This window comes from Rousettus aegyptiacus, unplaced genomic scaffold (genome assembly GCF_014176215.1).
Source record: "Rousettus aegyptiacus isolate mRouAeg1 unplaced genomic scaffold, mRouAeg1.p scaffold_m13_p_14, whole genome shotgun sequence".
In the NCBI taxonomy this organism is placed as follows: Eukaryota; Metazoa; Chordata; class Mammalia; order Chiroptera; family Pteropodidae; genus Rousettus; species Rousettus aegyptiacus.
The window spans coordinates 43861440-44002512 of record NW_023416289.1 but is presented as its reverse complement, the minus strand read 5'-3'; the positions used below and the strand labels follow the sequence as shown (position 1 = coordinate 44002512).

Below are 141073 nucleotides of genomic sequence, written 5' to 3'. Positions count from 1 at the left end.
TGGTTGATGGGGCCTTTCCCCTGCCCCCATGATGGGAAATGCTGCATTTGGCTGGGATACTGTCACTCCCTCTGGTTACACCGTCCATCAGTAAAGTCAGAAAGGCTCTGTGGCCCCAAGTAGAGGAAATCTGGGGCTGGGAACAGGTCAAGTACAGTGCTGACCAAGACATTTTTTAGAGAACAAACAATACCGTGAAAAAGATACATGACGATCCCATTAGCTGACTTTTTTAAAGGAATAATACATTGATATCTGTTAATAAATGTGTACAGATACAGTTGTTTCAGGAAGGTACAGGTGTTTTTGTTTTCATAGCGATTGGCCTTGCAGTGAGGAATGGGGTAGAGGGCAGGTGGAGGGGGTGCAAAGGGGGCCTTTCAGGATTTTTGATTTCCTGTACAGGAGTCCCCAACCCCCAGGCTGTGGACCGGTACTGGCCTGTTAGGAACCGGGCCACACAGTAGGAGGTGAGCAGCAGCAAGCGAAGCTTCATCTGTATTCGCAGCCGCTCCTCCAGCCAGCATCACCGCCTCACCTCCACTCAGATCATCAGGCATTAGGTTCTCCTGGGAAACCTAATGCCACAAAGGTTTGGGACCGCTGGTGTACTATGTTGGTTTCTAACTATCCATTTAATTTTTTTTAAGTAATAAATATCCAGCCCTAAAAAGCAATGAAGTACTGATAACCTGCTTCAATGTGGCTAATGCTTCAAAAACAGTAAGCTAAAGGCCACGTGGTGTATGGTTCTCCTATCAGAAATTTCCAGAATCAGGAAACAAAAAGTAGGTTAGTGGTTGCCAGGGGCTGGAGGGCTGAGTCAGGGGTGACTGCTGATAGGCATGGGGTTTTCTTCTGGGGTGAATGTTCTGGAACTAGGTAGAGGTGAGGGTTGCACAAACCCTGTGAATGTACTAAGTGCCACTGAATTGCACACTTTAAAATAGTTAATTTTATGTGAATTTCAACTCAGTTTTTTTTTTTAAGAGGTGAAAAATCTGGCAGCTGGCTCATAGACATTTTTTGAGAGAAGTAAGGTGGGGTTCTTTATATTTCTGCTGCATTAAAAAGTCATAATGCCAAGCACACGAGTTAGGGGTGCAAATCACAATACCCCTCTCTGGCTGGCGAATTAGCTTTGCTGCGGATCTTTGAAGAAAGCTTTCCTGCCATGCTGAGATATGTGAATTTTTATTTTTTTAATTTTAATTTAATTTTAAATGCCTACAGCACCTGGCCTTCCTAAGTGGTCTCCCATCCAAGTACTAACCAGGCCCGACTCTGCTTAGCTTCTGAGATCGGGCACATTCAGGGTGGCATGGCTGTAAACAAGATAATGTGAATTTTTAATCAACCCATTTTACGTCAAAAGACTTTTTAGCTTCCTGAGGGTCAATTTTTAAAGTTACAGCCTGGGCTCATGCATTCTTGCAAAAGTGGGAAAGCAAGAGAACTCACAGAGTGTACAAGTCTGGTCATGCTCCAGTAAAGCAAAGCCCTGGGGCTCAGCCTCCGCCAGGTTGTTCTGGAACAACAGTGAATATGTCACTAATGTCAACAACTGTAGCCCACTTTCATGCTCAAGGCAAGTACTGACTGTTTGTCCTGTGACCTTCGCTTCTGGGTAAGGAACATGAGCACTGACAGAATATTCAAGATCAAAACTCTTGAGCAAGAATTTCCTACCACCTCTTTGTCGAGATTCTGTCTGTGCTTAACTGAAGCATTTCTTAGTGCAAGGTAAGCTGTTTTAAAAACTGTCAATGTGTGAGAATAGGGAGGAAAAAATCTGAAATTACCAGGAAATGGAGAGAGGTGAGTAATGAAAGGGAATTGGTGTTGGTAAGTACTAAAATGTATTACTACGAAGCTGCAATAACTAAAACATTTCTCTACAAACTAAAGAATATCAAGTCTGGAAACAGCTACATAAATATACAATTACAGTTTACGATATAGGTGGGTTTTCAAATTGACATGGAAAGATGAATTATTCAGAAAATGGTGTTGAGACAACAAGCTAGCTATTTTGGGGGAAAATAAGCCACTCCTTATATCAAAATTCCAGGAAAAAATTTAATGAAATAAAATTGTAAGAGTTGTAGAGGAAAAAATGGGGTGATAATTGATCGTCTCAAAGAGGAGGGAGCTTTTTAAAGCTGAGTGACTTTAAAAGTGCAAAGGTCTGGTCACCCTCATGTAAACGTAGGCCAAGCTGGGACCCAGGGCAGGGTTCCAGTCCCATGTGATCTGTAATCATCAAAGAAAACTGGCCACTTAACCACTGTGACCACAGAAAAGTTAATTTTTTACAGTAGAAAAATAAAGGCAAAAGATAGTGACAAACTGGGGAAAAATAGACAAAAGTTTCATACCTTTCTTTATGAAGTGACCAAGAAAAAGAGGAACGACCCCTGAGAAAAATGGTTAAGGGACATTAAAAAAAAAAATAGCAAGTATCAACGGCTAGTAAACACACAAAAAGATCAACCTCACACTTAATTAAAGAAATGCACAGCCAAAACAGTCAAGTGATAAGGACAGACATGTAGATCAACAGAATAGAGCGGAGAGTCTAGAAAACAACCACGAGATACTATTTTCCACGTAGCTTATTGGCAAAAGTTCTAAAAGTTGTGTAATACCCAGTGCTGGTGAGGCTGTGATGAAACTATTGTTGGTAGTGTGAACTGGTCCGGGGGCCATTTGGCATCAGCTGTCAAATTTTCAAGATGGCTTTTGTTTCGGGTCCCAGGGAACATGCTACTAACAGTTTTCACTAACAATATACTCTTAAATATAGGCCATGCCACACGGTGAAGCGCTATTACAGGTGCATGAAATAATCCGAGGTCCATCAGTACAGAACTGGTTAAATAACTGGTACAACCGTGGGCGGATGGGACACTGTGCACATTAAAAAGAAAGGTTCAGATGTCTATTGCTGATTGGAAAATATTTTAAGTGAAAAATACCATAGGGCACATGAGATCAGCTTTATAGAGATGAAAAGCACATGTGGATACAAATGGTCATATATACATCAAGTTTTTCTTTTTTTTTTTTTTTTTTCCTGGAAGGAACAATAGAACAAACTGATAATCGCTCGCTCTCTAGGTGGGAACCTGAGTCAAAGTGGGGGTGGAGAGACTGTTACTCTCCCTCTCTGTAACTCACATTCGATAACACGTTATTTTTTAGAATGCCAATGTGGGTAAGAGAGTATGACATTTTTCATTTTCTCTAGATTTCTTTGCATTAAAAAACAACACTATACTTAAAAAAAAAAAAAAAAAAAAGTCATTACCTCCAACCACATTCACGGGTATCGCTAAGTTAGCCAGACTTTTCTGCAATTCTTGGAAATGTTTCCTGCCATTTCTGAACAAATATTTGTACTTCTTATAAAGTGTCTTTGTTTTGGAAGGTGTATCCCCATGGATGCTGGTTAGTTTTTAAAAACTTTTGGTATGGCATGTCTGTGCCTGGAAAACTCTGTCAACTATTTCTACAAAGCACATGCCTTGTCACACTCAACTCGATGACAAGTAATGCTCAGGCATGGCTGCCATGGAAAAGTTTCAATCCTGCATAACAGTTCTAGAAAAGCAAGTGAATGTGTAACAACTGAGGGCGTGATCGTGTGCTGCGGGGGACGTGGGCTGGGTGCCTCTCCGTGACTTTGACATTCAGGGTAAGCAGTGTGAACAGCTGGCAACAGTCTTTAGTAACTTAACTAAAAAATGAAAACTCACAACCTCTTTGTGAAGCTCTTAGCGGTTAACCTATGAGGAGAAGTTGTTGAAAAATTGCTACCATATGAGAGTAACCAAGAAACTTTGAAAAAGAAGTGTAGTGTGTGAAAGGGGCGAGAGCTAAAATGCATTAGATCATAAAATGAGTTATAAATATTTAATATTCCTGACAGTTTGGTTCCCTCAACTGCACTGGGATTTTTGGTTTTGATGGAGGCAGTGTGATGAGTCAGCAGGCAAGATAAGGCAAGATAAGGTTAAACCTTTCTTTGGGGAGTGAGAAGGAAAAAAATGGCCAGATTCCTACGTTCCTTTCACTGAAATGAATTCCAGATGGATCAAAAATTTAAATGCAAACCATGCAGCCATCAAGCGCTAAAAAATATTGGGGAATTAATATATGCTCTTAGAAGTGGAGGGAATATTTTTCTAAGCAGAAAAGCAGAAATCAGAAATTACGAGGGGCAAACTTGACCCATTTGAATTTTTTCTTTTTTTTTTTTTTTTTTTAGGCGAGGCAATCCTTGGTTGACCTCACAGATTGCAAGGGCCTTGTCAGCTTGCAATTCCCTATTTTTAAATTTTTATGCCTATAGCACCTGGTCTTCCTAGGTGGTCCCCCATCCAAGTACTAACCAGGCCCAATTCTGCTTAGCTTCTGAGATCAGGTGGGATCCGGCACATTCAAGGTGGCATGGCCATAGAGCCATTTGAATTTTAAAGCTTGTATGTGGCTGAAGAATCATTTTAAGGAGTTTTTAAAAACCCACCAAACTGCGAATGTATATATTTGAAATCATTCCATCGATACATTCCTTTTTCTCTTCTATTTCCAAAACCTTTTACTTATTGTATTTTTCTTTAATATTTTAATGTTTCTCAAATGTAAATGCTGGTCTATTTTCTTCTCAATAATGTCCTAGCTTGTGTGACTTAGTAGCAGTTTTTAAACAGCTGCCTGTTCTGACTTTGGTTACACAGGTCCAGAATAATTCAGAGTGGTACATGGGGTAATTTAAAAAAAAAAATCTGAATGGAATTATGAAACTCTTGCCATTTCTCACTGAGAATGAGAAAGCACAAGGAAAATATCCTGAGTTTGTCAGCATGAAGCCACCTAGAATAGCAAGGCCTGGTGTTCGAACTTGCCCCCCAATCATTTGTTGTTATAAAAGTCTTATGTCACTTAGGCTGAATTAATCCTTGGCAGATGTTCCTGCCATTTCTTGGAGCCTGAGGGGGGATGCGAGTGGTGGCAGCTGCCAGGTTAAACAATCTCACTGTAAGGACCTGTCCGGACAGGACTTTCAGATAAGGCTGTAAGTGTCCTCTTACTCAATGACAGATTTACAAGGGCTGTCAGACCTGCAGGAATAAAAAGAGAGAACAAAGAATAGCTGTGGCCGCAGCCAATAAGGTGGTCTTGGCTTCTAACATTTTTTATTTTTAGGTTGTGGTGGTTGGTTTTATTTTAATGAGGATCCATATAAAGAAGTAAACAAGAAATGACCCAGCATCCCACTGCCAAAATAGCTCCAGTGGACAGTTTCGAATAAAGTACGTACAGTGTTAGACATTCAAACTGTGCTGAATTGAAAATAGAAAACGCCACCCCACCCTGCTTCTCTACCTCCCTCCAAAGCCAACGATCGTAACTGGTTATCATTTTTCCTTCCAAAAGAGAAGTAATGCTTGTGTGTACCAGCATGTCTCTCTATATGTATGCATGTGCATGTATATGTGTCTATGTTTGTGTACATATGTGCGGTAATGTATATGTTTGCATTTATGTGTCTCCGTACATATGTATATGTGTGAATTTATGTGTATATATACATGAGGGGATGTGTACGCATGCACGTGTTTATGTGTATGTGTGTATGTATGTGTGCAAATGTAGGTATATATGTTTGTACATGTATGTATTTGTGTGTATATGTGTATGTGTGATAGGAGCAGAAGCAGCAAGGTCCCTTAAGACCAAACCTCGGAAGTCACCACTAGGTCGTCTCTCCCCTCCCTTATTGGTCAAAGCGGTCACGTGACCCACCCTGATTCAGGAAGCCGGAAACAGACTCCCCTCTCAATCGCAAGGTCGGGCTACAAAGGGGCGTAGACTGAGGGTGCATGTTGCCTTGAGGGCCATTATTTTAACAATCACCCAGGAAAATCATTATAAGGCATTGTCAGTGCCTTACCAGTTGGATAATAGATTCAAGAGTGTTGATTATAAACTAAACAAACAGTTAAAGTGCGTATATAAAATGGAAACAAAAGAGTGTCTGTAAGAGTAGGTCACCGAAGGGGGTTCGTGAATAACTGAATTCTCTGCATTGAGGTCCAAAATTCAAAACAAAATTTTCTATTTCTCTCTTATTCTTCATGTGTCTGGGTCAAAGATGGTTTATCATGGACATTATGGTTGAGCATTTCCTACAAATTTTGAAGTAGCAAACTTGACATTCTGCTTTTAATTCCTATTAATTTTTCTTGAATAACTTGTGGCTTAAATGCAATGATGTAACAATATCAACTACAGTTCGTAATGGTTATTTTATATGATATTATAAATACTAGTACATGTGATAATTCTAAAAATTAGACTCATAATAAATCCTGATAAAATCTAGCCTCTATTCCTTGTTCTATTTTTGTTTTAAAATCTAATTTCATATGGTCATGCCATCCCCTCTGATCTCAAGCTAATCAGGATCAGGCCTGGTTAGTACTTGGGAGATCACCTAGGAAGACCAGTGCTGTAGGCATAAAATATAAAAAATAAAAAATAAGGGATTGTAAGCTGACAAGGCCCTTGCAATCTGTGAGGTCAGCTAAGGGTTGCCTCACCTAAATAAATAAATACATAAAAACAAGAATAACTAACTTCAGCTTTTGTTGGCTCACAAGTGTATAATGTCCTTCTTAATAGTAATATTAATCCTCTACCATTTGCATCTACTTTTCTCTTTGCCTATATGTAAACCTTTCACAATAATTATTTATGATTTCAGTATTTTTCTCTCGAAGTATAAATTATTCTTTTATATTTCAACTGGAAAAATTTCAGCATGTAAAGATTTTTGCTTCTAGTTACATCAAGAGCTCGATTATAAATTGGACAGTGTGTGTTTAGATAACAACCGTAGATGGAGATGACCCGCCTGGACCCCACCACTGATGGGATAGGCAGATGGTCACCTAGGCAACCCCAGCATCTCTAATCCCTCTGGGTTCAGGGAGGCAGAGACTGCTACTTGGTTCTCCAAATACTGAACCCAAAAGCCAAAGCAGGCCACTAAACCTCCTTGTGCCTCAGGTGGCTTATCTGTAAAACAGAGATAGTAGCAACCTATTTCAACAGGTTTGGGGGAGATTTAACTTGGTTAAATCTGCAAAGACCCTATTTCCAAATGAGTTCACGTTTTGAGCCATTGAGGGTTAGGAGGTCAATATATCTTTTTAAATGGACATGGTCCAACCCATGACACCAGGGAAATAGCAAAGCCACTTCCTATTTCCTTGTTCCAGGCAGGAAGATGGCGAGGGTGCCTGTCAAGACCTTTCTGGGTCTCACCTTGCCCTCACTGACCATCCTCTCTTTCTTCACCTTGGAGGGTGAGGCTGACCTTGACGTCTTAGGAGGTAGCATTGTGATTAGGACTTATTTCCCAGCTTCCGAACTTGTGGGTTCACCTAACTTCTCACCAGCCTCACCTGGGTACCTAATGGACATGTGACACCCAAGTGGCCCAAAGGGAATACCTTATGCTTCTCTCCAAGCCTGCCCTCTCTTGTCTTCTCCCTCTCAATCCTTAGCAACCCCATCCTTCCAGGTGCTCAGGCCTAAAGTGCCAGAGTCATCTTTGACTCCTCGCTCGCTCTTATGTATCATGCAGGATCTGTTAAGAAATATCACAAGTTCTACCTTCCAGATGGACCCTGAGTCCATCCACTTTTTACCAGGGTTTGCTGTTCATCACCTTCCATGCCCTTGCCTGCTCACTGGGCTTCCTGCTCCCAACCCAGGAAGTAAGATTGCCAGATGAAATACAAGATGCTCAGTTAAATTGAATTTCAGATAAACAATTTTGTTTGGTATAAGTATATCCCAAATGCTGTATGGCACATACTTACAAGTAAAATATTATTGTTTGTTTGGAATTTAAATTTGCCTGGACATCCTATACTTTTACTTATTATATTTGGCGATCTCTGTCCCCTCTGTAGAAGATTCTACACATGCAGCCAGGGAGCTCCTGTTAGCACCTAAGTCAGATGATGTCCTTCTCTGCTCAGTACCCTGGCTCCTCATTCCCTCCAAGTAAAAGGTCAAGTTCTCCTCACGGCCCTACTAATTCTGCCTTCTATTTGTTTCTTTGACTTCATCTCCCTCCACTCTCTCTCTTGCTTACGTGGCTCCAGCTCTCCCAGCCCTTTGCTATTTCCTGATCATAGAGGCACAGCCCTGCCTCAGGGCCTTTGCACTGGCTTCCCTCTGTCTGCACTACTGTCGCCCTAGATGTTTCCATGAATCAGTCCCTCATTTCCTTTAGGTCTTTGCTCAAATGTCACCTTTCGAATGAGACATATTCTGACCACTCTGACCCCACCTTCATATTCTTATCTCTTTCTTACTTACGGTCCATTTACATATTTATAGTTTTTGTTGTCGTTGTTTATGACCTACCTCCCTTACTAGAAGATAAGCTCCACAAGGGCAGGAGTTTTCACTGATTTTTTTTGTCCACTACTGTATCCTGAGCACCTAAAACAATGCCTAGCACATCATTCAATAAATATTTTGCATGCGTGTGTAATTAATTAATTAACGGAGCCAAGACTACTTGAGTTTGGATTCAAATCCTCTGCTTCCTCATGGTGGACCTCACTGCCAGTTTTCCTCAACCTCTCTGAACTTCAGTTTCCTCTGCTTTAAAATGGGGCTGATAGCTTGACGCTCATGACGTTGTAGTGGGGATTGCATGAGTCAGCGCAGGTACAACCTTTTATTATTATAATCAGCAGTAGCTAAGAGCACCAATAGATTTATTAAAACCTATTTTAATATTTATTTCATAATTATTAAATGCGCATCATTCAGTTGCAAATAATAGAACCACAGTTCAAACTGGCTTAAATAAAATACATTAAAAAAAAAAAAAGGATTTTATGGGATAATGTAACGGAGGGACCATCTGGGCTTCCGACATGGCTGAAACCAGGTGTCAGATCCCGTCCTCAGAACATCTGTCTCCCTGTCCCTAGGCTGTCTTTGGTATCGACTTTATTCACGGGCGGGCTCCCAGCAGCTCAGGGACCTGTCCCCCCAGAGGACATCTTTCATCCAGTGGAAAGAGGAAGCAAGGGAAGAGAGCCCCTCCACTCAGCCCCTCTGGGAAGAGTCCCAGGTTCAGCTCTGTTGGAACGTGAGTGGGGCGCACGCGGACCCTGGGACCAGAGATGAAGTCAGCGGCAGGAAGGCTCCTCTCCCCCGACTCCCGCCCCGCCCCGCCCACCTACTCCAGGCTTGCTCCCCTTCTCCACAGCGCCTCCTGCCCCAGTCTGCCAGCCCTCCTGGCTCCCCTCTCTTGATTAATTGACTCAGAGCCTTGAACTACCATGCGACGTCCCCTTAGAGTCTACTCATTTCTTTCTTTTTTTTTTTTTTTCTCTCTCTCTCTAGACTAGAAGCTCCCTGAGGCCAGAGGGCTTTCCTGTCCTGTTTTTGCTGCAGCTCCAGCCCTGGGGGAAAGCTCAGTGCCTGAATGAGGCAGATGCTCAGTTGACATTTGTTGGCTAGATAAATTGGTTAGTCTCTATTTTGAAGAAAACGAGAGCTGATGTTTATAGAGCGCTTTCTTTTGTGCCTCGACCAGCTGAAGCACTTTCAATATATCCCTGCACCGGACGCTTGTTGCAAATGCCCTGAGGATTCAGTGACCCCCGCAACGGACAAACTGAGCCATCGAGGCCCAGGGAGAGGACGAAGCTTGCTTTATCCAGTTGCTGCTGCTGCTGTTGCTACTGTGACAAATTACCACCAACTTAACAGCTTAAAATATCCCACATGTATCGTCTTCCGGTCCTGGAGTCTGAACGGCTCAGTGGAGCCACGTTCCTTCTGCAGGCTGCAGGCGAGAATCATTTGCAACTTTTTTCGGTTTCTAGGGGCCGTCTGCGTTCCTGGGCCCCTGGCCCTTTCTCACGTCCTTCTGATCTCCGCTTCCATTGTCCACTCTCCCTCCTGCCTCCCTCTTCTTTGTAAGGACCCTTGTGATGGTGCTGGACCCCCGGATGACCTAGGATATACTCTCCCGTCTCAAGGTCCTGACATCCATCACATCTATTGTTGCAAGAAGAGACACCCGACGGAGGGTGCTTCCTACTTTCTTTAGAGGAAGGAGAATTTCTTAGGCCTGCGGAGTGCCTGGGGTTAACAACTCCATGCACGTGCTCTCTCTAGTTGCGTTTCTTACAGCTTGTATACTTTTGCAGTGTCCATGCGAGGGGCCCGTGATTCCTTTGTCTGAGGTTTCACACATGCTTCATTACTCAGGATGGGGAAAAGGCGCTTTGGGTGGGGGCGCTGCAAGGGGAAGCAATTTCTAGACCGCCGGTCCTCTCTATTTACAGGTCATTTTGCCTTGTAGAACCTGCGACCTTGGCGCTATCAACACTGTTACAGAATTCTCGAAGAGAGGGGACACTGAGGCTCATAAACAGAAAGTAGCACTTACTGATGCCAGCACGGCTCATGGCTCATCGGATTCCTATCCAAAGGCTGAGCTCTAATTGTAACATAACAAGAGCGGTGTTACATCGTCTTGTTATTCCTGCACAGCTACAGAGATAAGAGCAAAACTAGTTGGACAGCAAGCTATGAATCAACAGATGTGAGCTGTGGAGTCCTTGAGGTGGGGGAGGGAGCTGTGGGAAAACATGTGAGCTGGAGATCACTGGGCAGCATGGCGGAGAGAGCAGTTCTCACGGGCTGAGTGGGTTACTTCTGCAGGCCCTTTCCTTTGCATTTTTTTCAGATGTCTCCTTTGCCACATGAGGTCAGGTAGCACAGGTGCTGAGGATTAGCCTGTCTTGGTGACTCTATCCCTTACTGGCCATGACCCACCATAGGCCCCGATTTATGTGTTGCTCAAACAAACTTCCTGTGCCACCCCAGGGACCCTCCAAATTCCGGGGGCCACGTTTCCTCCAGCCGCTCAGCCTCCCACCCCCTGGCAGGGCTCCTGTTCCCGGAATGGAACTCATTTCCTTCAGACTTCGGGGAGTGGAGAGGATTTGCAGACAGATGTGGACTCCGTGGACTCGGCAGGGGCCGCACTTCCATCCTCCCCCTGCAAGAGCCAGTCCCTGCTGTGATGCAAGCAGCTGGCCTCTGGGGTTTGCAGAAAACCCAGTACCACAGGCCTCAAACGCACGACCCTCCTGTTTTCCTAGTAAGTTTTTCTTCTCCAGGGCAGTGGCTGGTGACTCTGTTCTTTCCTCGACCCTCTGAGTGCCCCCACCCAGTCCGGATCCCCAACTGCTGACCTGGAAGTTTCCTTTATTAAGAACAGAGACAGCGGACAGTGAGCACAGGTGAGTATGATGGGGGAGAGTTTAAGAGTGTGTATTCTGCAGCTGACTGCCCGCTTCAAGAGGCCTCGCCTCTTACCAGCTGTGTGACCTTGGGGAAGATACTTCCTGTCTCTGCGCCTCGGTTTTGTCATCTGTCAGATGAGGATGATAATGATAAAAGCACCTATCATGGAGGAAACGTCCTGCAGATAAAATGAGTTATATTTGCAAAGTGCTTAGGACGAGGTCTGGCATGGAAGCACTTCATAAGTTTTTGTTAAATATAAAATAAAATAATAAAATAAAATAAACCTCTTTGCTTCTTTAGCTTCCTACCGTGAAATGCGCCTTTGCCAGTATAGCTCGCTCTTCTGTCCTGTCCTTGGAGGGGGTGTCCTGCTCCCTCCGAAAGCCGGTCCCTCCTCTGCACTGGGGTTTCCCCTCCTTTGCCGGGGAAGGTCTCCACCTCTCCCTGACCTGGTCCATTCCACCATCTCCTTGGTTTTGGGAAGCCCTCCCTGCCCCTGCCCCTGCCCCTGCAGCCACCACCCCCTCCCCCCACTGCCCCTCTTCCTCTTTATGCCCATCCATCTGTGGAGAACTGCTGTTCTCAGGTTCCTGTGATTTCTGGCCCCACCTCTCAAACAGGTGGCCCTCGTCAAGGCACCAGAGCTTCTCTCTCATAAATCCAACAGGATGGTCACGTCTCTGCCCTCATCTGACTGCTCCCCCTCCCCCCAAGTCGTCTCCTCTCTGCTGCTCATAGCCGATGTCATTAGTGCAGACGAGGTCCTACTGGAGTCAAGTGAGCCCTTGATTTCATGAGACTGGTGTCCTTATGAGAAAATGGCCACGTGGTGACAGAGACACAGAGAAGAGGCCGTGTGAAGACAGAGGCAGAGACTGGAGTGATGCGGCCACAAGCCACACACACCAAGGATAGTCGGCGAAGCACCAGGAGCTGGGAGAGGCCAGGCAGGCGTCCCCCGCAGGTCTCTGAGGGTGTGCGGCCCTATTGACACCTTAATTTCAGACTTCTGGCCTCTAGAACTGTGAGAGAATTAATTCCTGTTGTTTCAAGCCTTCCGGTTGCGGCACTTTGAGATGGCAGCCCCCGGAAACTGATACGCCCCACCCCTAGGCTTTCATTCTCTCTCTCCCTCTCCCCCTGTCTCTCTGTCTATTTATGCATACATTTTATGAACCATTTGAGGGCGAGTTTCATACATCATGTTCCTTCACCTCCGAATATGTTGTTGTTTACTTCCTAAATGTAAGGAGGACATTCTTGTACGCGACCAAGGTAGTTACCAAAGTCAGGGAATTCAACCTTAACTTCACGGTTGTCTAATGTCAAGTCCACACTCATCCTGTCAGTAGTCCCAGGAGAGGCCTTTTCAGCCGCTGTATTTCTCCAGCCCTGGATGTCATATGGGATCGTGAGTTGCGTTTCGTAGTCACGTCTTCCTCATCTTCAGACCAAAGCCGCTCTGTTTTTTTCCTTGACTTTCATGACCCTGAACTTGTGGAGAATGAGCCTCCATGCGGGTTTGTCTGATGTCTCCTCGCAGTTAGACGCAGGGCTGCCCTTTGGGCAGGAATTCCCCAGGAGCGATGCTAAGTCCCCTTCTGTGTGTCATGCCCGGCAGGGACACTGGCTCTCGACATGTCGTGTCACCAGCGATGTTCGCTCGAATCACTTGACTCGAGTGGCATCTGCCAGGCTTCTCTGCCGTGAATCCCTACTTTCCCCTTGTGACTCTTCGCTTTTTGTTTTTTATTTTTATTTTATTTTATTTTACACCTACAGCGTCAGGGCATTCTAGGCGGTCTCCCATCCAAGTACTAACCAGGCCTGACCCTGCTTAGCTTCTGAGATCAGATGGGATGGGCGTGTTCAGCACCACATGGCCGTAGACCCAGCTTTTGGTTTTTTAAAGTGTCTCACACCGTGCTTGATTATGCAAGCGACACGTCTGGAGGATTTCGGCACGTCATTTCACACCAAGGGGGTGTTTTTGGATCAGCACGGAGAGCTCCCCCCTGATTTTTATTTTCCACGTGTTCTACTGCGTGGCTGTACACGATTTACTGCATGGACATTTAGTCTAATTGCAAATCTCTTTCTATCAGTCTCTTTGCTTTCCAAACGCGCACTTGGAGCGGCGCCCCTCCCAGCCTGCGCAATCGCTCTCCTTGATTTCCTCTGCCCTGAGGGACGTGGACCCTCCGAGAGGCCCCGGGGGTGGTTCTGGGCCATTTTCCTCCTCGCACCACATCAGGTCTCTAGATGATCTCCTCAAGCCCCATGGCTTAAAATACCTCCCATGTGCCAGTGACGTCTAAATTTCTATCTCCGCCGCGTCGCTGCCCCAAACTCCTTTGTCTAACTCTGTTCGGACTTCCGCTGGGCGTATGGAATGTAAAACCTCCAAACTCGCTTCCCTCTTCTCCCAACTTGTTTCTCCCCCAAGCTTACCCCTTCACAATAAATGGACCCACCACTATTTTAATCATTTGAGCCAAAACAGAGTCATTAAAAAATTATTTATTCACAGGATAGAAAATTCACCATTTTTAAGTGTGCGTAAGTGGGATTGAGCACGTTCGCGATGTTCCGCAACCATCGCCTCTGCCTAGCTCGAAGAAGTCTCGTCACCGCCAGAGGAAACCCGCCCTCATCAGGCATCGCGGCCTGTCCCCTCTCCCTCATGGATTGACCGATTTTGGATATCGCGTAAAAATGGAATCGTGAATGTCGTGATTGTCGTCTGGTTCGTGTTTTCAAGGTTTACCTTCTCAGTTGAGCCTTCAGGCGCTTATAATCTCATCCAGCAGCCCCCGCAAATGCACGTGGATCCCACAAAAGCAGTTTCCAATCGAGGCCTGCTCTAACCTGTGACTCTTACAAATCACAACCCAGATAAAACGATTGTTTTAAGCTTTTCTGTAGGGGAGGAGTTGGTTATGAAGCAATAGGAACCAGAACAATGATGTCACCTGGAGCCTAAGCGGTTGGCTACACAACTTCCCACCTAATTGTCTAATTGCCTGATGGGGAAAGTGGATTTAGAGAGCAGGGTAGAAAAATGTCATCATGGCTCACGGCCTTCAGAAAGTCACGGGAGGGATGGACTCCACTCCAAGACTATTTGCCCAAAAGGTAGATTTGGAATGGAAAGATTTTGGCCTGGTAGACTGAAGGTTTAAATGTAAAAAAAAAAAAAAAAAAAAAAAAAAAAAAATTGACACTTTAGCAGAAGAAAAACAGTGGTAAATTGGTTTGTAATCTTAGAGCTGCAGAAGGCTTGCTAAGCTTCACGCAAACCCCAGAGATCATGAAAGAAAAGATGGAAACATTCAATCTCATAAAACTTAAAATTACCTCCAAGGCATATGTACTCTAAACAAAGCCCATAAGACAAACCACAGACTGGGAAAAGTACTCCAGACGTGTGGTGCAGACGACATGTTAATTTCCTTTACTCATCAGCAATCTCACCCCTCAGCTAGAAAAAGAAGCTCTATTAAAAAAAAAAAAAAAAAAAAAAAAACAGACAAAAGATAGAAACAGGAAATTCACAGAGAAAAAAATGTCCACTAAACACTGGAAAGGATACTGGATCCCGTGATTAAAGAAATGCAAATTACAAGATGTGCTTTTAGCCTGGAATGCAAAGATAACAAAAATGAATAATGCAGTGGTGCTGAGCCCAGGAAAAACAGGCATCTTCTCACTTCTGGCCAAGGCCTGTGTGCTGCGATCTTTCAGGACAGTTTGGCAAGAGTGTCTCCGTGGGGGGTCCCTGGAGCCTGCCGCTTGGGTTCAAGTTCCGGATCTGCCATTTATTAGCTGCATGGCCTTGATTAAGTTAATCGTTCCTTATGTGCTTCCGTTTCCTCATCTGCAAAATGAAGATAATGATAGCTAGCACCTTCTTAAAGGCCTTGCGGTGAGAATTGAAGTAGATGATGGTATAGGGAGCCAGGGACCCCTGAATGCAACAGGGCTGTGGAAACGGAGAGGGAGTGAATTCAGTCGTGTATTTAGCCAAACGGTGTTTACTGAACGCCTGCTACACACTGAATCTTGTTCTAGAGTCCTCAAGCAGGACGGAGCCACAGCACGGTTTAAGTCCCCCCTTATCCACTCACGGAGTTCCCAGTACTACTTTCTATTAACAGAGCTTGGAACATAAATACAAATATATATATTTAGACAGGATTAGTTTGCTCAAGGCCCAAAAATATATGTATACTCAGAAATCCCTGTTCTCCAACTCCAGCGCTATTACCTGATTGGCAAACTCCCATAAATGCTGACCTTCGGTTACCTCATTAAACCTCCTAGCCCTGGGGGTCCTGTCTCACACAGAGAAAAGTCCCGAGTCCCTGCCAGAGGCTACAAGATGCTGCTGCAGGATCTGGCCACCTGCTCTTTCTCCAACATTTTTTTAACTCTCCCTTATTCTCTCTGCCCCGTCACACACGAGGGGCTTTGCTGTTCCTCACACACAGCAGGCAGCCCCCAGCCTTGGGGCCTTTGCACGAGCTGTCACACAGGAGGGGCTTTGCTGTTCCTCACACACGGCAGGCAGCCCCCAGCCTTGGGGCCTTTGCATGAGCTGTTCCTCCGGCTTGGAACACTGTTTTGAATGTTCACATGGCTGCTCCATCGTCTCCTTCCAGTGTTAGCTCACATGTCACCTCAATGGAGTTTATTCTCAGCTCACCATAAAAAATCACAACACCCCTCCCCCACACAGACCCGCTTTTTGTATCTCTCTTCCTTTCCGGCTTTTTCCCCCCCATAACCACTCACTATCACCACATAAGATATTATACCTTTGTTATTCGTTTGTCCCTGCTCAGTCTTCCCATTAGAGTGTCAGCTCTCAGAAGGTGGTGAATTTTGGCTGTCTTGTTCGTTGCTGTACCCCCAGTTCCTAGAATCCAACAAGGAGCAATTTATTTATGATGCACGGTGAAGACATGATGCTAATTTCCTTAATTTGTGAAGCTTTCTTACTCCTCAGCAAAAAGAAAAAAAGAAAAAAGAAAAATAAAAAAAGAAAAGAAAGAAAAGAAGCCCCAAATTTGAAAAAAATGGGTAAAAGGTATGAACAGAAAATCCACTAGAAAAAAAATAAATAAGTTTAGTCTATGGTCATGCCACCCTGAACCAGCCCCATCCCATCTGATCTCGGAAGCTAAGCAGGGTTGGGGCTGGTTAGTACTTGGATGGGAGACCACCTAGGAAGACCAGGTGCTGTAGGCGTAAAAAAATAAAAAATAAAGGACTGTAATCTGACAAGGTCCTTGCGATCTGTGAGGTCAACCAAGGGCTGCCTCGCCTAAAAAAATAAAATAAATAAAAATAAAAATGTTTTTTAATTTAAAATTCACTAGCCATGTGGCCCCAGGTAAGTGATTTAACCTCTCTGGACCTCAGTTCTTCTGACTCCAAAATACAGGAGCTGTCTTATTGAATAAATGAGCAACTGAATCAATAAAACAATATCTAACTCATGGACTGTTATAAAAATAAATGATTTAGTAAAGATTTAGGGATGGTGTGCTCTGTGTAAGTGATAGCAATGCCTGCTTTAAAAAATAGTGCTATTGTTATGGTTATTATACTCATCCTTCAAGATCCCCTCCAATGTCACTTCCTCTAGGAAACCTTCCTGAATGAAGCCAGACAGGATTAGTTGTTCAGGGCCCCCAACACACTTTCCATAGTGATCTCTTTAAACTTTGGCAAAAAAATGTCCTAATTAGCATATTCTGTATTCCACACCCCATACCCAGGATCAGAACGTGCCTTCCTGATAATTATGGGCTTCTCTCCCTGACTGCAAACACGTTGGTCTAGCCTGTCACAACCACTGGACTGATCTCCTAAAAGCAGAGCCTGTTTCACTCTCTCAAGTATGCCCAGCACGTCACCCAGAGCCCTGAACAAGGAAATGTCTGTCAGTATCGGCGGATGGAATCAACGAGCGCTTCTGTCACCCGCTTCTCAATCCGTAGTGTGCCTGAGCCCCAGGGTTGAGCAGTGGAGCCCCCAGGAGTCATAAATCTGTGGCAACTTTTTAAAATCCATGACCACACTTAGCTACGAATTTTTTTTTTTTCTCCTGATGAGAACTTGTGAGATTTACTCTTTTTGCAACTTTCAAATATACAATACAGCGCTATTCAGTCTAGTCTAGTCTGTGCTGCACAGTGCATCCTCAGGACTTATTTATCTTGTACCTGGAAGTTTGTAGCTTTAAACCTTCATCCATTTTTCCCACCCCAAACCCACCTGTTAACCACTAATCTCTTCTCTGTATCTATGAGGTCAGCTTTTTCTTGTTTTATTTTTTATTATTTTTTTTTAAAGATTACACCAATAAGTGAGGTCATATGATAATTGTCTTTCTTTCTTTTTATTTCACTTAACATAATGCCTTAAAGATCCATCCATGTTGTTTCAAATGGCAGGATTTCCTTCCCTTTATGAGTGAATACTATTCCATTGGATATATATGTACCACATCTTCTTTATCCCTTCATCTGTGGATAGACACTTCGGGTGTTTCCATGTCTTGGCTGCTGTAAATAGTGCTGCAATGAACATGGGAGTACATATATCTTTTCAAATGAGTACCCGGAAGTGGAATTGTTGGATCATATGGTAGTTCTATTTTTAATTTTTTGAGGAACCTCCATACTGTTTTTGACAGTGGCCGCACCGATTTACATTCCCCATGGCAAATATTGTTGATTGCCAAATTTACTTCGCCTTTTGAGGAAAAATAATCTTTGCATTAAAATGGACGATGTTATTTGATGGAGTCGAATGTGCATTTTTAATGCCCTAATAAGACTTTGGAAAAATCTCTAACCTAATAAAAGCCCTTAGAGGAGAGGGCACATTTTCCTTCTTTTCTCTCTGCTGGAAAACCTCAAGAGCAATGCATCAGTCCAAGCCTGTAGTTTTATAAAGAGTCCTCGTTATTTATGATCAGATGGTGCTCAGGAGAGAAGCAGGTCCCCTAGGAGTGATCAGGGGGTAAGGAATTCCTTATGGGGATCGGATTCTGGCAGTCATGGGCGAAGCTGGGGGAAGTGCAGACCCCAAAATGAGTGGCGGGAACATCGAAAGAGGTGACTAACCAGGGAGCAGGAAGGTTGTTAGAGGAAAGGTAGATGAAACTCGGTGCCTCTAACTAGTATTGGATTTTGAGTCTCTGTGGGGTGATTGGCTGGGTGCTGGGAAACTGAGACCTCCGAGAACAACCTGGAGCCGCTGAGAACAAATCGGAAGCCCCACGTGTCTCTTGTCACCCCCAATCTCAATTCTATGCGTGACCAGGGGGAGAAGCCGTGCCCTTCCCTCACGGAGGTTCCCAGGGCCCCTGCCCCACATTCAATGGATGCTGGAATAGGAAAGCCAGCAGGAGCAGGTGGAGCTGAGGCTCAATGCTGCCCCAAGCCAACAAGGTGAGCCAGCAGGTCAGTGACAACGCGGCATGAGCCAACGTGGCACCTGGGCTCTGCGTTGACCTTCCTACGGTCATGGCTGTTACTTCACTTCTGCCGTCTAAATCACATGCACGTTTCTCTTTTAAATACGTCTAACCCAGAGCCACCTGGGGAAAGGCATTCTAGAATATATAGACCCAGCTTAGCTATGTTGGACAAGACAAAATCACTGCACAGCCCGCAGAGAGAAGTGAGCTGCTCAAGGTCACACAGCAACTGAGTGACAGAACAGGCATTAATCTAAGTGGCACAATAAGACACCTTCTTCTCAGGGAATGGCATGGTATTGAATGAGTTTAAATGTTTGGATGCTGAGGAAGGAAGTCTGGCTTTGCCATTCGGTTTTATAATTTGTGAACTCTTCATTATATTGCAAAAATGTTGCAAAATCAGACCCGCCTGAAACCTAGCAGCACTCTGAGAGTTGGAGAAGTCAGGTTTATTTCCCTGGCGGTCCCAGAGGAGAGAGTGCTCTCAAGATCTGGGCCCTGAGCTCAGGGGCAACTTTGCTTTTATATATGCGCTGTTAGAGTTGGCATGGGCTAGTTGATTGATTTGTCCTCAGATGGTTACAAACAACGGGAGTTGCTATGGGCTACAGGCAGTTACAGAGCATGAGATTCTTGAACAGGAACCTACGGCCATGCCACCCTGAACGTGCCTGGATCTCATCTGACCTCAGAAGCTAAGCAGGGTCGGGCCTGGTTAGTACTTGGATGGGAGACCAACTAAAAAGACCAGGCGCTGTAAGCATTAAAAAAAAAAAAAAAAAAAAAAAAAGATTTCAGACAGGAACTTAGGCAATACATCTGTTTACCTAGACAGAACAATCAAAAGAGAGGATGAGTCTTCAGTTGACTTAGAGATCACCCTGCCCTTCGGCCTATGCAGCAAGCATGTCTACAGAAGCAGAACAAAGAGCTGATTACAAGGTTAGCCATTTGATTGGAAAATTCCTCTTCCATCCTCCCTTTTGATATCCTTTTAAAGAATTCTTATAGGGCATCAGCCTCCTGATCTTCCTGGCCTGGGGGCTGATATAATGGTGGTCCAGAAGTCACAACTATTTGTAATTATGGATTCTAGGCATGGAACTTGACAAAACAGGTCAGGATACAGGGACCAAACAAGAGAGCTATGAGAAGCATGAGGAGAGGACCTGCAAGTGGGAGAAGCCAGGATTCCCAATTCATATTCTGGACCAGGACCCCCATGACTCATCTAACTGTTGATAGATCATAGTGGACCCCTTCTAGGATAGGACGACCTCGGTGTCTTTGCAGGCAGCCCTGAAACCCCCTAACAAATTCCTGCCTAACTCTTTTCTAAGAGCCATGAACCCCCTTATTATTTGTATGCACGTGAGGGACGGGAGGTCTCTTCTTCCATATCTGCTTCCTGGTATCTGCTTCTTGCTGAGAGGGATCATAATCTCTGCCTACTGGGGTTTCATGGTGTGCTGGCTGGGAAAATTACTGTTTGACTATCGCCATGGGAACATAAGATATCACCTATGGGAACATAACAGTCTAACAATAAGCTTTCTGCTTCTGTACCCCTGCTTGCACAATCGGCCTGCGGGTCGACAGGTGGTGAATAAAAAAAAAAAATAGACCTTTGTGTTCCGACAGAATGAAGAATGGGATTTGGGGCTTAAAAACCATGTACCTCTACATTTCAGGGCTGCTTAATTTGGGGTCTGTGTACCCTGGCTGAATAAAGAGTGTTTCCTATAACTCACTGAGTTCTGGTGGTCCGTGTGTCTTTCGGGGGCTGGCGGCTACAACGTTTGGAGGCCCCAGCGAGATCTCAGGGAGTGGCCCTGAGATCTAAGACTGGACAGGCCTCCTAAGTGGTTGCTGTCCCTGTTACGGATTCAAAGGGGTGGCCACCCTGAGACGTCCAGGGTCCTTTAATGTCGTGATGGGGTCAATACAATCATCAAGGACGCAACCTTTAGGACACACTCTTTGTTCCTGGTCCCGACAGGAATCTCCAAGGCCTCAACGTCTCAATAAAAGGTACTTTTCTATCTCTGTTGACCAGTCATCGGGGGTCCATGGAGAGAGTGGACACAGTCATATCTACCACACTGTGGCCAGGACATGGGATGCTGCCTCTTATGCCCTGTTATCTCGTTCTGTTTATTGTTTTTGGTCTTGTCTAGGTTGTAGGTGGTGGACTTCTCTGGGCCCGCCTACACCCCAGTAAATGTTCTTGTCTGAGTGTCTATTTTGTGTTTTCTGCGCAAGCGATGGAGGGAAGCCTGTGTTCACAGAAGACCCTTGGGGTGTCTCTTGCGACATTTCAAAGAAGGGTTTGTAGAGGGAGCTGACTTATGGCATAAAGTTTTCTCCATGCAGACTAAGGACATTGTGTGAAGTTGAATGGCCGTCTTTTGGTGTAAACTGGCCTCTGGAGGGTTCCTTCGACAAGGGTTTGGTGAGGAATGTTTGGAAGATTGTCACGGGAGACCCAGGACATCCTGATCAGTATTTCAGACATCGATCAATGGTTAAACCTTGTTTGGAAGCCCCCTCCTTGGCCCACTGGTGTGCTCTGTCTCTGGGGGCACGAGTTTTGGTTCTGGGCACCCTGAAACATGCAGCAGCTGAATCTCCACGACAGCCCAGTCCCTCAGTCCTCCAATCTCCACCTGAGGACAGTGACCTACCCCCATCCTATAATCCAGGACAACAGAGGCCAAAGAGCACTGCCTCACCTCCTCAAACAGCCAGCAGGTAACCCCTATGGGCCTCCTGCTCCTGCTCCAGGCGGGGCACCAGCCGATACCACCACCCCGGCCGTTCTCCCCTTGAGAGAAGCACCACCCCAGGGGTATCACACAGACAGGCCCTTTATGGTTTATGTGCCTTTCTCAACTAGTGACCTGTACAACTGGAAGGCACAGAATCTGCCTTTTTCTGAGAAACCCCAGGCATTAATGGGACTCAAGAGAGTGTCTTTCAGAATCACTGCCCCACCTGAGACAATTGCCAACAGCTTTTAATTATCCCCTTGACCTCGGAAGAACGGAATAAAGCGGACGGATGGACGCATTCAGACTGAAACACAAAAGATAGCTGTGGGAAGGAGGAGAGTTGAGGAAGCAGGGGAACAGATTGAGGAAGAATTTCCCTCCACCTGCCCAGACTGGCGACACAGCTCTCAGGCAGCGAGAACGGCATTAGATCGGTATCACCAGATTCTAATTGGGGAATTGGGATGGCTGCTCCTCAGCCAACTGACCTTTCTGAGGTAAGTGAAGTTATACAGGGACCTCAGGAATCCCCTGGAGCGTTTCTTGAACGAGGCATACCGGGTATACACCCCCATTGATCCTGAGGCCCCTGAGAACCAGCAGGCAATTAATACAGCCTTTGCTACTCAGGCAGCCTCCGATACCCATCATAAATTACAAAAATTAGAAGGTTTTGCGGGAATGAACCTGTCCCAACTTGTTGAGAAAACCCAGAAGGTGTTCAACAACAGGGAGGCACCTGATAACCCTAAATGTATGGCTAAAATTCAAAGCTACTGTCATCAACCCAGCCAATCTGTTGCCAGACCCAGACCCCAAGACCCCCGTTCATGACTGCACAGATTTCACTGACGCTGTGTGTTCCTCGCGGCCAGACCTCAAAGACTCCCCTCTGCCTGAGGCCGATGAAGTTCTGTTCATGGATGGGAGCAGCTTCATGCAGGAAGGAAGGAGGTATGCTGGGGCAGGGGTCATAACTCTAACTGGCACTACCTGGTCACGAGCTCTTCCCCATAGAACCTTTCCTCTAAAGGCAAAACTCATCCCCCTCACTGAGGCACTAAGATGGGGAAAGGATAAGGCAGTCACAATATACACTGACAGCCAATACGCCTTTGCCACTGCACATGTACATGGAGCCATCTTCAAGGAAAGAGGGCTTCTGACTTCAGCTGGGAAAGACGTTAAGAACAAGGAGGAGATCTTAGCTTTACTTAAAGCCATATGGATACCTAAGGTTCTTGCTATTGTTCTTTGTAAAGGACATCAAAAAGGAAATAGTCCTGAGGCTGAGGGAAACTGAGCCAATGTAAAGGCAAGAACAGTGGCCACAAGGCCAGTGGGGCCCCCACCACATCTACTGACTGTTGTCCTTTACCCACAACTGCCTCTGTCTCTGACTTATACGGCGGAAGAGAACATATATTTTCAAGACAAGGGAGCCACTAGGAACCAACAGGGGTGGTGGATGACCCCAGATGGAAAAATCAGGCTCTCACTGCCCCTTGGAAGGACTCTCCTCCACCAACTACACCAGACCACACACCTAGTGTGAACTAAGATGCTCCAATTTTAGACCCCTACTTTCACTCGTTAGAAGGGAGAAGAACCGCAGAGGAGATTGGCTCACAATGCCCGGCTTGTGCCCAAGTTAAACCAAGGAAGGGGAAGATAGAAGAACCTAGGCATAGGGATGAGAAACTTATCTGGGGAAACACTGGGAAGTCGGTTTCACTGAGGTAACCCCAACTGTGCGGGGCTACAAATATTTACTTATTTTATAGACACCTTTTTCAGGATAGGTAAAGGCCTTCCCTACCAAGAAAGAAACTGCCTTAGTAGTTACCGAGAAACTATTACAAGAAATCTTCCCTCGATTTGGTCTCCCTGGAACTTTAGGGTTGGATAACGGGCCAGCCTTTGTGGCAAAGGTATCACAGCTATTGGCTAGCTACCTAAATTTGCCATGGAAACTCCACTGTGCCTACTGGCCCCAGAGTTCGGGCCAAGTAGAGTGAATGAATTGGACCCTGAAAGAGACATTAGTCAAGTTAGGATTAGAAACTGATGGGACCTGGGTAGAACTTCTCCCCTTTGCTCTTCTCTGAGCTAGGTGTACTCCATATATTAATGGATTCACCCAATTTGAAATTTTTTTTTTTGGAAAACCTCCAATGTAATACCTAGAATAGAAGATGAGATAAAGGTAGAACTCCGTAACCTTGTCTTACTTAAATCTTTACAGGCCCTTCAAAGTGTACAGAAGGAGATTTGGCCCTGGGTTTGTGCTGCCCACTCAGCCCCGGGGGACGGACTTCCCCATCAGTTTCAGTCTGGGGAGTCTGTGTGGATCCGGAAGTTCACTTCCAAGGGACTAGAACTCAAATGGAAAGGACCCTTCACTGTCTACCTGACAACACCCACTGCAGTTAAAGTAGACAGCATCTTAACATGGATTCATCACTCCCACGTGAAGGCAGGACGAGAGTGGACAGCTCAGGAAGACAGGCCCTTAAGACTAAGACTCAAACATACATAAGTCTAACCCTCTGTTTCTTTCTTTTTTCCTCTTTAGCCCAGGCATTCATCCAGCCACAACCGGAACTAGAAAAAGCATTAATAACTTTGCTAATGATAATATACAAGGTCTTAAATAAGACCACCCCAGACATAGGACAAGATTGCTGGTTGTGCCTAAACCCCAAACCCCCTTACTATGTTGGAGTAGGAACTCCCCTAAATTTAACTGAGCCGAGCAGGCTAGAACTTCAAGTTGATTCACTAGCAGAAGTAGTCCTCCAAAATAGAAGAGGTTTAGATTTATTATTCTTAGAACAAGATGGATTTTGTATGGCTCTAGGTGAAAACTGTTGCTTCTATGACAACAACTCTGGAGTAATTAGAGAAAGTTTACTACTAGTACAGAGAAATTTAGATGCCAGGGAAAAACAGACTAGAATCAAATAACTGGTTTCATAGGATGTTCAATTGGTCACCATGGCTAAAAACCCTTCTATTCCCTGTAGCTGGAGCTTTAATAATTCTCTTCCTCTTGTTAACTTTTGGCCCATGTTTCCTTAATTTCTTGTTTGCATATATAAGGAAGAGAATTAATTCTATTAGACTTTTAGTATTACAAAATAGAGGCTATGAACCAATTCCACATGAAGGATCAAAGATTTGATTTTCTGCTAAGGCCAGTGGAGAATGTGCTGGCTGGAAAATGACTGCTTGGCTATCGCTCATGGGAACATAACATTCTAACAATAAACTTTCTGCTTCTGTACCCCCGCTTGCACACCCAAACTGTGGATCGACAGGTAGTGAATAGAAGAAAAACAGACCTTTGTGTTTAGACAGAATGAAGAATAGGATTTTGGGCTTAAAAACCCTGTACCTCATATTTCAGGGCTTAATTTGGGGTCTGCGTACCCCGGCAGACCCAGCTGGTTGAATAAAGAGTGTGTTTCCTATAACTCACTGAGTTCTGGTGGTCCATGTGTCTTTCGGGGGGCTGGCGGCTACAACAATAATACTCTTTCCCTTTCTGCCTGAATCAGGGAGGGATCTTGGGTTTCCTGCTTAAATGCTGCCTCAGTATCTAGACAAGGAACATAAGATATGAACTGATTATTTAAATCCATTTATTTCTGTTATTGATTTGCCTATTAAGTGAGTAAAGGAAACCAGGCTTGGTTAATATACTTCTTAAAGGGTAAAAAGACCTTTGGCCTAAAGTCCTCTCCCCTCTCAGACTCCAAGGACCCTGCCTGGCCTAAGGCCATTCCTGCCAGCATGATGGTCCTATGATCCTTATCAAAAGCTTGATGAAGTGGAGGACCTGAATTACCAGTTTCAGAGGCATTTTCTGGATTTGGGGGAGAGGGCCTTTTTCCCAAAGAAAGGAGGGAGGAAGACTTAACTGGGTATACTAAAAAGATTAGGAACTCTGCAAGAGAATGTTACATATCATTTCCTGCTAAACGATTAAGAATTTTACAGGTGATGTCCCGTAACAATACATGTTGTATTTAGATTAAAAAGTTTTTTTAAAAAAAAGTTTCAAAGGGAGTAAATTTCAGGCACGATTTGATCTAGAGGTACATGATGTCATCAGGACAATGGCAGTTTCTTGGTGATTCTCTGAGATCAACTTTTCTCAGGATGCACAATTCCTCCACAAAATGGCTTCTCTCATGATTCCAAGAGAGCCTCCTAGAGGTCCCATACTTACTCTCTCGTTCCAAGGGGAATGAAAGAGCGTTCCTCCTTGTAACTCGGCACAGAAGTCCCGAGCTTCATTCTAATTGGACTATTTGAGTTCACATGCCCAGTCCTTAACCAATCTTCTGACTAGGAGGATAGAATGCACTAATTGACTTAGGCCTCGGTTACCTGGGTGACCACTTCCGAACCAATCACTGTGGCTAAGGGGTGGGGTTATGTTGATTAGTTCAAGCCATTCAATGGGCACGCTTGGAGGAAGGAGTTTGGAGGCTGTCGATCCAATCCAAACTTTTTGGTTTTTATTACTGGGGTAGGGAGGGACGGACATTGTGAAGGCGATCACATATGCAGCACATTTCCTTTTTCTCAAAAAAAATTTTTTTAAAACTCACAACTTACAAGAAAGTTGCTAGTACGTGCAAAGAACTTTTTCCGCCTCTGAATCAATTTTGAAAGTGAATTACCAATGTGGTGCATCATTCTGAATATTATAGTGGGTGTATCCTACAAACAAGGACATTCCGCGGTGAAGATCTTTTGTTACCTTCGATTCGTAAATTTTACATGAGATAACGTAAAAACCCACATTCCTCCACCACACTTGCCATTTATTCATTTATTTATATCTACATGAGCTCGTGGATTTTCATTTTATTCATCGGGTCATGATCTGTCACTCCTATTATTAAAGCTGATACTCGAATTGTCCCAGGCTTGGTCGGTGGGCGCCCATCAAGCTGGCTCCTGTGTCTTTCCACCTGTTTTCATCATTCTTTACTTTCTGATCGCCCCCAAATGTTCCAGGTTCATTTTATATCTCCCCTGTCCCCACGACTCTAGAATCAGCCATTTTTCCAAAGGATAAAGGGTGGGGGTATTTCTTAAAGCGGGTAGCTGACCCTTCACTTCCAAACGACCCACTCAGACTCTGATTTCAATGCGGCTGGGCCCGGCCAATGGCAGAGGCGATACTCTAGCGGTTGTCATGGAGATTGCTGGGCCGCAGAGCGGAAGGAGTCGTGACGTCACTGCGGGAGTAAGTGCAGCGGCCAAATCGTGTTAGCCAGGCCACGGGGCAGTGAGGGCAGCCCCGGAGCCAGCGGTGAGGGAGTCTCTACTCTGCCTGCCAGGCCTCCACCCACTACACCCCGGTGGTAGCAGCCTCCCGGGAGACCAGCAGTCTCAGACCTGCTGAGACTTCCAGGGCCTGCAAGACCTTCGGAGGCCACCGCCAAGAAAGGGAAGCCGCATCTGCAGACCCTCCCTCGTGCAGCCTCAGCCCGGGAGCCACGAGCCAGCTGGCAAACACCCACCTCTGCCTCACTCTTCGCGAGTCCCTGGGAATTCCCAAGAGGCCTCTCCGGGGGAGGCCACAGACGGCTGGAGACTGTGCGGCCCTGCGGACGGGGTCAGGGGCGTCCTTGACCGAGGTGAACGATCTTCTCGCGTAGCCTTGCTGAAGGGGTCAGGCATCCTGGATAATTTTTCGGATTCCCGGGGCCGCACAGGTGTGCGCCAGAAGGCCTACTGCTGCCTCAGAGAGCTGGGCAAAATGCTGTTCGGCGTCAAGGACATCGCGCTGCTGGAGCACGGGTGCAGGGCCCTCGAGGTGGACAGTTACAAGTCCCTGATGATCCTGGGGATCCCGGAGGACTGTCGCCATGACGAATTCGAAGAGATCATCCGGGTCCCCCTAAAACCTCTGAGCCAGTTCGAGGTGGCGGGGAAGGCCTTTCTGGAGGAAGAGCGGTCCAAGGCGGCCATCATCAGGCTGGCGGAAGACATCAATTATGCGGTGGTCCCCAAGGAGATCAAGGGCAAGGGCGGCACGTGGAGAGTGGTCTACATGCCACGGAAGCAGGACATTGAGTTCCTGAGCAAGCTGAACCTCTTCCTGCAGAGCGAGGGCAGGACAGTGGAGGACGTGGCCCGGGTTCTCAGGCAGGAACTGTGCCCTACGGCGCCGACGGGCCCCAGAGAGCCGCCTGCGGGGAAGTGCTGCGTGTCCGCGCCGCGGGAGAAGCCGGGGGCTGGGGCCAGCACCGGGGTGGACAGGGCGCCCCCGCTGGACTCGGAGGAGAAGGAGAGCAAGGCCGGAGAGGCCAAGAGGGGCAAACGGAAGCACAGGAAAAACCGCCGGCGGCACCATGCATCCGACAAGAAGCCGTGAGGTGACGCGGGGTGGGCGTGGGGGCTGCTGAGGTGGGGGGGGGCGTCAGCAGAGTGGGCGTGGGCACCTTCTGAATGAGCTTGGGGAATGCAAGTGAGTGTAGATCACGTGAGTCGGTACATTTGAGTAAAATGGGCATCGTCCGAGTGAGCACGGGTCACGTGTGGCTAGTGTGAGTGACGGTGGGCATTTTTATCTGAGCGAACTTGTGGGTTGCATGGGAGTGGGCGTGGGTACCATTTGAGCCTGTGGGGAGCACCAGAATATGTGTAATATGTGAGTTTTAGTGAGTAATATTTGTGGGAGTAACACCTGAGTATGTGGGTGGGTATTATTTGAGTGGGTGAGGGAGGGTAACATCTGAGGGAGGAAGGGTCTCAAAGACCCACAAACTACGTCTAACAACCCGAAGACCCCGCGGGACCAGCTACGCAGTCGCAGAAGGAGCCAAGCCGAGCTAAGGGCTGTTGCCATGGAGACCGCGGGCTTCCCCCCACCCCTACCTCGCGCCTGCGTAAGCAGATGTTTGCAGGAAAATGGAAGGGGAGAGAAACCCGGTCCGGGATTCCAAGATTTGTAAAAAGTCTCTCGCCAGAGTTGAGGAAAACCCAAGCAGGAAGAACATGGCAGAGTGGTCGCAGGAGAAATGTCGCTATCCCCCACCCCCTCACCCCACTGCGGCGTGATGCCGGGTGTGTGTGGCGGGGAAGGAAGCACCACCCGCTGTAGCTTTGGGTACTGCTGGAAATCCTGCCGTTGCAAGTTTAGAGCCGTTTTTAGTCTCTTAAAAGGATGTATCTTGAAGGTACCTCTGGCACAATTTATCCATTGTGGGCCTCCCCGTTTTGCACATGACGAGCAGAAACCAACGCCTGACAAAGTGAGCCGCCTGCGCGCCACGTCTGAGGAACTCACTGCTCTGTACGTGACGCGACGCAAAGAACTTTTTCTCCCTCGCAGGGATGGTCAGACGGGGGGGGGGGGGTGGGGGCTGGGGAACCCTTCTGCTTTGATTGGCGCCTGGGGTGAGGGTGCAAATCTCCCCGAATTAAATCCCAGAAGCTCTGACTTGGGGGAAGGGGCGAGTTCCACTCTCTAAAGAACAAAAAGCGAGACTTCCAGGGAATTGGAGGTAAATAATTAAAGAGATCACCTTCAAGAGTTATCCAATAACGGCCTTAAGATCGAGTCCCCAAGTCCCCAAATCCCCTGTGTTGGGGAAGAACCAAAAAAAAAAAAAAAAAAAAAGGTAAAAAAACCCCAATCAAGTAAAATCCAGATGTCTGACCTGTGGATTCCAAACTTTCATTAGTTCAGGGATCTGCTAAGGTTTGAGTTAAATTTCTTTGCAAAAAATGTAATTTACATGTGCTCGCATGCTCAGATTCTTGCCTATCGAATTGCAACACTGGAGACCCCCAATGTGTTACTGGGGTAGGCGATTATGTCTGTGAGTTCCAGCAACCTACCCCCTTTCTTATTTCTGAGAGGTGACTCCATTTTATCCCCCTAGCAGAGCCAAAAGATGGAGGTCTCATTCTACACACCAACCTTGGCTTCCCCGGGGGCAGGGAAGGGACCCATGCTCAGAGAGTCACAAACTCTCAGCAGGTGTCAAGACAGAGAAGAAATTTTTAGAGTTCACGTGTGCTGACATAACCTAAAACCTGTGAGACTCGGATTTCCGTCCATTCCCCAAGCTGCATCTGGACCATTACCCTCAATATCTCTTTTGTGCAATGGTTGAGATAGAGCTTTTCCTGCCTTCCCCACACACATATCTGAACTTCTTGCAAGCTCATCCCTGGTCTATATGTTCGTCTGTCCCTATCCATCTTTTTTTTCCTTGTAAATGCCCTGCCTACCACACCCACTCACAGAATATTTTACTACCGTGTTCATATTTCCTCAGACTTTGAGCTTGAATACCTGCTCCATAACCTCAGGTGCATGTGTTGGTCGCGTGCTGTTCCCCCGTCAAGGCACAATCATTATATAGTAACAAGGGACAGTGTGACATTTCTCATTGTCATACTGCAGTAGCGAGACCGCATTTGTGCTTATTTTGGGTTTCGGGTGTTTCCCATTCGGTGTTCATGTTCTCGATACACGACGTGCATAGTTTTTCAATGTTGCCTGTAAACCCGTATCTTCTGTCCCTTCTTTTTTGAGTTGCTCTGGACCAGTTGAAGACTTTCCTGAGATTGCAATACGAGCGGTCATGCAAAACCGATCCCCTTTGAAGCTGCTTATCTGTCTGTCAGGACATCACTGGCATAGCAGATCCTCAAAAATTCTCAAGTAAATTGGGACGTTCTGCTGATAAGTCTGCATCTGGCCTTTGTAAATCCCCAATTTCAAAAGTGGGTTCAGTTAAAACTCTTCGTTGTTATTTGTGGTCGATGCTGTATTGTACAAACCTAAAAAAAAATAAAAAATAAACATATCCTAATGCAATCAGCATGCTCTTCGATGCGTTGGGGAACACTGTTTGAGTCCATTTGGAAGGACAAGATATCTGGGTGCTAAAAAAAATGTTCTGAAAACCGCTTCCACGGGTTACCCGAAGTTTTCCAGCATTGCATTATTTTAAAAGAGGTATTATCAGATCTCATGGCCAAGAGAACATAAAACACACAGCTTTCTTCTACCCCATGGGCTTCCAGTAGCTTAGGAGGGTTTGTAAGGATGAAGAGAGAAAATGCTCAGGGTGGGGGACAAAGTATGTCCTCAGTTAAAGTGACTCATCAGGATTATCACATTCTCACCTTGCAGGCCTACAGAAGACTTGGAGACATGCTATTAAGTGAAAAAAGCAAGTTTTATAGTAATCGATCTACTGCAATCTCCTCATTCATTCATCAAATATTTTGAGCACATAGCAGAACTGTTCTAGATGTTGAGCATTCAGTAGTGAGTAAATGACACAAATATCTCTGCCTTCCTGGGGCTAATATTCTAACAGGGTGAGACAATAAATAAATAAAAAATTACCAGGAAGTGGCAAGTACTGTGATGAAAATAATTCAGGATCATGTGAAAATCCCTATGGGATAAATCTTAAAATTACACATGTACTAAAGCAAGCATTTTTTTCTTTTCTGGAACAGTACAGCAATAATTAACTGTGGTTACTTTAGGGGAAGAGGATGGAGGCTTAAGGCTGGGGGCGGGGTGTTGCAGTTCATTTTACACCTTTCTGTAACTTCAGCATTTTCTTAGCATGTGCATCACCTTTAAAATTACTAATTATTATTATTATTATTATTATTTTAACAGCAACCCAGTGAAACTGGAGAGATTGGGGCCATGTATTACTTTCTTCCCCCCTTCGTTTCTGATTTTCCTTTATTTTAAACAAATATAAAAGTGAAAGCTATAATTATCCTTTTTTGGGGAGGGCGGGGAGTGACTGGAGAAGGATCTTGCCTGCCAGAGATCTGGGCAATTTAAAATACCCACAGCGAACTGCTCAGAAATTGGCAAATTTTGTAAGAATGTCGAAAGTTTGAGGTTTTCATTTCTAGGATAATCCTCCCCTCCTTCCGCCAAAAAAAGAGAAAAAAACAACCCAAATGTCTCGTCCGCGAGGTCATTGTCTTGGGTTCTGAAGCCATTAGTCCTCAAACAGGGAGATTTTTAGCTTCCAGCCTCTTCGTAGCAGCTTCTCAGGGGAGGTTATTTGGGGCATCAGACCTAAGGGAGGGATGCGAGGCCGGGGAGCAGCGCGTCCCCGCCGCTCTGGCGCCCCACGGTCTCGGAGCACACTCGGAGTGTCTCCTCGTTGTCATGGAGACCGATGGGAGGCGGGACGAGAGACTCAGCAAAAGGGAGGGGCGGGACCGCGCGAGGCCAGGCGCGGGGCGGAGAGGGTCGGCTGGGATCAGACTGGTGAGGAGGAGAAAATCCAGCCAAGCAACAGCAAAAAAAAAAACGAAGTGAGCCAACCATTGTGCAAAGGCCTTTCCGAGACCCTAACCTCTCCCGACCCCAAGCATCTTTCTTCCTTCTTTCTTTCCTTTTCTCCCTTCCCTTCTTTAATCTCTACCCCTTCCCTCTTTCTCTAAACATCTGTCTTTTCCCTTCAGGAGTTATATAAAGTCACATGTCATTGAGTTAAATAAAACTACACCGTATTCATATTAAAGTCATGATTTTACAGGGCTTTTGCTGTTAGAATTTTCCTTTTAACGGTGGCATTTTATTATAATTGGTTTCCTTTGTAATGCAATGGATGCAACTCTGCATTGAAATTCTTTATCTTGGAAAGGTTCATGGTGTGGATAAGGATTCCTGGGCTACAGGACCCTGGAGAGGGTTGAGGGGGCAGAGAGACGGAATCACTCCCCTAAAAAAAAGTGCCGTTTAAGCAGAGAGAGAGATTACCAGAGAAGGTGGGGGCGGAACATTCGGGGGTGGGAACAGCATGTGCAAAGGTCCTGAGGTTGGGGCGGGCATAGAGTATTGGAGGAGCAGTGCAGTGGAGTGAAGAGAGGAAAGTCAGGGAGATCTGGTGAGGCTTGGTGGGCCACAGTGAGGACTTCGATTTTACTCTGAGATGAGGATTTTAAGGAGAATAGAGACAGCTCTGACTTATGGTTTTAAAAGATCCCTCCAGTTGCCAGTGGGAATGGATGGGAATGGAAGGGGGGAATGGGGAGCCCAGTAAGAGGTGTTTCCGTGGCTCTGGGCAAGCAGTGAGGATCCCCTGTGTCCTCCGAGCCTGCCCAGATGGTTACTCCAGCGCCCAAGTTCAAATATGAGCCCCTCCACTTAGAGCTGGGCAACTTCAACCAGCCTCAGTTTTCCCATTTGTAAGAGGACGGTAGCGAAGGCACCCGCCTTACCCGACAGCGCTGAGAGTCCAAAAGGACAGGCCTAGTCTGGCTCTTAGCCAGTCGCCTGGTTCCATGGAGACCCTTTGTGCAAGTTAACCATCATCGCTACCAGCGCCATCGTTGTGCACAGGGTTGCTGAGCCGGCTTTGCAAATCCTGACCTCCACGTCCCAGGAGTCCTGACCCAAGTGAACCTCGTGGATTGCCAAAACTCCAAGCAAACGAAAGGGATATGGAGTGAAAAGTACCTGTCTCTGCTACCTCTGGGGTTCCAAGGCCCCCCTCCCCAGAAAGAGCCATTGTTGGCAGGGTTCGTACATGTGGTGAGGACATGTACACACACACACACACACACACACACACACACACACACACACACACCCCAGACTATTTCAGATGATTCAACTCCAGGTTCAGTGGCTTCCTGGCTGTGTGACCTCGAGCAAACGACTTTATTCCCTCAGCTAGAAAACGGGAATGACTATATTGCCTGTCTCATGTTATGGTGAGGATTTCATGAGCTGATTCATAGAAAGCTCTTACAATGGCGCCTAGGACACAGGAAGTGCGCCCTTAAACTGGACTATCCTTTTTTCATAGCTGCTCAGTATTTCACAGTAAGAATAGACCATACAACTGAGTCTGTCCCTATTGATGAACAATTGGGTTCCTGCATTCGCTTCACTCCAAAACATTTATTGAGCGCCTGCTGTGTGACAAGTCGCACGCGAGCCGCGGGTGCAATAGGACCCTGGTACCACTTTCTCCACCCACACGCACGGGTGTAGAGGTAGGAATCGCTGGTATCAGAAGTCACGTCAGTTTAGAATGGTAACATACAGTGTCAGCGGCCTTCGAAAGGACGGCCTCATTAGCACACCCGCCTCCGGGGCTCGGCTGGAACCCGCACATTTAGGATGGGAGGTTTGGGAATTGCTGCCTTATTCAGGGAAGGTGCTGACGTGGGCCTAGGCGCGTGTCCCCACTGGGACGCGGCGGCCCCAGCGAGGCCCGGGGCACAGCCACACCCCCGTAAGGGAGGGGAGTGAGGGCGCCCCGAAGGGAGTGGACAGCCCCCTTGTCAGTCTTCCCGAGTCGGGGTGTGTAAGATGAGAAGGGGAAAGGTGGGCCTCACCCTGGGGGAGGGCGAGGAGGAACTTCCTGCGCTCCAGCTCCAAAGCTCCGCGCGCGCGCGCGCGCGGGCTGGGAGGCGGGAGGCGCGTCAAGGTCAGCCTGGACAGGGGTGGCAGCCTGCCGAGGGGCGGGAGACCCTCCCGGGGGGCTGGGCTGCCTCCTCCAAGAGCCTCGGCCATATTGAATAGCCGCGGCTGAGCCGTCTTTGTCTGCGAAGTCCCCTCCCAAGTTCCAGGCGCGTCCCTGGCGCCTGGGGCAGGAAGAGCCACCAGCAGCGCGTGCGCCCCAACTTGGAGCCGGGACGCCACCTCTGGAGTTTGTGGTGGCTTTTTCAGCCTCAGGACTGACCTCCCTCACCCCGGCTCACGTAAGCATCCTGGAACTTGGATCCCACCGGTCCTTCGGGGGAGCTGCCTTAGTCCAGACGGGACTTGTTGCAGGCAGAGAGATCGGGAGGTGTCGGCCATTCTCGGCTGGCGAGGTGAGACTCGGAGCGGCCCGCGCTGCAGAGACGCCCAACCCCCTCTTCACCACCTGAAACCAGGCGCTTCGTGCAGTTTGGGCTTGCTGCCCCCACCCCAGACTTCACCCTGGAGATCTTAAAGACCCTCGAGAAAAGCCACGTGGGGGGGTGGTTCCCCTGGGGGTTCCTCCCGTCCCCTGACTGCCTGATCCTCTGGAGCGTCCCCGACGTCTGTAAAGATGTGGACTTGGACGTCCTCGTGGAAGCCTTGAAGCCCGTGGGGACCTTTAAGAAAATCGGCAAGGTGTTCCGCAGGGAGGAGGACTCTACGGTGGGGGTGCTGCGCATTGGGGAGGACGTAGACTCCCTGCTCATCCCCCGGGAGGTCAGGCTGGCGGGGGGCGTCTGGAGGGTCATCTCCAAGCCCGCCACCAAGGAGGCGGAATTTCGGGAGCGCCTGGCCCAGTTTCTGGAGGAAGAAGGCCGCACCCTGGAGGACGTGGTCCGCATCATTGAGAAGAGCACCCCGCACCCTCCCCAGCCCCCCAAAAAGCCCAAGGAGCCCCGAGTGAGGAGGAGAGTCCAGCAGATGGTGACCCCTCCTCCTCGGCTTGTCGTGGGCACCTATGACAGCAGCAATGCCAGCGACAGCGAGTTCAGCGACTTCGAGACCTCCAGAGAGAAGGGTGCCAAGGACCGCGAAGGCTCGGGGCGCGGCAGGAAGGTGCGCAAAATGCCCGTCAGTTACCTGGGCAGCAAGTTCCTGGGGAGCGACGTGGAGAGCGAGGACGACGAGGAGCTGGTGGAGGCCTTCCTCCGGCGCGGGGAGAAGCAACCGGGCCCGCTGCCCCTCCGCCGCCGCGTGCACTTGCCTGTGCCCATGTTTGAGGAGAACCCGGGGCCCCAACCGTCCAAGGCAGACAGGTGGCGAGAATATGTCAGCCAAGTGTCCTGGGGAAAGCTGAAGCGCAGGGTGAAGGGTTGGGCGCCCAGGACCAGCCCGGGAGTGGGCGAGGCCCAGCAGGCTTCCACCAGGGTGGAGAGGGATGGGGTGCCAGCTAGCGCTGGCCCCGAGAACGCGGGAGATGGGCGGGAGCCTGAGATCCCGCCAAGACGATGGAAGCCTAAGATCAGCTGGGCTTCCTTCAGGCGGTGCCAGAGGCAGGAAGCAGAATCCACGGCTCAGGGGACAGAGGCCATAGCTGACCAGGGGGTGGAGGCTGTGAATAATCAGAGAATGGAGGCTGCAGACAATCAGAGAGTGGAGGCTGCAGGTAATCAGGGGGTAGAGGCCATTGCTGACCAGGAGGCAGAGGCTGCATCTGATGGGGCGGAGGCTGCAGCTGACCAGAGAGTAGAAGCTGCACATAATCAGAGGGCAGAAGCCCCAGCTGTCCAGGAAGCTGAAGCCTTAGCTGCTCGGGGGGCCACAGGAGCAACCCCAGGAGCTAGGGCCCGGAAACAAGTCAAGACAGTGAGGTTCCAGACCCCTGGGCGCTTTTCATGGTTCTGCAAGCGCCGGAGAGCCTTCTGGCACACTCCGCGGCTGCCAGCCCTGCCCAGGAGAGTCTCCAGAGCAGGCGAGGCCAGGAGCCTCAGGGTGCTGAGGGCTGAGGCCAGAGCAGAAGCAGAGCACAGAGAGCAGGAGGACCCACTGTGAGACGAGGGCAGGGAGGCCGCAGGGCACCCCTCACCTGCCACCACGTTTGGATGGAGCTGATCTTCCTGCCTCCATACTTGAACATGGAGGTAGAGCGAGGGCCAGGGCAGCATCCCTCACTTCCGCACCTATCACCCCTTTTTCTTTTCATGTTAAAATTTTATCTTTCATGCATTGATTTTAAAGATACAGACTCTTTGTAGTAACCCAAGGAGTGTAACGAAAGAACCCCATACAAAGCAGATGCATTGACTTCGTCAAATGCAACTCCAGGTGATTGCAAGAGGGAATGAGGCTGGGGAGGAATTCCCACCCCCCCCTTCTCGTGTCCCCTTTGCCTGCACATTTCACACTGACTGCCTCCTTGAACTTGCAAAGAGGGCGCATGCCAACATGCAAATAAAAATGTTTACAAAACTTACTTCTCAGCTTTGGATTTGGCTGCTGAAGAATGCTCTGGGGTGGCTTTGTCACTTCCTGCGTCCCCTCCACTCCCACCCTCCATGTTGCTGACCCGTGTTTATGTCACTTTGCTTGCCAACCCCACATCCCTGGGTTCTGCAGGCTCTGAGGGTCCCGGGCCTGCAGTTTATACACTTCACACACTTTACAAGGGACAGAAGAATGATCTAGATAATGCATTTGAATTCAGATTCCAGGGCCGGGGGTTTGCTCACACTGGCTGTGCTGCCCAGGAATCTGTTTGGTCAAGTCCCAGGAACATCTCCTGGGGCCTCGCGGCCATTGGACAGTGACAAATCATTGCAATAGGAACAGGCCAAAATGCGGGCACGTGATGTGGAGTGTGCTGTGACTGATGCTCACAGTCGGGGAGAGATTGGGTTGCTAAGGCCCCATGGGGGCTGGGGGACATTTCTCCGTATTGTTCGTGTCCCCCCACCCCCATGGCCGCCGGTGAAAAACACAGCCAACGACCACATCCCAGCCTCGCTGAAGGAGAAAAGGAGATTAATTCACGGAGGAGAAGAACTAACAGCCAGCTCTGCCCTGGCCTGAATTTCTCAGCTTTTTTCCCTTGGAACTGAAGAATGATACACTCTCACCCGCCCCGGCCCTGGAAGTGGTCACCGCTGTATGATGCTGAGCCCCTTCCAACTAGGTGTTGCCTGGCAAGAAAGAGCCTCTAGTGGACTTTGGAAGAAACCAGGTGTGGAACCCACCTGGAGGGATGGACTTTGGGGAGAGGTGGTAACCAGGTGGGCAGAGCCATCTCTGGAGTGGCAGGTGAGCATTCTGGTTGGTGGTGGCAGTGGGGGCTGTCGGCTGCTACCAGTCTGGAACAACATTGGCCTCCTGGCTGGGGGACATGGCTTGTTTGGGTTGCTGGAAGGTAAAATGAGGGGACCAGAGATGATGAGAGACCCAGAACACTCAGACTGAGCAAATCCATCCTCCTGCTGATTCTCAGTTTGTTCCTCTTTTCCCCAGCGTCCCAGACATGAGCATCCAGTGAGACACCAGAGCTGGAGGTCCCTTGGGTAACCCGAGACAGTCCCAGGTGAATTATTTTTTAATCCAAGGGGGTTTTGAATGGTGCCAGCAGAGCCTAGTCCTTAAATACAGCCCATTTGTGCTTCTGGGGTGGTGGATTCAAATAGGCTGTGATTTTCAGGGATGAACACTCCAGAAAACCAGAGTTTTGCCTCCAAACCAGCCTTTATCTGGACTGGTCTGGCCGCTCCTAACTGTCACCAAAGAGAAAATGGAACACAGACATAGAGATGCCACCCCGCAATAGGAGAGGACTTTCTGGGCCCCACTTCCCAAGCCCCATTGCTGTGTGACAGGAAGAGAGGAAACCATCAGGGAGATGGGGCGAGGAGGGATTTAGGGTCAGGTTGCCCGGCTCACCATCAGCATCTCTGCTTACATGCGGTGTGACTGCGGGCTGGTTACTTAACCTCTCTGTGCCTCTGCATCTCCATTTACTCATCTGAAAACGGCTCATCGTAGGGCTTTCCTCCCGGGATTGCTGAGAGGATTGAAGACCTGATGCATCAGAGCTCGAATCAGCCCAAGGGACATCATTTCCTTTCATTCTTTTTATAGCTCAGGGTGGCCGTTTCTTTACATAAGATGCTAGGGCAGCAGTTCCCATCCCTGGCCGCCACGTGGAAGGAAGGACATGGGAGCTTTCAAAGACCCCATGCCCAGAGATTTTCTTGGAACTAGCCTAGGGTCTGGCAGGGGACACCCAGAACCTAAAACTTCCGGGGTGGTTCCAATGTGCACCCGCTACTCTAGGCCTCCTGGAAATGATCAGATCTCGGAGTAGGGGTTTTCAGAATCGCTTGCAGGGCGTTTTAAAACATAGAATGCTTTAGGTGTGGAGTGAGTCTAAGAATATACGTTTCTATCAAGTTCCCAGGTAAGGCTGATCCCAGGTCCTCGCTTGAAAGACCTCTGTCCTCCAGGAATGTCCCCTGTTGGCAGCCTGGCGTTCAAAGGCCGAGCGAAGCTTTGGCGCTGGATCAGTGCGCGGAAAACATTTAACTGGCGGTCCTGGAGCGCCCTCTGGTGGGCATCATGGGCGCCGCAGCTCGTGTGGTCTTTCTCCCCATCCCGAGTGGTGGGTAGAAGGAAGGACGTCGTATAGTGTCCCCGGAATTCCCAATCTTCTCTGTCAGTAGTTTTAGGACCCAACCATATTCTCCAGAGTCTCGTGACTTTAGCTGGCCGAGGGACCGAAACAGGGTTGCCAGGGGGTGGGTGGGCTCCGAGATTGGGTAGGGGATGGGTCTGGGAGCGGGACACCGCGGCATCAAGCTCTGAGCCGCTAATACGACTATGTGGTTATGCCAGGGAGCCCCGGCGTAGGACAAACCGGGACTGACTCCCTTCCACACCTCTCTGAGCCTCAGTTTCCTCATCTGGGAAACGGCAGTGAAAGGGAACCCAAACTCATTCCTCCAAGCCTAATCTATCCACAGAAGCACATACACACACTCACTCCAAATCTATTCATTCTGCAGACCCGCACGCAGGCAAACGCAGCACCGAGGCCGGGCACGGAAGGGTCGTGACGACGCCGGATCAACCCTCACCGTCCCAGCCCCGGCTCGAGGCGTTGGCACCGGCCGTTCCCGCCTCCTGGATGCGCTTCCCTGAGGGGTCCGCCTGCCTCACCCCTCGCCTCCTTCGGGTCTTCGCTCCAGTGTCACCTTCTCAGTGAGGGCTCCCCGCACAGCCGAACAGGTGACGATCGCGACTCCTCTCGCGCTCAAGTCCTCAGGCCGCGCCCACACGATGGCTCTCCGCGCGGACGTCACTGTCTAATGCGGGACCCCGTGCGTCTCCAGGAGACTTATTATCTGTCCCGGTGGGTGACGCTCCCGAGCGCCTGCGTCTGTCCGTGCTGCTTCCCGCCGCGGCCGCAGCGCCCAGCCCCGGGCCTGGGTTCGCGTCCTTTAAGGTGCGCGCGGGGCCGTCGCCTCCTCCAGGACGCTGCCTTCTCCCTCCGGAGGCAGCCGCGCTCCACCGTGTCCCCGGGCTCCCGCGGGGACGACCGCGCTGCTGAGGGGCCTGCGTGGGCCCCGCGCGCCGCGCTTTCCCGTGCGGTCTCGGGGCCTGGACGCAGCTGCTCCTTGGACCCGAGACGCTGGCGCGCGCGCCGCTCGGCTCCCTCCCGCCAGGGCGCAGCGTCCCAGCGCCTTCCTCGCCGGCGCCTGTGGGTCCGGTTCGCCAAGCCCGTCCGTCCGTCAGTCCTTCGACACCTGGAAACTGCGCGGCCCCCGTGCGCGGGCACTGGCCAGAAGCTGGGGACGCGCCGGGCGCACCACACGCTCGTCTCCGGAGCCCGGAGGGTCCCTGCCCAGCTCCCCTCGCTCACCCACCCACCCCCGCCCCATCACTGGCTGGGACCCTCAGCCTCAGCCACGTCCCGACTCCTCTGCCCGCCGCGCGGCTGCTGGTGGCCCGTGGGCACTGGTGGCAGCTGGAAGCGATAGAGGCGGGACGCTGTGTGGAGGCGGCTGGGGCTGCGGTGGCGGCAGCAGCGACGTGAGCCAGGGCTCCTGGGTCCCTCTCCAGGCCCCTCCGCTCTGTGCGCGGAGCCTCGGCCGCCCCGTGCCCCGGGCTCTGGGCAGCGGCTTCCCCTTCTGCACGTTGCCTGCAAAACTCGTGTCACCAACTCCCTCTAGTGAGCCCCCTGACGAAAACAGTCAGTGCGCTATTTAGAAACAAAGGGACTCTGAAAAATAAGGCGCGGATGGGCCGGAAGAGTGAGACTTTTAACGGTGTGGTCAGGGTGACCTTGCCTGGGCATGTGACGTGTGAAGAAAGACCCGCACAGAACGAAGGACAGATCCATGCAGATGTCCCGGGATGGGCACTCCGGGCAGTGGGGACAGTAAGTGCAAAGGCCCCGAGGCAGGAACATGTTCCACGTGTTCCCTGAACAGCAAGGGGTTGGCTGGAGTCAGAGAGAGTGGGCCACGAGGCAGAGAGCTGACATGGGGACAGAGTGAGCAGACCAGTGCTGTCCCAGAGAACGTTCTGCGGTGGTGGAAATGTCCTCTACTTGCACTGACCACGTGCAGCCTTTGAGCACCTGTAATGGGGCTGGTATGGCTGAGGAAATGGATGTCCACGTTTATTTAATTTAAAATTAAATACTTCCAATTGGGCAATGGTATTGGACCCAGAAGGTCTCACTGTTATAAGGACTCTGGCTTTGACCTTTAGAGACATAGGAAGGCTTTAGAGGGTTTGGGGAAAGGGAGTGATTAGCTGAGACTTCTCTTAGTGGTCAAATCAAGTCAAGGCCAGCCCAGAGTCGAGCAGAAGGGAAACAGACTCCACCTCTTGATGGGAGAATTCCCGGGCGCACGCAGGGAGGGGAAGGACGGACAGCGGCCGTTTTGGAGACGGTCCTCCACGTGCGCCCTCTGGCGGCGGCGGCAGAGAGGAGACGGAGTCCTGCAGAGAAGATGCAACCAGCTCCGCCCTGCGGATCACACGTGGCCCAGCCCCCCAATTCAGCCCGTGGCTCTGGGGTCTTGGTTTAAGACTCGGGAGCATTTTCACGGCAGCTGCCCTAGAAAATCAGAATTTTGACTCCAAATTAGTGTTTATCTGGACCGGCCCAGCAGCACCTCCTCACCTAAGAGAATGACAGAACGCAGACGTGGAGGAGGAGAGTCTGCCCGGGTGTCTGGGAGGGAGATGGATGGAGACGTTTTCTGTCCTCCCTCCTTACGCGGGGAGCAGGGACATGCGGAAACGGGGCAGTGGGGATACGGGTATTTCGAGCGGGGCTGCCTGGGCTCATTTCCTCCCTCCAACCATCCTCCTTCTGACCTTGGGCTGGTTATTTGCATCTTGTTGTCTCCATTTATGTACTTGAAAATGGGGATCATGTTCTCTTAGCGTCATCAGGAAGATGGGAGAGGCTGTGACGTCTAGGCTTAGCGCAGAGCCGGCGCCCAGTCAACCCTCGCCCCTACTGGCAGCACTCAGCAAGTCCTACTGAGGTTATTAATCATTTCCAGACTCCCCTCCTCTGACCGTGACCGAGATGATGTGTGGGGGTGGGGGAGGGGAGACCACTGCGAGCACCAGGACGGTGCACAGATTGCGGCCAGGGACTCAGGTCCCTCCTGATCTGCCCTTGAAAGGCCCCTACACCTTGTTTTTCTCCTGCCCCAGGGTTTTGGGAAAGGACAGGGAAAGGCGAGCTACACGGATGTGGTTTTAGAAGAGCCACAGCACCTGGGTTCATATTACAGTGCCGTGTGACCCTGGGCAAGTCATACCCTCTCTCTCTTCTTTTAAATTTGTAAAATGTGAACAATAAGAGTACCTAAACTTGCCTTAAACCAATGTGAATATAATAACTTAAAACATGGAAGCAACCCAGGTGTCCATCCACTGAGCACTTCAAACAGGGCTCGGAGTATAGTAAGAAGTATAGAAAAAAAATGTTGTTATTACTTTTATCATTACTGTTGAGTCCCAGCTCTCTGCTTTGGAGTCGAATCAGTCTGGGCACGTTTTGCTGACCCGCCTACCTTAGTCCTGAGGAAGCGCCCTCCCCCGCGGGTCTCTAACCAGCGGTCCTGGAACGCCCCCTGGTGGGCACGGTGGGCGCTGCGACTTGCGCGGGCTAATAACACCACCCTGGTCTTGCCTGCTTGGGGTGGACCGGAGGAGGCCGCTTTCTGTCCGGGAAACGCTGTTGTAAAATCCGTTCACACACGAGGGAGTCTAGGAGGGCCCTCTCCTTGCCTGAGCAGGCCAGAGGCCCGTACAGGGTTAGCCTCAGGGTGTGGCGTGTGTGTTGGGGGTGGAGGGCGGGGGAGGTCCTGGCACCCGGGGCACTGAGGCCTTAATCTCTGGCATCCGGTATCCTCCGTCCGCGGGACCAGGGGGCAATGATGAGAGGGATCTTGAAGTCTGACAGACCCAGTTCGAATTCTTCCCTACCTCTCTGAGTCTCAGTTTCCTCATCTGGAAAATGGGGGTGAAAACCTGCCTTCATCCTGTTCCTCAGAGTCAGCACCCCTGAAAGGCGCCAGGCCTGGCTTCCACCAATTGGTGAGAACGTGAAAAAGGGTGAGAGGAGCTAAGTCAGAGAGTAGGATTTAGAGTAACCTGGATGAATCTCGTTTGAAAGAATAGTTTTCATCTGACATCATCTTCCACTCACTCCTGGCTTTGTGGTTTTCTTTTTTCACATGGGTTTTATTTTTGTTTGTTTTTGTTTGTTTTAGGCCACACAGAAAGTTAGTGACTTTGCATTTGGGAGTCCCCAATATACAGGATTATTTGGAGAGTGACATCCAAACTTTGGGATTTTGCTCTGGATGTGCAAACTCCCAGTGGCTGTGAAGACTCCTCTCAGAGACACGGGGACATTTGGTAGTTTCAAGGTGTAGAGTACGCTCTCATCAGCCTGTGTTACAATTGTACTAATGCACACTAACTCATAGACGTCCAGACACACCTAGTCACACATCCACTCAAGGACAGAGACTCATATATCTTTGCGTGTGCACACACACACACACACACACCCCTACCCATTTTTTGTTCTAGTTTGGTGCCAAATGGCCTTTTCTGCCCACCCCAGCCCCCTCAGACCTGGGCCTGTCTTAAGGGCAACCTGTACCCTCTGGGGAGAGGGTCTGCAGATGGGAACTCCAGGTGGGAATGAGTATCTGTCTGCCTGGGCCAGGTCCTGGGCAGGAGTCAGGTGTGGAATCAGACTGGAGACCACCCCATCCTCTCTTAGACTGGGAGTGGGCTGGGAATGTCCCTCTCTGGGGAGCCCTGAGCTTCACCCTGCTACCCACCCCCACCCCCAGGTCCCGCTACTGTCCAGGTGCCTCCTTACTCAGCCCCTGCCTTCTTCCTGTTCTCTCCTCCCTGGCCCCGCCCCTTCCGATCAACTGTCAACAAATGAGAACCCACTTCTCTGCTCAGAAACTGCCGCGGCTCCTCAGTGACCTCAGGACAAAGCCCAGCTCCTCACCATGGCCCAGGAGGTCAGGAAAGGTCTGGCCTGTCCTCTTCTGGGGGTCATTCCAGCCTAAAGTGCCTCCTCTGGGCTGCCGCTGTCTCTTCCATTTAACTGTGAATCCTGAGTGGGTAGATGCGAGCACAGAGAAGGAGCTCAAGGAAGTTTGTTGAAAAACGGAACAAATTAAAAAGGAATGAAATTGGCTCCATATTCCTTTCTCCTGGGCTGTGGCTTCTACCCATCAGAGGGCGCTTTAACCCAACAGATATTTAATTGGGTGCATAAGCATCCTGGGCATTGGGAAAGGGAGCAATATCACCAACTGCGAATTCAGCCCTACTGCGAGCCCCGCCCATGGCGCTCCGGACACCGGATCTCCTCATTAACAGCTAGGTGAGACCTAAGCGAGGGGGATGAGGAAAGCGAGGCTCAGAGAGGTTATTTAATTTTCCCAAGTCACACAACCTCTAAGCTGTATGTAAACGACCAAGAGCAGCCTCTGTGACTCCATCGCTCTTTGTTCTTCGCCAAGGTCCCAAAAGAGATGATGGTGCCCAGGTGCTGGTCCCCTTGATAAGGATCGAGAGCTCTTGGAAAGGGGACCTTCCTGCCAGGCATCCTCCTCCCCACCCCCCGCCATACACACACCTGGGTCATAGTGCAGGTTCTTCAAAGTCTTAGGTGCTGACCTCTGTAATTCTCACAGCAGCCCAGTGATGCAGGGGTCTGTTATCATCCCCGTTATACAGATGAGGAAACTGAGGCTCAGGGAAGTTGAGAGACCTGTTCGAGGTCACAGGCCTGGGCATGGTGAGACGTGATTTACCCTGCTGGAGGCCACAGCCCAGGCAGGACACAGGCCTGGAATGCCAAGATGGGGTGAAACTCCTTCCTGAGGGAGAGGGAACAGCTAAAGGGCAGGGCCTGAGAGGGAAGGGCAGAGCCTCGCAGGTCCCCGGCAAAGGTTGTGGGGAGCCCGGAGCACCTAGAGGTCTCGGGGATTCTTATTTTATAAGGAACCTGAAGGATGTGGACAGAGGCAAAAGGAAGTTAATGGTCAAATTGTACAGCTATTGGAACAATTTGGTCTGTTTTAGAACCTGGAAAAACGGTCCCGGTAATATCAGTAAGTGCGGAAAAAAGCCATTGGTGGAAATACGTATAGAGAATGACTCCATTCTGGTTAAAGAAACAGTTTCGTAAATCTAGCACCTCTTAGAGTCGATGTCTCATGCAGACATTTAGAGCTCTCACCAGTACGTGGTCTACTGTGTTTGGCTCCTTTCACGTAGCATGATGCTTGCCAGGCTCACCCACGCTGAGGCAGGTGTTAGTGCTCCACTGTTTGGTTCTACCATGTGTGCCCACCCATTCATCAGCTGATGGACATTTGGGTCATTCTCCCTCTTTGACTCTTGGGAACAGCGCTGCTTGGAACATTCACGTACGAGTTCTTGTGCAAACGGATGTTCTCATTTCTCCCGGGCAGACGGCTAGGAGCAGGATTGCTGGGGCATGTGGTATACTGGTTGTCTTGGGTGGCTACACCAAATGCCACAGACCGGGGTCTGAAACAACCTCCACTGATCGTCTCCCAGTCTGGAGGCTGGAAGTCCAAGATCCAGGGGCTGGCAGTGTTGGTTTTTTCTAAAGTTTCTCTCCTTAGCCTGTAGATGGCTGTCTTTCTTATGTCCCCAAATGGTCTTCCTTCAGTGTGTGTCTGTGTCTTAACCACCTCTTCTTACAAGGACACCAGTCATATTAGATTAGGACCCACTCAAACGACCCTACTGTACCTTAATCACCTTTTACTCTACACGCAGTAACATCAGCAGGTACCGGGGGGGGGGGGTTTAGGATTTCAACATAGGAATGGTGGGGGTGGGGAGAGGAGGACGCAATTCAGCCCATAACATATGGCGACTCTGTTTAACTTCTTGAGAAACTGCCAGTGTTTTCCACAGCAGCTCTTCAACTTCAGCTCGGCTGCATTTTCTCTGTGCTCATCCTGCCACTCAAGAATTCTTGTGAACCGAGACAGAGCTAACATTTGTATCGTTTTCGAAGATGAAGACATGTAGGAATATTTAACAATTGCCTGACCTCACTTGCTGTTAGACATTCAATGAAGCACTAGTGAATTTTTGATTTCGCTGCTTTCTTTCTGTATTTTGGAACCAGTATTTAAAGAAAGAAAAGAAATTGCTCCTGCCCATTTGGCGTGTAGACAAAATATTAAAGTAACTCAGCACAAATGTGCTAAGTTTGTGGCTTTGGATCAGCATAACCCCCGGGGGTTAAAAGGGTAAACTCAGCCAGAGTTCCTTTTCCTGCTGCAAGTAAACTATTAATAAAGTCACTGTGGACAGTTTTCCCAAAATGTAAAAATAACACCAAGATTTTTTTTTTTTTACCAAGATGTTTATTATGTAGATTCCACATATTCCTGCTGTTGATTTTTAAATTACATGTATGGGCACAGGAAAAAGAAATACGGGAGAATCTACACCAAAATGTTAGCAGGACTTCTCTCTGGGGTGGGGGCTTGTGGGGTTGTCAGCTTCAGCTATGTACCGCACGTCCTCAAATTATGTTGCTTGTTCAACATTATGTCATTTCGTTATAACGATGATGAGATGCCATAGGAACTAAGTTCCTATTTACTATCAATTGGCCTGAGGTAAAAAGGGCTTCATGTTGCGCTGTCGCAAAGTCGAACTGCTCGACGCTGTCTGTGAGGACTCCCTGCATTGCCACGTAATCAGCAGCCAGAGGCCAGTGGCTTCGAAAAGCAAGGATTACTGCCAGGGTGGGCGCCCTGGGTGGGTCTTCCGCTGGTCTCACTTGTGGCTGCAGTCAGCTGGGGCTGGTGGCTGGGACACCTGGGTTTGTTCCCCTCCGTGTGACCTTTCATTATTCCGTAGTGAAGCCTGAGCTTCCTTGCAAAGTGGCAGCTGGTTTCTAAGACTGCTAAGGCCAAGGCCAGAGCTGATGCGGCATCACATACATAAAGCTGTAGAACACACTGCCCCTAGCGGCGGGAGGAGTGACATGCGCGTACAGATACAGGACTTACTGGCGGTCACCCTTGGAGGCAACTGAGCAGTGTTTTCTCGTTTTCTAGGCATCAGCGCTGGACAAGGACTATATTTCGTGATGAGAAAGACACTTTTTAAATAGTACAATAACTCGTGGGAAGATGTTCTCTTGAATAAGGATCTGGAGAGAGAGATGAGTTGTGACCACAGGCCATGGCTAGCAGGTCATCCAGATGAAAACCTGTGAATCTTCTGAAAATCAGGTTTGGGTCTTATGAAATTTTTGTTTGTTTGTTTCATAGACGGCTGGTAACCAAAGGATATAACAGAGTAAAAAGAAGAACTGAAAAGGTATATATTTGTTTTAAAAGTCGTCTCCTGTTGATTCCACTCACGACTGTGACACTCTCTAGTCGAATTATTTCATTTTGATTCCTGACGCATTCATTTGAAGTTTTATGTAGAGAATATAAGGAAGTACTTGCTGACTTAAGTCAGAGTGAAAAATAGACCTGAATTTCCTCAAGGTTGGCAGACTGCTGTCATGAAGCAACATTTTACCACAATAATGACAGTGACTGTGGGCTCTGTGCCTCGCCTGACACCAGGAGACATGGCTGAGGGGATTTATGCGAACTCATGTGAGCGCTGGCTCCGGCTGGTGCTGGCAGGGCCTCTGGGAAGTGCGACCAAGTTGGAGCAGACGGTTTGCTACCTGAATCTCCAAATACTAATTTGAATTTTTACAGGTATTTCAGGTCAGTGGTGTTGGGCCACTATTGTTACCTCAAATTTATTTTTACCCTCATTCATTTCTAGCTACCCTGTACTATTTTTTAATATTCAGTTAGGTTGTATTTTTAATTTTATGGATTCCATGTATCCCCCTCCCCGATATTTTTTATAACCAAATGCACACTTATACATGCAGTACAGAGTGTTTTTTTAAGCCTGAAAATAAGATAATCGATAGAGATATATTAGACACGAATCTCTGAATTTAGCTTTAACTGGGGTGAGGACTTTGCGGCAAGGCGAGGCCACACTGTGCCAGTGGGCTCCATTAGGGTTTATCCTGAGGACACTGGGAGCCACGGAATTGCCTAGAACAGGAAAAGGGCACCACTGCCCCTTGACTTGGGAAGGATGCCTCAGCCAGGGTGGCAGAGCCTGAACCCTGCCTGGGCAAACGCAGGGAAGATGGGAGGGCCACATGGAAGGAAGAGGGAGGGAGGGACCAGGACAAGGCCAGGACCTCGCTGCAGGTAAAGAAAGGACGCAGAGGCCAACCGAGACAGGGCAGGAGAGGAGGCTGGAAATGAGGAGAACGAGGTCCGTTTTAGACACAGCGAAGGTTTTCCTGTATTCTTCAATATAGTAATAAACTTATTTTTCGTTATAAAATATATGCTGAGATATACCAAGCATTTGAATGTAAAATCAAAAAATTAACATCAGCTAGGATTCTTCAACCAGAAATAAGATAACTTCCATTGTTATTTGGTGATGTACTTATTACCTGTTACATATAGATAACTGTTATAATTAGTGCTAAATAAGGATATAGATATGAACATAGATGTAGATACAGATGTAGATGAAGATATATGTAGACATGAACAGATATAAATGCAGATATGGACAGGAATATAGATGAGGATACAGATATAGATTTGGATGAGGATAGGGTTGGAGATGTGGATAGAGACAGGTGTATATTTGGATATATAGATAAGAATATAGAAGTTGATACAGGCTTAAAACACATATAGCGGATTGAATGACCCTATCCCCGCCCCCCCCCCCCCCCAGAAAAAGAATATGTCCATACCCTAACCCAGGCCCTGGAACCTCACGGTGACTTTAGTTAACAAAAGATCTTTGCAAATGTAATTAAGGATCTCAAATGACCTCATCCTAGATAATACAGCTGGGCCCTAAATTCAACAGCAAGTGTCATTCTGAGAGCCAGAGAGGAGGCACAGAGCGAAAGCCATGTAAAGCTGGAAGCAGAGGCTGTGGCTGAGAAACGCCAAAGGCCACAAGAGACTGGAAGGAGCGAGGAGCCCTCCAATGGCCCTGACACCTTGATTCTGGACGGCTGGCCTCCAGGACTGTGAGAGAACAGATTTTTGTGGTTTTAAGGCATCCGGTTTGCGGGCGCTCGTCAGCTGTCCCAGGAGACTAACAGATGTGCCCGGAGATACAGATAAGGATGGCTGTAGGTGTGGCTATGGCTACAGACAAGGCTGTAGCTAGCTGTCTGTGAGGACGCAGACGTGTGACACCGCTGTGCCTAGACACACACAGAGCTACTACAGACCCTGAGGAAACCCTGATGAAGGAAGGAGCCAACCTGGGCTGACGCCACCTCAAATTACTGAACACGAGGGCCTGGGGGCTCCTGAAAGCGCACCTGGGGTGTCTGGGATGCCTGTGGCTTCTCAACTGGCTGTACAGCATCTACAGGTCTGACGAGCCCCTCAAAACACTTCCTTCTCAGGGGCAGCGAATGGGATTAGCCATTGGGACACCCACCATCTTCCCTTAGGACATGCTGAAGCCCAGCGCACAGCACCCCAGAAGGGTGACCCTGCTTCCTGCAACATCCACTTGCTTAAGGGAAGGGAGCCTGCCTGCCCGGCCTCCCTGAACACTTGTGCAGTTAGAACTGTGATCCCCTAGCTTCTGCTCAGGGTGTGTGTGTGTGTGTGGGGGGGGTGGCGGGTGGTGGCAACCAAAAGGGGCAAAATACCCACTGGATTCCCCCCTTCATCCAGTATCAACCGCGGGGAGGGGACCCACCAGGTCTGCATCACTGTGGACAGGTGTGCGGCCAGGAGCCCTCAGGCTCGAAAACAGTAGTCTCCCCGGAGGGCCGAGGCCAGGCTGAGCAGCCTGAACGGGACCTAGTGCCGCCTCTGATGGAGCGTAAGTGAGGGGAAGGTGGGAACCCCTCTGGTCTTCCTTGGTGGATGGAAGCGTCTGCTTCATTGCGTGAGGTAAAAACCGAAGTCGGGCCAGCTGCGCCGGGGTCTGCCCCATGGGCCGTGAGCGCCCAGGGCAGGTGGGCACCCAGCACAGCCCGCACATTCTTGCTGACGGATGGGTGCGCAACGTGCGTCACGCGCTGCCGATGCGGATTCTCAGCACTGGGTGGCAGAATCTCTCCTCTCAGAGCCAGAGATAACGGCGGGACACAGGAGCTGCCCGGCTGGTTGGCCTGAGCTGGGCCCGGCCGGCTATTTCCCAGGTGCCCAGGGAAAGATGGGAGATGAGGGGGTGTGGCTTTGTGGGCTCCCCCGCCTCTCCAGATCTCCTAATGGTCACCCCAACTTCCAGCAGCTCTGGTGCTTCATCATCTGAGACAAGCTGACTTACAATAATGACTTTATTTTAACATATTTAATTACAGACATAAAATAGCTGGGGAAGGGGGTCAGCCCCAGCCTAGCCCCAACCCAGGGCTGCCAGGAGCAGGGTGCAGGCGAGGCCTCCCTGATGACCCTCCTTTCTGGGGTCTTCCCGTGGCGGGGCCCTATTGCTTTAGTGGGGGGAGGGGCCATGCAAAAGAGGGGGCGGGCCAGTCTCTGGCCCCACCCTGCCCCACGGCAGGCCTCGCTCCAAAATGCCCGGATAGTGCCCCAATCTCAGCCTTTCCACCTCCTTCTTCTTTGTCTAGGGAGCAGACCCTCTGGCCAGCCCCCCACCCCCTCTGCAAACCCAAAGGGGAATAAATACAAACTTTACAAAGTAAAAGGGGGTCCAACGTTGCCCTGGGCCGGGCCTGGGATTGGGTGGGGAGCAGCAACCCTGCCATGCCAGCCTCACATCATCCCCAGCTGCAGCAGCGTGCTGGCGTAGGCCATGGGCTTGACGTCGGGATGAGGCTGCGAACCCGCCACACACAGGGCGGACAGGGACAGAGACAGAGACAGAGACAGAGACAGAGACAGAGACAGAGACAGAGACGGGCAACGTTAAGGGGACCGTGTGAGTGCCGGATGCAGACAGCAGCACATCCCCCTAGCTGTCAGGCGCGGCGCCCACCGCCCACCACCCTTGGACTGGGCCCCTTGGCCACTTCCTCCCCAGGTCAGGGAGGGCAGGGGACTCACCACTGCCGTGAACTGGTGGAACTGAGGCCGCAGGTCGGAGCCCCGGAGGTGGATATAGGAGGCTTTGTTCCCCATCTGGTCACTGCAGAGGCAGAATGGCCAGTCAGGGGAGGAAGACCAGAGGGGTGGCCTAGATGGCAGGAAGGTCAAGAGAGATGATGGGACAGAGCCCATGGGCAACACTGACAGAGATGGAGGTGGAGAGTCAAGGACACAGAGGATGGACATACTGGAGTGGGAGAGAGGAATCAGAGGAAAGAGGTGTGTGTGGGGGGGCAGGCAGGAGTAGGGTGAGGGGACTGAGAGGAGCTGGGAACCGAGGGAGAGGGCACGGGAGCAGGGAAGCAGGAGACAGGGTGGGCGGGGCGCACGCAGCCCCCTGCACCCTCCCCTCCAGAAGGCCTCGTGCTAAGACCTAGGCTCAAACCTGACCAGGCCCCGGCCCCCACCCCCTGGAAACACAAGGGACAAAGGAACGCGGTGACTGGCTCCCTGAGGATGGAATCGGCCTGGCTCAGAGCACAGGTAAGTCAGCTGGACAAGGGGCCTGATTTCTTCAACAAAAATGGTCAGGGACAGGGACTGTGAAGACCGAAAACGCGGCCCTTGTTTGGGTCCTGCTTGGAAGAAATCAACTGAAAAGAGACATTTATAAGATGTGGGAAGTGCAACTCGGGCTGGGGTAAGGTGACCTTTTTGGAAGGTGTGACAGTAGTACTATGGTCATGTGTAGAGAAAAGCTCGCTGTTTCAGACACACGGGGTGTAACGGAAGAGATGCCACCCAGGGTTTATGTGCATTGCCCACGGTGGGGGTGGGGGGGCCAGAGCTATAGACTGGCCCGAGTCGGTAACTGCTGAACCTGGGTGACAGCCATGTGGCATTCATTGTACTATTTTATCTATTCTTATGTATCTTTGGAATTTTCTATCATAAAAAGTAAAAACCAGTGGGCTGGGGAGAGAAGCCCAGCTATGTGGGGGCAGTGGGGACACACCAGTAGTTGGGGGCAGAGAAGACGGTGACGCAGCGGCCGCCGTGCGCCACCTCGTAGCCCTCAGCCTTGACCTCGTGGCTGCGGATGATGTAGTCCAGGTGGTTCTCCTCCAGGAAGGCCTTGGTGACGTCAGGCCCAAACTGGCAGCTCACGCCCCGCTTACTGACCGAGCGCCCATTCTGGGGAGACACGGAGCTCAGGATGCCTGTTCCCCTCTTCAAGCCCCTGCCCACACCTGCTAGCCATGGCCCCTGGGGAAACTGACCTGTGGCTGTGGGTCTGACCAGAGCAGATCACACATGGGACCTGGAGAGAAAGAGCGGAATGTCAGGCCCGCTGGCCTGGGGCGCGTGCTCACAGCCCACCTCCTAGACTGGGGAGGGCTGAGCGGGGACCACCTACGGCAGAGGGGGCCCAGGACACGTAAGACAGGCTTCTGAGCTGGCCCCAGCCCTGATGACTTCCCCTCTGTCCCTGCCCAGAGCCCTCTGTGGCTCCCACGGGGTCCTAGGAACAAAGACCAAGCTCCTTACCCAGGCCTGAGGCCCTGTCAACCCCTTTAAAGCACCTCCCTGCTCATCTCCCAACCACTGGCCACCCGGCTGCCCTCCCTCCCGCCCTGCCACACTTCCTCCACATTGGGACACCCTGTGCTTGCCCGGGATGCTCTGAATGGCAAGTACCTCCTCCTTCTTCCATGTCAGCTGTAATGTGGCATCCCCAGACCACCTGTCATCACACCACCCTACCCATACCCTCCACACTTCCCACTGTGTGCACGCATGCACAGGTGTGAAGACTCTGTCCTGGTCACCAGAATGGGAACCCCAGTACATCACTCCAGGGGTCAGGAGCTAAACTCACAAATAAGTGGCTGAGGTGTGCTCTGGGCCCTGGACACTCATGCTCCCGTGCCACCATGGCCCCGCGGGGGACATGCACCAACCCAAGCTACAGTTAAGGCAACTGAGGCTCAGCCTTGCTGTCCCTGCCAACAGCACAAAGCCCATCTGGGACAGGGCTGAGATCGCAGCTGCTCAGAAGAAGCCAGGCAGCTTCTCCCCAATGGAGACACTGAGGCCTTGGGAAGGAAGGGCCTGTCACCCGGTCTGCCACTGTCACCTGAATCTGGGGGCTGCCGATTCCGCTCAATCTTCCTGATATCGTCCAGGGTGACGCCGTCTTCACTGAACAAGCCCCCGTGCATGATCTGGGATTTAGGGTGGGGACAGGTGTGTGAGGGGAGGCACCAGCCATACCCCAACCTTTCAACTCGACTCACCAGCACACCTGCCCACGTGTGGCCCCTCTGGGTGGCGGGTGGGAAAGGGGAGCCCACGGGGCCCCAGCTGTTGTCCTCACCAGCACTTTGCCATTGATGCATTGGGCCAGCGGGAGCCACTCAAACACCTCGCTGAAGAGCTCATACATCTGGGCTGTATACTTGGCCTTCACCTCACCCTCGAAGCCATAGATCTGGTTCATGTTGTCCGTTTCATGGTTGCCTGGCCAGTAGCAGGACAAAGGGAAACCTCAGCTCCCCACTGACTGGGTGCCCCAAGCCAGTGACAGTCACGCATTGGCTCTGTGGCCCCTTGCAGAAACCCGACGAGGTGCAGACACTTCTCAGTCCATGTTCTGGAGGAGCACGAGCTGAGAGGCACGCACAGCACGTGGCCACAGGCCCAGGCCTATACTGATCGCCACGGGAGTGGTTGAGGCCCGGGTTCAGTATGGCTCCAGCCCCAAACCACAGTGAGCATGTCCCTTACCCCTGCGGGCCTTCAGCTCCCTGGAGGCCCTGCCATGCCTTCCAGGCTGGAAATACCAAGAGGGGAGGTCTTGACATAAGAGTCAAGCCTACTGCAGAGCACCTGGTGTGGGCTGGCCCCATGCCGTGCTTCCGTGTTCCCAACGCAACCTCCTTCCTCCTCCCAGGGCTCCCAGGGCCTGGGGCAGGCACAGAAGCTGCCCAGGACCCCATGGCCATTGAGTCTGGATTGTCCGACACCTCAGCTGGCACTTGCTCTTCAGTGCCTCCTACAAGGGCCCACAGCAGGTGCTCACCACACGCTTCCCATGTGCCAGGTGCCGCTGTGCAAGCCCCCAGCCCGGCCCGGTGCCTTCATTCCCTCTGCCCAGGTCTCCTCCCTCTCCCCACTGCACCTCTCAATAGGCCGCTGGGGGCCCTCGCTCCCAGGTGAGCCCGTCCTGCCTAAGACCACACGTATGCCGAGGAATCCAAACTCTACAGCCCCTTGGAGCTCTCTAGATGCCTCATCCATCTCACGGCCATGTGAGCTGAGCTCACCCCTGGCCCACACCCTGCTGTCCCCGTCCCCCCCCCCTCCGTGTGTCAGTGGCGGCCACAGCCCTCCAGGTGCTCCAGCCAAGCCACTGGTGGAGTACCCGCTGGGCCCCTTCTTTCTCACACCTACACCTAGCCCGGCAGCACACACTCTGAGCTCTACCTTAAAAAGAAGGCCTGAACCCACCCACACTGCTCCCACCCGGGTCGAGTGCCACCACCAGTCTCCCTGCTCCCAGCCCCTGGTCCCTTCACGACGCCGAGGCCCAAGGACTCCTGTGAAGAGCAGAGTCAGCGCCTGACTCTTCTTGGCTCAGGGCCCTTCGGTGACCAGTGCTCACCAAGCCTCACGGAGCCCGAGTGTACCCTCCCGACCTCACCAAGGCCCCGTGCGCGAGCTCTGTGGGTGCACATTTAAACACAGCTGTGCCCGCGCTTCACAGGAGACAAAGTTGGGGCTGGCAGAGGGGAAGGTGACGCCCCGCCCGGGGCCCCACATGCACCCCAGATCCTGCTACCTCCCCCTCACCTCGAAGAAGGTGAAAGTGATCTGGGTACAGGAGCTTGAAGCCGAAAAGGGTGAGGATCACTTCTACAGAGAAGGAGCCGCGGTCCACGAAGTCGCCATTAAATATCTGCGCTGCTAAGGAAAGCAAGAGGCGGGGCCGCTCCCTCCCGCTCCGCCCCCGCGGCTGTGGGCACCGCCCCCGAAGATCTGCAGTTGCTGGGCCTGGGCTTTTGCCGCTTTCTTCACTGTGTGGCTCTGGCCCAGCAGGGTGGTCTCCCACAGCCTCAGTCGGATGTACTTACGTCCCCATCCTCACCTATTTCTCAGGGAAGCTGATGGCACAGGAGACACACTAGGTGCTCAGCCTGGTGGACCAAACAGTGGCCATTTATCAAGGAAGGATCTTAACACCACCAGCAAATAAATGCTTATACAGACTATGGGCCACTTAGCACATCATACATATTAACTCCTCTCAACAATCCAATGAGGCAGGCCCTTTTATTATTATCCTTGTTTTGCAAAGGAGGAAACTGAGGCTCTGAGCGTGATGTAACCTGCAACGGTTACACGGCTGGGAAGTAGCAAAGCCAGGAGGAGCCCAGGCGTGGCCAGTGCCAGCTGCCAGTGCATATGATCCCGTAGCTCCCTGGTTCCCAGATGAAGAGAAGCTGGCCCAGAGCCTGCACTACCTGTTCTGGTCACACTGCACATGGGGACCGGCACTGGCCTGTCCGCACCCCCTCCCTCCCCCAGCCCGTAGCCTGGAGCACAGGGCCGGCCTGCGTTCTACCACGCCCAGGCTTCCCCAGGTCCAGCCTCTTTTCTCTGCTGAGGCTCTTCCCCCAAGTCCAAGTAGGGGATTGCTCTACTGAGGAAGGATACGTAGGGGTTGGTCTCTGAGGGTAAACCGTTGAGCTCAAATATGTTGAGGAGGTCATAGAACTGGCCATGGGTGTCCCCACACACTGTAATCTTCTCTGTCTGGAAGAAAAGAGGCCACCGGAGAGGGAGGGGCCCAGAGAGAGACGTGGGGAGGGGGCCGGGGGGAGGGGGGGCAAGAGGTCACAGCAGACCGAGAGAACCACACAAAGACACAGACAGGGGACACAGACAAGAAGAGGGTGGGACAGAGACCGAGAGGCCAGGAGAGGAGGGAAGTCGGGGGACAGACACGAGGTGGGGGGAGAGGGGAGACAGACCACGCCAGGTGGGCCTGTGAGTGTCTGAGCTCTGCGGCCCCACCCCACCCCACCCAGGGGGTCCGCCGCCCAGCCACCCACACGCCCCCGCAGCACGCACCTCTTTGAGCGTGGTCTCCACCAGCGTGCTCAGCTTGGAGAGGGCCTCTTTGACCTGTACCAGAATCTGATAGGCAGGGCGGGCTGTGAGTGTGACCGGCTGGGGGCTGCCCCCACCCAGGCCTGACAGGGAGATGTGGAGGAGGGGAAGAGAGGGCAGGGGAGGCCCAGACAGGTGGGTGCTGGCGGGGGCCAGAGGTGTCCCCCAAACTGTGACCTGAGTGGTCTCTGTGGCATTTAAATATCGGCGTTATTTCATGTGAAAACCTAGTCTTGGTTTCCCTTAAAATCATCAGCATCATGAGGGAACATACAAAAGCATCCAGATGTGGAACATTTTATGAAACAGCTGGCCTGGACACACCTAACGTCAGCGTCATGAGAGAGTCTCCCCAAGAGGCCCAACCGTCAAGAACCAAGAACGTTTTAGATGAAAAGAGGTGACGAGGCAAGTCATATACAGTATTTAATCCTCCAATGGATTCTGGATTATAAAGAAATCGCTAAAAAAGTATTTTTTGAAGAAAATGGTAAAATTAAAACATTCGTCTGAAAATGCAGTTAGCATTAGTTTTTACTAATTGAAGATGATCATCACGATGCCATGTGTATTCGGCAATGTTTCCAGATTTCACAGATGACCCGCGGACTGTCTGCATTAGTCAATGTTCTCATGTCAGTGCTAAATTTCTAAGGTTTGACAACTGAACTGTAGTTATGCAAAAGAGTATCTGGTTTTTAGGTGATGCAGGTTGTGATGTGCCTTATTCTCAAGTGGTTCAGAAAAAAAAAATAGAAAAAAAGTGGGAGTGTACACACACAGGCATGTATATGTAGAAAGACAAAGAATGTCAACAGCTTCAGTGAATCCCGGTGAAGAGTATGTGGATGCTAACTGTACTGTTCTTTTGACTTCTCTGTAGGTTTGACAATGTTCAAAATAAAAAGCTGGGGAAAAAATAAAGTGTTACAAAGTAGGTGATTGTCCACTTCTGGTGAGAATGTAGAAAGTTATAAAAGACTGTTACTCTCGCCCGAATGATGGGAACAAGCCAAATCCCCAACAAAATCAAATTTAAAAAGCCATTTGAGAGCTGAGGAAGCAAAGAAACCTAAATTAATACAACTGTAGATGGTGACAGGCCTTCCCTTGGGGGAGAGGCTGACTGCTTTCATCTTGGTCAGCTCGGCAGCGTGGCTGAAGGACAAGAGTCACTAAGGCTGAGTGAGGGGAAGCTGGCAGGAAGTTCGTGTGGGGTACGGGCTGGCGTGGCAGACAAAAGCCCTACAGAACCCCAACCGCAGGCCACCTCTGCCCCCACCCGCCGACTCTCAGAAGTCGAGGCCCAGGGCAGGATGGCAGAGACCTCCTGAGGCACTAAGGGTCAGGGAGACTGTGGAGCAGACAACGCCCGGGCACCCAGGCATCTGGTGATGGGCCTGGACATCAGCTCTCCCAGTTCTGGAAGCTAGAGGCTTCAGGCCATAAGGACACCACCGGCATCCCAAGCCCTGCCACAGAAGCCCAAGTCCACTCCGCACACCGCAGTTTAAACCACAGGGGACGAACTCCAGACATGCTGCCCCAACATGAGGGTCAGCCAGGCGCCCGCACCACCTGGGGCGCCAGGGCCCGGCAGCTGCTGCAGGGATTTTTATTTCTCTCAGTCGCTACTCTTCTTTCACACCAAATCTGGTGTGTAATAAGGAATTATGAGGAATGTGGAACAGACAACAGAAGCAGACCCAGAGATGACCCACATGGTAGAATTATCAGACGGAGACTTTAAAACAGCTCTGATAAATGTGTTAGAGGGTCTAGTGAAAAGGGAGACAACATGCGTGAACATACAGGGGCAGAGAGATGAAAACTGTCAAGAACCAAGTTGAAATACTAAAATACTAAAAATAAAAAAAACATAGTCTCAGAAACAAACGGTTCACAGTGCCCGGCACGCCGCCAGCTAACTACCATGAGTGACCTCCTCCCCGACCTGCTCCGCGGTCCTGCGGTCACAGGCATGCGCAGCGCCTGACAGGTGCATTACCTGGTAGGCGCATTTCCGGTGCAGTTTCTTCTGGTCCTTGTACCACTGCATGAGCTCCTTCATGAAGGTGATTGTCACTTTGCCATCCTCAAGCTTGGGCCCGCTGTACTCATCCTCGATGGCTGATGCGTGAATGGGGGAATGAGTCAGTGGTCACAGCCACTGAGGATGGGAAGGGGGTCTGGCCCCGGGGTGTGGGGCAGATGCAGTTCTGCACACTCGGATCAAGGTGGGGATGGAGCGAGGGTGGGTTCTGCCCTCACCGGGTCCTCCTGGCCCAGCCCGCTCCTCCTGCCCAGGTCTGCACTGAAGTCCTCCCCGACCTCCCTGTCCTTTGTGCCCCTCGCCCGTCCACCTCCCGGACCTTAGAGCACCTAACACTATAGTTCATTTGCTGGATAGTTAGCCATCTCTCTTCCTGCTACAAGGTCAGTTCAGTGAGGGTGGGGGCCGTTCTGTTCACAGCGGGGCCCAGTGCCTAGAACAGTGTCCAGCACACCGTGGGTGCTCTGTCATTGTCTGTGGCATGAATGAGTCACCTGAGCGCCTAGTTGACCAGGAGACACATTGGACACAGGAGGCCCACAAGGGTGGTGCTACTGCCAGGGAGTGGGGGGCTGGCACAGAAGCGGGGAGCTAGGCCAGAGTGGGAGGAGGGGCTCGCCCACACCTCCCAGCTCTTGGGTTCCCAAGAATGCCGGTGGGAAAACAACAGACAGTGGCCTGGGGACGGGGACCGGGGCCACTGCCGACCCCCTTTCCCTCGCCCTGCAGTGTACACAGGGCATGGAGAGGCCATGCGAGGGTGCAGAGTGCTCGGGGCTGGGTACGGCAGGGCGCCCGGGCCTGACTCACTCATGCTTTCGATGTCCAGCGAGTCCACGACGGAGCGCTTGTGCTCATCGCCCGCGATGGCCCGCTCAAAGGCCTTCTGCTTCACGATCTTGTTGCACTCCTGGTATTTCATTTTGGCATCCTTGTCGTGGGGCTTTACCTTTACCACCTGGGCAGGCAGGCGGACAGAGAGAAGGGAGGGAGGGAGGAGGGGGCATCAAAGCTCGGACCGAGCAGGGGTGCAGAGCGGTCAGGAGGCGGGGATGCCACAGCCGCCCACGAGCTGCCTAGTCCTGGGGTCAGGGAGTGCCGAAGCCGGGCCACCTGGAATTGCACTGGTGGCGCAGGCCTGGGCGCAGTTCACCGCCGGGCCCCAGTTTCTGGGTCCCCAAACCAGACCTAACAGAGTGGCCCCCGCAGGCGTTCTCGATACGTTTCAGCAATGTCACTAAAACAGGACTGCCCCGCCTGAGGAGCCTGTGCTCAGCTTCGGGTCAGTCGCCAGAACTGGGCAGGCCAGGGCACGCTGGGTCTGAAGCCCGATTAACAGCCCAGATGCGGCCGAAGGGCCAGGGACTTGCTGGATGACTCAGACTCCCTGAACCTCAGTTTCTTCATCTATAAAACTGGGGGAGGGGATGAATAACGGGCTCCACCTGCCAGGGCTGCTGGGTACAAGTGACAAGCACAGGGCTGGGCGGGCATGATCAGTGCTGAGTGGCATCACGTCCCTTGCTCGACCTTCGGCTTTCGGGGAGACCCAGGACCAACGAGTCCCCTCAGTTTCCTTCTCTGAAGGGAGCTGGAGGCTGTCGGCTGCCCGGGCTTGAATCCCAGCTCCAGTCATTGGCTGAGAAACCCTGGGCCAGTGGGTCTGCCCCTCTGTGGCTCAGTTTCCTGCTCTGTGACAGAGAAGTGACGAGTGTCTGCCTCCGAGAGCTGCTCTGCGGACTGATGCATGAACACTCGTGAGGTGTGTGCAGCGGCACCAGGCCAGGGTCAACCCTGTGACAGTGTCGCAAGTGTCAGCTGCTCCTCAGGGGCCCTTTCACGGGCTGCTGTGCTCATGAAAGCAGCTCACGTGAAGCAGGGCACGTGGCTTTGCTTCAGGGCCCAGTAAGTCCTCAGTAAAACGAGCCCATCCTCTCCTCTCTCCACACGGACCTGGCAGGCGCAGGGGCAGGCAGGGCTGGGTTCAGATTCTTGCTCTGACGCTCGCTTCTCTGTGACCTTGGGCATGTGACTTCGCTCTCTAAGCTTCAGATAGTTATCTATAACTGTTTCTGTCATTGTTATTAGTGCTGTCACAGCTCTTGGGCCCGGGGCCGAGAGGGGTAGTGTTAGGGCTGGCCCTCTGGGTGGGGATGCCACCTGGTGGAAGGCCTGGCAGGGTGAGTCAGAAGCCTGCTCGGAAGCTCCCTGAGGGTCGGCATGGCTCACCCACCCTAGGAATGGGTATGCAGACTGGGAGGAGTGGCAGAAAGCTGGGTCTCGGCCAGCGATGGCTTCCTTGCTGTCTGGGCAGGCTCTGGCTAGGGCACCCTGCCAGGTGGCTCCACCTGGGGTGTGGCTGTGGTGCAAGGTTTGAGAGGGAGGCAGCACTAGATGTCCCCTGGAGTCCCCTGGAGTCTGTGCCCTAAGACAAAGCCCAGACCACCATGGCCTGGCCCGTGGGGGCCACTTCTTCTGCATGCCCAGCACTGCTCAGCCAGGTGAACTCCCCGAGTCACCACAGCTCCCCTCACCTCTGGGCCTTGCGCAGGCTGCTCCCTGGCCCAGACGCCTCCTCCCACCTCCAAGTCCTTTCTAGCCCCTCCTCTTCCAGGTTCCCCTACCCCCAGGCAGGGTCAGGGTCAGGTACCTTCCCTGGCTCTCTGGATCACCTGACCAACCCCGGCACTGCTCCTCCCCACCGGAAGGCGGCCCCTGAGGATGGGGCTGAGGCCACGTCCCAACATGAATGATGCCCTGAGTGGACGGGTGCACCCCCGCACACCAGTGGAACCAGCGCCCTGTGCCCAGAGAGCTCGCGGGCTGGGGCGGAGGATGCGGACAACCCCTGACGACACTGGGATGAGAGAAAAGTGGGAGCAGTAACGGGCAGAAGCAGCAATGACACGCGGCTAATTTTCTGAGGACTATGTCTCCGACGTTGTTGTAAGCAATTCACTTGCTCACTTTTATCCTCAACTGCCATTTGATAAATGAGGCAATGGAGGCCCAGAGAGGCCAAGTCAGGAACCCAAGAAGCCAGCTTTCGCCCTCTCCATGCCTGGGCTCCCCCAACTCCCGCCCCGCATGTGAGATGCGTTCCCCTCCCTGCCCGCGGCCACCGTCCCCACAGCACCCTGGACGTCCTCCAGGGATATGGATGGGCACTGTAGGGTCGTGGTCCTGGGCACCACTCTGGGCCCAGGCCTCTGGGGTCTGAATGCAGGCCTTCCATGGCAGGCGGCCCCACCTCTTGAGTCTCCCTCCACTTCTAGAAGGTGAGGAGGGTGCGAGCACCCCCATGAGGATCACCACTGGTCCCATGGCAGGGCCTAGTCACGAGCCAGCACTCATTCTGGGGCCTGCGGCTGCTGCTATGACTCAAAGGCTGGCCGAGACAGGAGTGGCCCTGCCAAGCTCTAGGGACAGTCACTGGCCCCGACCGGAGGTGCCTAGCCGGTCCTTCAGGAGCCGAGGCCACTGGGCCAGAACTTAGTGCTGGGCTCTTCTTTACAAAGTGGTGTCGGGACTGTACAGTGTCGGTCTCCTGACTGTGGTTTTATGCAGTTTGTCGCCGGGGGAACTGGGAGAATGAATCTCTGTATTACTTCCTACAACTGTGATGCTCTCGAGATGAAAAGCTGCTTTTACGAAGAGGCGTCTGTCTCAGCTGGGAGAGCTACCGGGCAATGACCACACTGCTCGAATCGACCAAACGACCACATAGGGTCGTGATCCCTGCTGCGACCAAGGGAACTGCATGTTTGGGAATAGGGAATTCTCGGGGTTTTAGAAAGGTGACACCGTGCACATGCTCTATGCCATGTGACACCCCAGCGGATCTGGCACCTGGTCATCACGTTCACTCCCATTTCTGCTGCAAAACCTCCAGTCACACCACATGGGAGGTCAGATTCTGCCACCAAATGAGTGGCTCGAACTTACTAGAACAACTGTGAGTTTCAGAATAGCTTGGGTCTGGAACTGAGAGTGAGGGACTACCCCACGTTGAGTGCTCCTGACCTCAGGGGACTCACATGACAACATGCAGGGGGCACTGTGTTGATCTACAACGTACAGATGATGGACAGGGCCCAGACGGCTGAAGGTGAGCCAGGGTCCCAGGGTGGCAGTGCGCTGTGACGGCTCAGCCATGATACCAGGGTTTTCGCCCCACAGGCTGAGACCCTCCAGTGGGTTAATGGAGGCCACACCCACATTCTTCTGATAACAGAACAGAAGGGGAACCACTGGTGTATGCTACCTGAGCTAACGGCGAACATTGTGCCAGGAAACTTTTGCCCACGGCACACATCCTGAGGCCGGGAGCCTGCTCTGGCACCGGGCTGTCACTTCCTGGCTGTGGGACCTCAGGCCCTCAGTTTCCTCATCTGTAAATCAGGGACGACATTCCCCAGGGCGTGAGGGTCTGAACGGCTCAGAGCGCACGCTGTTGGGTGTTGCCCCACTCCTGCTCCCACCACTGACCCACACCCCGGCGCACAGGCTCACGCAAGGGCTTGCGAGGCAAACGTATTTCAACCTGGCTGTGGGGGGCTTGGCTGCAAGGAGATGCCCGCATGCCAACGACGAACCCCAGAAGGGACGGGCAGGGCAGGAGTCCTCCAGATCCAGCCTGGGCCAGCGACTGCCTGAGTTGCAACCACAGACAGGAAAGAACATAGTGGGGTCACCTGAGAAGAGGACCCAATAAAGGGGTGGAGGATCCTGAAGCAAGAGCCCCCGAAAGGATTAACTTGGAGGTGACGACGACGTCGGTGGGGGGATTCAACGAAGACCGGTGGAAAGCAGGGCTCGGTTCCCACTGAGTGTCCGAGGCTTGGCGGGGGATCAGAATGGAAACACCCCCAGCTCCCGGACCCCAACGAGGTCCTGGCCCCTGCACGCAGCACTTCCTGAGAGCCTCGGGCTCTTCCCCAACACACCCAGGAGAAAGGTCGCCCAGTGCTCAGCGGGGGCGGGCTTCCCGCTCTAAAGCGCACTGATCTCATTTCGTCGGCACAGGAACACTGAGGCTGGCCCTCCTGCTCCCGCTCTTGACTGACGAGGACGTGGAGGCTGGGGAGAGCCGTGGCCCTGAGCCGCACGGCCTGTTGCTGCGCGTCCTGAGCCTGCGGCGGCTGCATCCAGCCAGTCCGGCGACCAGCAGACTTTCCGATCGTGAGTCGGGAAGAAACACACCTCACGGCACACCGCTACGTGCACGTAAATGGAAAACAGTTCTTCACACAACACACACCACCTCCTTCAAACAATGAGCTGCTTTTCCTTCTCCATTCTATTTGATGAAGACAGCTGTGGGTCTCAAGCCATTAAACAGACTGCAGAGCCCACGGACAGTGACGAGCACGGACTCCGGGTTGAGTCCCAGCTCTGCCACTTCCCTGCGGGGCAACCTTGGAGGAGGGGCTCCCCCTCTCTAGACCTCAGTTTCCTTCCCATTAAATTGGTTGAATTCACGCATGTAAAGAGCTCACAGCAGAGCTGGGCCCACAGTGAGCATGCGGATTAGGAAACAGGCTGACAAGGGCCCAGGCTGCAGAGAGGAAGAGCCTTGGGCTTGTTTGTTCAACCAATGTCATGTCTCAGGATGCCCCAGGATGCCATGATCTAAGGGGGGCCTGTGTACGTCATCCATGAACCTCTAGCATGACACAGGATGGGTGGAGGTTCGGAGGCGGATTCTGGAAGGGGAGCTGCCCCAGGGCCTGGCCCCTCCGTCCTGTGTCCACAGAGCCTGAAGAAACATGTCAGAGTGGAGGAGGGTGGATGGCTCACGGCACGTGGCTGGCCTGCGACGGTGGGCCAGACCCAGGCCAGGTGGGCAAGGATCTCAGGCACACGTGGGGACCCCCCCAGTGCTGCTGGCAGAGCCCCCACAGAGAAATGGGCTGTGACAATTTAAATGCTGGGTGTGGCCCCGCCTCAGGTTGGTCCCAAAAAGGCTGTGGACCCCCCGCCAGCCCTCCCTGGCATTCACGAGGCCTGGGGCAAAGCTCAGATGTGGCACATCCACGAGACGGCTGGAAGTGACCACAGCAGCCCCACTCTGGGCCAGGGCCATGACAAGCCCTCTCCGTACCCTGGGGAAAGGCGTTCCCGCAGCTAGGGGAGGGAAGCTCCCAAAGCACACCCGTGCTCTGGGCCATTCTCATCTCCTGCTCCCCTGTCCAGGCCCCCTACCCCACTGGAGTCCTAAGAAGCTCTGTCCCCATCCAAGCTGCACTGTCTTCCTGGGTTACTCATCACTGAGGCCTCCAGCCCCAGCAACCCTCACTCACATGGCGCCAGCAGAGCCCCACGGCGACCAGGACGTAGCTATTCCTGCCACCATTTTCCAGATGAGGACACCGGGACAAGGGCGAGGTTTAGCAGGGAAACAGCTTAGGAGCCCAGGCGGGTAAGGACTCTGTCCTGCTCCTTCCCCTGTCCTCCTGGGTGGCACCCTGGCTCCCTCCTCCATTTCACCTGTCTCCAAGTTACCCCCTCCTCCATGCCTCTGCCCCAACCCCAACGGAGGTGTCCCTTGCCCCAGGGCTTGGCTCCAGCCTCCACCCCCCAGCAGGCCAGCAGCCAGCCCAGCAGACTCATGTGGCGCCCTCCAAATGCAGCCTGTGGCTCTCGGCTCCCCTGGCCACCCCTCCCCACACGACAGAAGCTGCCTGGGTGTGAGTGACTGAAGTGGAAGGAGGGAGGGGGCATGTGAGAGTTCATTCCACAGTCACTGAGCCCCTGCTGGGCACTGCCCCAACCAACAGAACAGATGAAACCTGGATGCTTGAGGAGGACTGACGCCAGGGAGCCGGGCCGCCGGGGTTCAAAGCCCAGCCCTGCCATCCTTCCAACTTGCCAACTGCTTGCTGGTGGGCAGGAGACTGAGTTGGGCCTCAGTCTCCAACTCCGTACAACGGGGGTAAACCACAGTCCCCACCTCACGGGGCTCACGCCAGTCGCTGCACAGGCTGGAGAGCCCGCCTGGCGCCAGGGCCTGCGCTCTGCCGGTTCGTGCCATCGTTACCACCGCGAGTCATGGTGATGGCAGTGTGATGCAGTGAGCTCCTGCCGCGTTCCAGGTCCCAGCCCGCGTCACCCCGTGTGCTCTCTACAGCACATCGCCCTATTCCACTTTCTGCCCGCACATATCCTCACCTGCACGACATCGTTTATCTAGTCAGCGTCACAGGTTTGTTTTCTGCCCTACTCGGAATTCAAAGCTCCCCCAGACGGCCAGCGCGGCTCTTATTCACCAACAATAATATTCTGACAGTTAATTGTCACAAAACTGACCACGAGCCAGGATCTGCTCTCAATGCTTAAAAAGCAGTAACTCATTTATTCTTCGTGGCAACCCACAGAGGCAGGTCTTACTGTTCTCTCAATTTCCACAGATGCGGAAAAGAAGGCGCAGACAGGCCAGGTGACATGTCCAGGTGACCAAGTGAGAGACGGCAGAGCCAGGATGCGAACCCCGGCCACCGGCTTCAGGCCAAGGGGCCTCACCGGCACTTGCACGAGTGGGTGCCAGATAACTTTGTGAGTGACCTTCTCCCACCCCCCTCGCTCCAGGCACGCGCACGAGGCCGTCCTTCCCCGGCCCACCCACAGGCCGTGGCCATCCACCCCGAGGCCCGGCTCACCGTCTCGTAGTCGCGCAGGGCGGCCCGGAACTTGCCCAGTGCCATGTTGCTGGCGGCCCGGCGGTAGTAGCCCTTAATGTACTTCTTGTCGATCTCGATGGCCCGCGTGGCATCGGCCAGTGCGTAGCCATAGCACTCGGTGCGCAGGTAGGCCAGGCTGCGGTTGCCATAGTAGATGGCATTGCTGGGGTTCAGCTCGATGGCCTGGCTATAGAACTTGATCGCGTTCTCGTAGTCTTTGTCTGTGGGGATGGAGGATGAGGCGGCATGAGGCTGGACTGTTGCCACCCAGCAGAAACAGGCCCTCAGCCGGGTAATGGCCCCGTCTCCCCCTTTACAGATGGGGAAACCAATCTGGTCCATGGCTGAGCTCAGAAATGTCTCTTCAGCCTGCCCCCCTTCCCTGTCCTTGTCTTCTCAGGTCCGAATCCCCAGGACCCAAGGTCACTTCCACGCACCCGCCCACCCAACCACCCCCGCTCCAGGCCCTGGTCCGGGCAGTATTTCTTCCAGGACTTCAGGAGGGTCTTCCTGAATCCTCATCATGCCCAAGAGGACATCTTACTGAGTGCCAGTGCTGACACATGACCCAGCACATGTGAGTCTGCTCTGAGCCCCTTGGCTGTCTAGCCCCCAAAGCAATAAACAAGCCCAAAGAAGGGACCTAGCAGGAGAACAGGAAGTGGGGAAGAAGGAACCTTCTTAGGCCTCAGGGAGAAGAGGACCTATCAGCCAAGAGCCAAAGGAAGCAACAAACCAGACTGGAGAACGGCGTTCCCCACAGCAGGAACAGCATGTGCAAAGGCCTTGGGGGCCGGCAGAGTAAGTTAGGGAAGGCTGGCAGGAGCGATCCTGAAGGCCACAGCCACAGCAAGGTCTGAACACTGATGTTCTAAGTGTGGAGCAACAGAATGTGATATTTGGCCAAGGGGAAGAGGTGCATTTTATTTGAAGTGAGCTTTGGCTGTGCCCTGCATTTTACATCTCGACCCATGGAATGCTCCCGTCTCCACAGCATCAACACCATCTGGTACTCACTTTACAGATGAGTCATGAGGTCTTGTTCAAGGTCAAAAACCCAGTCTGTATCTGCAGAGCCAGGCTTGGACCCCTTCCACGTGGCCAACTGACAGGCAGGAGACTAAGCTTGCCAGAATTAGAGGACCATGATGTGCCGGGAGCCACACGGGACTCTTGCCACATGGGACTCTATGAATCCCTCACCAACAACCCTGAGGATGACTATTATTAGCCCGCTTTCCAGATGAGGGGACTGAGGCTCAGAGAAGGAAGGTCCATGCTTGAGATTACACGGCAAGCAGCAGGCAGAGATTCTGAGCCAGGCCAAAACGCAATGCTCTCACTTTTAGCCTCCATGTCAGGTGGCTTCTGGGTGGAGACTTGGCACAGCAGCAGGTGGCCTGGGCCCCATTCCTGGGCAGCTTACATACCCATTCCAACCTGAGTTTCAGGGAGTCCTACTAACACATGGCCTAAAATGGGAACCCTTACCCTAACTCCCACTTTACTTTTCTCCAGAGCCACCTGATAAGTGATCAGATTTTTCTGTTTTATCTGCTTATAATCCGCCTCCCCAATTTCAACCTGAGCCCCGTGAGGGCAGGGGCCCTGTCTGTCTTACTTCTCTGAGCCCCTGCCCTATCTGAAGACAAAGCACTCCTCAGCCCTGCCCTCCTGGGGCTCATAGTCCGGCAGGGGAGTGGGGGACAACACCCGGATCTGTCGCCAGAAAGTGATGACCCAGAGTGTTTGGGGCTGGGGAGGTCAGGGGGATGTCGGACCTGAGGCCTGGAGCGTGAGGAGTGGAAGATGGTTCCTAACTCCCTGAACGGTTCCTGACTGGATGTGTGAAGGAGGAAATGAAGACAGAGGGAGAAAGACAAGGGTGACCAAACAACCAACACTAGAGAAAGGAGAAGCCGCCAGTTCCTGGGGAGATGGCCAGGAACAACAGAACGATGATTTCTTTTGCAGGCCAACATCTGGAAATCTTTCAAATGGCTCGACGTCCTCTCTTTCAGAAAGCCCTCCTTGACCCCCAGGCAGGATCAGGCACCCCTCTGGGCTACCCCATGCCTCGGGCTCCCCTACCCAGCCCTGCCCACTTGGGTCGCGCCACTATGAGGTGTTGGGTGTGTTCCCCCAGGGCTGTGAGCCCAAAGGGCAGGCCCAGGACTTCCCAGAAACAAGCAGGGGCAGAACCAGGCAGCCCGAATCTGACTGACCCTCCCTGGAATGCCAGCGCCTTCGAGGACTCCTTCCAGCCTCCTGGCGGAGTTCCAGGGGCTGCTGGCCAGCTCTCCGGACGGGAGAGGTGCTGCCTGAGTGCCCTCTCGTATGGGGCGGGGAGCCTGGGGTCTGAGAGCCTGACATTGGGCTCTGTGGGTCCAACCACGAGACCTCAGGCGATCAGACTCCCTTCCTCGAGCCTCGATTTGATCGTCTGAATGAGAGGCACAGTCAGCCCCACCTCCCCGGGTGGCGGTGAAGGCTGAATGAACTCATGTACAGAATGTGGCTATAGCAGACACTTATAAAAGAAGTGAACGAATGACTAAGTGAGAGAAAGAAGAGAATGGAGCAGAGAAAGTGGGAGGGACCCGTACTTTAACATCTGCCAAAGGCACCGTATCCCAGCCCTGTTCCCTGTGATCTACGAATATGAGCTCATTTAATCCTCAAGACGGTCCCCAGTTTAGAGATGAGGAAACTGAGTCACAGAAAGGTCACACGGCAGGGAAGAGGAAGAAACAAGATTTGAACATGGGCAGCCAGAGCTCTCAAACAGGTCTACAAACTCTCAGACCCAGGGGCCTCCTTGGGGGTTCAATACAACCCCTCTCGCTTTACAGAAGCGGGGTGATGAGGCCCAGAGAGAAGGGAAAAGAGCTGAACAATATCGGAGACCAGGCTCTGCTCACGGAAGTAATCCAGTCTAACGGGGGAAAGGTGGATGGGGGGCCCTCCGAGCCCTGAGGTCCCCCTCCACTGCCAGGAGCCGGGTCGGCTCCGGTTAAGGCTCTGAGCGTGGCAGCCGAGCACGTGGCAAGGAAGGGGGATATCCGGCCCTGACGCTCACACGCTCTGACCTTGGGGAAGTGGTTTCACTTCTCTGAGCCTCAGCTTCCTCTATAAAACAAAGAGGACTGCTGCTACCTGCCTCCTGGTGCCCCACGGAGGATCCAATAAAACAACATACCTGGCCACCACAGGGGCGCAATTAAAGTGAGCTGTAATTATTCTTTTTATTGTGGTTCCCATAGGCCCCCAGGCTAGGGCTCTGTGCCTGCCGCTGCCTGCCACAGAGAGGGGCCTGGACCCCAAGGGGCGTTCTCCTCTGTGCTAGCTCAATGCCAGGACCTCTGGCAGTCCGCCCAGACCCAGGGCTCCTGAGAGCTTGGACCCCAGGTCCTGGGGGGTAAGGAGCCCCTCCCAATGGCTTACTGTTTCCCAAAATTCTTACGTCACCTCAACATCAACTCCCACATTTGCTGCTCCTCCCAAGCCCCATTTTTGGGACAACCGTACCTTCCATGCCACCCCCCAGCTGGAGACTGGTCCTTGTCCCGGACACCTCCTGGTCCCTCAGCCCCCAAAGCCAGGTGGTCACTGTGTTCTGTCAAGTCAGCCTCCTGAACATCTCTCGAATCTACTCATTCACATCCGTCCCTCCATCCTCTCCTACGCAAGGTGCCGCCCCAGCCTCTTACCGGGTCTCCCAGCTTCCAGTCCCGCCCCTCCGGAGACATGAAGCTGACCCCATCCTTTCCCTGCTCAGAACCATCTATGATGCCCCAGAATCCTCAGCAGCAAGCTCAGGCTCCACAAGAGCTTCGCCATGAACTCGCTAGTCTTGCCTCTTGCACGCTGGCCCCGCTCCCCTCCTTAGCTCTGTTTGTCTTTGGGCCTTTGCCAACTGTTCTTCCTGCCCGGAGTTCCCTGTTCCCTCACTGCAGGTGGCCACTCGCATTCCTCTCTGAGACATTTCTGGAGTCGGTTTGTCTCTTCGGCCTGGTTGGCAGCACTGCCACCTCTCACCTGCCCACCATTCTAGTCTCCTTCCTGGTCTCCTTCCCGGTCTCCAGTCCGGCCCTCACAGCAGCTGGGGGGCCATTTCAAATGCTAACGAGACCATGCTGCTCCTCTCTTCAAGCCTTCCATGGCTTCCTACCACTCCCAGGATGCCATCCACACTCCCTGACCCAGCCCTCAGGGCGCCACCAGCCCTGCCACTCGCCGGCCCTACCTCCGCCTCGTTGCCCCAGCCTGACCTAACTTTGCCACTCTGTGAACCCGTCTGTGCCCCCACCAAAGGCCAGCTTTACCCTGGGGCTCTGGATCCATCAATTGTCTCTCCCCCACCTGCTCCAGGGCTTTGAGGCTGCAAATCTCCCCTCTCCCCTGTAGAATCGCCCCTCCCTCTATCAAACCATATTCTTAGACTCTCCCATCCTTGACAAGAAAGCAGACTTCTCCTCCATTTCTCCAATCGCCCCCCCTCCCTCCACTTCTGAACCAAAATACTCGAAACGCTGGTCCACATTTACTTCTACACTTTCCATTCGCTCACCAGTGCCTTCCATCATTCGCCAGAGACCGCTTTTGTCAAGGCGACACCAATACTGGTGCAGCCAAATGCAATGGTCAGTGCTCGCCTCGGCAGCATGTGACACAGGGCACAGCCCCTCCTTCCAGAAGCACTCTCTTCCCTCATCTTTCCTGACACTTTTCCTGCTTTTCCTTCCACTCCATTGACCGCCCCTCCCCAGCCTCTTCCTCTTCTGTTCTAAACATTAGAATTCCTCAAGATTCCGTCCTAGGCGCTTTTCTCTTCCTAGGTGACCTCATCTGTTGCTAACATGTTCTATTCCATCCACAGGCTGATCATGTCCAAATTCCTCTCCTCAGAGTCCCAGCCCACCCATCTATTTACCCAGCGTCCCTTCTTGGAGGCTGTAAAATCCAAACCAGTCTTTGCAATGACTAAGAACCCGTCCATCCGGCCCCCTGTCCTAAACTTATCATGCATCAGTTTCTCTGCTAAATGGCCCAACTTCCAGCCCCACCAGTCTCCCTTTCCTGTCCTACCTCAGGAATTCTGCACATTCGGCTCCACCCACTTGGAACACTCGTCTCCAATTCTCCCCAACTTAATCGCCTTCTTCTAAGACCTCCCCTGACCACGGATCAGAAGTAGCCCCCAACCCTTACTCTCTACCTCACGCTCTGTTAGGGCTTTTTCAAGGCGCTCACTGCGACTTCTAAGTATTTTATTTATTTGTGCAGTTACTCAATGTCTGATTCTTCTGCTAAATTACAAACTGTGTAAGGGCAGAGCTGCCATCTGTCTCATTTGCTGCCACAGCCTCAGAGCCTAGCACAGGCCTTAGCACAGAGCAGCGGCTCCATTAACATGATGAATGAATGAATGAATGAATGAACGAATGGGTGTCCCCACACCTTTCTCTGTCTCAAGATCCTAAGTCATACTATTCATGGATTCCGCCACCTCTACTCCCAGGGTCCCCCACACGTCCCCTTTCCTCGTGTAACCCCCAAATCTCTTATTTGCTGGCCTTCCATTCTAATGATCTATTCCCCAGCCCCACGACTTCCTACTCTGTTGGGGCTGTCCCCGCTAACCCCGACTTGGCAGCGCATCAGTCCTCCGCCCCGTGTCACGAGTTGGTGGCGCTCTCTTCAGGTCTCACCATAAGCTAGCATCTCTTGGGGTCTCACATTTGGTAGAGCCCTCACTGCCGTCGACCCCCCTCCCCCCTCCACACACACTTGGTAGCGCTCTTCTCAGTGGCAGTATCCGTTCCGTCCACCACTCCCGGGTATCACCCTTCCTCTCAGAACCACCCCCCGCCCCCGTCGCCCCTGGAGAGCGCCATCCTGGGCCTCCCCACGCCTGGTCACTTGGTCGTGCCTGGCCCGCGCCCAGGCTGCCGCTCCGCGTTGCCATGGTTCCGCGCGGGCCCGGCGCCCCTCAGCCTGGGCCGCTCTGCGCCCCGCCTCGCTCCCTCCGGGGCAAGCTCACCTTTGAAGTAGTCGTTGGCCTGCGTCTTGAGATCCTCTGCCCGCTTCAGAGAGCCATCGGCCGGGGGTTCGTCCTGGGAAGGCTCAGCACACTCAGCCCGCTCGCCCTCCGCCATCGCCATGCCGCAAAGCGACCCCCACCCTGGCAACAGCCGCCAGCGGCTCCCAGCCGAATCGTCGCGAAGGAGTGCCGGTGGCCGCCGCCGCTGTCGCGCAGTGTCGTAAAGCGCGGGCCGCGAAGGCGCCCATCGCGCGCCTGCGCAGGGGCCTTTTGCCACAGAGAGCGCGGAGAGCAAGGTGACCAGCGGGCCCCCAGAGGTCGCCCTTCTTAAAATGAGCCAATAGGGAAAGCAAGAAGGGGCGCGCGGCGGGGGGAATGGCCCGGCGTGGCCCCGGCTCCCAAAGTTGTCACGTTCTGAGGCCCAAGTTTGTCGGAGCTTAAAGTGGGATCTCCCGCGGTCTTCTAGGGTTGGTGCCTGGGTCGCAGATGTCGCTGGTAATCGTGGCTGTTCTGCAAGGCAGCACCGAGCCCACCGCGGAACCCGAGCTGGGAGAGTCGCCCTACTGTCAGCTACCTGTGGGACCTTGACCGCATCCTCCCCACCTCTCTAGGGTCTGTTACCCCTCTCTGAAAAATAGGTGGTTTTTCAAACCGGCAGAATAAAGGTCCAAACGTATGATTAACTGAAGGCGCCGTGGATTCCCTAGCCCTGAGCAGGGGTCAGAAGCTTGTTGCACCATCTTTCTCCCTCATGCCTTCTTCCGCAGCCTTCCCTAGCTCCTTGGTGACGTCAGGAGAAAATTCAAACTCTTTCTGATGACTTAGGAGACCCTGAATAGTCTAGCCTCACAAGACAAGCTCGATCCCGCCCCCCGAGCTCCAACCCACACACACTCTACACCCTTCCAGACCTTTCCAAGCCCTCACCCTCTACTCATGCCAGCTGTAGCATCCAATCCTTTAAGGCTCTGCTCTGGCTCCCTTCCTATAAGCACAAGCTATCCCTCCCCCAAACCTGTGGCAGTCTGAGCCCCGCCCCCACCTAACAATCACCCTAGAAAATACTAGTATTATCTCCATTTTACAGATGAGAACACTGAGATTTGCAGAGGCCAATGTACTTGCCCAAGGTCATACAATAAGAAAGTGGCAGAACTAGGACTTAAACCCAGCCCGTCTAATTCCTGGGCTCTTAATTCCTACTCTACTGTATGCTCACATTATGGAATAGATTTTTGAGATTTTTTTGGTGTGTGTTTGGGAAGGCTGCCATAATGGATTTGAATTCTGGATTCAAGTCCATCTCAGCCCTTCCCTGCTGTGTGACCTTGGGCAAGTGATCATCCTCTCTGAACCTCAGTTTCATCCTCTGTAAAATGGAGATAATCATGTCTATTTTACAGGATTAGAGGAGAGTTTGATAAGATCACAGGAGTAAAGTGTTTGGCAGAGGGCCTGACACAGAGGAAGTACTTTTTATATTTGCTCCATTATAAATACTTAGAATGGGACAAGTACCTAGAGCTGTGATGGGGACAGCGAGGGGACTCAGGATGCTGTGGGAGGACCTCACCCCGCTGGAGCAAGCAGGGAAGACTTCCTGGAGGAGGAAATGTCTGAACCGAGATCTAAAGTATGAGTAGGCAATAAACAAGTGAGGAGAAGGGGGAAGGGAGAAAGGCATTTAAGGCAGAGGGAGAAGCAAATGCCAAGGCTTGAAAGTAGTTTTCGTCTTTTGGAGAGACTTCTTCGTGGCACACAGGAGAAAGGTTATGAGGGTGACACACAAAGGCATGACAGAACAGCCACAGCCATCTGCATGTGAATCTGTAGACGCCCCTTCCAATACACAGAGAATCGTGTCACACAGACAGACACCAGTGCACAGAATTATAATGTCAAACAGTCTTATACATGTATGCAGAATCACAACACCAAACAGGTACACACAGGTACAAAAAAAAAGGTCACAACCCCTCCCACACTCAGGAACACAGAAACCTGAAGAAACCAAAAGAAACACACATAAGGCAGAAACATTTCACCCAGATACTAATATACACATGTAGAAGGAATTGCAACCCCCCCACAGGTCATTAATTTTGTCATGAAGGCACACACATGTACACAGAATAACATCATTACTAGACACATGTTACACAGACCCACATAGGAACACAGAGTCACACATATACACATAGAATCATAAAGTGACATAGACACCTGTCACCTAGTATACTCACACCCCAGAAGCAATTCCACAGATGAGTCAACACACAGAGTTCTGGTGCCTACCAAGGCGAGGTCTTTATGTTGGTATAGAGATTAATGGGTTTCAGAACTAGTGTGACTGGTCAGTCCCCTCTTGTCCCCAAGCCCAGCACAGTTCTCGTTATTGAGGACCCAAGTCACCCCCTGAGGGAGGGAGGGGTGAAACCCTTCTCCCCCCATAGCACCAATCCAGACAGGCAATCCCCTGACAAAACAGAGGAAAAAGTGCCTTCTAAAAGGGGGCGAATCAGGCTGAGAGAAGAAGGCCTTTTCCTGTGGGAGACCAAGAATAGCACCATCATAGAAAAGGGGCTGGGGCACATGGGTGGGGGCAGAAAACAGAGGATTCAGAGCCTCTCTCCCTACCTGGCAATATGCAGATAGTGCTGTGCACGTGCCTGTGTGGCTGGGGAAGCCTCCTGGATTGTGAACTCCCCCCAAAGGGGCAAGGGAGCCCCCAAGTCCCCCGGATACCTAGGGTAAAGGAAAGGCAAGTGCATATCTACAGGGCTGAGGTGGGGGAGTCAAGGGCATTCTAGGACAGAGAAATTTTATGGACAGGAGATTGAGAAAAGAGAGGCTTGAGCATGGAACCCATGAGCAGAAGAATCTGTAATGGGAAGACTTAAGACAGAGAGTAGGAATTGGGGCAAGTTGAGTAGAGTGGGAAGCCCTGAATAGAGTTAAGTGGTTGGATTCCGGAATCAGGGAGTCAGGGGCTCTAAGATTCAGAACAGATGACTCTACAGGATGAGGTCCAGATTCTAGAATCAGAAGCATTTGGAGGCTGAGTTTCAGAACCAAAGGAATCTATACTATAGGATACAGTACATATTCTAGAATCAGAAGCGGAATTTGGATCTGAAATCAGAGGCAGTTGGCAGCTGTGAGGCTTAGAACCAGAGAAAATTATAGAGTAAGGACTAGAATTAGAAAAAGCCTGAAGACTAAGTTCTAGAACCAGAGAGGTTTTGGAGTCACGAGATCTAGAACTGGGAGTTGGGAAATGTAAGGTCTAAAACCAGAGAAATTTATAAGGCAAGGTCTAGAATCAGAAGGCTTCTGAAGACTGAGTTCCAAACCCGGGGTAATTTGGAGTCATAAGATCTGCAATGAGAGAGAATTGGAGATTGTGAGGTTGAGGACCAAGGGAATTTGTAGGATGAGGTCTGGAATCAGAGGACATTTGAGGCAAAGATCAAGGTCTGGGGGGGGATCATCAAATCTGGATCAGAGGGCCCTCGGAACTGCAAAGTCTAGAGGTTGTGTAGTCTAGAAGCAATGACTGAAGGAGGTCATGAGGTCTGGAACAAAAGAGAACTTGAGCATGGCATCCGGTTCTGGAAGTACTGGTTCTAAGTTCAAGACATAAAACCCATGTTACTTCTTTTTGATGGAAAAAGCAAATCCTGAGTGTGGAAAGTAAAAAAGGAATGAGCTGGGAGTCGTAATATCTAAAATTAGGAATTCTGGATTTGGAACCAAATCTGTTACAGGTCGGGAAGACTAGAACCAATAGGAAGCTTGGGGCTATAGGGTCCAGAATCATACGACTTCATTATCTGTAAGGTCTGGAACCAGCAAGAAGTGGAGAGTGTGACATCTAGAACAAGGGAGATTGACTGGGAGAAGTCTAGAACCAGAGGAGGCAGGACGTTGTCTGGTCTAGGACCGGGGAAGGTTGGAGGTTGTCTTGGACTTCCTGGAATAGGAGGACCGTGACTGAGGTGTGTCCAGGTGGGGCTGGGGGCAGCAGAAGTCCAGAGTGGAGGGGGTAGGTAGAGGCAGGTGGCCACTTGGGAGGCTAAAGGCTCAATCAGAAGTCATTGGGGGTTAGGGGAGATACTCCCCTTCCCAGTGACACCTGAGTGACAGGGGGGTAGATCAGAGTCCCACATTCTTATGGACCCCGTGCAGTTTGTAGCCATTAAAAATATATCATGAAAACGAGAATAAAAATAGTAATAAAGATGGATGGAAAGAAATGTCATTGTGGTCATCAACACTCTCCAGAGTCCAGAAATACAGATCTGAACCCCAACCTCCCCCACTCCTAATTACCCAAAATAAAGCCACGACATTGGAGAGAGGGACGAGGTAACTAGTATCAAGAACCCCAAAGGAAGTCCTGAGAGAAGGAGGTGGAGGGGGCCAGGGACCCCCTCCCCGAGGTCACTGAGCTGAGACCACCCCAAAGAGCCCCGAGATGGGGTATAGGCAGTGGGGTAGGGCCTGAGGTAGGCCCGAGGCGGGCAAGGGCCACTGAGAGGGGAGGGGGAACCACTGTCCTGGCTCCCCCATCCTGTGCGTCGGCTACCAGCTTGGAGTGTGGTTGAGGTCCTTTTTGGGGAGGAGAGGAGAGATGGGAGGAGCAGCTGGCTCAGTTGGCCTGGGCCAAGCCCGCCACTGGCTGGAAGCGGCTCTTGGGTTGGGCGGTGTCTGCATCCGGATAGAGACAGAGCAGCGAGGAGCCCAGGCCTGCAGGGGAAGATAGAAGGTAAACCCATGGGGAGTTATCACCCCAACCTTTCCTGACAGTTAGAACTGTGGGCAGTGAGACAGACACACCTGGATTCGAACAGCAGTGAAATCTTAGGCAAGTTCTAGCCTCCAAACCTCGGGTGCCTAGGACGTTTGGGACCGTAGTTAAAGAGCCCGGAGCCAGATTCTGCCAGAGTTTGGATCCAGACTCTGTTCTTTGCTTGCTGTGTGACCCGGGGCAGGTGGCTTCACCTCTCTGTGCCTCCATGACCTCATCTGTAAAATGAGCTAATACAGTGCCTCCCTCCTGGGACTATTGTGAGGAGGAGTAAATGAGTGAATTCGTGTTAAGTGCCTTGAACAATAACTGGCATTGTTGTTACCCGGAAAACAGGGATACTTATATGTACCTCATTTGTGAAAATTCGGTCATTTGAGAAATACTTATCAAGCACCTACTGTGTACAGGCAGTGGGGACACAGCAATAAACAGGACAGATGAAACTCCCTGCCCTTGTGGGGCTGACATTCCAGTGATGGATGCCAATTAGGTCATGTACATAAATTTAGCATAAAGCTTGGCACGGAGCACTAAATAAATGTTAGCTCTTCCTTTCCAAATATGTACTGAGGACCTGCTCTGGAGCCAGCTGCTGCCCAGCCTGGCACACACAGTAGAGTGCAGCGGTGACCAGGACCGGCCTGGCCCCTGCCCACGGAGAGAGTATATAGCCAATGATCAAATAACACAAAATTCTATGTATGAGCGTTATGAGACAAGAGCTTAGGAAGTTAGTTAGGGAGGACTTTGTAGGCGTAATATTTGAGCAGAGAGCTAAAGGATGTGGTAATTAGGCAACAAATAAAGGAAAAAGCATTCTAAGCAGAAGGATGAGCATATACAAAGGCCCTGAGGCAGCCTCCTTAAGTAAGATGACTTCAAAGTCATCACAATGCCCTACGGAAGCCCCTTACCTCTCTCTCCTCTTCTCTCTGCTTCAGCCGGAGGGGACTTGTTTTCCCCAACTAAAACAGACACCCTCCTACCCCAGGACCTTTGCATTTGCTGTTCCCTCTGCCTGAAATACTCTTCTCCCAGAAATTGTCAAATTGCTCAAATGTTACCTCAGTGGGACCGTGTCTAATCATCCTTAAAATTGAAACCCCTCCACCCCAGAACTCCCCCTTCTTTTGTATGCATTATCCCCCTCCCCCCAGTAGTACCTCTTTCCCTCCCCTGTACTCTTCATTGCATTTGTTTCCTAGTTCTTGACAGCCTCCCTCACTAGAATGTCAGCCAGGGATTTCTGTGTGTTTAGTTCACAGTTGTGTCTTCAGCTCCAAGGACAGTGTCTGACATTTACTCTGCGTTCGATAAACACTAGTTACATGTACAAAGGACAGAATGAATCAAAAGGCAGCGACTGTGGCTAAAGCAGAGGATGCGAGGCAGAGCCTGAGATGAGGCGGTGGGCAGACCCCAGAGGCTTGAGATTCCAGGTGAGGACCTTGATCCTTCTCTGAAGGGCCCTAGGGAGCCATGGAAGGGTTTTGAGCAGAGGCAGGCCCGGGCCAGATTCGTGCTTTGGAAAAACCTCTCTAGCCGATGCCTAGAGGTTTCCAGTGGGACTGTGGCTGCGTATAGTAGTGCTGGAAGATGATGATGACACAAACAAGCGAGCGGCTTGTCTTGCACTCGGCAGAGGGGCTGTGCAAGGAGCATCGCACCAGGACAGGAGTTTCTTGAGTGTTTACGACAACAGGTCTTCCTATGCAGTGTCTCCAGAAGTCCCCAAACATCTCCCCTAGGTAAGAACTATTATAATAGGCCCTAACTGATCAGGGTGTGGCTAAGGGGAGGGGAAACCGAGGCTCCAGAAACAGAAACCATTTCCCAAAGCTGTGCAGCCAGGAAGGACGACAGCAGGACTCAGCCCCAAAGTGTAGTTGGATGTGGGCTTCAGGAGACCTAGGCTGAGGCCTGGGCTTGGCTTCTGTCTCAAGGGGCAGCTGTGGCAAGCCCCTGCCTTGCTCAGGGCCTCCCTTCCCCCCCCCCCCCATGATGCCCATGAGAGGAGGGAAGGGCTACACATTTTCACCAAGGTCATGTCAGGGTGCTGACAGCCCCCAGCCACCTTCATGATTGCTCCGCCCCTCTCTCAACCATCCTGGGCACCTCGTAGGGGAGTTGGGGACCCAGGGCCTCTGTACACCCAGGTTGCTACTCACCCAAGGGTTCATTCAGTTCCAAGAGGTGGGTGCTGGGACCCTGCTGACTCACCGGAGCTGGTCCGCCTGTCAGAAGAAAATTCTGCAGAACAGAGACAAAGGTGCCATCATCATCATCATCATCATCATCATCACCATCATCAGTATCTCCACCATTATCCCTATCATTATCACCATTATCATCACCATCACCATCATCACAATAATCATCACCATCATCACCATCATCATGATCACCATCATCACCATAATCATCACCATCATAATGATCATCACCATCATCACCATCACCATCATCACCATAATCATCACCATCACCACCATCATCACCATCATCACCAACATCACCATCACCACCATCGTCACCATCATCACGATTATTACTGTCATCATAATCACCATCATCACCATAATCACCATCATCATCAACATCATGATCATCACCATCATCGCCATCATCATCGTCATCATCATCATCATCAATATCACCACCATCATCCCTATCATTATCACCATTATCATCATCACCACCACCATCATCACCATCATCACTATCATCATTATCACCATCATCACAATAATCATCACCATCATCACCAACATCTTGATCATCACCATCATCACCATCACCACCGTAATCACCACCTTCACCATCATCACCATCACCATCATTATCACCATCATCACGATCATCACCATCATCATAATCACTATCATCACTAACATCATCACCACCACCATCATCCCTATCATTATCACCATCACCATCACCTTCATCGCCATAATCATCATCACCATCATCACCATAATCATTGTCACCCTAATCCCCAGCATCATCCATATCCAAGGAGGTAGGATGGCATGGTGGTTAAGTGCACCGTGGGGTTCAGTGGCTACCTAATGGCTGTGTGACTTTGGGCAAGTCACTGTCTCAGACATCCTACACGCGCCCCTCCAGAGCTTTGTTCTCCTATTCTCCTGTGTGTGTGGACTCCATCAACACACAACCTTGCTCTGTGTTCCTGTTGGGTTCGTGTAATGGGAGATGCCAGCAGGAGGAATGAGGAAGTGGAGGAGTGTTTGATCTTCTAGCTGTTTCCCTGATGGGTTGTCATTGGTTGGCTCTGTCCCTCCACAGAATGTTTCAGCTCTTATAAGCTGGCTCCTCTTCTCCCCAAGATCTAGTGACCATTTCCTGCCCTGTGCCTTCAGACTGCAGATGGTGCCATCTTCCCACACTGCAAACCCCAGGGCACTGTACCAGCCTTGTCGATGCCTTCCATGCTGCCCACGCTTTTGCCAACAGTCCTGTTATTGAATTCTCCTCAACACCCATTTGAGCATGCTGTTTCCTGCCCAGACTCTGCCTGATACAGTTGCCTAACCTCTTGTGTGTAAATGTGAATGATAATGATAATAAGATTTCAAGAGTGGTCATGGGGATTGGATAATTTAATCATGGAAGGCACTTAGTACAGTCAGCGTTTGACACATGGTAAGCACTCAATAAATATAAGCTGCCAACATTATCAACCACACCCCTCCTGACCAAACAGCCCTGTTGGGTGATGAGCCAGAGAGCTCTTCTGTGAGCACTAGGGAACCACAGAAAGTCCTAGAGGGAGGCTGGCTTTTAGAAAGGGCATTCTGGTTGCTGTGAGACTTGAGGCAGGGAGCCTGGGGTGGGGGGAAGGGATGCTGCTTTGGTTTGGTTTGTTTTTATACTACCATTTATCGACAGCCCACTGAGGATCAGCTAAGGGCCTGATTTCATGTGCTTCTCATGGCAGTCCTGTGAAATGTAACTATCCCACCTTCCAAATGAGGAAACAGGCTCAGAGTGGTGACATCGCCTGTCTGAAGTCTCACAGTTACTAGGTGACAGGCCTGGTACTTAACCTAAGTTAATTGGACTCTAGGGTTTTTATTCTTACTGACTCTTACACTAACCATGCAAGGCCAGGACCTGTTGTTGTTTGGAAGGGGGGCCCATGGGAGCAGAAGATTCCTAAGTCCTAACCCTTGTCATTTCTCCCCTTCCCCTGCTTAATTTTCTTCTTGGCATTTCCTAATGACTTATATAAATATGCAAAGCCCTTTCATACCCATTAGCTGAGCAAGCAGATCAAGGTCCTGGCCTGAGATGGACTGCACACCTTCCCTTTGACCTTCAGCCATCTCTTGTCCTCTCTTGTTTTCCCGTCCATAAAACAGTAGGCTTCAGCCTGCTGGGTTCTGAGGGACAGAGAGCCCCACGAATCCCCACACATACCAGGCTGAGGGGAGGCAGTAGGAAGTTTTCGGGTCCTGGGCTTGGGGACCGTTTGGGAGGTCTCACTCCCAGCAGCTCCACCCCTTCGGCCTCGTCCTCTGAGCACTGGGCCAGGGTCCTGGAGGAAAACAGGTAGAAATCTCAGAACACAGCAAATGTGAGCAGTGCGGGTAGATGATGAGCACCTATTAATCTTCTCGTATACCCACCAATCTATCTGCCGTCCATCTGTCCATCCATCCATCCATCCATCCACCCACCGATTTATCTTCCCATCCATCTACCTAATGACCGACCCATCATCCACCCACCCATACAACCTCCATCCATCTATCTTTCCATTTGTTCACCTACCTATCTGTCCACTCACCCACCCATTTGCCATCCACTCATCATCTATCCACCCATCCACTTTTATTATAGTCACTAATTTCCTCCCCCCCACATTTAATAAGTCTTTATTAGGCACCTATTGTATATTCAGCGCTAAGATGGGAGCCTTGGGGAATACTGAGATATATCCAGAAAAGCTTCATTAAAATAGTGAAGAGACAGCTCTGGAGAGTAAATGGGCATACGCCCATAACGTGGAGAGCAAACTCTTGAGTGTTAGCAATCTAACGTCTTTGGAAGAGGGACAGGAACCCTCTGAAATTTTAGGCACAATGTGTGTCTCTATGTGTGTAAAGTTTCTTGGGAAAGAGTCCATAGCTTTCAACGGACTCTCAAAGGTACTAGGGCACTTAGTTCTAGACAGTTTCGCTGACATTGTGGCAGCATCCTCTTAACTATGACAAAAATTGTCGCTAGGCCAGATATAAATATGTTCCAAAGCAAAGAGCTCTGGTTGACTGCTGGGATTTGGATAAACAATGAGAACAGCGAAGGGCACTCCAGAAGGAGGGCACAGCCTAGACAAAGACATAGAGGTTGGAACAAACATGCCACACGCGGGGGACACTTAGGGCCCAGCTGGAACAGAGGTAAGGAGAGGAGGAACGTGAGGAATGGAACTGGAGTAGGAGGCGAGAACAAGACAAGGGGTCACAGACCCTCCCTACGCTCCCTTGACATACCCCCCACCGTGGCTCACCTTTTCCGAGCCCCAGCCACGGGGGAGGATGCTGAGGGGCTCCCCCTGGGAGGGCTGGAGCAGCTCAGCCGGGGGTCACTTCCCCAGCGGGGCAGCAGGGAGGGCTCAGGGGCCGGGGGTGGCAGGCCGTGAAAGCTCCGAGCGCGGGGCCGGGGAACAGCCCCTGGTGGTCTGTGGTAGGCCCTGGGGAGGTGCTCGCTGGAGTTGAGCTGGAAGTCATCATCCATGGAGATGTAGGGGGCCAGCATTTCCAAATCCAGAGCATCAACATCCTGCAGAGGGCAGGAGGGAGTAAGAGCGTGAGCCTTGGCTTCAGGCCAAGCTCCATCACTTTTGAGAGTCCTGTGCCTGAGGTCAAGAGTCTGAGCTTCAGTTTCCTCATCTGTGAAATGGGCATAGGGACTCTGGTAGCTGTTCACCAAGACAGCACCTGAGGGTCCTTGCCCCTAGTGGAGACCCCTACTACAGTGACTAGGGCTGACCTGCTAACAATAGGATATTAGGAGATGATGGTGTGTGACTTCCAACATTAGGTTATAAAGACATTATGGCTTTTGATTTTGTTGTGCTCTTTCGCTTGCTCACACTCGCTCTCTCTCTCTCTCTCTCTCTCCTTTCTCTCTCTCCCTCTCTCTCATCAGTTGCTCTACGGAAAGCCATGTCATAAGCAGCCCTATGGAGAGGCCCACGTGGCAAGAAACTGAGACCCCTTGCCAACAGCCAAGTGAGTTGACCTTGAAAGTGAATCCTCTAGTCCCAGCCTTCAGACAGCTGCAATATCTGGAAGACATCTGGACTGCAAACTCATGAGAGACCCTGAGCAAAAGCCACTCAACTAAGTGGCTCCCAGACCCCTGACCCTTGGGACTTTAACCTAAGTTGATCTGACTCTAGGGTCTGTACTCTTAGTGCTACACTAACCATCCAAGGCCAAGACCTGTTCTAGGTTTGGAAGAGGAGCTCATGGGAGCAGAAGATTCCTAAGTTCTAACCCTTGTCATTTCTCCCCTTCTCCTGTTTAATTTCCTTCTTGGCACTTCCTAACAACTTACATAAATGTGCAAAGCCCTTTCACACCCATTAGCTGAACAAGCAGATCAAGGTCCTGGCCTCAAAAGGACCACAGACCTTCCCTTTGACCTTCAGGCATCCCCTGTCCTCTCTGAGTGTCAGTAATGGGGTGCTGCTGTAACAAAAGCCTAAAATACAGTTGTGGTTTTGGCACTGGTCAGCGGGCGGGGTCTGGAAGGACTTTGTAGAGCCTGGTAGAGGTTGCCTTGAACAAACCCTTAGTCAACATCTAAACTGAGAGAAGCCTACCTGCAACGGCATAAAGAGAAGTAAGGAACGTGTGATTGGAAGATGGACGAGAGGGGATTTTTGATGTGTAGTGGCTGAATGTTTGGCAACACTGCCACCTGCAGTTGTGTGGAAAATAGAAAATGTAGCTAGTGAACTGCGTACGCAATCTGGCTAAGATTTCCAGCCAGATGTCAAAGGGGTTGCCTGATTTCTTCTTGCTACTTGGAGTAAAAGGCGAGAGGAGAGAGAAGCTAAAGGAATAAATGTTAAACATGAGGAGCTTGGACTTGAGGTCTTGAAAATTCTCCCTGGGAATTAACTTTACCCCCAAAGAGCTTTGGCCTTTGACCCAGCTCCTGGGAGGCTCCTTGAATGACAGACGTGTCGTTGTGGCTCCTGACCAGCCTCACAGTTTATGTTAACAGGATGATTCAGGATGAGGACTGGCCATACCAGAGAAAGGCCAACCATGTGATTAAAGGGTTGGTCTTCAGGCCATGTGAAATCATCCCGACCTCCAAGGAAAGTGTGCGTGCTCGGGGAGGAAAAGAGGGTGATCGAATTCAATTTCATGGGCAATAGTTCAATCGATCATCCCTAAACAATGAAACCTCAATAAAAACTCTGGACACCAAAGCTTGGGCGAGCCTCCTGGAGTAGCAATGCTCTACGTACATGTTGCCACGTGCCAGTGACAGGAGGGTACCACGTCCCTGAGGACATGGAAGTTTTGTATTTGTGACTTTCCTAGACCCAGATTCCAACCTGTTCATCTCTTCCTTTGGCTATAATGTTCTTTTGCTATGATACAACTGGAATCATAAGTACAGTGCTTTCCTAAGTTCTATGACTGGTTCCAGTGTGATATTAAACCTGAGGGAGTCTGTGGCCCTCTCTGATGTGTATTCTGCTAGTCTGGACGATTACGCCCTTCGCCTTGGGATTGGCTGACTGTGGGAACTCCCCAAATGGCAAATGATGCTAAATTATAAAATGATTTCTGAGCAAAGGAAGGCACTCTCAGGACAGCGTGGAATAAAGACAAACCCCCGGCTGTGACTGTAAACTTCCTTGTTGAGATATCAGAAAGGTCATAGGTGGTGCCTAGAATACCCTCTGGTCAGACAAATGAAGCTCTAGAGTTTAAGAATGTGTCTCACAGATCTTTTCCAACAATAGGATTCTATTAAGCTCAGGGCACTGTCACTCAGCCATCTCAACAGAAGCCCAAGGTAGACAAGAGTTTATTTCAATGAGATTTGTGTGTGTATGTGTGTGTGTGACATTTGTTTAATGGTGTGAACTCAAAGGAGATTCACATAAGACTCACAGACTTGTTTTAAAGAGAATTCAATGAATAGAAACATTGCCAGCTCGGACGGAGAGGGACAAAGGTGGCGCAAAATGAAAAGAGATCTTTGGACCATCAAACTTCTATAAGCAGGAAGCAGGTTATGAAAACACACTCCACCTTTTATAAAAAAGGAAGCAAGAGAGCAGAGGGCAGAGCCAAGAACCACGGACAAAAACTCCTGGGAAGTAGTAGGAATCAGTTCTTATCAAAGAACTTCTCATATTTGGCCAACTGGATTTCAAAACTGCTATGGACCAGTGATGCTGTGAGCTCTCCTTTCCTCCTTTTTTGAATAGGAGCATATGGGGCAGTTATTCTATGCCTCTCCCGCCACTGTATGTTGGGCATGTGGGTGGCAGATAACTTGTCTCTATTTCACAGGCCAACAGATTGAGAGGGACTATATTCAAGGAGCCTCGCTACACCCAGACCTGACTTAGGTGAGGTTCTGGGCTTTGTGGAGGCCTTTGGAGGCCTTGGGAGCGAGGAAGTGTTTTTATTTTGCATCAGGGAGAGACATGCATCCTTGGCAGCCCCTATGATCCTTGCCTTTTGCTATTCACGCTTGTATGTAGTTGCCTTCCACACTGCACTAGGGTTGGTCTGGATCACCAGTACAATACAGCGGAAGTGCTAGTATGTCACTTCTGAGATTAGGCGATAAAAGTCTGCATCTTTCATCTCAGGCCCACTTTCTCTGTCTCTTGGATTACTGGCCTTAGGGGAAGCCAGCTGTCATGGTGGCCTATGTAGAGGCCCACACGGTGAGGAACTGAGGCCAGCCAAAGCAGCAAGGGGCCGAGGCCTGCAGTGATCATGTGGATGAGTTTGCAAGAGAACCCTCTAGCTCCAGATGACCGTAGCCTTGACTGAGAGCTTGATTTCAACATTACAAAATCAAGCAGCTGAGTTGCTTGATTCCTGATACTCAGAAACCGTGTGGCATAATTAATGCTAATCATTTAAAGATGCTGCCTTTTGGAGTCGTTTGTTATGCAGCAATAGATAACTAATACATCATGCCACTGTCATTTATCTACCCACTCAACCATTATTCAAACATTATCCATCCATCTATAATCCATTCAATGAACCAATGTTCTATTTATCCAACTACCCATCCAAACATCCATCATCCATCCCTTCATCCATCCAAATATCTGTCTAAATATCACCCATCCATCTATTTGCCACCATCCACCTAATGAGTCTGTCCGTCTGTCCGTCTGTCCGTCCATCCATCCATGCACCCACCTGTTCTTTTACCATCTCACTACCTTTCTCTAAAGCCTAGATATGTCAGCCCCCAGAGCGCAGAGGTGAAGATGATCCCTTCGATGCCAGCCCTTACCTGAGCTATACCTAGATCTGTCTCCACCGCTTCAAGGTCTTTTCCAGAAGCCAAGACTTTGTGTGCATTATCCACATTCACGAGAGGCTCATCTGGAAGATCAGCCTATACAATAGAGACAGAGTAGAGACTTAAGGAAATTGCGAGCCTGGGAGATGTCGACAGTAAGACAGCCTAGACATTTGAACTCAGGGGTAGAAGAAAGGGTCAATGTCAGACAGCTGGGACACCACAGGGGTCAAATAGCAAGTGCAAATGAGTTCTGAACCTGGGTGTTCAAAAGTCAGAGTGTCTGGCTATAGATCAAAAGGGCAAACATCAAAGGCTTGAAAACCAATGCCTGAGGCCAAGACATGCAAGCCCTCTGAGGTTAAAGGTCTTGGAGTTTGGGGTAAATGATGCAGAATATGGACATCCCAGAGGAAAAGCATGAGGTCAAAGGTCATGGTATATTTCTCTAGCAGAAAGGAGATATTGGGGGGTGGGAAGACATAGGGTAGGGATGAGGAAAGCAACACCAGATAATACAGACCCCTGAGTCACAGGTCAGTCTACCTGGACTCAAGTCAAAATAGTAACCACTATGGTCTATTGAGCACCTACTAGGTGCCAGGGTCCTACTAAGTGCTGCCATGAATGGTCTCATTGAACCCTCGCAAAAGCCAATGAGGTGGCCAGCTCCTTGCTGTTATCCTAATTTTATAGGTGGAGAAATTGATGCCCCACCTGTCCAGGGTAACACAGCTGGTAAGTAGCAGGGTCAGGATCTGAATGCGGGTTTTTGTAATTTGAGAGTATTGGATACTCTTGACTCTTAGAAATCAAAATTCAGAGATCTCTAATGCTTGGTCATAAACCAGGAAGGGGCCCCCACGACAGTACCAAACATCCCAGGATTTGGTCCAATAACAGTGGAAGAATCTGGAATCTACGTCTTAAAGGAACCCCAGATCCCATCTCATCCCAATGGTCCCACTGTATAGATGGAGAAACCAAGGCCCAGAGAACAGCAAGGTCTAAGCCAAAGGCCAGAGCAGCCCAGATCCTGAGGACTCAAGTGAGAGGGCCCGCTTACCAGAAGAGGACTTTGAGGGCGCCGTGCGGCTGGGGGTGCACTGGGGGTAGCAGCGACTGAAGTCCCATCTAGGATAGGTGCCAGGAGGCGGCGGAGGTCAGGGCTACAGAAACGACGAGGGTCAGCGGCCAGGGCAGCCTCGCTCAGGGCAGGAGGGTGAAGGAAAGCCAGGATCCGGGGACCAGAGGCATCTGCAGGAACCCATGGAGATGGGGAGGACACAGGATGGTCACCCAGGGCTGAGGGGCAGAACCCTCCACGTTGACCCCAGGGGACATAGTTAGCATTTCCAACAACTAATCAAAGTGGACACCATTCAGAGTGCTTGGGTCCTGGAGAACCCCGCTGGGCCAGGTGCTATCCCTTTGGGTGCCGGATTGTGGCGAGCCCCTGGAGAGTTCTATGGGAGGGGACAACGTGGGGCGGGGAGCACACGGTAGGCTTGAGATAATAGCAACTGCCCAGCGGTGGGGAAATATTTTAATATTTAACATCGACACAGCTGGACCAGAGCACACGACTGACCCAATTTTCCAGCAGCACAGAAAAGCACTCGGCTATTCAGCCTGTATGTTAGGGGAAAAGACCGGCTTGAGGCCCTCAAGGAGTTTCTGAGGCCCCTGCAGGTCAAGACGTGGCCCTGAGCCAGAAAAGGAAAAGATACAGATGACCCCACACCACAGCCAGGAGCGTGGGCCACCAGCAACCGCTTAGAGATGGTGAGACTTTGAAGAACAAACAGGGAGAGAAGCTCGTCCAGGATTAGGGGAGAAGTGAGAGGTAGAAAGCAAGCAGACTCGGGAGGGTTAGGATTACTGGACACCAAAGAGCAGTGAGGTGGGACCAGGGAACAAACCGAAGGCCGGGGGCAATGGGGAGCCACAGCAGGAATCAGAGCAGAGCGCTACGAGACCGAAGCGATCATCCCAGGGACACAGGAGAAGAGGGAGGACAGAAGAAGCAAAGAGGATATTCTTGGGAGTGGAAGCTGCACGTGCAAAGGCCCTGAGGCATGACAGAGTCTGACATGGTCCAAGAGCACTGAGGAAGCTGATGTGGTTCAGAGAGTCAGAGGAGCAGGCCGGAGTCAGGGCACACGGGGTGAGCTGCGTTGAGGCACCTGGGTTTTCTGCGAACTGTCCAGGACACACAACCCCTCCAGCCCCAGCCCTGCCCCATACCAAGGCTGCTCCCAGGATTCGGGGCTTCCTTCTGAGAGAGGGTGCCCCTCTGAGTGAGTCTGCGAGAGTGTCGCTCCGTTTGCTCCAGCGACAGCACCAGTCCGGTCTCTTCCACCAGGCTGGGGTACAGAGCAGAAAAGGGTGTGGTGGTCAGGGAGGGTCCTCGGCCCTTGCCCAGGCCAGTGTCCCCTCACAGGAGGCTGTCCCTCCCAGGGGCAGGAGGTCACTGTGCACACGATGATTTGCCACGTTTATGTGTTTCTTTTAAGGATTTGATTTTTGTCGAATGCTTTTTATTATAATAGCATTTAAAAGAAAGTTAAGTGTGTCTTCCCACGCTCCCTCTGTGGAAGGAAAGACAGAAAAAAGCTGGCATTTAGTACAGCCCGGGTGGAGAGAGGGGAGACTGGAGGTGGGGAACTGAGGGGCAGAGACAGGGGTAGGGGGGGAGGAGTAACAGGCATAAAAATGAAATAACCTCTTTATAGATCTTTCCTTATGAACATGTTCATCCAAATGTATTAATGAAGAATATGTATTTACCATTTCTATGTTACCAAATATGAAGAATTCATAGGGATATATTTTAATGAACAAGATTTTATTTATAAAGATTCTATTCATAGACATTTTTCATATTCAAGGGAATGGATTTATAAATATATCCTTCTTCCCTCCCGGTGTCTCCCCTCCCCCCAGTGTCTAGCTGCAGAGACAATCCAAATGTTTACTGAGCAAACTGACTCTTGGAGGATCTGTCTGGGGCTGAGGACGAGGCCCTCGTTTGCATAGCATTTACATAACATTATCCTGGACTGAATGTGGGTGGTCCTCCGCACCAGCTCTTTGAGAAGCTACGATCCATTCCCACCTTCACCAAACCCCTTCTGGGCTGGAGGTAACCCAACCTAGGCCAGGTCAAAGCCATCCTATCCCCTTTGAAAGACACCAGCACACAGTCGCACATGTACACACATGCGTTGTACACAGGCACAAACAGAAACACTCGTATACGCCCAAGGGGTATACATGGACAGATATGCATGGATACGCCACACACTGGAGCTGGCACATGTGCCTACCCGCCACACGGGGTTCACTCATTCAGTCACTCCACAAACATTCCCTGCACAACCAGTGCTGCTCAGCAGTTAGGAGCAAGGGCTCTGCAGCCAGCAGCCAAGATTCAAATCCCGGCTTGGCTCTTTGTGACCTATGTGATCTTGAGCATGTACCTGAACCTCTCTGGGCCTCATTTTCCTCTCCTATAAGGAGGGCATAATAATACCTCCTCCCCAGGTTGTTATGCAATTTAAATGAGTTAATATATATACAATAGATAGAACTGTGATTGACACATGGGCAGATCTATGTATTTTCTATTATTGTTTACCAGGCAACTACTATATGCCAGGCACTGTTCTAGGAGCTGGAGATTCAGCAGTGCTCTGGATGGGTGAGTTTTATTTTTATGAAGCAATTGCACACATACTCAGGCATGGAAGGGGCAGGGGTTGGACTCTACAAAGTATAAGCACCTGAACACACACATATGGCCACACGACTGGACACTATACAACATGTACACAGCACTAAAGATGATTGATACCATATGCTCCTCATTTTGCTGTTACTAAGTAAACTCCTATCATTCCTCACCTATTTTCTGCCAGTAAAATTGAACTCTCCAGGCCTGCCTTTTGCTTAGCAAGCAAAAGATGGAAATCCCAGGGCCTGGCCATAAAAAGTCCAATCTTCGTAATGAATAAAAAGAGTTTCCAGAAGAGATAGGGGCAGGTCCCCGCTCCTTTGCCAGGGACAATGGAGAGACAGACCTCTTTCCAGGTCTACAAATCATTCCAAGATTCTGATTCAAAAAGGTATTAAAGTAAGATGATTGATCTTGTTTTCTTGTGTAATAGGAAGGCATGTGAATTCTCCTGTTACCAGCTTCTGTTTTCCATCAGAATCTCTCCTTGATCAAAAAGACCTGGAAGAATCCCTAAGGCTTTAGAAATTGATGCCACGCCCTGGAAAGTAAGTAACCTTCAGGAAAAGTGGTAATTCTCTGTCTTTGTGGTAATTTGCTGTCTTTGTCACCGTGTTGTTATTGTGGAAACTTCGAAGATGCACGGTGTGGGGTGGGGGAAGCCTGTGATTTACCATTGCACTTCCATTAGAATGGCTAAAATGAAAACCAAACCGGACAATGGGAAATGCTGTCAAGCATACAAGTGGAACCCTCACCCATTCCTCATGGGGACACAGAATGGCACAGCAACTTGGGAAGACAGCTGGTTAGTTCCTTATGAAGTTAAATATACATTGACCATATGACCCATCCATTCCACTCCTAGGTGTTTACCAAAGAGAAACAGAAACATATGGTTTCACAAAGTCCTGTGTGAGAATGTTTACAGTAGCATTTTTTTTTGTAATCACCCAAAATAGGACACAGCCCAAACGTCCTCCAGCTGGTGAATGGATGAACAAATTGAGGTACGTTTATATTCAAACCACAGAATAATACTCAGCATTTAAAAGGAACTAGTGATATACACCACAACGTAAAATTTAAATACATTGTGCTAAGTCAAAGAAGCCAGACTCAAAGGCTCCACACTGTAGGTAGGACCCCTTATATGTGACTGTGACATTCCAAAAAAGGCAACATTCTAGGGTCAGAGAACAGATCAGAGGTTGTTCTCCAAGACTGATGGTGTGTGGGGGGCGTTCACTATAAGAGAATTTTTTGAGGGGTGATTAAACTATTCTATATCTTGTGTGTGGTAGTGGTTACACAATTCCAGGCATTTTTCAAAACTCATAGAACCACATACCAAAGAGAGTGAATTTTTTAAATGTAAATTATGCCTCAATCTTTAAAAAGCAAAGAGTCCCCATGAATCTGCTAGATTTCTTATTTTAACTTGAATACAGAGTCCTTTTAATTTAAATGAACAGATCACTCACCTATGACTTTTGTGTGCACACGCAGACTTGTGTGTTTGGTCACACGTGTTTCACACACATGTATGTGTCACACTCCTTACATACATGTGCGCAGGACACATGCATGCTTGTGCACACACACACACACACCTGTCCACATACATGCAGATCAGACCCAGGTACAGTCACCCCACCCGCCTCCCACTTACCTGATCAGGAAGTGGACGCAAACAATACTCTCAGACTGGGGGCCCCGGCCCCCTGACACCACTGTGGCCTGGGTCTGGGTCCACAGGTAGCCACCACTGCGCGCCAGGAAGCGATAGCACCCCGTTACTGCCTGGCCTTTGCTCAGCACTGGGAAGGAGGATGGGGAGGGGTCAGGGCCACAGAAGAGGCAACTGGGGAGAGGAGGCGCTGGGGGCAGGGGTTTAGGTAGGAAGGGCTCAGGGAAGACGGGGTTCCTTGGGGATCGGGGAGCAGGGAGCTAGCTGGCATTGACCGGCCTGGGGCTCAGGCCTAGGGAAACAGAACCCGAGCACGTACAGGTGTGAATACTCTGGCCGACCGCATCTGAGTCCAGCGCGTGGATGTACTCGTAGGCAGAACAGCCAATTAGGTCATCGGGGCTGTAGCCAGCGACTTCAGCAATCCTAGAGTGGGTGCAATGGAGCCGGATCAGTTAGACTGGCTGAGGTAGAGGGTGGGTGGAGGGAAGGGGGGGGGACCCGCGGAAAAAGCCAGCAGGACAGGCAGAGACAGGGCTGTAAAGGAAAGAAAGCAAGAGAATAAGAAATAGGAAAAGAGAGAGCTGTGGTAGACTGAATAATGACCCCAAAAGAGGTCCTGTCTTAATTCCTGGGTGTATTAGTTAATTCCTGGAACCCGTGAATACCTGACCTTACATGGCAAAAGGGACTTTGCAGGTTTAAGGATCTTGAGGAGAGTCCCCTGGATTATCTGGGTGGGCTAATGTCATCACGGGGTCCTCATAAGAGGGAGGCAGGAGATCAGAGGGAGACTAGGAGACATGATAGAGGCAGACGTTGGAGTTATGTGCTTTGAAGACAGAAATAGGGGTCACGTGTCAAGGAATGTCTTCAGAAGCTGGAAAAGCCAAGGAGACAGATTCTTCGCCAGAGCCTCCAGGTGGAACACAGGCCTTGGTTTTAGCCCCATAAGACTCATTTCATACTCCTCCCCTTCGAAACTCTGAGCCAGTAACCTTGTATTTTTTGAGCACTGCATTCATGGTAATGTGTTACAGCAGCAACAGGAAACTAATAATACCAAGGGGGAGAGAAGGTGGAACTGGGAAGAGGGAAGAAAAGAAGACCAAAGGGAATGTGAAAAAAAAATAGAAGAGTGGAAGAGAAAGGAAGAAAGACAATCATAAAAAGAAAGATCGAAAAGAATGACTAGAAATAAAAAGTAATAATAATGATGATGATTGAAAAAAAAATATGCACTTCCATAGCGCTTTGTACCAGGCAATTCACTGAGCGCTCAGAACGACTGCTCAAAGTAGGTTCTGTTACCGTTCTGTAGGATGGATGAGGAAAATGGAGCACAGAGAGGTGAAGTCATTTGGCGAAGGAAACACAGCCAGGATTTAAACCCAAGTCAGAGTCATCATTCCTAAGTACAACTCCAAGGCAAGGAAAAGAGGGAAGATGCAGAAAAAAGAAGAGCGGGAGGAAAGGAATAAAGAGCAGAGGGAAGAGAGAAAGAGAGAGAGAGAGAAGGATAGAGGGAGAATGAATAACGACCATTTATTGAGTGCTTCCGGTGCCTTGGGCTAACTGCTGTACCTGACTGTAAGGACCCATTTAAGGAAAGCCACAGAAGGACAGGGAGGGAGAAGCCCAAAGAAAGAGAGAGAGAATCAAAAGGAAGAAGACCCAAAGAAAGGTCAGCGAGTGAATTTGGGCAGAAGGAAAGAGGAGCTGGGCAGGCGAGGCTGGTGGGCCACCTCTCGTCACAGTAGGTGAACTTCATGTCCAGGCTGTGGCGGCTGAGGAAGGCTCCCCGGCCCAGCGGAGGCTCCAGGCTGCCCGGGTGGGGGATGGCTTCGCAGATGAGCACCAGGCATTGCAGGGGGGGCTCTCCGCCGGGGCTCCCCGCTGAGGAAATCTGTACCTGTGGCTTGTAGACCCTCATGTGTCCTGAGCAGTGTAGCACCTGGTGGGGGAGGGGCGAGGCCGGGATGCACCTGGGCCTGCAGCTACCCATGGGGCTGCGGGATATGTCTCTGTGAGCCCTGCAGGGAGCTGAGAAGAAATCCCTGAGGACTAGAGACCCTGTGGGCACAACTCTGAGGACCCCCCAGGCCCTAACCCCACAGAGACTCAACCTAAGGAGCTCTGATGAGTCTGGGTTCTAAGACGCAGAGAGGTCTGAGAACCCCAGATTCCAACCTCATGGAACCTCCAGGCCCAAGGGGCTGGGAGCCTCCCCCCACCCCCAACCTCGGGCCCATAGAGCCAGACTAAGAAAGGGTACAAGGCCCCCAGGCCCCCAGCTTCACAGACCCCCGACCTCCCAGATACCCAGAGGGCCCTCCAGCCCCAGCCTGAGGGAGCCCCATAGGAGACCCCTGGACTCCAACCCGCTGCAGGAGCTTAAGGGCTCAGGCCCAACCCCAGGGGCCCTCTCCCGGCCAGGGCCTGCCCACCTTCCAGGTGGCCGCCTTGAGGTTGAGGGTGCGCCCGCGGCTGGTGAGGGTGCTCTTCATGCGCAAGGAGAAGCACCGCTCGCTGCGAGCCTCCAGCTTCTTTCTGCACAGGCCTGGGGAGGACCACAGGGGCAGGGTGGGGGCGGAGCAGGTCACTGGGGCAGCTTCGGACAGGACCCAGTTCCCTCCAGAACCCCAGTTACGTAAGTCTCCCCAGCCTCATCCCCAAATTTGAGACCTGGATCTTGAAAGGGTCTCCCAGGGGTAGGGTATGCTCCTTTAGACCCTCCAGCGCGGGGTGGGGAGGGGTGTGGATCCTCTCGGACCCCCATTCTTCTCCAGTCTTCCGGAGGGAGAGGGGATGTACTGAGGGTAATTTGGGGGACAGAGGCCTCCTGGAAACTCACTCTGCCGAGGGGTCAGGGCGTCCTGCAGCTCCTCGTGGTCACAGGGATGGATGAAATCAAAGATGCTGTGGCCGATGAGCTCCAGCTGTAGGGGAGGGGAGCAGGGAGGAGCCGCTGGAGAGAAAGCGCCTCACAGGGCCTCTGACCTGTCCCTCTCCTCCTTCCCAGCCTCCTCGCCTCAGCCCTAAGCCATGAGCCTGCATTACGTCACCAGCCTCCCTACTTATTCGTTCATTCATTCCTTTCTCCACCATACTACTTGCCAGGCCCTCTTCTTTCCAGATGGTGTGGGCACAGCAGTGACCACACAGAAAAAGGTCTCTGTCTCTCAGAGCTAACTGGCTAGTGGGGGGAGAGAGCCGATAAACAAATGAAAACGACACAACACGCACATATTTGAAACAGCATAAGAAGTAATATAAAGAAAACTAAAGCAGGATAAGATGATGACATGATGGGACGCTATTTTAGAGGCACTCATTAGGGACGGTTTCTTTGAGGAGGCGATATTTAAACAAATTGCTGAACACAGCTGGTGAGGTGGTCTTGCGACTCTCTGGAACAGGGTGCTCTGGAAAGTGGGAACAGCGAGTGCAAAGGCCCTGAGGTGCGTCCCCATTCCAATCCCTCCTGTTGGACAAGCTAAAGACCCAGCTCCTTGTTTCAATTCAGGCAATGAGCTTGGGTGCTGGCAGGAGAGAACACGGATGAAAGGGGACCCACGATAGCTCGCAGTCCAGAGGCGATGGTGAATAGGGCAAGGGCGAGAGCTCCCTCCTCTGACCTCTCGTTGCTGGATTTGCATCCTGGCTCTGCCACTTTCTAGCTTTGGGACCTTGGGATCTTCACCTTTCTGAGCCCGAGTGCTCAAGCTGAAGGAGAAATTGGTACCCAGAGTCGGGTAACAAGACAGGGAAAAGGAACAGATGCCCAAGCTCGGAGCCCATTTATGGGAACTAGGAAACCAAATGGTAAGTCTCACGGGGCTTGCTGCAAGGATCAGCTGAAATCAGTTCGACTGCCTAAGTGTCTCTCGTCTTCCCATCCTTAGGCTCCCACCCCTACTCCTCTTCTCCTGCCCAAGGCCCTATACCCGCCACCTTGCAGATCTCCAGGCTCACTGCCTCCAATGCTAACCCTGTGCAGCACTTGGGCGGGGGGGAGTCTTTCTAAAATGTGAGTCTGATTCTACATGTCTGACACAACCTCTCTCCTGCTTAAAATCCTTCCCTGGCTCCGCAGTGCCTTGGAGATAAAACTTCTAATTTGGCCCTAATTTATTTAGCCCCTGCTGACCTCGCTAGCCTTCTTCTCTCCCACCTCCCATCATACCCTGCACCTAGCCAGAATAAATGTCTTTATCGTCCCCAAATGCTCTGTTTTATCTCAGCTCTGAGTCTTTACATATTCTGTTTGTTTCCTCAGCCCATCTGCATTTCGCACATCCGTTGACTGGCTGAGTCCTTCAGGTTTCAGCTCAGATCTCTCCTCCTGGAAATCCTTGATAGCCCCCAGGCTGGATCGGGACCCGCCCTCCCCAGGCCTGCACAGCCCCAAGGCAGCCCTGACCATTGTGAGTCTTCCTGTCCGGTGACACGTCTGTCTCCCTCTGTACTGTAAGCCCCGTAAAGGCAGGGCTAAGGCGGGCCTGGTCGCCTCTGTATCCCAGCATCACCTGCATGGACCAGGCACAAAGCAGGCAGCTCCTCTCACCTGACTGAGGCCCAGGTGTTTGCTGACATTCTCCGACAGGTAAGCCATGTCTCCCTCGGCGGTAAGCACCATGACGAAGCCCTCCAGGGCCTTCAGGTAGCAGGCATCCAATGGTTCACCCCCTGTTCCCACCTGGCTCCACTCCCCTGGTGTCCGGGCCGGGGGGATGGGGCATCTCTAGTCAGCCATGGGCCCCCCTGGCTATTCCCCCTTTGCCTTCCCTTACTCAGATAGCTACCCCCAGGTGAGAGGGCCACAGCCCAGTGGCTTGGAGTCCCAAGGAAGAAGGCAGGGCCACTAAGGATTAGAATTCTCAGGGAGCAGGGCCTCCTGGGGAGACAGCATTCTGAAGAGGTATGGGTAGTCTCCCAAGGGACCAGAAGTCTTAGGAGGACAAAATTCTAAGGGAGTGGAATTCCCAGGGGTCTAAATTCTAAGGGGCCAAGGCTTAGCAGGAGTCAGAATTCTCTTCACAGAGAAGTGAAGTTCTATGGGGCAGGGAAGTTTAATGGGCAGAGCCTGCTGGAGGATGACTTCATTTTCTCCATAGCACAACCTCTTCGGGGTCCTGGGGTTCTAAAGGAGTGTGTGTCTGTCCGTCTGTGTGTCTCCAAGCCTCCTGTAGAGTGGAATTCTAACTGGGTGAGAATTCAAAGGGATAACTACGAAGGGGACAAAAAAATAGAATTAGGGAGCTGAGGAGAACGGGGACTCCCTCAGATAATTAAAAATTGGGCAGCGAAGCCTCGCAGGGATCAAAGAGAAGGTCTCCCATGGGACCAAATCCTAACGGTTGAGGCGCTTTAGGGAGTAAGTCTGGGAGTTCTCAGGAGGCGGAGCTTCCCAAGGGTGCATTCCAAGGGGCGGGGCCTCACAGGTGATAGACTTCTTTGGGAACTGGGCTCCTACAGGCCCAGAACTCGAGGGGGGCGGGGCCTCACGGGGAAGCGGATTCCAGGGACGCTGAGGCTCCGCTGGGAAGACACCAGGGGGCGGGGCCTTGCACGGAGGCGGATTCCCAGAGGAGGGGCCTCCGTGGGATGCGGCTTTCCGAGGGCGGATTCGCCAAGGTGGGAATTCCCTGAGACGGGGCTCACCTGCGGAGCAGAGGCGGTGCATGCGCAGGTAGCTGATGGTCAGGCGCATGATGGAGGCCTTGTCCAGGTGGGCGCTGACCCCGCGAGCGAAGGGCAGCGTGTGCGCCAGCTGATACAGCACCTCGGTCTCCTGGCTGCGCCGGCTGCGGGCCGCATCCCGGGACTTCTCCTTGCGCAGCTCGGTGCTCGACCTGCGGGCATGGGCAGCAATTACTGGTGGTGCCTCGGGAAAGGAAAGAGGTGGCGGGGATAAGCACATGGGATGCTGCCACATGGGGCTCAGGTTCGCTGTGTGGTCCAGGAGAGTTCCCAGAGCACTCTGGGCCCGGAAGGGCTCTACTCTGGAGTCGCTCCTAGCCTCGGGTTTTTATCTGTCTCTCCGTCAGCCCATTTGCTGTGCTCCTGTGCCTCGCAGGGCCGCTCTGTCCCCTCCCCGCCTTATCTGCTGTTCCTTCCCTGGCTCTGGACTCCTGGGGGACAGGGAGGCCTCTTGCTGGGAGGGGGCTGGCCCAGCTGGCCGGGAGCCAGAGAAGGGAAGGAACACGAAGATGCATGCGGCCTCCCAGGCCCCCTGCCCTACATAGCCTCTCAGAACCTCCTCGGCTGAGCTGAGTCCTCAGAATCTTGGAGCACAGATCTCAAAGTCCAACGACCCACCAACGGGGGCCCCACTAGGGAGGACTCTGTCCACCCAACAACTAACCACTCACCCCTGCCCTTTAATCAACTTTAAATGCCTGAATTCTGCCAGCTGGTTTGGGAGTAGGAGGATGTATATCATTTTGTCAGAAATATCTGCCACTTAGCCAGCTTTTACTATTATGTCAGTCCCTGTGCCATGTGTATTACTTCCATTAACCCATTTGGAGCTCAGATGACCCTAGAAGGAAGGTAATTATCCCTGTGGAACAAATGAAGAACCGGGCTCGGCGCTTGCCCATAAAGAGTGAAGCCAGGGTTTGAACACTTGCATTTTCTCTGTGTCTCTGGCTCTGGGTTTATCTCCAGGTTTCGGCAATTCTTTTCCCTGTTTCTGCCACTGTCTGAAGGGTCAAGCTCTGGGTCTGTCTGAATCCAAATGCTATAGGTTTGTTTGTTTGTTTTAGTTAGAGTATATTATATATAGCATATATAATCTTATCTATGTAATATTGATTAAACCATTACCAGTAAGCAGCTGTAATTTGCTAAGGGTTCATGTGTCTGACACTGCACCACACTGTGCTCTGCCCGTGTGTACTTATTCAGTCCCAGAAGTCCTTTGCTCAGGAAGTCACAAAGCCAGGAACTGGCAGGTCCAGGATTTGAACTCGGGCAATAAGCTTCCAAAGCTTTCACGATTTTAATTCCTTCCTTTTGACCCACCCCCAGGAAGCAGAACTCAGGCGGGGGTGGAGGCAGAGGTAGGGGGGAGTCAGTCCCTTCCTAGAAACCAGAGGCCACTTCTGGGGGTGGCATCGAGCTCACTCCCAAGCTGCAGACCTGCAGCCCCACCCACAGGCAGGATGGGGAGAGGGGAGGGGACTGTCCTGTCTGGCTGTGGAGGGAAGAAACTTCAGTGCAGCTGGGAGGTACAGAAGGGGGCAGGCTGGGTGGAGGGTGGAGGGAGCCGGTGATCACCCCCCTCTTCTCCTTTCTGGCTGGTGGGAGGAGGCAGGGGCCTCCCGTCCTGCTCTGCCTGGAGGACATTCCGTCCTGTCCTGTTCTGGTTCTGTTCCAGCCCTGTTTGTCTTCCTGCCTGGAGGGTGGGGGTGGGTGGGCCCCCACTGAGCTGCCCCTCCCCGCAGAGGGAGCAGGGGGTGGGAACAGGGACAGAGGTGGGGCTGGCCCCCACCTCCTGGGCAGCTGAGCTCTGTAATCTGCTCTGTGGCAGGCTTCTTCCTCCTCCAAGGAGCCAGCTGGTGGCCACAGTGGCCCTTCCCGCTCCCAGCCTGTCCTCTGACAGGAAACGTGGGCCTCTGGCTGGCTTCACTAATGCCTGGGTCTCTGGCCTTTCCCATTTAACAGAGTTGGGGCTAATTCCTCTGGTTCGGGGTTCCAATTTCGACTCCATTGCTACTTAGCTGTGTGGCTTTGGACAAGTCGCACAGCCTCCCTGAGCATTATAACCACCAACCTCATAGGGTTGCTGTGAAGATTAAATGAGTTAATCTATGTCGAGGGCTTAGAAGAGGACCTAGCATTCGGTTAGTGCTCTATAGAGGTTACTGCCCCACCCCCATACCCACATCAGGGATGGAAGGCTTAGGGGCCTCTTGGAAACCAAAGAAATTGGGGGCTTCAGTGGTAACCCCATGGTCTCGTGTGTGCAGTTACATATATGACTTTTACACAAGCACCTTGGGAAGATTAACTAAGCGATAGTAATAGTAATGGTAGCTTTGGTGTACTGAACACTCATGGAGCTCGAGACCCCATTAAACCCTTACCACAACCCTGTGCGGCAGGCGAAGTCATCTCGCAGGTGCAGCAGCATCCCAGGCCCTCCACCAACGCTCACTGATGCTCAGGGCTTCTCAGTTAGTGGGACCAGGTATCTACCAGCATTTCCCCCATCTTCCTCCCAAGGAAGCAAGCTCAGGGAGGTGATGGAACTTGCCTGAGGCCACACAGCTTTTAGCCAGCGGCACCAAAAACCAGGTCTGTCTAGTTTTACCCAGAACTCGGACCGACTTGAATGGAGTTTATTGCATACCACCGGGCTGTCCTGCCAAGAGACCTGTTCCCTCACTGCTCTTCATCTTGATGTGTTGCGGGGAGGAGGGGGTGTGGAGGGAGCCATGACCCCTATTTTTCCAGGATGTAAAACAGGCTCAGAGAGGCGGTCGCTGGCACCAGGTCATGCAGCCCGGAATCGGGTGAGCTGGGATGTGGACCTTGACGTTAGGTGCCTGTGCCCTAAAATGCCATGCCTCTGTGGGTATGCCCACCCAAGGGGCCCCTGTCCTGACTCTCCTTTGCTCAGTAGCCTCATACCCTTCCCCTTGTCCTACCCCTTTGCCTCTGGATCGCCCCAGCTGGACAGTCTAGCTGGCTGGCCCCGTGCCCAGCCCTGGCCCAGCCCCCTGGCATTCCGCCCAGCTTGGGACGTGCAGCTGGAACCCTGCCACCCTTCCTCTGTGTTCCAGCAGCAGAGAACAGGAGGTGTGGCCAGGGCCGGGAGGCCCCAGAGTGAGGCCTGAAAATGGGGACTGAGGCCCGATGCCCTCCCCCTCAAACCAGGAGAGGGAGAAGCCTGCCACTTTCCTGTCCAGAACAACCGGCCACCCATGAGCAGAGCCCCGGAGAAAGTGGGGAGACCCTGGCCCACACTCACAGCGGCTCCTGGCCCCTCCTCTAACATCAGCTGGGTATTATATTAGGGGTCTTGCAAAAAGCGTGGGGGACTGGGGGCACCGAGGCTATACCTAAGCAGGTACAAGAGATTCCTCTTGGCACTGCCCAGAGGTGGCCTGAGAGGCCAGAGGCAGGGTTTGGATTTGAGAAGAGGGGGCTAGTGTGAGCCTCTCTGCTCCCCGACTTGCTCATTCCCCAGGACGTGGCATCCAGCATGGGGTGCCCATATCAAAAGTCCTATCTTCTATGGGAACTGTCTAACTTAGGGGTCACCTGGGGCCCTGTGCCCAACAGGAACAGCCTAAGAACATTTCTGACTGAGGTGGGATAGTAATAAACCCTAGCTGGAAGAAAAGAAGGGGTGAGGGGGTGTGAGGGGCCCACTCACCATTGGCCAGGCCCCCCTTTGGCCCAAGTGACATCCTAGGGGTGCAGGAGAGGATGGAGTGTGGCAGGGATCCGGGTGCGAGTTATGAGTGGGTGGTGCGTGGTGCTAGGATGACACCACAGGAAAGGGCTGGCCTTGGTTGGAGGGGGGAGCACCCAGTCTTAGCCAAGAGGGGCCCCTACCCAGCCAGGAGGGGGCGCTGGGAGGGGCTGGGCCTGGGGTGGCCCAGAAGGGATGGAGTTCCCTGGTGGGCTGCGAGCCAGAAACGGAAATAGAATTGGAGAGGGCAGGTTGAGGAGAGTGAAAAACATAGGGGTGTGACGGATCCAATCAGACCTTTGAAGCCAGGGAGGAGGGGAGGGGGTGAGGCTTCCTGGACGCCTCAGATTGGACGGGGAAAACCAAGGGTCTGGGACATTTTCCAGGGACCTCATGAAAACGCCGCCGGACAGGACCCTTGGCAGTGGAGCCAGAGCACAGGTTTCGCGCGGTGGTCAGCATGTCTGTCTGCACCTGGCGGGAGCCGAACGCCGACCCCACCCTCTGCCCAGGAGGCCTTGCTGGGCGCGGCAGCAGGGGCGCTGCCATCACTGTTCCCTTCACGGGGTCTTCCCAAAATAAGGCTTGAGCGCCCCCTTCCCCATGGTCACAGGGACTGGGCAGGGTGGAGGAGACGTAGAAGGCGCTAGCTAGCTTCGACAAGTGGGTCAGGCTGTTTCCTTGTTATTCAAGGAGGTGACCCTACCTCTTGAAGATACAGAAAGTTCCCTGGGGAGGGTCCCAGGTACCTTCTGATAAGGAATCCCCTCTGCCTATTTCTAGGGCACCTAAGTTTGGGAGACCGAGTGAAGGAGAGTCCAGTGAAGGGATCTCTCTTCTCTTGCACTCAGGAGCTGACTCCCCACTCCCAGGTGTCCCTGTATCTGGGAAGGCTCAACTTGTGAATAGCTATCCCGTATCCTATCAGGACTTCAGGAGTCTGGTGGCAAAGAACAACCTCAATTCTGGGGGTTCAGAGACCAGATGATCCATATGTAGAGGGAGAACGCCGCCCCAGATGCCCAGAAACTGCTCCAGTGCAACATGCCCAATTCCGTGGGGATCCCGAGTTTCACCCCCGACCAGGCAGAGAGGTGAAGCCAGAGTAGCAAGAAATCCGGGGATCACGACTCTCAAGTGGCAACTGGCTAGAGGGGCGGGGCAGCCTGGGACTTGGGGAAACTCACTCGCGGGCAGCCCCCTAGGGTGGAGAACGCTGCGCGGACGTGCCTCTCTCACCGCCCGTCCCGGGGCGTCCTTGCCTTGCACCCATGCATGCCCACCCCGCTCAGGGGTCCCCGAAGAAGAGCCCCTCAATTCTCATTATTCCTGTCCCCGAACCCCAGTACCTTGCGCGCTGAAGCCCCAGCGCCATGGCTCGCGCGTCGCGTCTCGGGAGCCCTTGCAGGCCCCGAGCCCCCTCCCCTGTCCGCAGCGCCCCCTCCCCAGCTCCGCCCCCGCTGCGTTATTGGCTGCCCTGCGCCCCGCCCGCGGCTCTCATTGGCCGACCAGTCTGTCACTTCCGAGAAAGAGACCCGACTAGAGACGGAGACTGGGAAGGCCGAGGGTGGGTGGGGGTGTGGAACACGCGCACACACACACACACACACACACACACACACACACACACACACACGACCACGCCCCCTGCTGCCTACTTTCTCCGCAGTGTCGCCTGCACGGTCAGCAGGCCGCGCCTTCTGGCCTAGCCTCTCTCGTAACGTCTGATACCAACCCTCTTCTGACCCACTCAGTTAACCGAACCCCGAGCCTCTACCCCCCACCCCCAGCCAGGCTTGTCCCTCCTTTTCCCTCCCGCCGTCGGGCCCCTCTGACCTCCAGTCCTCCCCCCTCTAGTTGTCAGCTCTGTCTCCTCTGCCTTATCCACCGAGTCCTTCGCTTCCCCTCACCACCCCCAACTCCCAACCCCACCCCGGTTTTGCAGCCCCTCCCCCTGGGGACCCCACCATCCCCTCTCAGTCCCCAGCAGCGATCTTCTGTCCTCCCGTCCCCACCCCTCCAGTCTGGCACCGTCTCTGCCTCCTTGCCTTTTAAACTCCCTTTTCAATCACACCCACATTCAAAAAGAGCAGAGATATGTTCTCTTTCTACTAGTGAAGTAAGGAGGGCGTACCCAGTGACCAAGGGGTGGTGACAACATTACGATCTCGATCTCGGCGCCGGGTGTGTGTGTGTGTGCGCGCGCGCGTCCACGGGGCACTAATCCACAGCCCACCAAGATTCCGGTGCAACTGAAGCAGGGAAGAGGACGCTATAGCAGAAGTTTGTGGTTTTAGCCCAACCAGCATCCCACTCAGCTGTCTTCTGGGGAACCGCTTCTCTCCCTCTCAGTCTATTTAATTTGTATAGGGCTTCCCGTAACCCAGCGACTCCAGGGACATGGGATCCAGACCCAGCCAATCAGCTGGTTTCTTCTGTTTCCCTGGGCACAGTGATTGGTTCAGGGAAGATGTGAGAACCGATCCTGAGACATTTGCTGCAACTCTCAAGAAAGAGGTTTTCTATTTCTTTGAGAGTCGCCAAGCTGTTGGGAAGTGAGCCAGAGCCGATGGGACTCGCCCTGCCACCGAGAAAGGAAAGGCTTTTTTTTTTTTGAGATGAAAGTCAACACAGAGGAAAGCAGAAGTGAAGGGAAGGACAGTCTTGACACAGACACCTGGGCACCCAGATTGAGCCATGCCTGAACTCCAATGGAAGGCTTGGAACCTTTATGGCTTATTTTAATTGTTGCTGTTATTATTAAATATTGCTTTCTTTATTTGCTGTGTGTTTAGATTCGTGTGAGTTGATTTCAGCTGCTTGCACCCAAAAGAATCTTGATAAACAGAAAATCCCTCCCAAGCCTCAGTGGTGGAGGCAGGCAGAGTGTGAGGAAATGGGAGGCCCAAATTAGAAAGGGCCTCAGGGGAAGCATGGTGCTATTTGAGGAAGCAGGGGCCATCAGAGTCATGGCGGGGAGCCAATCCTAGGGATTTACAGTCCCAAGGAAAACCGATACTTGTCAAACAAACATTAAAACAGAAATAACACACACACATATATATGAATGCACCAGATGTTTATGATCTAGGTTAGTTAAACTTCACTAGGTGGGGACACATGGGGTTTTGAACAGGGAAGTGATATTTAAGTTAGATTTGAATGAAGTTCTCTGTCTCTTCACATGGGAAAAAACAGGTCCCCAATCTTTTTAGCACCAGGGACCGGTGCTCCTATGAAAATCTAATACCTGAGGATCTAAGGCGAAGATGAGGCAGTGATGCTGGCGCTGGGGAGCAGCTGCAAACACAGATGAAGTTTTGCATGTTTGATGATCACCACTCACCTCTTGCTGTGTGGCCCGGTTCCTAACTGGCCACGGACTGGTACCAGTCAATGGCCCAAGGGTTGGGGGCCCCTGTGTTTAGTTTACAAAACAAACGATCCTGTCTATGGCCATGCCACCCTGATCAAGACTGATCCTGTCTGATTTCAGAAGCTAAACAGAGTTGGGCCTGGTTAGTACTTGGATGGGAGACCACCTAGGAAGACCAGGTGTTGTAGGCGTAAAAAATAAAAAATAAAAAATACGAGATTGTAAGCTGACAAGGTCCTTGCGATCTGAGAGGTCAACCAAGGGTTGCCTGACCTAAAAACAAAACAAAACAAAACAAAACATCCTGATGGGAGGATTTTGCTCATGAATGTAAATCTAGGCAAGGCTCAGTGAGGGCAGCTCATCTCTGCTCCACGTGGCATCAGCTGGAACGGCTTAAAGGCTGTGTGCTGGAATGATTTGAAGCTTCTCACCCACCTGCCTGGCAGTTGAAGCTGCCTGTCAGCTAGAACCTCACCTGGAGGCTGTGGCTCGAATATCTACATGTCACCTTTCCATGGGGCTGATTGGGCTTCCTCACATCATGTCAGCTGGGTCCCAAGGAAAAGGGAGAGGGTGCAGGGATACAGGCGGAAGCCACGTCTCCTTTGTGACCTAGCCTTGGAAGTCATGCAGTATCATTTCCAACCCATTTGTTACATAAAAGGCAATCACAAGCTCTTCCCAGCTTGGGTGGGAGGGAAATAGACTCCACTTCTTGATGGGGAGAGGCAAGCTTCCACTGGAACAGCATGCGAGACCGGAAATTCTACTGTGGCCATTTTGGAGAAATCTCTCTAACAGGACAATATCTTAGAGCTCTGCCTATGAGCAGCACTGTGGAGGTGGAGTCGACCGGCCTTGGGATACTGGAAAAAAAAATGTTTGTCTTGTCAACAGGGAAATAGAGTTTGGCAACGAAATTCCATACCTGTGCTCACAGCCAATTCTGATAAGCTGCCACCGTCTCTGGTTACTTTCTCCTGTACCTCTGCTCAGCCGTCTTCCTTGCTGATGTTCACTTTGTGTGACTCACCCTCCCTACTGCCCACGACTGGGGGAAATCGCTCCAAACCTCTCTGCAGCTACCTCTAATAACTTGATTTTATCTCTACTCTCCCTTCCCCTGATTCTGATGCCTCATACTACGGGTTTATAAAGGCCAGCTGGCATTCTTGGAACACTGCCAGGGGCCGAAAATCCCTCCAAACTGAAGCCAAGGCCAACCTGGAGTCAGGTGATGGAAACAAACAGCATGAGCCCTGAGTAGCGTGCCCAGGTTCTGTGCCAAGCGCTGTACCGAGCCCTTCGCACTCTGGCTCTTTCTGAAACCGTGACAGCCCCAGTGGTGACCGCCATTATTTTCTTGTAGTGGAGCAGTTACAATCCCCGGCTCTGGAACCAGCCTGCCTGCGTTCAGATCCTGCCAGTTTTGTGATCTTGGGCAAGTTACTTAACTTCCCTGTGACTCGGAGAGTTGTTTCTGAAAAATTCATATGATAAAAAATAATACCCCCTGTGATAGGTTGGATTCTTATTTCCGAATCTCCACTCACTCCATGTTATAGAGCTATACATCCATGACTTCTTCATGTGACTTTAGAGACCTTCCTGAGAAAGCCAAATACATCTCCAGCCCATTGATGTCCGCCTTGGTCATGTGACTTCCTTTGGCTAATGAGATGGGAAAGACACTTTTCATCGTGTGTGCAAGCACATACACATAAAAGAAACAACAAAACATCATGTGCCCCCTGAGGGAAGGACGCAGTACCTAGGAAATATTTTCACTAAAATAACTAAACCTGAAATTGATTAAGCTTCTAGATGTAATTATAGTTTACAAGAAATACAGTGGACAGAGGAACAGGTTAAATGACACCAGGAAAACACAGTCAGCCAGAGATAGACTGTAGGAAACTGTAGACCAGCATCGTCTAATTAAACATTCTATGATGATTCAAATGTTCTATATCTGTGCCTGTATGGTGGTCACTGGCCACGAGTGCCTCTTGAACACCTGAAATGTGCTTATCGTGATTGAGGACCTGGCTATTTTTCTTTATTTTTATTGAGGTGAAATTCACATAACATAAAATTAAGCATTTTCAAGTGTATAAGTCAGTAACATTTAGTACATCCATGATATTGTGCAACCACCACCAGTATCTAGTTCCAAAACATTTTCATCACCCCAAAAGAGAACCCAGATCACTCCCTATCCCTGTCCCCTCCAGCTTCTGGCAGCCACCAACCTACTTTTTGTCTCTCTGGATTACCTATTTTATATTTCATATAAATGGAATCATACAATATGTGACCTTTTGTGTTTGGCTTCTTGCACTCAGCATAACATTTGCAAGTGCATGCAATAAACTACCTTGTAGCAAGGATCAGTACTTCATTTCTTTCTATGGCTAAATATTATTCCATTGCATGGACTGACCATAGTTTGTTTATCCATTCATTGGTTGATAGACATTTGGGTTGTTTCCACCTTTCGGTTATTGTGAATGATGCTGCTACGGACATTTGTGTACAAGCGTTTGTTGGAACGCTTGTTTTCGGTTCTTTGGGGTACATGCCTAGGAGTGGAATTGCTGGATCACACAGTAACTCTGTTTAACTTTTTGAGCTGCCAGACTGTTTCCACAGAGGCTGCATGATTTTATATTCCCACCAACAATGAATGAGTAATCCAATAGCTCCACATCCTCACCGTCATGAGGGCTATGGATCTATGATGATGGAAGAGGGGGAAGGGTCCCTTTCACACTCTTCTTCCCTAGAATTAAGTGTCTACAAGTCAATCTACCTGCCTCTCCTCAATTCACAGGGCCAGGAGTCACAAAACATAAAGAACTTCTCAGCCTTGTGAGATTAAAGTGTCTCTACCTCTTTTCTCCTCTTTGAATTGATAATAAAAGGCTGCCTCTTGTCCTTCCAGTTTGCAGAGTGCCTGCTCTTGAAGGATGGCGGTGTGTCCCAGGAGTTGGGGGAGGAGATTGTCCCATCACCCTTGGGACAGGCCAGTGGTTAAGAACACGTGTCTTTGAGATTGGAAGACTTTGGTCAACTCCAGGCTCTACCATTTACATGTTGTATGACTCTGGGAAAGTCACATGGTGGCTCAATGACTCAGTTTCCCTCATCTGTACGGTGGGTATCATCATAGTCCCCTCGTCATAGAGACCATGGTACGGATTTAATTAGGTCAGGCACGTGAGTGTTTAGCACAGCACCTGTCACCTGGTGAGTCTGAAATGCTGTCATTCACTCATTAATTCACTTTCTCATTCACTGGAGCATTTATGATGCTTCTGTCCTCCGCCCCATGGAGGGGACACAGAACTTCATCAGAACCGCCTCTGTGGGCTAAGGGATCCCAGCCTAGAGGGTGGACAGACAAGGCTCAGACAGGCACTTTGACTACCCATGTGTCCACATGCATACGTGTCCATGCATGTATCAATGTCACATACAGGTGTCGCATAACAGGCTGCCATTAGCACACAAGTCAGTATCGACCCCCGTGGATTCTGACAATACACGTGTCAGGACACACCATAGTATCAAGCAGGCCACCTTGGTATTATTAGCATGCTGTTGACCTTGGCACCTGGATGCCTTTCAGTGCACACACTAATAGTGACACAGGGGCCTATCTGGGTTCTGTAAATAAGGGCACTTGTCATCAATAAAACGTGCTGAGGCTCAGAGTCATGTCTATGTAAAACACTCAGGCATGTCATGGTTCCCTGTGCCGTTGCTGAGGTATATGTAGGTGTTGGCGCAGATAAGTGCCCTAGACAGAGGCGTGTCGGATTCTGTGGCCCAAGTCCCCGGCTCGCGGCCTCAGCGCTTTGGCGCCCCCTGTAGGGAAATCTCTCACTCGGCTCCAGGAGGTCAGGGCCCCCGAGCTCAGGACCCTGAGCCCCGCCCCTCCCGCGCACTTATCTCCCCTTGAGCTCAGAGAGCAGGTCTTAGTACCTGCTGCCGTCTGGGGCAGGTGTACGTACGCACATCTGTCGGGCTTCTGGCAACTGGTGGCAGAGCCAGGGACTCCTGGCTTCTTGCCATGCGCTGCGCAGCCCTGACTTGGAGGTGTTTCCTGGGTCCTGCCGCTGTTTACGTTGTACAGGAAGAATCTGTTAAAGATCATCAGTCATCGATCGTCGATCAGAGGCTACAGCTGCTCCCATTTTACATTAAAACAGCAAGAATTTTGCACCGTTTAAACAGTTTCTTAATTTTCCAGGAAAGCAGCTACATGTGACTCAAAGGGAGAATGCCATTCTGTTTGGGGCAGAAGTTGGTACTGGGAAACGTTCACGGTGTCAGAGAATCGTATCACCACGGTCTCTGCTCCTCATGATATTTGAATCCCAGACAATCCAGCAGGTCACGCTGCTTTGGCTTCTCTCCTAATCTACACAGACACGTGAATGTTCTCATTTAGCCCTTATTTCCAATTGTCAACTATAAATGGAAACCGACATTTGACTGAGTATTGTCTTATTCACCTTAAATCTCAACTTATAATTTATTACAAGCAGGAACACCTGGCCCCATTCTGTCTGTGGGCATCCACATCATGGAACACCTCTTCTTTATTATAAATTATCACCTCAACATCAGGCATCCACAAGTTCAAGACTCAAATAATGTAAAGGAGAGATGGTTGTCTAACTTACTTGGCAAGACCTGATCTGACACAGGCTGTTCTGATAATCTTCATTTACCCCACTGTGGTGTGAATAGTTCACATTTCACTGCTGAAATATCAATGTGTTTTATTCCAGGAGACATCCGGAACCCAGTTGGGTTGTAACATCATATATGAAACACACACACACACACGCACACACACACACACACACCACCTTTTTATAGATCCAAACACCTCCTCAATGCTTAGACACCCATGTCTGGTAAAGGACTGTAGACTGTATTTTTCTTTTGCTTCTTCTCCGTGGATTCTGACAATACACGTGTCAGGGCACACCATAGTATCAAGCAGGCCACCTTGGTATTATTAGCATGCTGTTGACCTTGGCACCTGGATGCCAAGGTCAGATAATGTGTTGCAATGACTTCTAAATTAGAGGTTATTTAAACACAGGTACATGTGGGTTATACTGTGTATAAACTTTATTTCTTAATACTAAAAGGCATATTGTAAAAGATTTATTATTTTTTAAAATGTGAGATACTAGATTGACTAGAGTTGAGAACAGAAAGTCTAAGCCTAGGGTTCCCAAGTATGACCTGCCAGCCCCTGTTGGTCTCTGAGTTCCTTTCATGGGGTCCACAAGGTCAAAACTCTTCTCATAATAATACCAAGAGGTTATTTGCCTTTTTTTTTTTCAGTGTAAAGTGAAGTTTTCCAGAGGCCACATGATGCGTGCTGATGTCAATTGCTCTGATATTAAAATCGAATGGATTTGTTATTGCTATTTTAAATGACTAAATACATCTTTGAATCTTTTCTCAGTCTAAATTCATATAAGGAAAATATAAATAGCTATCTCCTGGTGCTGATGCCATGCCCGACTGGCGAGAGAAGCCAATAGATTAATTTTCAGGTACATGAGCCAATTGTTAAACCTTCAAAGTGAGCCACAGAAACACTATCGAATAGGGTTACTTTTCCTTCAGGGAGATGGTTTACTAGTACACCATATTATATATAGCTTGTTTACACAAAAACTCTTGGGGGTCTTCAATAATTGTTAAGAGTATAAAGGAATTCTGATATCAAAACGTGAGAACCACTGGTCTAACCTGAAAACCAGTCAATCCTAACCTAATCCTTAGGCGCCCTCTAGTGGTAGAAATTAGAGGCTGTGATGCTACACAAACAAACATCTAAAAATGTGTGTGTGTGTGTGTGTGTGTGTGTGTGTGTGTGTGTTTCCTTTTGAAGAAATAGCAACATATAGATAAAGGTCACACGGATAAATGTTTGTAGTGCCTTGGCTTTACATAATAAGAACATCTTCAATTCATTGAAAAGTTATGTGTCAAGGACTGTTAAATTTCACATCATATAATTTAATCCTGACAGCTATCCTTTGAGATAAATATTATTACCTTGCTTTTGTTTCCCAAACTATCTGAGAGTAAGTGGCCAACGTAATGCCTCATCACCGCACCTCTGAGTATTTTGGTGTGTAATTGCTGCAGACAAGGGCACTTCCCCTACACAACCAAGTCCAAGGTCAGGAAATTAACATGACACATCACTATTTTCTAATCCTCAGACCTCATCAGGTTTCCCCCATTGTTCCAAAAGCTTCCTTTATAGCAAAAGGGCCAAATTAGTACCACACTTTACATTTAATTCTCATATCTTACTTTGACTCTCATGTTCTTCACACTTTGAAGATTACAAGCCGAACGTTTTGTAGATTCTCTCTCAATTTAGCTTTATCTGATGTTTTCTGATGATTAGTTTCAGGATACGCATCTCTGGTGGGAACACCATGGAAGGGCACTGAATCCTTTCAGGTGATACTTTTTATAATTTGTCCCATTAACCACGAAATTCACTTTGATCACTTGGTTAAGGTGGTGCCTATCAGACTTCTCCTCTGGAGAAACTTTGATGGCATGTAGATATCTCTTTCCTCATCAAACTTTCACCCCTATTAATAATGGCCGTTGATGTATCTTGGCTGAATTAATTATTACTATGAAAGTTGACAAATGATAAGTTTCTGTCTTCTACAATTGTTAGTTGTCATTCCACAGTAAGAAAAATGTTCCTTTTCATTTATGTTTTAATTCATTCTTTCCATCATTATGGACTTCTAGATTTTTATTGTATTCACTGGGTTATAATCTATTAATATTATTTTGATTCTCTAATTGTTCAAGATTTGATGAGTGAGAGCCCCTACCAGCTGCTTCCTGTGTCTTTTTTTTTTTTTTTAAATAGACCTTGTTTTGCAGAGCGGTTTTATGGTCACAGCAAAGTTGAAAAGCAAGTACAGAGTTCATATATATCTCCTGCCCCACACATGTCCAACTGGCCCCACTCTCAACCTCCCGGGCTGTTTATTTTCGTATTGTTACCGAACCGAAGAGGGTCTCATCACACAGCAGAGCTCAGCACTGAGCTCCAAGTTCTGCAGCGGAGATACTGAAGCAGTTTATTAGCAGGGTGCTAAGGCAGGAGAGGAGCGAGCTAGCACTCTCAACCCGATCTCCCCAGTGGTTTGTTATCAGGCATTTTTAAAGGCAGAGGTTGAAGGTTAGGGTTTAGGGGTCACAGGCAAAACTGACTGGTTAGTTATTATGTGTCAGTGGTTTTCCTTAGAAACTGATTAATTCCTTCCCCTGTCAGGTGATCTCAATGGGTAGAAGAACCAAGATTCTGCAAAATCTCTCATATTGTGTGTCAGTGATATTTTCTTTAAAACAAAAGGGAGAAGCTAAATATCTTGTTATGGTTTAAGTTGTTATTGTTTTGTGCTTAGCTAGCTATATTTTTCTATTATCTCTAGGAAATTGTACTTTTAAACATTTTTCCTGGGACTTTCTTTACAGGCAAGCCTTCGGCACATGACTACCATACTTTATAAATCTTTGACTATAAGCGACTAACACACTTTCTTAACCTTTGACTCTAAGCTACATGACAACCAAAACAGCCAAAACATTTAGTTAAAGCCTATACCGACATCACTAGACTCCGTGATCTAACACCTAACATGTTTGCTTACTGTTGACTGTCGCTTTCACTATTGTTCAGTTTTGAGTTCTTTATATTTTTTGGATAACAGTCCTTAATCTCCCTTCTAACAGCTGGAGAACTAGAGAACCGGTGGTATAATAAGTTTAAGTTTGAAAACCCGAGGATCAGGAACTCGGATGTCCCAGCATAGGAGAAGATGTACATCGCAGCTCAAAAAGAGAAAGAGGGAATTCATCCTTCTTCTGACTTTTTATTCTATTCCAGTTCTCACAGATTGGGTGATGTCTACCTACATTGCTGAGGGCGGATCTCTTTACCCAATCTACTTATTCAAATGCTAATTAATCTCTTCCAGAAACACCTTCACAGCCACACCCAGAAATAATGTTTCACCAGGTATGTGGGCATCCCTTATGTTAGTCAAACTGACATATAAAAATAAACATCACATTTTCCCTTTACCCAGAATATCCGTGTTTTTCTAAAATGGACTTATATCCCATCAACCCACATTGTTCATCTAAACCTGGAAATTCTGTACATAAAATTTCTGTAAATTCTTCAGATGTGTTCCACTAGGCTCCACAAGAAGTGTAAGCAATAAGCGGACTTTAGTGCTTGTAAAAATGGTAGGTCTGTCTTGTCTCCTATCTGACTACTAGATTTTCCTACTGGAATGGGAGTATGAATGGAGATGAAAAGGGAGAGAGTGATGTCCATTAAGCTTTAATAGAACAACTTCATTCATTTGGATTCACCGTTGAGCTGTGTCTCCATCAATCACAAAGTCGCATCATCGCGGGCATCTGTGCCCTCATTTCCATGAGCTAATGCAGACCCCGTGTAGGAGTCCTGATTTCGAGGTGGGGATGGTGCATAGTCCTGGAATCTGGGTGGAGGAGGAACCATGAACTTGGGCTCTGGTTCCTTGAACAGAGCTAACTCCTTTCATTTGAAAGGTGTGGTGGGACCTTTCTTCCCACAGTCATCTCCAGGGCATATTAGAGACAACTATCAGGATCTTGAAGTGTTCTTAGCTAGTGCATTTATGGGTCCCCAGAGACTTGTACAAGACCACAGCAGAGGTAATCTCAAGGAGGTTGTATGATGATAAACTTCTAGGCTGGAGAGATGAGTCGATTGACCAGGGAGGAAGGTGATTGTGGTGCAGATCACAGAAGGGGAGACTGTGGCTGCACTGGTTCTCCATTTTCAATCCAAATTCCCACAATTCAAATAATTTTGAGCCTCTCAAAACATCTCGCTTGCCTGCATGATGAAATTACTTTTGCTGACTGACCACGAATGAACTAGGAGACTTTGACAAAATTAAAAATGGCAAAGTTTTATTCAAGGGTCTTAGGATTTGCAAATCTAAAATGCTACCAGGTATCACCCAGAGTTTTCAAAAAAAAGAAAAAAAGTTCAGAGTTCTTATGTTAAGAAGTATATTCTTGATTGTTCGATCAGTCCTGCATCCTTAGCTTCTCGATTGGTTCCAGGCAGTAATTTTTGAGATGTCCAGTTGCCTGGAAAATTGATGTCAGGTGGTGTGGACATGTGAACATTCTTTTCTAAGTTCTTCATTCTTTCCTAAGTTCTTCAAACAGTTATCTATAGGAATTTATACATCTCCAGGCATGCACAACTGAAAAGTTCAAAAATTTAACTCATCAGGCTAAAGTAAAATAAAATCTATTCCTCATGCATCAGCACATTTGGTCTGAACCAGTTTGACCACTTGACTACACAGACTCCATTTTAAGTCAGCTTAGCTATACTTGTTTTCTTCACTCATTTCTCACTTTCGTACATTGGTGTGGAATGTGTATGCAAATTAAATTCTTCATTAAAAAGTCCTCTACATAAACACCAAAGTAAAGACAGACAATTGTTACTTTATTTTTCTTGCAAAACACCGCATAATATTCCCCTGATGGATGTCTTACCAAATATTGTAAAATATGTCATAATCCTGGATAAGAAGAACTTATTATTTTTTAAAACACTATAATATGTAAAAACATATATAGTGTCATTCCAACCAGTTGTTCCTAGAATTCGAAAATTAGATTGTGAATTTTCTGGAAAAAAATATTCTCAGACAGGCAGAAAAGGTGAGATTGGGAAAACAGACAAAATTACTTGCAATGGTAATATTAAATCAAACCCCAATGTACATCTATGTCAATTAGAAGCAGTGAGGTACATGGATATACATCAGGTGAGCCGAAGCAAAATAAAAAGCTGGTCAATTCATAGTTGTACATTTATTGTGTGGTGAAGATAAAATTTCAAATCAATGCAAGTAAATGGAATATTTTAAAATAACACCTTACACAGGGCTATTAATTTGAAGTAAAATAGTTAGAGGCCAACTTCACATTATTCATAAAACTATAAAGTGATCTGAGGTAGAATAATAAATATTTTTAAAAAGCTACAAAATTATTAGAAGAAAAGATAGGAGAATATGTTTAAGCAAGTTGGTAAAAAAGTGTCTCATAGAGGCACATAGAAAAAAGATTTATGAATCAGATTCTATTCAAACTAAAATCTTCATATTTTGTGTGTGAGACTAAGAAAATCATAATGTAAATTGATATGTTGTGAGGTACCATGGTTTTCTTTGCGAAATAATGAAGACGGAAATATGGATGTTCACTCTGGGGCAGTGTATGAGAACCGGAGATGCCAGTCTGGGAACCCCGCTGATTTCTAAAGACCATCCCCCACCCTAAGGAACCAGAAAGAAATGCTGACTTGAAGCCTGGGTAAGTAAAAGAGCCAAGTGAGTCTGGCATATATCATTGATACAGAGAGTGTGTGGTGACTGAAAAATATGACTCTTACTGGAAAATTACTGCTTGGCTATATGTCCATGGGTACATAGGCTGTCACCCATAGGAATATAACATTCTAACAATAAGCTTTCTGCTTTTGTACCCCCGCTTGTGCACCTGACCTGTGGGTCGACAGGTAGTGAATAGAAGAAAAATAGACCTTTATATTTAGACAGAATGAAGAATGGGATTTGGGGCTTAAAAACCCTGTACCTCTACATTTCGGGGCTGCTTAATTTGGGGTCTGCGTACCCCTGGGAGACCCAGCTGGCTGAATAAAGAGTGTTTCCTATAACTCATTGAGTTCTGGTGGTTTGGGTGTCTTTCGGGGGCTGGCGGCCACACCAAGTGAAGACGTTCTCAAATAGAGATAGGATAGTTTGAGAAGACAAAAAAGCCAGCACAAATAGGATCTTTGTATACCAATTTGGGAAAATTGGAGCACCCTAAAAATGTCCAGTGCTGCATTATAACACACTAAATGAAAAATGGATTGTCTCAATTTTGATAATAAAAAGGGAGAAGGGGAAAGGGACATTTTGGCTACTGAGAGGAACCTAAACTATATAAGTACAAATAATGAAAACATAAATTAAAATCATATAATGTGATAAGTGCTGCCTCAATGGCAATCACATTACAACATATACATTTATTAAAGTAACATTTGTAGACCTTAAATTTACAAAATGTTATATGTCAACTACATTCAATTAAAAAAACCCACAAAATTAACGTTTGGCAAGCACCCAGAAAAACTGATTCAATAATCCCTTTTTACTTTTGAAAGGGGAAATTAATCAGTTTCTAACATAATTTTCCAAAACCAAAAGTCTAAGTTCTTGCCTTCTATTGGTTGACATTTTGAATATACTGTCAAGTGAGGAGAGCAATTTTCTGTTGAGCGGAGTTGGCACAACAAAGTTAGAATACTCTGGTGATAATGAGGTGTGAAACCACGCCCCCTCTCCCAGCATGCCCTGCCTGTCCACAGCCGGTCCCGCCCCTTCCCCTCATCAGTCCCGCCCACTAGTATTTAAATCCACCCCAGCCTAGCTGGGTGCACAGCGTCTCCGAGGAGGCCAGCGGCTGGACGGTTTCGTCTGCGGTGCTTGTGCCTGTTGCTTACAGCGTCCTGCGACCTGGAAGCGAAATTCGAGGACAGGATAGAACACTTGGTAAGTGGTCTTCTTTCCATCTGTTTTGTTGATTTGCCTGTTTATTTGAAGGACACGCTCACATACCGCACACACCCACTCACTCTACTTCCATTCTGTAGTTGGAAGAGGGAGCAGGGTGTCCTGGGAGCGGCAGCGTTCTCAGCCATGTCTGCACCTGAGGAGAGGGGGGTCATGTCAAGCCCCTCTCGCGAGGGCTCCCGGAGCCCTGACTTCTCAAACTCCATTCCAAGCCCACTGAGCTTCTTACTTACTCCAAACGACTCACCCCTAAGCAGCATCTCTTCACAAGGGGCTCAAGGCTATATTCCATCCTCCCCCGGGGTGACGCTAGCTTCATCTCCACCACACAGCTTCACATTTCTCTCTCCAGATCAGGCCGACTTGTCACCAGAGTCGCTTAGCTCTACCCCGACTCCCGGCCGGTGGTCTTCAGAGTCAACCTGCCCAGAAATAATATACCATATGTTTGTACTGTCATCACGTAGTCCTTCACCCTCGGACCTTAGAGACTCTCCCGTGTCGCCCAGCTACTCCCCTACCATCTCCAGGTTCCCACGAGAGTCGGCCCATCCCCCACAGGAAACAGCTACAAACTCACCAGGTTCATCCCCAAGGTCTCCCATGTCCCCACCCCTTGTTCTCAGAGACTCTCCCGTGTCACCCAGCTACTCCCCTACCATCCCCAGGTTTCTGCGAGAGTCGGCCCATCCCCCACAGGAAACACCTACAAACTCACCAGGTTCATCCCCAAGGTCTCCCATGTCCCCACCCCTTATCCTCAGAGACTCTCCTGTGTCACCCAGCTACTCCCCTACCATCCCCAGGTTCCCACGAGAGCCTGCCCATCCCCCACAGGAAACACCGAATAACTCGCAGACCTCAGGGTTTTGCTCTCCCATTTACATAGCAGTGTCTCCCAGACATCCTCCAGTGTTCCCATACTCATCTTCTTTTACAGTCGGGCATACCCAGGGCCTCACGGCTACTGTCCATCATTGTCCTTTTACCCCAACATGTACGGGCGAAGGTAGGGGCCAACATGAACCAGGGTCTCGTTTACTTCTCCATGTCTCTGGTCATAGTCACACAACCAGCTGCCAGAGAGACCCTCCTGCGTCCCGCCCTCACCCACACCCCTGCCCTTCTACTTGCTATTGTCACACGCTTGCTCTCAGGAGAGACGCTTCGAATGGCCGACTTCGCTGCCCTGGCCATTGTCACCCCTCACCTGTGGATCGTGAGCCTCCTGCCTGCCGACGACCCTGCTGCTGGCGACCACGCCAGCGCGACCCCCCAGCTTGCCTGCGTCCTTGTGGGCAACACTGCAGACGACGGTGACCCCATGTCTCCCCAGTGCTTCACTGCTAGAGGGATCCCCTAGCTTATAAATGACCTTCTGGTAGAAAACAAGGTGATAAATAATCACCCTGTCCCTTCCCCCCTTCTCACGACTTTTCGGCCTCCCAGTGCCTCACCATTTCAAACCATCTCCCTCCTCATTTGGTTTTTTGCTGTCTGGCTGCGGGCCCTTCCATGCTCTGCTCTCCCCCTGCCTTGGCCTCTTTCCGATGTCGTCCATCACCGCCTCCGGGCCTGGCCTGAGGCTAGGCTTTTTCTCTCTATTCCAGGGAATAGAGGTCTCTATGTGCCTGTCTCTCTGTCTTCGCTGTTCCTCTCTTTCCTTCTGTGTCTGCATCTCCTCCTCCCTCATCCTTTCTGTCCCCACACATTGTCTCTATGAATCTTTATATGTCCCCCTTTCTTCGTTTTATATCCTTGTCTTCTTTTTTTCTCACTTTCTACTGTCTCTTTCATCATTTTACTTCTGCCTTTCTACCCTGCCCCTCTTCAACCTTCCAGGGTCCCTTTCTCCTCCCCATCCTCTCTCCTTCCATCTTTAATCCTTTCCCCCAGTTATCACACACCTGTTTCATGCCCCATCTCTTATAGTTTCCTCATTCTTCTATGGCTCCATTCTCTGAGTCCCCCCCCCTCGTTCCTTACATTAGACCCATTATCTGATTCCCTTCCCAACCAATGTATATCTTTATGCCCCTTTCCTTTCTTTCTTTTTCTTTTTTGGTAGCAGCTTTATTTTTAAAAAATATTTTTATTAAAATATAGCTAATATACAGTACTGCATTAGCTTTGGGTATATACCATTGGTATTCGACATTTATATACCTAAAGTAGCAACCATCATGTTAAGTCCTGACAGCAACCATCTGGCACCATTCAACGCTATCACAGTATTATTGACTAAATTCCTTATGCCGTACATCACAAACCCATGACTTATTTGTTTTATACCTGGAAATTTGAACCTCTTGTTCCACTTCACTTTTTCTCCCCTTTAAAAAAATTTTAATTTCAATTTTCATTCGATGTTATTTTATATTAGTTTCAGGTGTACAGCCTAGTGGTTAGACATTTATAGAATTTATGAAGCGATCCCCCTGACTAGTCTGGTACCCACCTGGCACTGCCAACCCCATGCTCGTCTGCTCTATCTGAGTACCAACCCTACTGTGCTGGGCTCTACCCTGGATTCTTTCTGTCTCCCTCTGAGCTTCACTCAACACCCAACTTTCTGCCCTATCTCCTTTATCCTTTCAGGTCTGGCTGTCTTCCTTGCTACACCCTCTCCCCACTGAAACCCCATATATAAATCACAATTCATCGCTAAAATTCCTGAGGGTTAAAATCTCTATTATCCAGACCCTGGCTGATGCTGATATCACCACCATGGAATGAATGTGGAAAGGATGGGGAAAGTAAAATTCTCTCCAACAATTTAAAAGTATTAGTTCACTCTGTTATTACTATGATCAGTGGTCAATTTTTAAATTTGAGCTTATTAGGTAGATCAGTAATTCTTCCTATGGTGCAGCTGCCTGGGGACTTGTTCCCCAGGGTCATTGCACTACCTGGGGACACACTGAAGAGATGGCCCTTCTCAAGAGATGATTGATGGAGAACATTGACTCTCAGGGTCCCAGGCAGTGAAATCCGGAACATACTTTATAGGAACATAGTCTCCAGATGGAACTTAATGCAGGATTCAAGACTTGGGAAAATTTCAAATATTCTTCCTTTTAGCTACTGAAGTTCTTACATCAATAGCAACACAGCATGTTGCTTGTGTAACATTGTAGCCTGAAGACAGGATATGGTATAGAAAGTATGTACCTCTCATGATGTCCATTGTTCTGAAGTTTGATTGGTGAGGACAAAAGGCATTGTGGATTCTTCATTTTCTCTGACTTCTTTCATTTTCTGAAAATGCTTCAGAAGATCTTTTCCTAAAAGATACAGGGCTAAAGTGGAAATTAAAGAACTGAAAATTATTAAATTCTGAAAGGTTATTTTATTACTTAGGCAGTTTTTGGTTTGTTATGAAACCAAACCATGCTACAAATATTAGAGTTGATACTATTGTTCTGTTTATTGTCATTTTATTGTTCAGAAACGTTTACTTGATCATAAAGTATTAGGGTCATACTAAATTCAAGATTGCACAAGCATGTTGGGCCCCGGTTTGTAAAGTTTTAAGAGCCACTTCATCCTCAGGACAGCGTAGAGACAGGGACAGTCTCCAGCCCAGGGCTCATGGGCCTGGCTGAGGTTTGGGCTTGGGGACCTGGGATCAGTGGTGACTTGGTAAACGCGTGGATGTCCTGTGGTTCAGCTTCCACCTCTGTCAGAGGCGGTGATTAGCTCTGGTCAGTCAGAGCAGAGTCATGTGAGGATTCGGGTGACATGGGTGCAGAGTCACCTCAGCAAGTGTACCCCATCCTGACAGGTGTTGAGACAGATTCTCTTGCTGACAATCAGGGGAGTCTCTGAACCAGATGATAACAAAGTGGAACATTTTATTCAATTTGGCTGACTCTTAAAGTTCTGTCGTCCTTTCCTGACTGGTGTCATACTAAATGAAGCAGAACCGATGATTCTATAAAGGGCGGGTGCCTGTCTCTGCCTGGAAGCCTGGGCCCTGTGTGCACATGCGCTTGTGTTTGGGCTGGAAGCCCAAGGTAAGCCTCTGGGATGGATTCCAGGTGTGGGTGTGGGGCTGCCCCAGCCTGGTAGAGGCTCGATGTGTCTTCCAGATGCTTATCCCAGATAAAGTCATCCTTACATCTCTGTACTGTGTGGGGGACGAAGGCAAAATGGTCCTGTGGTCCAGGGACTCCAGATCCCTTCAGGACAAAGTGCCGCCGCAGCTGGTTGGTCTTAGATGGGCGAGAACTTGACCCGGACTACTGGGCGCATGCTCGAGATTGGGGACGGGTGGGTAACGTGGGAATTCTTCCCGCCTTCTCCTGGAGGACCCTATTCTCGTCTGGGGGTGGGGTGGGGGGCCAAATACGGCCCTGCCGCGGGCGCATGTGCGAGTTGCGGGGAGCACACGGCAGGTGGCGCTCAGGCTTCCTCTCCAGGTGAGTCCTTCCAAAGGTGGCAGGACTCGGCGACCCGGAGAAGACTCTAGGGCACTGAGTGCCTCTGTCCAGGGTCCTGAACGTCCCTCGTCCCTCTCACGGCCCACCCTTCATCCTGGCTGGGCGGCCCTGGACTCTCGTGGCCTCTGGGGCGTCTTTTCCTCCGGGCCCGGTGTGGTCCACACGGTGTGTCCTGGACGCCCAGACTGTCCTTTCCGAACCCGGGTCCCTCTTTTGGAAGTTGGGTCTCTGGTGTCACAGCCCGACGCCTGTGACCGCGGTTCCCTCCCTGTTGTATTGTAGTCGAGAGAGTCCAGGAGCTCGCGAAGGACTTCCCACTGCAGTTTGGGGTGAATAATGACAGTGGAAACATCCTAAATTAGGCGACATGAAGGAGGATGACAAGGCCATGGTGGGACGGGGCAGGGGCAAGGATTTGTTGATGCAGAGGGTGGACATGATCTGTGTCCTGGGATAAGGTGGGTTTTGAGTAGCATTTAGGGATCATCAGACTGAGGTTTTCAATTTTTAAAATTTTTAATTCAGATTATATGTACAGGTCTAAGTGTGTGCTCAGGACATACTTGTAACTACAGACCTCCAAAATGTCAAAGTACTTTTAAGTTGGGAAACATTGAATTTTGCCCCCAATTTACTTACCTTTATATGCATACTTTTACAGTAGAATTTGCAGTGAAAACATTTCAAAAACATTTTTAAAACTTCTTGCAAAAATTTTGGGGATAGCATTTAACCATAGAAGTGTAAAGTCACCTATTGATTGGATATGCTCTTATTGGTCATTTCTATATTGTGGTTAGAAAAATGTGTTTGAACCTTACTATTTCTTATTTATTTTACTTTTTATTTTTGTTATGTAAAAATTCTTGTTATATTCTGGGTTGAAATTTTTTATCAGGCACGTGATTGGCAAATATCTTCACCCATAGTGCGAGTCGTCTTTTCACTTTCTTGATGATATTCTTTGTTTTGAATTTTGATGAAATCTAGTTCATCTATTTTTATTTTTTTCTCTTCTGATTTTGGTTTAACAACCCATCCCCTAACTCTAGGTCATGAAGATTTACTCCTAGTTTTCGTTAAGAATTTTATATTTTTAGCCTTTCATTTAGTTCTGTGATCCATTTTGAGATAACTTTTTGTTTAATTTGAGGAAAAGTTCAACTTTATTCTTTTGCATGTGAATATCCAGTTGTCCCAGAATCATTTGTTGAAAATACGATTCCTTTCCCATTGAATTGTCTTGACACTCTTGTTACAAGTCAATTGACCATTCATGTGAGAGTATATTTCTGGAATCTCAATTCTATTCAATTGATATTTATGCCAGTCATTATACAAGTCCACATTGTCCTCACTTATGGTAGTTTGACAGTGAATTTTGACATTGGGAAGTTTAAGTTCTCTGAATTTTTCTCTACTTTTTCAAGCATTTGTTGGCTATTCTAGGTCTCCTACATTTCCTTGTAAATCAGGATCAGTTTTCCAATTTCTGCACAACTGATAAGTGGCTTTTGATAGGGGTCATGTTGAATCCATAAATCAATTCTGAGTTATTTCCATCTTAATATTAAATCATCTGTTCCATGCACATAGAAAAATAGTTTTGCTTCATTAAACATGTCACATGACATTATCTATGTAGCCTTTTGTATTGTAAGAATAAAATAAAATATTCTGAAGTCTCTTTTTCTGTTATGGCCAGGAAGGTATTGATACATAAATCAATTTGGGACATAAATATGTCATGATTAACTCATCCAAGATAGTCACACTGTGTTTGAGTCTTCGATATACTCTGCATTCCCTTCCAATTCACTCTAAGATTGAGAGGTTCCCGTGATGACCTCTTTCCTCCAGTGTTAACTGTGGAATTCAGCTGTTAGGCTGCAGTCTAAACATGCAATTATTTTTTGGCTCCTCCTTCTTGTCAGGGAGCACCGCTCCAGTCTCCACACTTGACCTACAAGCTTGAGAAGATTTGGGGTGAAATGTTCAAGGTCATTCTCTGACTGCGTCCTCCTGCGCCCACTGTCAACCCCTAGCCATATTTCCTTATGTCCCTCTAGAGGGAGGGAGTTGGGAATCTCTCATTATACAGACGTGGGCTGAGTTCAGGTTACAGTGATACTGAAGGTTATCTGAACTTGTGCACAATGTGGTCACCTTCAAGACACGTGCCTGAGGACGGGATCCCCAGTCACCCCCAGTCCCCACCTGGTGCATCCTCTACCAAATTGGACATCTAACTGTGGTTGCTCCAACCACAAAGGAAGGCAGAATGACACATGTACTTGAGTACTTCTCGTTGGTTTTGCTGGATAGAGTCCATTTTTTTTTAATTAAAAATGTTAAATCTTCCTAGTTTGACAGTATTGTACTGAGACATGTCTGGAGTCCCAGCATGAAGCTTGTCCAGCTCTGCTTCTCATCCCCTGTACTAAAGCTCCTTCCATTTATATTGTATTGAGTGGTTTCTCTTTGCCACCGCTGAACATTTTCAGCAGGGGAAGGATCTCCACCAGGTGGTGATCACCTAGTGCCCGGTTGCAGGTAACAGGAAGCAGGATCGAAACCATGAAGAATTTGCGTACTCCCAGGCAGCGAGCCCAGAACAGGGCTTGTGGCACGGGGAGTCCCCATCCTGCATACCTGACATTCTCAGGGCATAGCTGACATTCCTCCACGTACCTGCCTATCCCCAGGAAGGGGCTCCCTGAGGCCAAGTGGAAATGACACCCCAATACTGTCAGATGAGGATTCAGCCTGTTTGGCCTCTGGGGCAGAGGGAAAGCCAGTGGGAAAGCCTGTGACAAGGGGAAACGCCGGTTTCCTGTTTCACATTCCAGAAGCGCAGATACACCAGCACCAGCTGGGAGCTGTTAGGACGTCTTACTTGGAGTTCGTCCCAGTAAGTCAGGAATGCCTGACACCAGGGCCTTCTTGGCCCTTTCTGGAGGGTCTGGGCCTGGGCCTGATAGAGACCCCTGGCTGGGTGGGTGCCTGAGTCCAGCCCAGATGGTGTCTGTAACCAGCAAAGGGCATGCCAGGGTCTCGTGGGAAGCAGGGTGGTTAGCTGTGGCTTTTATCTTGGCCAGGAGTGGGGGAAGGTCTCATTTTTTTTCAAGATTTGAACTTTCTGTAGGGGCAAAGGGAGGGAGCCTGAGGTCTTTCTTAAGGGCCAGCCCAGATGTGGGGTTGAAGTGGGGGATGGGTCTCGAAGGATGTCAGATAGTTCCTTGATCCCAGGGAGCTGAATAGGGCTATCTGTAAAGTGTTTCTTTGTCTCTATTGTTTCATTTATCCATAGCGGACTTAATGTACTTAAGCTAGTTTGCCCTTTGGCTTCATTTCTCCATTGATAAAGTCCGTGCATTCACTCCCCTTTTTACATTACAATATAGAAGTCTGAGCTAGCCCTCATAATGGTCTACAGAGTAATGAGTAGACATGGTACTGTTGGTCTTAAAATAGTTAGCATTTCTTCCTGGTGGCAGTATTGCTGAGAATCTACACACATTTTCAGTGTATTCAGGTATTTGGTATTTTAAGATAAAGTCTTTTTATATTTCTTATGTCCTTTTAAATGTCCTTTTATTTTTTACAACTTTATATTTTTTTACAGCAAAATTGCCTTAAGGCCAATTAATTATAGGGCAAGAAAAAAAAATATTTGCAGCAAAGATGTCAATGACAAAACTACCGGACACGTTTTTTAATACCGCGTTAAAGGACCAAACCAGGGTCGTCTGACCCCAAAGCCTCAAACTGTTGAGCTAGAGTCTCTCAGTGTCCACCTATATCAGGACTAGCTGTCACAGCCTGCCAGACACCCCCGCCCTGTCCTGATCTCCCTACACTTTCCTCCCCCCTGAAACCTGACTAAGCCCATCCCGAGAAATGAAGTTCCTCCTGCCTCAGAAACTCCAGCCTCAGCCTTGCCCCCCAGGGACCATGCTCCTCCCTCTCACTCTGATTCTGGCTTGATCTTACCTCGTTCCCGGCAGAGACGGCCAGGTTGGGTGCCAAGCCTGCCTTCAGCCTCCCCAGGAAACACCTGGCACCAAGGACGTGATGGCTGGATTCCTTATTGGATGGCACAATAGGAAGCTGAAGTCGCTGGCTCTCAGGAAAGGAGGCAGCGAGGTGGTGGCTGGAATTTTCTCCATTCCTCTGCTAACTGGCTTCCACTCACTAGGAAGAATTGGTATTACATTGTTATGTGGATTACACACAGTCCAAAAGAAAGTTGCGTTACACTATAATCAATAAGATTCTGTGTGAACACCACGCTATTTCCTAATCTTGTTTTCTTTCGAATTTGAAAAACAATAGTTATGAACTAGTTTATTATTTCTGCAGCCTCCCAGAGGTTAGGGAACCACTGGTCTAGCCTGCTGCTGTAGAGACAGAAGACTCAAAGAGCTCACTCCCCACTGAGAGAAATTGCACGCATATGCATCATTATTTCTGCTTGTGCAGTTGGGCCCAGTTCGCTGCAGAGAAAGCCTCAGACCCCACTGGGGACCTACCTAGGGGGACTGGGACCCTCCCATCCCCATTACCAAAGGGTGGAAGAGAAGGAGGAAGGGCTTAGTCTGGAGAGAGACACAGACCTCAGTCCCCCCACTCTTCCCCAGATTACGTAACTCAGCTTGTAGGGGAGGGGTTTCTGAGCCCCAAACAGTGGACCCCACATGGGCATCTTTTCTGCACTGTCACTGCACCCCATTGTCTGATGGGGTCTCTCCTGAGCAGAGCAGCCAAAGCTGCACAGACACAGGGCAGATTCGGATTGTACCCCCGGGTTTTGGGGTGGGGTGGGGTGGACAGAGACCCTGCAATCTCGACCAGAAGGACGTTAGCTCCTCCCCCTCCTTAGGCAAAGGGAATCTGGAGCCCTTGAAGCACATATTTGGGGTCCTCTTGCATTCTGGGCTGAGCTGATCTTTCAGGCAAAGTCAGGTCCTGGGGAGGACCTGGAGCTGTACCGCTGACTCTAATTAGAGTGAGGAATTTACAGAATGCAAAGTCAGGAAACGCTGGAAACGCTGGAAACGCTGGCTGCCAAATTTTGCAGAACCGAAAGTGAATGGGAATGCTGGAAAGGCCGGGCTTTCAAAAAGCCCGCCAAGGACATGGTTCCGTAGTGTAGGGGTTAGCACGTCTGCTTTACATGCAGAAGGCCCTGGGTTTGGCGTCCCTGTGGAGCGATGGTCCATAGTCTAGGCCATGCCACCCTGAACAGGCCCCATGTCTGATCTCAGAAGCTAAGCAGGGTCAGGCCTGGTTAGTACTTGGATGGGAGACCACCTAGGAAGACCAGGTGCTATAGGCATAAATAACAATAATAATTAATAATAATAAAATAATAATAATAAAGCCTGCCAAGATCACGGGATGGGGTGGGGATGGGGTTGTCCGAGGTCCCCAAACAGCTGAACCACTTGCTGTTCCTGTTAGTGGCGGAGTCGCGGGGGTCGCAGGCCCAGGGCCCTTCTGGGAGGTCGAGGAGATCCGGGAGTCGGGGCTATAAACCGGGGACCGGGACGTACTTTGTGTGGGGCTGGAGGGAGGGAGAGTGGCCATTAGGTGCCTGTGGACAGCTTGTTTGTGTGTCAGGGGCGGAGGCTCCACGCAAGGAGGTGGTGAGAGTTTGAGAGGTGCAGTGGCAGGGTTGGGGGGAAAGAGGATATGTGGAGAGTGTCTGATGGGTCCCTGCAGAGTGGCGGTGTGGGTGTCGTGTTTCCTGGGTCCACAGGACACAAGTGAGTTTCTGGGGGCCGTGGAGGGGGGGGCGTGAGCGTTTGTAGGACCCTGAGACACTGTGATAGGGGGTGGTGAGTGTTCCCCGGAGCCACATGGCGGGAGTGGTGAGTGAGGAACAGAATGTAAGGTGGGGCATCCGCAGGGCGTCAGGTGACTGGGAGTCGGTGGGGAGGGCTCTGAGGGACCCGGTGGGGGCATGGCGAGGGTCTCTGGGGCTGGGGAAGGGAGGCAGGCGAGGGTCTGGGGGAGTCAGTGTGAGCGAGGTAAATGGGGGTAAGTGCAGGCTGTGACAAAAAAAGCAGCCAGGAGGGACGTGGCTGGGAGTGTGTGGGCAGCCACGGACTGGACCGGTCTGGGGGTCCCAGTGGACGGTGTCGTAGGGGAGAGAGGTCCGCAGTGATGCTGCGTATCTGTGGGTCCACGGGAAGGGGCGTATCTGAGGCTTGCACGGCTGTGGCTCTAGGGCATTTCAGCAGCTGTGCCCCAGCCCACCTCCATCAGTCCCTGGCCAAACCCTCCAGGAGAGACTGAGGACCCGAAGGAGGAGGGCCAGGGCCACAAGCACCCAGGGACAAGTCGGCCAACTGTTCTGGTCCTGGAGCTCTGTGAGGACAAGAACCAGGGCTGCTATGGCCATCGCATGTGCCCAGTTGCTGGAGACTCTGTCTCTTCCCACTCAAAGGATGCTCAGGGTCTCACCGGAAATAAGAGTCTCCCCCAACCACCACTGGCCGTATTCTTTCCCCATGTCCCAGGATACAAGGAAAGAACCCTGCAGGAGACCCCTCTGCAGGGAGGTCACAGCCATGTCACAGACACCCTTGCTCCCAGCCCAACCCCATCAGTCCCTGGCCAGCCCCTCCAGAAAATGCAGGAAGGCCCTGCCCTGAGGTGAGACACCCCTGGAGAGGTCCTAGCCCCCATGTTGCCATAGCTTCTGCACAATGTCAGCAAGTCTGCGCTTCTGGAGTGTGAAACAGAGAAGGAAATCGGTGTTTCCGTTTGTCACCTGCTTCCTCGCTGGCTTCCTCTTTTGTCCCAGGACCAAACGGGCTGATGCTTCTTCCTGGAAACATGAGGCTGTTATTTCCATCGGTCCTCAGAAGGCCCTTCGAGGAGAAGAGCAGGAATTTGGTGGCATATCAGTGGAGCAGGGAAAGAGTCGGGCCTGCAGGATGTCGCCGGTGGCGCAGGGACTCGCAGGGCCGGAGGGCCGGACCGCCCATGCTGAATGGGGAGGGCCCATCATACTTCAGGGTTTCAGGCCTGATCGCTGCTCCCTGCAGCAGGGCATTAGGTGACCATGACCTGGATGGGCGCACCAGGGCCCTTCCTTGCTTCTCACAAGATGGAGTTGACAAGTTCTCTGCCAGGGCTGGCTGTGCAGGCTTCAGAGATACCACAGAACAATACTGCTGCACAGGGAAATTAATTTTTTTTCATTGAAAAAGAATTGGAGCTTTTTTTTTTTCTTGGCTACTTTTCGGCTGAGGCCAGCGCTCCTGCTCTGACGTCGGCCACCCTCCATGAGAAGGCGCAAGACAGCGGCACCGCAGCCATGACTGAGGCCGATGTGAACCCGAAGGCCCACCCTCTGTCAGATGCCCGTCTCTCACCAAGAAACTGTTGGACCCCTTTCAGCAGTCTTGTAACTACAAGCAGCTTCGGAAAGGAGCAAACGAGGGCACCAAAACCCTCCACAGAGCCGTCTCAGAGTTTATTGTGATGGCTGCAGACCCTGAGCCCCTGGAGACCATTCCGCACCTCCCGTTGCCTTGTGAGGACAAGAATGTCCCCTGTGTGTTGGAGTGCTCCAAGCAGGCCCTGGGGTGGGCTTGTGGGGCCTCCAGGCCTGTCATCATCGCCTGTTCTGTCACTATCAAAGGCTGAAGCAGCAGATTCAGTCATTCAGCAGTCCATTGAAAGGCGCTTAGTCTAAACTGGTGGCCTCTGTCACGCTCTCCCACTGACACTTCCCCCCGGGTCGCGTATCATATTTTCTGTTAGCATGTAGTATTTCCAGCTGCTTTCTGTTGTTATAAAATATTGTAATACTTAAAAAAAACATTGAAATCTATCCAGCAAAAACATAGAGAAGTACACAAGCGCATGAGTCATCACACCCTCACATGTAGGTTGGCACATCACGAGTAGATGCTGGATTTGGTGGAGACTGCACCAGGTGGGGACCGTGGGGTGAATGGGGGTCCCATCCTCGGGCACGGGTCTTAGGGGTGGCCACATTATACACGGGTTCAGGCAATCTTCACTATCACTCTAACCTGAACTTGGCCCCAGTTCTGGGCAAAGAGGGATCCCAAGTCCCTCCTAAAGGGACATGGGAGATACCCTCAGGATACATCACGGCATCTACTCGTGATGTCCCAACCTACACGTGAAGGTGGGATGACTCATGCACTTGTGTACTTCTCTATGTTTTTGCTGAATAGATTCCAATTTTTTTTTTTAGTATTACAATATTTTATAACAACAGCGATACAGGAGAACACAGGTCGATGACAATCTTGAACATTTCATCCCAAATCCTCTCACCCCTGTGGGTAAGTGTGGAGAGTGGAGTAGTGCTCCCTGATGAGAAAGAGAGGCCACAGAAACGTAGATAAATTGGAATTCATCAAAATAAATAATTTTGTACTTCAAAAAACATCAAGAAAGTGAAAAGATGGTTTTCGGTATAACAGAAAATATTTGCAAATCATACGCCCGATAAGGGAACTGTATCCAGAACATAATAAAAACTCTTACCAGTCAATGATAAAAAGCCAAACCACCATTAAAAAGTGGGCAAAGGATTTAACACTGTTTCTCCAAAGATGTTATACAAACAACCATTAAGCCCATGAAAAGATGATCAACATGTGTAGTCATTAGGGAAATATGAGTCAAACCCACGATGAAATATCTCTTCATACTCAGTTGCACAGGAATATCCATAGCAGAATTATGTTTAAGAGTCTAAGATTGGAAACCACCCAAATATCTATCAGTGACGAATGTGTGAGGCTCCCCCTGCCTCGTGTTGATAATGATGCTGTTGTAGCCACCGGCCCCCGATAGACACATGGACCACCATAACTCAGTGAGTTATAGGAAACACACTCTTTATTCAGCCAGCTGGGTCTGCCAGGGGTAGACCAAATTAAGCAGCCCCGAAATGTAGAGGTACAGGGTATTTAAGCCCCGAACCCCATTCTTCATTCTGTCTGAACACAAAAGTCTATTTTTCTTCTATTTACTGTCAACCCACAGGTTGCTTGTGCAAGCAAGGGTATAGAAGCAGAAAGTTTATTGTTAGAATGTTATGTTCCCAAGGGGGATAGCCAAGCAGTCATTTTCCAGCCAGCACATTCCTCACTGGCCTTAGCAGAAAATCAAATCCTTGATTCTTCATGTGGAATTTGTTCATAGCCTCTATTTTGTAATACTAAAAGTCTAATAAAATTAATTCTCTTCCTTATATATGCAAACAAGAAATTGAGGAAACATGGGCCAAAAGTTAACAAGAGGATGAAAAGGATTAAAGGTCCATCTACAGCAGATAGAAGGGTTGTTAGCCATAGTGACCAATTGAACATCCTATGAAACCAGTTATTTGATTCTAGTCTCTGTTTTTCCCAGGCATCTAAATGTCTCTGTACTAGTAGTAAACTTTCTCTAATTACTCCAGAGTTGTTGGCATAGAAGCAACAGTTTTCACCTAGAGCCATACATAATCCATCTTGTTCTAAAAATAATAAATTTAAACCTCTTTTAGAGGACTACTTCTGCTAGTGAATCAACTTGAAGTTCTAGCCTGCTGAGCTCAGTTAAATTTAGGGGAGTTCCTACCCCAACGTAGTAAGGGGGTTTTGGGTTTAGGCACAACCAGCAATCTTGTCCTATGTCTGGGGTGGTCTTATTTAAGACCTTGTGTATTGTCCTTAGCAAAGTTATTAATGCTCTTTCTGGTTCTGGTTGTGGCTGGTAGAATGCCTAGGCTAAAGAGGAAAAAAGGAAGAAACAGAGGGTTAGACTTATGTACGCTGAGTCTTAGTCTTAAGGGCCCGTCTTCCTGAGCTGTCCACTCTCGTGCTGCCATCACATGGGAGTGATGAATCTATGATGGGATGCCGTCTACTTTAACTGCAGTGGGCGTCATCAGATAGACAGTGAAAAGTCGTTCCTATTTGGGTTCTAGTCCCTTGGAAATGAAGTTCTGGATCCACACAGAGTCCCCAGACTGAAACTGATGGGGAAGTCCGTCCACTGGGGCTGAGTGGGCAGCATGAACCTGGGACCAAATCTCCTTCTGTACACTTTGAAGGGCCTGTAAAGACTTAAGTAAGACAAGGTTACATAATTCTGCCTTTTTTTCATCTTCTATTCTAGGTACTAAAAGTGGGGGTTTTCCAAAGAAAATTTCAAATGGGGTGAATCCATTAATATATAGAGTATACCTGGCTCGGAGAAGAACAGAGCGGAGAAATTCTACCCAGATCCCACCAGTTTCTAATCCTAACTTGACTAATGTCTCTTTTAGGATCTGATTCATTCACTCTACTTGGCCCGAACTTTGGGGCCGGTAGGTGCAGTGGAGTTTCCATCGCAAATTTAGGTAGCTAGCCAATTGCTGTGATGATACCTTTGCTGCGAAGGCTGGCCCATTATCCGACCCTAAAGTTCCAGGGAGACCAAATTGAGGGAGGATTTCTTGTAGTAGTTTCTTAGTAACTACTAAGCCAGTCACTTTCCTGGTGGGGAAGGCCTCTACCCAAACTGAAAAGGTGTCTATAGAAACAAGTAAATATTTGTAGCCCCGCACAGTTGGGGTTACCTCTGTGAAATCGACTTCCCAGTCGTCCCCCAAATAAGTTCCTCTTTCCCTATGCTTGATTCTTCTATCTTCCGCTTCCTTGGATTAACTTGGGCACAAGCCAGGCATCGTGAGGCAATCTCCTCCGCGATTCTTCTCCCTTCTAACGAGTGAAAGTAGGGGTCTAAAACTGGAGCATCTTAGTTTGCCCTAGGTGTGTGGTCTGGTGTAGTTGGTGGAGGAGAGTCCTTCCAAGGGCCCGTGAGAGCCCGATTTTTCCATCTGGGGTCGTCCACCACTCCTGCTGGTTCCTAGTGGCTACCTTGTCTTGAAAATATATGTCCTCTTCCGCCATATAGGTCAGAGATGGAGGGAGTTCTGGGTAAGGGACAACAGTCGGTAGATGTGGTGGGGGCCGCACTGGCCTCGTGTCCACTGTTCTTGCCTCTGCATTGGCTCCTCGGTTTCCTTCAGCCTCAGGATTATTTCCTTTTTGCTGTCCTTTATAATGAACAATAGCAAGAGCCTTAGGCATCCATATGGCTTCAAGTAAGGCTAAAATCTCCTCCTTGTTTTTAATGTCCTTCCCAGCTTAAGTCAGAAGCCCTCTTTCCTTGTAGATGGCTCCATGTACATGTGCAGTGGCAAAGGCATATCGGCTATCTGTGTAAATTGTGACTGCCTTATCCTTTCCCCATCTTAGTGCCCCAGTGAGGGTGATGAGTTCAGTCTTTTGAGCAGAAGTCTCATGGAGAAGAGCCTGTGACCAGATAGTGCCAGTTAGAGTTACAACCGCTGCCCCAGCATACCTCCTTCCTTCCTCCATGAAGCTGCTCCTGTCCGTGAACAGAACTTCATCGGCCTCAGGCAGAGGGGTATCTTTGAGGTCTGGCCACGAGGAATGCACGGCATCAGTGAAATCTGTGCAGTCATGAACAGGGGTCTCAGGATCTAGGTCTGGCAACAGATTGGCTGGGTTGATGACAGTAGCTTTAGATTTTAGCCATACGTTTGGGGTCATCCGGTACTTCCCTGTTGTTGAACACCTTCTGGGCAAGTTGGGACAGGTTCATCCCTGCAAACCTAATTTTTGTAATTTATACTAGATATCAGGGGCTGCCTGAGTAGCAAAGGCTATATTAATTGCCCGCTGGTTCTCAGGGGCCTCAGGATCAATGGGGGTGTATACTCGATATGTCTTGTTCAAGAAACACTCCAGGGGATTCCTGAGGTCCCTCCCTGTATAACTTCAGTTACCTTAGAAAGATTAGTTGGCTGGCGAGCAGTCATCCTAATTTCCCCAATTAGAATCTGGTGGTACCGATCTAATGCCATTCTCCCTTTCTGAGAATTGTGTCGCCAGTCTGGGTGGGTGGAGGGAAATTCCTCCTCAATCTGTTCCCCTGCTTCCTCAACTCTCCTCCCTCCCACAGCTATCTTCTGTGTTTCGGTCCTAATGCGCTCGCGATCTTCTTCTTCCAAGGTCAAGGAAGTAATTAAAAGCTGTTGGCAATTGTCTCAGGTGGGGCAGTGAGTCTGAAAGACATTTTCTAAGAGTCCCATCAATGCCTGGGGTTTCTCAGAGAAACGTGGATTCCATGCCTTCCAGTTGTACAGTTCATTAGTCGAGAAAGGCACGTAAAGCATAAAGGGTCTGTCTGTGCGATGCCCCTGGGGTGGTGCTTCTCGCAAAGGAAGGATGGCCAGGGTGGCGGTATCAGCTGGTGCCCCGCCCAGAGTGGGAGCAGGAGGCCCATATAGGGATTACCTGCTGGCTGTCCCAGAAGGTAAGGAGGTGAGGCGGTGCTATTTGGCCTCTGTTGTCCCAGATTATAGGGTGGGGGAAGGTCACTGTCCTCCGGTGGAGATTGGAGGACAGAAGGACTGGGCCGTCATGGAGATTCGGCTGCTGTATATTTTGGGGTGCCCACAACTAAGACTCTAGAGAAAGGGCACACCGGTGGAGCCAAGAAGGATTGGCAAGGTTTAACCATTGATCAATGTAGGGGACCTGATCGGGATGTCCCACGTCTCTCCTGACAATCTTCCAAGCATTCCTCTCCAAACCCTTGTCGAAGGAACCCTCTGGAGGCCAGTTTACACCAAAAGACAGCCACTCAACTTCACACAATGTCCTTAATCTGCCTAGAGCAAACTTTATGCCATAGTCAGCTCCCTCTACAAACCCTTCTTTGAAATGTCGCAGGAGACACCCCAAGGGTGTTGTCTGTGAACTTGGGCTTCCCCGCATGGCTTGCACAGAAAACACAAAACAGACACTCAAAGAAGAACATTCACTGGGGTGCAGGCGAGCCCAGAGAAGTCCACCACCTACAACCTAGACAAGACCAAAGACAATAAACAGAACCTGATAACAGGGCACAGGAGGCAGCGTCCCATGGCCTGGCCACAGTGTGGTAGATATGACTGCATCCAGTCTCTCCATGGACCCCCGATGACTGGTCAACAGAGACAGAAAGGTACCTTTTATCCAGATGTCGAGGCCTCAGAGATTCCCATCGGGACCGGGAACAAAGAGTGTGTCCTAAAGGTTGCGTCCTTGATAATTGCATTGACCCCATCACGGCATTAAAGGGCCCTGGAACGTCTCAGGGTGGCCACCCCTTTGAATCCGTAACAGGGACAGCAACTGCTTAGGAGGCTGGTCCGGTCTTAGATCCCAGGGCCACTCCTTGAGATCTTGCTGGGGCCTCCAAATGTTGTAGCCGCCAGCCCCCTAAAGACACACAGACTACCAGAACTAAGTGAGTTATAGAGAACACACTCTTCAGTCATCCAGCTGGTTTCCAGGGGTACGCAGACCCCAAATTAAGCAGCCCCGAAATGTAGAGGTACAGGGTTTTTAAGCCCCAAATCCCATTCTTCATTCTGTCTAAACTCAAAGGTCTATTTTTCTTCTATTCACTACCTGTCAACCCACAGGTTGGTGTACAAGCGGGGGTACAGAAGCAGAAAGTTTGTTGTTAGAATGTTATGTTCTCATGGGTGATAGCCTATGTTCCCATGGCGATAGTCAAACAGTAATTTTCCAGCCAGCACACTCTCAACCCGGTAGGTAAGTGTGGAGAGCGGAGTAGTGCTCCCTGATAGCAGGAGAAAGAGAGGTCGTAGAAATGTAGATAAATTGGAATTCATCAAAATTAATAATTTTGTACTTCAAAAAACATCAAGAAAGTGAAAAGATGGTTTCCAGTATAACAGAAAATATTTGCAAATCATATGCCCGATAGGGGAACTGTATCTAGAACATAATAAAAACTCTTACCAGTCGACGATAAAAACCACCAATTAAAAAGTGGGCAAAGGATTTAATGCTGTTTCTCGAAAGATGTTATACAAATAACCATTAAGCCCATGAAAAGATCATCAACATGTTTAATCATTAGGGAAATATGAATCAAACTCATGATGAAATATCTTTTCACACCCAGTTGCACAAGAATATCCATAGCAGAATTATGTTTAAGAGTCTAAGATTTGGTAACGACCCAAATATTTATCAGTGACGAATGTGTGGGGCTCCCCCCCCCACCCCAATGTGCCGTGTTGGTAATGACACTATAGGGTGGGGCTGCCCTGGGCGCTTCGCTGGGTCATATTCCTGTGGTGAGCCCCTGCCCGAGTCATGTTGCGCCTGGACTGGCCCTCATGCTTCTTACTATGATTGCAGGATGCACCTCAGCAAAAACCATCAGATAACTCTTAAGAACAAGATTTATTACTCACAGGTAGAGTGTGCAGGACACAAGAGGGCCCCACAGCAAGGCTGCCAGTAGACAGAAGGGGAGGTGGCGTGGGCCTGGGGCTCTGCCTTTAATGGGAGGGTTGTGTAGGGTTTGGAGGGTGCAGAAAACGTAATAGCAGGAACGAGGGCCCCGGAAGGGAGAAGTGGATCACGTAAGCTGTCAGTTACCTAGGTTACCCAGGGCTTTCAAAAGGAGAATCTTACTCATGGTGAGGGTGGCCTGGCTCCTTATCTAGTAGTTTTGTTCTTCAGCTTGCAATGGAGATGGATATCTGATATGGATGACTCAGCAATCAAAAGCTTAATGCTGGGTATTATTTGCGTTACAATCAAAAGCTTGTCAAGCACTTGTACTACAATGGATAAACAAAATGTGGTTAACCATAGGAGGGAAGATTATGGTCAGTAAAAAGAGTTGGCTCACTGATACATATCGGAACAGATGAAACCTCCAAATAAATAAACTACACTAAATAAAAAACACAAATGACCACATAAGATGTGATTTTATTTCTATCCAATATCCAGAATAGTCTACTTCATAGTAATAGAAAGCAGATTAGTGGTTGTGAAGGGGTTAGGGGAAGGGCAATTTGTGGGTGACTGCTAATAGGTAGGGGGTTTCCTGTTGGGCTGATGAGAATATTCTGGAATTAGTATCACAGCAGACACTTCCGAGGTATGTGATTTGAGGGGAGGAAGATAAGGGCTGAAGATGGGGATGTTTTTAATTTTGTTTATTCCTGTGCTGCTGCTAACATTTACAATGCGCATAAATATAAGTCCAAAATAAAATAATGGAAATACAACATGTGAAACATAAGCTATGCCAATATGGAAATAAATAAGGATAAAGAATTAAAGATTGAAAATAAAACATGAAATAAGATTACAAAAGAAAAACAGGCAGATCGTTTAACCAAATATTTGTAAAGACCTCGTCATTTATGAGCAAGGAGAATAATGACTTGACAGGAAGCAGAAACCTATACAGAGTCAATTTACCTGGTCACGGAGCATCGTATCTGTCACTATGTGAGTTAATTTTTTTGCTACATGCTTTCTATGAAGAAATTTAAACTATTTCAAAATGTTTGAACTTGAAAATCATCTATGGATATGAAGGGAAGTAAGTTGGGGGTAAAATCTATTTTTCATAACCTAAAAGTATTTTGAAACTTCAGGGATCTGTAGTGCCAAGTATATCCGGAGCACACAGTTAGAATGCTACATGTAATCTGAATTAAAGGGAAAACAAAAAAACAAAAAACAAGACCCAGAAACCTTTGTCCATGATCTCTAAATGCTACTCAAAACCCGCTTTACCCCAGGACGCGGACCATGCCAGCCCCCTGCATCAGCAAATTTGCATCCCCGCCCCGACCCTCCACCTGTTTGTCACTTGCCTTCATGTCACCTAGTGTAGGATGTTTTCACTTGTCCACTTTCACCTCAAACCACAGTGGGTAACCCCTCCCCGAGGTCCTGGACTCTCCCAACTGCAGTGCCTGGGGAGGGGGCCCCGGTCACAGGCATCCGGCTCTGAGACACCAGAGGCCCAACTTCTGAAAGAGGGACTTGGGGTCAGGGAGGAGGGGCGTCCAGGGTGCACCTGAGGGTCACCTGAGGCCGGCTGGATGAGGGACTTCCACGACCCTGGACAGAGGTTGGATATGCCTCCCGTCCTCCTCCGACACTTCTTAATTTGTGAAAGAAGCGCACATTACATTCTATGTATTTTATTTTTAAACGATTTTATTTTTAAACAATTTTACATGAACGTTGGACAGAAAAGGCAGGGGCTTCTGGGTCACTGTAGTGATGTGTTCCAATATGGGTGTCAGACAAACATGCCCCTCCGTCCCTGTTTCGGACCTTAGGGACACCTTGGTGTCACAGGGTGTGGCCCATGCTGGGCGGGCCTGAGCTGAAGTGGCCTTTGGTGGAAGGTTCGACCGTCACCGTGTCCTCAGTGTCCCCATCCGCCATCGCTGAGTGACCGAGGGTTAGAGTCTCATAGACGTCTCCACTCTGACCTTTTTCTCTACTTCGTGTCACTACATCTAGACCTATCGCTTTCCAGAATCCTATCACGCTGACGTCTTTTTGATTTATTCAGAGGAACTGTTATCGAGGGCGAGTAGAGTCTTCCTGTGTGAGAGTCTCAACCTCCCTCACCGCAACTTACTGGCTGGGGGGGTCAAGTGGACAACCCGGGCCTGGGATTGAGTTGCAGGAGAGGCAACTTGTCTGTCGCCAGCTCCCAACACATTGCTGGTCCGCACTCAGAGCGGCCTTGCCCAGCCACCCCCTCCCCACGACCACCCACCCCCAGGGCGCACAGGTGGGGACTCAGGTCCAACGCGCCAAGCTCCGTCTCTCCCAGCGGTTGCACCCGCCTCCCGGCCCCACACCCTGGTGAGGTCAAAGCAAGAACCGGAGCCCTGTGTCTGAGGTGAAATTATTATTCAGTGACACCAGGAGATCATGGTGTACATCTTGAAATTGTTCACATGTGGGAAAACTGGACACACCTATCGAGGAAGAACCCCCTGTCCACTGATCATGACCCTTCCCAACCCTTCAGACGACCGCTATGACAGTAAATATAAAATTGCCATGTTTATTAAGTGCCTGGTGTTTGGCACCTGGTGAGGAAAAGGGCCTAAAGTAATGAATTATCACAGAGAAGGGTCTCCAATGCCAGCCCAAGGATTCTGCTTAGAGATATTGGCCACAGGGGTAATTGTGAGGGGCCCTCAAGCAACAAAATAATCTGTCCAGAATTATAGAAAGGGGACTGGTCACCCTACCAAGAGCAGATTCAGAGTGTTAAAGGAGAAAGAATGAGACGGGAGAATTGAGGCTGAATGTCTCCTGTCCCCAAACACCCACCCCACATCCCGGATCTAAGTGGACGCCAGGGCCCTCTCTCCAGACTCATTCAGGGAGAAGAATCCAGCATCCATCCAGTCATCTGGGCCTCCGTCAGCTGACACTGAAGAGAGAGAGGGCCAGAAATGGGGGGACAGAGAGAACATGGGCAGAGGAAGAGCAAAGAGAGACACAGGAGGGACAGTGAAGAGGCCGAGAGAGAAGTAAAAACAAAAAGAACAAACGAGGAGAGAGAAAAAGGGTCGATTGGACAGAGCGGGTAGACAAGGACAGGGGGCACCAAGAGCAGCCTGTGAGTTTGCATCCTAGACATGACTGGCATGCAGACCCTCCCTGCTGCCCCGCACCCCCGAAGCCCATGGCAGGGAAGGGACCTCACCTGGAACACACTCTGTCGTCCAAGGACGGAGCCAGGGAGCAGTTCTGGCCTTTCACCTTCACCACGAAGGCCTGCTGGGACAGGAGCTGCCAGAGGCAGCACTGCTCGAAGCAGATCCTGAAGGTGCAGTTCCCACACTTCCGGGTCCTGCCCAAGGGGACCACGGCGTCGTCATAGCAACAGTGCTGCTGGGGGTCGTAGAACTTGTCCCCGCATCTTGTGTGCGACTGACACAGCAGCAGGTGGGAGCCCGTGGGGGACACTGGTGGAGAAAGACAGTAGGCGGGTGGGTCTCGGCCTCGAGTCCTCTGGAAGCTGCACCTCACCCCCACGCCCCAGTGTCCCTGTCCCTCCTGGGCTCACCTGGGGCTCCGTGGGAGTGCAGGAGGGTGAGGAGGCAGAGAGTGGCCGAGATAGCTGTGGGAGAGGACAGGGGTGAGGTGTGGCTGACGGGGCTACCTCTGGGGGCCCAGCCTGAGCCAGGGGAAGGTCTGAGGGGGTCTCTGTCCTGACCGAGGTTCGGGGAAAGGCTAGGAGCAGTCCAGGGTGGGATCTGGCCACCTGCGTTCAGGTGTTTTGGGCTTACGGGCCCATGGAAGGTGAGGGAGTGCAGGAAGAAATGGGTTTGGGTTCTGGGGAATACAGGGTGTCCTGGAAGTAGGAATTTAGAGCAGGATGCTCAGATGGGATCCGATTGTAGAGGGGGCCGAGCTGGGACTAGCGGCATGTAATGGGTTGAACTGACATTAAAGTTTAGCAGACTGGGGTTTGGAGCGGGAACCCGGGGGGTATGTGGCAGCGGGCAGGATTTTGGGAACTGAATCGAGGATGTGGATGGAGCTGCCACTGGGCTATGCATCGGCTCTCTTGGTGTTGGGGTGCCGTGTGAGGCTGGGGGCTAAGAGGGAAGTTGAGGCAGGGACGGGGTGGTAATGGCTGAGACTGGGGATTGCCTCCGAGGGAAATGGGGTTGGGGCCTCCTTACCCAGGACGCAGCGTCGGGGAGTCATCCCTCTAGGTTGGCTGCAGCGGAGTCAGAGGAAGGTCTGTGGTTCCAGCAGGTGCTTTTATCCTGTCTCTGCACAGGTGATCTCATCGGACGTCTTTTCTTAGGCTTATCTTAGGTGCAGCCTGCACAGACACGCCGGGCCCTTGGCCCGGGAAGATTCATACGTCATGTTTGGCACCACGAAACCCTTTGAGAGCCAGGAGCACACAGATGCCCCGCCCCCCATGATACTCTCCCCAAACACCGCCCCTCCCCCATGCCCGGCACCGGCACCGCAGCCTCTTCATCCGGCAGGATGGCATGATGCTCTCTGCCACCACGGACCCACCTGCAGCTTTTCCATCGGGCCCCAGGAGTCTTCTGCTCTCCTCACTTGCTTCTTCACATTGCTGACCTCTTACATCCTCACGGAGGCACCCGTCACCCCCCTGACCTCACAGCCCCAGACCCAGACCTGCTTGCTCAATCGTAGCTCGGGGTATTCGGGGTCAAAGAGGCTGGTTTTTACACATTTGGAAATTCCAGATTGAACAAGGTGGGGACAAAGAGAAATGCGCTGGGAGGATGCTGGGGTGGCCCATGAAACAGAAATGTGAGGGAGGCCTTGGAGGACGCCTGGGACTCACGGTCCCCCAGGGCGCTCTCCTCCTCCCGTCCTCTGCCTCCTCATTAGGGGCCATTTACTCAGGAGCACATATCCCCAGGCTTTGATTCAGGCACAGGGGAGGGAGGGTGAGTAGGAGATTAAATAATCACAATTTTCATGGGGTTCATGAGAGGGAGGGGGAGGAGATAAGAAATCTTAGTTTGGTTGTTGCAATCAATGTTATTATCAGTATAAATTGTCTGTAAAGTTCTCTGAGAGAAATTCCAGCACTGGATTCTCTAAGACTTTGATTCTCAACATACATCTTCAGAGGGCGATGGATGTGGGATTTCCCCTGAGAAGAGAGGGACGCGTTGGGGTCAGGACGTGAAGAAAGAAGGTGAAGGCTCCTCTGGCTAAAGGGACCCTGTAGGGTCAGGTCACCCCGTGCAGTGAGGCGTGGGAGGTCCTGCCCCTAACTCCTGCGGGAATTCATCTCAGACACTTCCCAGCATTGATAAGGTTCTCTCCAAAGGTGACCTGTCACTCTTAAGGGCAGCCGTGGCCCTCTGCTTTGAAAGTTCCCACTTTCTGTGCCTCTGCACCCCCCAGGGAGCCTCCGACACTCGCCCACCCAGACTTCCGCCCAGGCCCAGATGCAGGCTCCTCCGTGAAATGCGCCCATTTCCGGCAGAAACCAAGGTGAGGACAGAGATGCAGGAGTGGGACGTGTCCTTTGCGGTGAGCTGGGAATCCCAGCAGTGTCCGGACCCAGCAGAAGCGGAGGATTTAGGAAAAAATAGCCAGGTCAGCTCGGGGTCGACCCCCATGCCAGCTTTGGTGTCTCCCAGACAGGGGCAGAGGTGTCGTCACAGGCCAGCTCTGGGGGGGTAGGGGGGGAGGCGACCGCTCGCACTGGTGCCTACACACTGGCTTTTCCAGGGAGAACCAGGAGAGGGACTTTGCCTCTCTGAGCCTCAGTTTCCTTCCCTGAAAAATGGCGGTAACCAGCCCCAATCCACCCAATGTTCTGAGGACCTGCTTGCAAAACAAGCTCCGGAAGAAATGTTTAAAAGTGCAATTTGCTCGAGAGACTAGAAAAATAAAGCCAGTTAAGCACAAAACAGCGATAGCTCAAACAATGGCAAGAAGTCTAGTTATTGCTTTTTGCTTTAAAGACACTGTCGCTGTCTCATGATTGTGAGATATTTTGCAGAATCTTGGTTTTTCAACCCAACGACCCTTTTCTCACCGTATAATTCTGTGTCGCTGATGTCCTGTTTCTCTGTCAAGCAGGAAGAGATAACTCCAGAGCCACAAGGAGAAGTTATGAGCATGTTTTGCAGAAGGAATAAATGCCTTTACAAAGTTGTGACCAGTCATTGACTCCAGGAGTCTG

General features: G+C 50.3%; 5 protein-coding genes and 6 pseudogenes across 6 annotated transcripts; 6 read left to right on the top strand and 5 right to left on the bottom strand.

Annotated features, from left to right (window-relative positions):
* Positions 1–1224: 1224 nt before the first annotated feature.
* LOC118611791 lies at positions 1225–1333 on the bottom strand (annotated as a pseudogene).
* A 3012-nt stretch (positions 1334–4345) lies between these two features.
* Positions 4346–4464, bottom strand: LOC118611627 (annotated as a pseudogene).
* A 12028-nt stretch (positions 4465–16492) lies between these two features.
* Positions 16493–16611, top strand: LOC118611588 (annotated as a pseudogene).
* A 2888-nt stretch (positions 16612–19499) lies between these two features.
* LOC118611655 lies at positions 19500–19619 on the top strand (annotated as a pseudogene).
* Positions 19620–26905: 7286 nt separating this feature from the next.
* On the top strand, positions 26906–30481 carry LOC118611376 (paraneoplastic antigen-like protein 8C). The gene has a single exon (XM_036231704.1). It carries the CDS (start codon positions 27407–27409, stop codon positions 28022–28024), a length of 618 nt encoding a protein of 205 aa, XP_036087597.1. The 5' UTR covers positions 26906–27406; the 3' UTR covers positions 28025–30481.
* Positions 28710–36539, top strand: CCDC8 (coiled-coil domain containing 8). Its single transcript, XM_036232700.1, has 2 exons — positions 28710–28716; positions 34482–36539. The coding sequence occupies exons 1-2, from the start codon at positions 28710–28712 to the stop codon at positions 36116–36118; spliced, it is 1644 nt and encodes a 547-aa protein (XP_036088593.1). The 3' UTR covers positions 36119–36539.
* A 13470-nt stretch (positions 36540–50009) lies between these two features.
* On the bottom strand, positions 50010–71861 carry PPP5C (protein phosphatase 5 catalytic subunit). Its single transcript, XM_016155342.2, has 13 exons — positions 71684–71861; positions 65620–65861; positions 58772–58919; positions 57917–58038; positions 55870–55935; positions 55453–55551; positions 54589–54694; positions 53114–53256; positions 52874–52961; positions 52017–52057; positions 51752–51930; positions 50755–50836; positions 50010–50526 (listed from the first exon to the last, which is right to left on the bottom strand). Exons 1-13 carry the CDS (start codon positions 71802–71804, stop codon positions 50464–50466), a joined length of 1500 nt encoding a protein of 499 aa, XP_016010828.1. The 5' UTR covers positions 71805–71861; the 3' UTR covers positions 50010–50463.
* Positions 71862–72681: 820 nt separating this feature from the next.
* HIF3A (hypoxia inducible factor 3 subunit alpha) lies at positions 72682–101033 on the bottom strand. 2 transcript variants are annotated; one of them, XM_016155339.2, is made up of 15 exons: positions 100860–101033; positions 97136–97326; positions 96039–96184; positions 94326–94410; positions 93919–94031; positions 93217–93425; positions 91791–91897; positions 91454–91601; positions 88293–88411; positions 87112–87302; positions 86037–86141; positions 82030–82301; positions 80937–81054; positions 78665–78746; positions 72682–76432 (listed from the first exon to the last, which is right to left on the bottom strand). In XM_016155339.2, the coding sequence occupies exons 2-15, from the start codon at positions 97182–97184 to the stop codon at positions 76335–76337; spliced, it is 1842 nt and encodes a 613-aa protein (XP_016010825.2). In that variant the 5' UTR covers positions 97185–97326; positions 100860–101033; the 3' UTR covers positions 72682–76334. The 2 variants fall into 2 exon arrangements, with proteins under 2 accessions (XP_016010825.2, XP_016010824.2); XM_016155338.2 differs by lacking the exon at positions 100860–101033 and having other exon boundaries at positions 97136–97409.
* Positions 101034–104346: 3313 nt separating this feature from the next.
* Positions 104347–104465, top strand: LOC118611699 (annotated as a pseudogene).
* A 23319-nt stretch (positions 104466–127784) lies between these two features.
* LOC107515985 lies at positions 127785–128165 on the top strand (annotated as a pseudogene).
* A 9628-nt stretch (positions 128166–137793) lies between these two features.
* On the bottom strand, positions 137794–139152 carry LOC107515980 (insulin growth factor-like family member 1). The gene is made up of 4 exons (XM_036232699.1): positions 139065–139152; positions 138443–138496; positions 138080–138341; positions 137794–137803 (listed from the first exon to the last, which is right to left on the bottom strand). Exons 1-4 carry the CDS (start codon positions 139087–139089, stop codon positions 137794–137796), a joined length of 351 nt encoding a protein of 116 aa, XP_036088592.1. The 5' UTR covers positions 139090–139152.
* Positions 139153–141073: the final 1921 nt, after the last annotated feature.

What these genes read in the sequence shown, in the direction of transcription:
- LOC118611376 (XM_036231704.1), top strand. Translation starts at nt 27,407, where the DNA reads ATGCTGTTCGGCGTCAAGGACATCGCGCTGCTGGAGCACGGGTGCAGG.
- PPP5C (XM_016155342.2), bottom strand. Translation starts at nt 71,804, where the DNA reads ATGGCGATGGCGGAGGGCGAGCGGGCTGAGTGTGCTGAGCCTTCCCAG. An exon ending in GCTGGACATCGAAAGCATGA is followed by an intron (nt 58,039 to 58,771) that starts GTGAGTCAGGCC and finishes TTCACGCATCAG; the next exon opens with CCATCGAGGATGAGTACAGC. An exon ending in TCGGCAGCCCCCAGATTCAG is followed by an intron (nt 52,058 to 52,873) that starts GTGACAGTGGCA and finishes CTTTCTCTCCAG; the next exon opens with GTCCCATGTGTGATCTGCTC.
- HIF3A (XM_016155338.2), bottom strand. Translation starts at nt 97,409, where the DNA reads ATGTGGCAGCATCCCATGTGCTTATCCCCGCCACCTCTTTCCTTTCCC. An exon ending in TGCGTCCACTTCCTGATCAG is followed by an intron (nt 88,412 to 91,453) that starts GTAAGTGGGAGG and finishes TCTGTACCCCAG; the next exon opens with CCTGGTGGAAGAGACCGGAC. An exon ending in TACTGCCTCCCCTCAGCCTG is followed by an intron (nt 78,747 to 80,936) that starts GTATGTGTGGGG and finishes TCTGTTCTGCAG; the next exon opens with AATTTTCTTCTGACAGGCGG.
- LOC107515980 (XM_036232699.1), bottom strand. Translation starts at nt 139,089, where the DNA reads ATGACTCCCCGACGCTGCGTCCTGG. An exon ending in TCCCCGACGCTGCGTCCTGG is followed by an intron (nt 138,497 to 139,064) that starts GTAAGGAGGCCC and finishes CCTCTCCCACAG; the next exon opens with CTATCTCGGCCACTCTCTGC. An exon ending in GCACTCCCACGGAGCCCCAG is followed by an intron (nt 138,342 to 138,442) that starts GTGAGCCCAGGA and finishes TTTCTCCACCAG; the next exon opens with TGTCCCCCACGGGCTCCCAC.